The 121896-nt window shown below is 37.6% G+C and overlaps 1 protein-coding gene across 1 annotated transcript; it reads left to right on the forward strand.

Annotated features, from left to right (window-relative positions):
* Positions 1-25806: 25806 nt before the first annotated feature.
* Positions 25807-113195, forward strand: RNF180 (ring finger protein 180). The gene is made up of 7 exons (XM_084304760.1): positions 25807-25826; positions 31598-31729; positions 37833-37928; positions 44460-45410; positions 82252-82477; positions 87904-88029; positions 110263-113195. Exons 2-7 carry the CDS (start codon positions 31628-31630, stop codon positions 110460-110462), a joined length of 1701 nt encoding a protein of 566 aa, XP_084160886.1. The 5' UTR covers positions 25807-25826; positions 31598-31627; the 3' UTR covers positions 110463-113195.
* The last annotated feature ends 8701 nt before the right edge of the window (positions 113196-121896 follow it).

Consider the following 121896-nt stretch of genomic DNA (forward strand, 5'->3'; position numbering starts at 1 on the left):
AATTTTTGAAAAGGGAAAGGTGGTTTGTATTAACTCATATGGGAATTAATAGAAAATAGATTAATCAATATTGTCAAAAATCCCACACATGAATGTCTTCTCCAAAAACCCGCGCTTCTCTAATTAAACCTTTTATTAGAAAACAATCTTCAGAAAGGATTTATATTCACTGAAGTTGAAAAATACTTATCTGTATGATATGCCCTCATAATCCTAAGTGCATGATTGTTTCCAATGACAATGGGACTATTTAGCCTGGAGAAGGCTCAGGAGGCAAGGTGGAGTGGATGTCATCAATGTCTATAAATACCTGAAGGGCGGTTGCAAAGAAGACGGAGCCAGGCTCTTTTCAGTGGTGCCCCATGCAAGGACAAAAGACAATGGGCTCAAGCTGGAACAGGGGAGATACTCTTTTTACTGTGATTTTTACTGAGCACTGGCACAGCTTGCCTAGAGGGGCTGGGGAGTGTCCCTCTTTGGAGATTTTAAAAAGCTGCCTCAGTATGGTCGTGAACAACCTGCTCTGGGTGTCCCTTCTTGAGTAGGAGGTTAGACCTCCAAAGGACCCTGGCAACCTCAACCATTTTTCTGTAATTCTGGGACAACTGTTCCACTACTGAAATATCACTTTCAAACATTGAATCATGGATTTTAATGGTATGCTTATGCTACCATACTTACAGGAACCTGACATTAAAATAGTGTGAAGAAAACATGGAATCAGTCTTTAGCTCAGCTAAGAGAAATGAGTGATGTTCAAAGTTCAAAAGAGCTGCATTATTGTGTATACCTTTCTGCCATGAAACAAGGTGAAATTCATAGAAGCAGAGTAGCTTATTGCTAAGCTTGCATCAATGGAGATCATATATGATGCAGAAGAAGAATATTTGTAGAATACTTGGTACAGGGCAGGTAGAGAGCAAGTATACATTCCCAGAAATTGTTTTACAGTTTACTTACTTTTTCCATTTCCTTAAATGTTATTTTTAAATAGAATAAACAGACAGTGAGATTCTTTTTATCAAAAAAAGGGAAAATGGCCATCAAATGTGTATGAAAAGAAATCTGAAAAAAAAAATAAATCCTGCTTTACTATTAAAAAGAAAAAAAATGTGGATTGGTACAGATAAACATTTATAATTAACTGATATGAACTGACATATTGTTGATATCATTTTTCTTTCTCACACCAATTTTGGTTTTGGATGGTTGACATTTTTACCATTTACAAATTATTTACAAATATTGTACATTATTTTTCTAATGATTCATTTCATTCTACAATTTATTTATTTTTGTTTCCTTTGTAGTTACCTCATCAGAAATTAACAACATTGATGGAATGGTGTTGCTCATTATCTGTGATGTCCTCACAGATAATCTCTTAAATGGAATAACAAAAAGGACACTTCAATGCCAACACATTATAAGTGTATGCAAGTTGAATAGGGATTTCTTCTTTTATCTGTGACTTCATTATTTGACCTTCAAAATTTATAGATAAGGTAGTTCTAAGTCAAGGCTGTCATAACAAATTTGGTTTATTGTTATTCCAAAGACTGTCCTCATAAGAATGTTTTGCCTGTGTTTGTAATGCTTAGGTTCTTTTAAGGCCTGTGGTGCCTGGATTTAACTGCTTGAACAGCCCACCCTGGAAATCCATTTAAAAATATCAGAATTCATATACAAAGTCACAGCCCAGCTCCAAGAAAACTATCAAAATACTACTTTTGTTAGAGACCTGCCTTGTTGCTGCTCTGTGTGAGAGTGGTGTATAGTTATTAGGATTCTGCTAATAATTGCTACTGCTTCCTTATTCAACTACAAGAAAATAAAATAAAATAAAATAAAAAAGGAGGATGTTTGCTTTTTTTCTTTTTTCTTTCTTTTTTTTTTTTTTTAAATTAGACTTTATAGACCATATATACAGCTTGACTCCTACAGATGTTAATAATAAATAAATAAATAAATAAATAAATAAATAAATTGTTTTGATGGGACCAAGATCAGCTTTTAAGACATGGGTTAAAATTCAGCAGTGAGACAAACTTGCTATCCTTCTTATTACAATTCATAATCCATACAGCCAAATACAAAAATTATGATTTGTGATTATATACAATATTCCCTTTCTTTATCCACTGCCCTTTATTTACGTTCACACTGAAAGCTTTTAGTCTAGCAATTCCCATATCTTTTACTAAGACTTTGAGCCTGTGGTGATCAGTCAGCTTTCTGTCCATCTTTTCAGAGCCATAGAGCTCACTTTATATGAGGAGAAGGAGCAAAAGTGCTCCCCGTATACTCCAAACCTCTGAAGTCTTTTTTTCTCTGTGATTCCAACTGGTTTTGCTCATAGCTTCTATTCAGGGCACACTCATTTGGGGATGATGGGAAAATGTAATCAAAAAAAGATTGCAAGAGGTGTTATGGGAAAAAAACAAGGTTGTTTAAGAAAAGTACACATTTTCTGAGGTTTTCATTACATGTATTCATTGCTGAATACATGACTTACGGTTAGAAATTTTTACCTCCCCTTCCATCAAATTCACAAAAAATGACTGCATTGTACAGGTGTTTTTATATATCATCCCGTAGAATTTTATGGCATGACTACAGTTGTATGAAGAAAATATATATAGGTTTAAAAATAATTTTAAACTAATTAGCAACCTAAAAATTTAATTTAATTTAATTTAAATAAATTTAAATTTAATTTTAAAATGATTAGCAACCTAAAAGCAAACACAGATATTATCAACGGACAAACTGTATACTAATACACAATACACATTTATTTATGTTTTGTACTAATTACAGGAATGAAAGAGAACTTTGAAACTGAATTCTTAAAATAAGCAGTCCTTGAAATGACAGAGATCTTAAAAACTGCTTTCCTGACAAGAGTAAGAACTACTGTTCAGACGTACTACCAGATCTTCCCACATTTGTGACACTAAACTTTCATCTGTGCTTGATTCTGTACCCTCATTATTTGGCTTCTTGTTTCTTTCAGCTAGAATCTGCAGCATGACAGACACAGTATGTGACAAGCAGTATCCAGGAAGAAGAATGAGACCACTCCAGAGTGCAAAAAGACATCAATATAATGGATAATGAATGTCTACCAGTTAGCAATTATGATATGAAACCCAAGACTTCAGTCTGTGCTTCAGCACCTAGGATTTCATGCAGAATATATTTCAGTTGGTTTTAAACAGGAAATTCCATTTCCATCACTACTGAGGACATGAAATGTTTGACTACTTACCTCTGTCTTCTGCAGAATCTATTTAACTTAGACAGGTATGATTTAAAATTAAGTATCTTATCTTCTATGTGTTCTATGTGTTCAAGCATTTCTTTGATAACTTTATATTTAAACAAGTAGAAAATTGCCTCTGAGAATATGAGTTAATTATTTTCTTTCAACTACATCACTGTATTAGTAATTGTTTTCAAGCAAAGTTAAATTATCTTCTGGGAGTACATTAAGACAGAGGATTTGGCACTTTTAGCATCTGTTCTAGTTGACCTAAACTGGATGGGTACACACAGAACAGGCATCTGTTTTGAAGTGATTTTCAGAAACACAGCTTGTACTCTGCCTGGTTTATGTCTTTGGGATTTCTCTTTTATCTCATAATGCCAAACAAAGTTTTCTGCAATAACATATATTGTCTATGATTTTTAGTGTGCATTTGCACTTTCAGCTTGTTTTTTTCCTGCCTAGTTTGAGTGAGAAAATGCATTTGCAGAGGCATTTTGAAAACCAGGATCAATGCTTTCACACTAGTAAATCCTGTGACTGAAAGCTGGCAAGACTTTCCCTGCATTTGTATGCAAAGATTCTGTTACAGTGAGCATCGCCACTTCTGATTGAGATTTGAGGCAAGGAGATAAGCAGACTTGGGTATCAGTCAGCCAGTCCATCAAGCTGTCAAGAAATCGAGAACATGTTGGATGGCTACTCTGAAAAAGGGAATAGGATAGCCTTACAAGGTGAGATTGTTAATAGGTCTTCAGTATGCCAAGGAACAAAATTATGTAGTTTCTCTTATGTCACTTGATAGACCCTAAATAAGTTTAATACATGTTTCTGAGACCATTTGCTCTTTCTGATACCAACCAGGAGAGAACGGCTCACTTCCTTGTTATTAAATTATCTCATAGTGTAAAGCAGAATGGGCACATGCAAACTGACTAGTGGAAATGGTCCAAAGTGTATAGAAAACTGAGTTTGGAAATTGTTTGGAAGAGCTCATGTGGGCCACTAGGAACCACATTAAAAATTTCACGGCATGCACAATTGAATTTCACTGCCAAGGACATTGGCTTGCACTGTTCAATTTGCTAGTAGGTTTCAGTTTGCCTGGTAGGACTGCTTGAGGTAATTTGCTCAGTTAAGCATTTTTGTAATCTAGAAAGTGCCATAAAAGTCTGTGTATATGAAGCATACATTGACTTTCTGTAACACAATGTCAGTTGCTAAAGAAGAGATTCATTAAGTAGTCATTACAATGAAAGAAAAATGGAATTGTTAATTGTTTTTCTCTACAAGAAAAGTATGTATAATTTTAACCCTTGTGTAAGCAATTCTCTGCCATTTCTGTGCAACAATAAGAATAGTAAACATCATCAAGAGTTTTTTTCTATTCACATTCCTATTCACACTTCTTAGAAGTTCTGAAGTGCCTCACCAACCTCACAGATTTCTTCTTTATATTGAATCTAAAACTCCCCTGTTTTGGTTTAAAACCATTACTCCTCGTCCTATCACTGCGTTCCTTGACAAAGAGTCCCTCCCCAGCTTTCCTGTAGGCCTCCTTTAGGTACTGGAAGACTGCTATAAGGTTTCACCAAAGCCTTCTTTTCTCGAAGCTGAACAATCCCAACTCCCTCAGCCTGACTTCAAAGTATATCTAGAAGTTAAAAGTATTTGGAGCATTAGTGCTAAATCTGCTTTAATAAAATGTATCTTTGAGACAAAAAGTTGTATTCAGAATTGGAAACATTTATTCCCATCGATCTTCTTGAATATATTCTAGCTTCATACAAGCCTAAGAATTCTCAAACAAGGCAAGAGTAGAAAAAACATGCTTTCTAGCAGAAATCTGCAAGAAGGCAGAAGAACAAATGACATACTCAGTTACATAAGATGCTTTCATTTTGGTAGTGTACAAGACTTGTTTACAAGTGAGACCACTATAAGAAAGAAAAGCGTAAAGTGTTATGGAAATCCAGTTCAACGCAATAGATTAATACTCTATATGAATTTTTTAATATCTTTTAAAATTTTAATTATGACCTAAACCTTCTCTCTTTCTCTTTTCTGTTTTGTTTTGATTTTTAGCTTTCTTTCTTGAGGTGTACAATTTTCCCTGTGTATTCTGAGTTTCAGAGATTTCTATAGGACTTGCTTAAGTTTTGTGTGTTCAACAGTTTTGCAGATCAGGCTTTTCAGATTCTAATTCGTCTATCTGCAGCTGTGGCTCTGTGTTTGAAACCTATGTATGATCCTAATGAGAATGCAGATCAGTGATGTGGAACAAGAGTTCTGAGAAAATAGTTGAAGTGCCTCATTTATATCTGAGGTCTTAACACTGGAGTCAAATGTAGACATTTCAAATAACAATACTGTCAATTATGTTATATTCAGAGGTGAAAAATTTATCTGAAAGGACATTTCAAGGGGATGACAAAGCATGAGGGTTTGAGGGTGTTATGCATTACTAAGAGCACAATTGTTAGTTCTAGAATATGAGGCAGTACAGATATTAAATTGTTGTTCTTGCTTACCACTGGGGACTCTTGTCCTCCAGTTAATGACAGCAGTGGGCAGGGACAGAAGAATTAAGCCTTCGCGATATTGATTCAGATTCTTCCCACAGAAACTGAGATTCTTCCACATGTTTGCAGGAGTCCTGGCAGCAAATGCATGGGCATGGAGCAGGCTTCTGTGAAAGGCAAGAAAATCACTGCAACTCCTGGAAGTGGAAAATAGCTTCCTTCCAGTCTTGTTCTGCTGCCTGAAGCTCCAGTGCAAAAGGAAGGACTTTAAACTGGAATTTTTGGAAAATACAAAGTCCTGATTGACACTTTTTTACACAGAAGTAAATCTTATTTATATGTAGAAGCAACTAAGTCACTGGATAACCACTCGGAAAAAATGGCACCACTGTGCAGTCATAAAAAATAGCCATGGCAAGGTGAGGCTTTCAGCTACAGAAGATACTGTTGTGCTTGTATCCTGTTGTCTTTCTAAATTGTAAATGCAGATTTATAGCTGCTTTGCTTTATATAAATAGAAATGTGTGGCCTTCCCTTTCACCATGCTTGGAGGAACCGCTAGGAGTTACAATGAATCTTGAGTAATATCTCAGTTTGGAGGAAGGGAGACTGTAGATTGTTAGAATTCTTCCATACACTGGGGAGTTTCAAACGGGCAATTCTAGGCATGAGGCACATTTCAGCCCAAGCTAGTTGTATTACTAGACAGTAGAAAAATCCCTTTCAGTGTGGGCTAACAGGGTGGGTGATCTATCTGTTTGTCATCTAGTAAGCAAAAAGGGAGTCTGTAAATCTTACAGCAGATGGTAGATTTATGCTACAGTCTGTGTTCTTTTCATGGGATTTATTACCATATGTGCTGCTTCTATTTTACCATCCTTCTGTTTTGATTACTGATACAACTCTGTTTGAATGCATGGAGGATTAGGGCTCTGTGTAATGAAACCAAGTCAGGTTCCAAAAGAGCAATAAGCAGCACACTCATCTTTAATGTAAAGATGGTACTAGATCAAAAAATAAAATTATATGAAAGAAATTGTCAATTTGATGGTTAACCATTTTTTTATATGCTGTACTCGGTGATTTAAACACTGTAAAGAAGGGGAGAAAGGCCGCCATATGCTTTTAAGAACATCAGCGCTTAATTAGTATTAATTTACACTATTATTAACATTTGGCTAAACATCAATAAGGCAGCTGGGAACTTCTGGAAGCCTCTTTGGGTGGACTGCTAGACAGGTGTCTACTTTGTGTTTCCTCTTTCCAAGCTGCAGTACCATTATTTGTATTCCTCCTCTGTCCCCTCATCCCCTTTTGTCTCTCTCTTGCAATGTTTCAGGTAGCTGACTTGAACAGATGGGAGAGGAGTCACAAAAAGGTAAAAAACATTCTAAGATGAAGTCAAACATACCTTTATAAGAAAGAGAATTAGTATCTCCTATATAAAAGTCAGAAATATTTTCCCAATAAAAGCAGTCCAGAAGAGATCTGAGAGTCCAGCATCAATTCTAGAAGTTTGACAAGAGGATCTGTTTGACATCCTATGGCTCAGCATTCTCCTACATACCTTTATAATGAGGAAAAGGATTGCCAGCATATAACATTAAAAAACAGTTATAGTTGGTTGCCGTAGGCCAACCTACAAAAATCTTTTTTTTTTCTTAAATTTTTTATTTAGTTTCACTGAAGACAAGAAGAAGGACAGTATAACCATGTGCCAGTCATTTTGACTGTTCTGTTATCTTAAACCTGATGCCCTTTTGACAAAAGAAAATATTAAATTTATGCTTTTGAGTGAATTTGCATTAGCTGTCTCTCCCGCCATACATTATTTTCCATGGAGATATGTCTCCAGAATACAAATAAAACAAGGTGAACTCAGTATTTTGGCTATTTATTTTGAGGACAGCCTGACGATGAGAGGATGATGGGAGTTACTATACATGATTAAAGCATCATTCATAGATAATAGATCAAAAAAAAAAAAAAAAAAAAAAGATTTTATTAGATATTTAACTAAAAGGTTATTATCTTCGCTGCAGTCCATGTAGTTTATGCTTTTTATTGATCAAATTCACAGAAAATTAGTAACACTGATGAAAATGCTGCTGTGGGTGAGGATGAAACAATTAAGTGTAGCAACATGTTTGAATAAAGTATCTGTCTTGGTCTTGTAGAATTTAAACAATGTTTTTTAAACTAAAAAAGGGTAGATTTAGTTTAGACAATAGGAGGAAATTCTTTACACAGGGTGTGGTGAGGCACTGGAACAAGTTGCCCAGAGAAGCTGTGGATATGCCATCCCTGGAAGTGTTCGAGGCCAAATACAGTGGGGCTTAGATGAACACAATTTTGTGGGAGGAGTCCCTACCCATGGCAAGCAGTTGGAATCAAAGTATCATAGAATCATTAAGGTTAGAAAAGACCTTCAAGATCACCTGGTCCAATCATCCCCCTACTACTAATATCACACAGTAAAGCATGTCCCTAAGTACCATATCCAACCTTTCCTTAAACACCCTCAGGAACAGTGACTCTACAACCTCCCTGGGCAACCCATTCCAAAGCCTGACTACTCTATCTGAGAAGAAATGTCTCCTAATTTACAGTGTGAACCTTACCTGGCAAAACTTGAAACCATTCCCTCTAGTCCTATCACCAGTTACCTATGAGAAGAGGATGATCTGCAGCTCTCCACAACTTCCTTTCAGGGAGCTGTAGAGAGCAATAAGGTCTCCCCTAAGCCTCCTCTTCTCCAGACTAAACAACCCCAGTGCCCTCAGCTGCTCCCCATAGGACTTGCGTTCCAGGCCCTTCGCCAGCTTCGTAGACCTGCTCTGGACACCCTCTAGGGCCTCAATGTCCTTCTTGTAGTGAAGGGCCCAAAACTGAACATAGTACTCAAGGCACAGCCTCACCAGAGCAGAATACAGGGGGACGATCACCTCCCTGGTCCTGCGGGCTACACTATTCCTGATACAAGCCAGGATGCTGTAGGCCTTCTTGGCCACCTGGGCTCACTGCTGACTCATGTTCAGGTGAGCATCAACCTAGACTTCCAGATCATTTTTCTCTGCAGAGCCACTCTACCCCAAGCTTTTAGCATTGCAGATCAACACTTACCTCCAGCTTGATGTCATCTGCAAACTTACTTAGGGTGCATTCAGTTCCCTTGTCCAAATCATCGATAAAGATCTTAAAGAGCATAGGCCCCAATATTGACCCCCGGGGAACACCATTCATGACCAGTCCCCAGTTGGATTTAAATCCATTCTCTACCGCTCTCTGGGCCCAGTTTTTAATCCAGCATAGAGTGCACTTTCCAATCCATGGGCTGCCAGCTTCTCCAGAAGTCTGTGGGAAACCATATCAAAGGCTTTGCTGAAGTGTGCAAAGACTCATTTATCCAAAGACTCATTTTGCTATGTCAACAGGTTTTTCCTCATCCACCAGGTGGGTCACCCCGTCATAGAAGGAAAAGAGGTTGGTCAGACAATACTTGCCTTTCATGAACCCATGCTGACTGGGACGGATTCCCTGGTTGTCTTGCACATGTTGTGTGACTGCATTCAAGATGACACGTTCCATAAATTAGATGGTCTTTAAGGTCCCTTCCAACCCAAAACATTCTATGATTCTGCAATTGCTCTCATAAATGCTTAAGGCCATTTATATCATGACATTGCAATAGTGTATGCCTTATGAAACACTGCTTGCTTTTTTTTCAAATACTGTCTGTCAACCATAAAACGCTATCCCTCCCTAAAAGGATATTTCCCCAAAACAGAAGAAACTGACTCAAAAAAAAAAAAATCCTAAAAAATGACACTGTTTTTCCTGGCAAAACATTTCTGAACACTCAGTTAGTGAGAAATACTCTTTCATATATTTAATATCATAATTTGTCTTTCAAACCCTTTATCTATATAAAGAGTTGCCTTCTCTAATTCTATATGAAAATAATGACAACAGCCAGAGCCAAAAATAGTTATTAGGTCTCTCCTCAATTATCTCCCTTCCAGTGCTTAAGTTTCCTCTTGTGGATATCATGTTGACCAAATACAATATGTTGACACAATGTAGAAATCTTTATGTTACTCTTAGTTTTCTTTTAATAGTGCCAACGTATACAGTTTTTGCCATCCCTTAATAATTCAGTGTTATGTTCTTCATTGTCAACAACTTAAATTTTTATCTTCTGATATTTTCACTTTTTGTTAAGAACTGAGTTACATGTATTCCAGTCAAGAAAAAAGAATGTGATGAAAATATTACCTAGTGTCACCTCCCTTTCTGAGAAGAATATAAATTTAGCTGATATTATCAAAGTGCAAATTTAGTGCTTGATCTTCAGACTGTAACAGACTGTTCAGATATATCACAAGTGTCCATCACCTTTGACAATAATGATTGATTTAAAGCTTTTTTTTTTTTTTTTAGATGAGAATACCAGTAGGTTTTTATTCTTTGTTGGTTCCCTGCTTGATATAGGATTTTTACAAGAAGCCTTCTATCTCAATATGGTACCTAGCACAATAGGTACCCCTCCCTCACTTCAACTACTGTGAAATTAGCATATTTCACAATTAATTTTGGTGAGGAAGATGTTTATGTAGCCTCCCTTTGGATGTTATTACTAGATATTCTTAAAACAGTTCCTAATGACCAAAGCCATGCAGAGGCCTATTGTGGCAGGTGCTGTACAAATTACAGTAAGTAATCAAGTAAAGTTTATAATTTTCAGTTGGCTGCTGCATTTTTTCCATCCTTCTACTGAATACTAGATTGTATTAAATGTGCAGAGTCTATGTGCACAGTTAATAGTATGGCTTCTATATATTGAGAAAATGCTATCATAACAAAACAAGACACTCTTAACAAAAAAGAAAAAAAAAAAAAAAAAAAGTAACCTTTCACTACCTATCCCAATAAAAACATGTAAGGTAAATATTACCCTGATATTTGTTACAGCCTGGAGATCAACAAGAGTAGGCTTTTTTATTTTACCTAAATTTCAAACAAGCTTATTTATTCTACTTATTGGATTTATTCTACATATTGGATTGGATTAGTTGCCCAGAACTCCTTGGATGTCTTTTAAGCTGTGGTTTAGTTTTTCCTATTGCTAATAATTTTTATCACAGTATGATTTCTGAAAACTACAAACTATTCTATAATTTCCCTTTATCTTGTGCTTTGATCTAAAATGACATCCTAAAGCCATGTCAATTCATTTATTAAAATGTTATTTGAATCATTAACAAGACACATCAACTGATACTGTCCCAAATACAGACTTTTTCGTTGAATCCTGACAGTTACCTCCTCACAATTAGTTTGAACAATTATTCTTTAGCACATAATAACCAAGCCCATTAATTTTGTTTCTAATCTAAAAAGAAGAAGGCTGTTCCCCAACAACACTATTTTTAATAGAACTGAAAATTTCAGTAAATTATGGAAGAAAGGGGGTTTACCAAATCTAACTACAAGTTAGGTTTTGGGTCAGTTTAATTCCTCCTGGACTGTTATTCAGGTCAGTCCACTTTGTCTATATCCCACCTCCTTTTCTGTTGTCAGTAAAAAATTATGAATACCAGTAGCTAAGTACTTCAGCACAATCCACACTCTTCTTAGGGCTTGTTATACCTAAAGATCAATGATGGCCTGCAAAATGCTGATGGCTCATGGATAAGTCAGCCAGCTTTCCCCATTCAATTCCAGGAATGTAATTCAGAAAAATCTTTAGAATAATTAAGAACAAACATTCTGCAAAAATAACCAGATTTCTACCTTGTTACTTGCTCAGAAGATAGTGATCAAAATTAGATTCTTAAAGTCCCAGACACAACCAGTAAATTAATTGCTCTTTACATAGGTCAGCCTTTATGAACTGTTTGTTTTAATCATTTATTTACATATTTTCCATAGCTAGTGATGAAATTCATGTTAACCAGTAACCGTTACAGCAAGATGTATTATTTCAGTTTACCCTAATGAACAGATTTGAAAAATTACTTGTTCCAGTAATGAAATAAATTTCCCTGCTAAAGACTTAATCTCACTTCATCAATATTTTATTTGTAGCAATCTCGAAGATAAATGTCACCATCATTAATTAAAATGTTTCCCTAAAGTCTCACACTTCTAGTCAGCTAACCATTATTTCTGTATTTTTACTTCCTAAATTTCTCAAGCTTATAACTAGTTAACTAAGAACTACAACCATTTCAAGATAGAGCCTTCTGTTTAGATAGTTGACATATTCTGCACTAACTGCTTTAGCCATCTCTTTTCTTTTGCACATCTCCTCATAAACGTTGTGCTTGTGCATCTGCTGGTACTCTGACACTTGCACTTTGGGGCTGAAGTCAAGGCATCCCTGACAGAGGGGCATTGACTGTGGAAATCGCTCCCTCTACTGGTTATTTGAGCCTTTTGCTTCTGCAGTTCACAATATCAATTCAGCATTTACCAGACAGATCTAACCTATGGTTTTATCTTCTCCTATCTGTTTGGTGTCCCACTGTCTAGAAGCACAGTCAGTACTTTTGCTTGACATAAAGAAGTCTCATATGTACTTGTTGAACGTTTCTGTTGAAATCAGAAAATTGAGAGAGAAAGATTTAATAGAAAAATGCAATGTTGGATAAAAACACAAAAAAAGAAAAATAGGTCCAGATGAAAAAATACTGAAAGCAAATAAGACAAAGATTAAAAAAAAAAAAAAAAAAAAAAAAAAAAAAAAAACCTTAACAAGACAGAGAGATAAAAGATTGAAGAGGAGACAAATAAAACTTTTTAAACTTAATATTGCAGAAAATTTTACAGAGGCTAAACAAGTACCAACAAGTGTATTAACTATGCACTTAGGAGAAATATGGAACATATTAAAAATACAAATAAATGTGAAGGTAAATACCTAGACCTCGATTCTGTAACTATTCCAATCATGCACTTTCTAGAAGACACAGTGACAAATGTATTCATCCTCTGTACCATAGGATTGTTCCTGTGCAGGACCATCAGTTTATATCAAGACAATACCGTTCCTGATCACTGACAGTTTAACCTCTTGTGGGTAGCTGAAAATATAATTTTCCTGACATTTCTACTTTATATTTAAAATGTCATGTTAAAAAGCTGGTAGGACATGAATCTGATTTCTCAGGTTGGAAGATGGAAGAATACAGTTGTGGACATGAGTCTGCTAATGATGTCTAGTTGTTCCTTCTCTTGGAGGCAGAAATAGTATCTTTAGCTCATTTGGTCAGTGATGTGACACTTTAATACCCCACCACAGGTAAGTTGCTGTGGCAGATTCCTTTGTCCATGGACCATACAGAAACAGCCACTGCAGTGACAGCTGTACACACATTGACTGACAAGAAGCAGAAAAACGAAGAGCAAGTGTGCACCCAGGAGGGAGAACTCCAATCCATAGATGTCTCTGACTGTTCTCCCTGGAGTTCTCCAAGCACTAATCCAGATAGGCTCCCACTATCAACCACAGGCAATACTCCAGGTGGGGAATGTCATTCTATGACCCACACGTGCTTCTCCTCGGCACATTACCTGGCTGTGAGAACATGCAGAACACAAACACTTTCTGTCATTATTCTGATTCCTTTAGCCATATATTTAGATGTTTTTACAGATGTATAATTCTTTTCTGTTATTGGAAATGAAATTCTGTTTGCAACCTAATTCAGAAATATTTCATTCCTCCTTTTTTTTAATGAGAATTACACTTTTAAAAATTCAGCTTTAAAAGATAGTAAAATTTTCCTACATACATAAATTTTCCTGTAGCCCCACCAATGGGACAGAGATTCTTGAAGTAAACTAAATTTGCTTGCAAAGTACTAATAGATCTTACCACTTCAACTTACCTTTGAATGGGTAATGAGAATTAAGTGTTTTTGCAGAGGTATAGATGGATTTTACCACTCAATAAAATTAAAAAACTGGTTCTTATAATCTTTCATTAATTCTACTGTATATAAATTTACAATGATTTTGCATTGCTGCACTTAGCATGAGGGGCCACAGGTTCTCCTGTAAAGTACAACAGTGCTAACATAGAAATCAACACACTATTGAACTATTGTTTTTCATATGTCTTCATTATTAAAGACCTAACTTGGGCGGGGGGAGGGGGGGGGGGGGGGGGAAGGGGCGGGAAGGGGAAGAGATGCATCAAAACAGAAACCTGAAACATACAAAATCACAGACCTTAGATTCCTAAAGAAGAGAACAACAGCTGCTGCAGCTAGTATTTCAGACATTCAAACTGTGATATCATGGAACAAAGGACAAAGCATTGGCAGAAGACTGCTGCAGAAGACTGTAAAATTTACAATTACATGCCAACTGTATTGTCACTGTTACACTGTGACATCACTGTGGCACTGTTACACCTGTGACAGATCCAGTCACAGATCTGGTCTCTTTCATGCTAATCCTTAAAGATACACAAAATTCCATATCACCTTCCCTAAGGATTTTCAGTTTGAGGAATGCAAGTGGGTCATCTGAGTAGATGTGGGAAGTGGGAGATGTCATGTGTACTATCATGTCATAAAGATTGTAACGATTATGTTGATTGTAAAGGTTATGTTTCAAAGATGGTGTGTTTCACAGCCACCAGCCAAGCTCTGAGGAAGGATAAAGGCTTCTAAAATCAATATACTCTCTATAAATATGAAAATATAAATATCACAATGTTATCCTTTTTACTGATTGTACTTCAATTTAAAGCTTTATATCTCTGTAAATCACCATCTCATTTTTGATCCTGTAACTCAATGTACAAAGTACTTTTGTAGACTTTTAACAAGAATGTAGCTGTCCTTTATCCAACTGTAAACTGAATCACAACCTATAAATGAATATATAAAATCCTCATATATATCAATATATACTGCTCTTCATACTATTCTAGAATCATAGAATATCCTGAGTTGGAATGGACCCATAAGAATCATTGAGTCCAAGTCCTAGCCTCCTCATAGGTCTATGAAAAATTCAGACCATATGATTAAGAGCACAGTCCAAACACTTCTTAAGTTCTGACAGTCTTGGTGCCATGACTACATCCCTGGGGAGTTTGTTCCTGTGCACAACCACCCTCTCAGTGAAGAACCTTTTCCTGATATCCAAGCTGAACCTCCCCTGTCACAGCTTGAATTATAATTTGTACTTTCTATTTCTACCCATATATCCTTATTCCATTCCACTCACATTAAACTGTAAGTATTTTTCACCTGAATGACATCTTTACCATGAGTGTAGATCAGCTCTACGTCTTACTATGGTAATTCCATCCATCCTTCTCATGGAGTTTTCTCTTTATATATGGTGTTTTCCATAAAATGGCACAGATTCAGTGTTTAATCATCTAGAATTTCTCTCCAAGCCTTGTTCTTGTTCAGATTAAAATCTACTCTGAAGTTAGTTATATACTGTATGACTTTGGATATTCATAAACAATGAATTTAACATTCATAACGTTCTTGTATCCCTTGTTTTAAACCTCATAAGAAAGATAATAAAATGCTACACAAACCAAACACTTATAAACATATATGAACTTCTTAGCATAATTATGAAAGTAAACACATGAGCCTAATTGGACGTATGAGCAACTATAGCAAACGAGTGATTAAGAATCTAATTTTAGATCAGATGCAATGCATTAAGCATTACACTGTCTTTGGCATCAGAATTTGAAGGCCTTTAAAACTGAAATACTTTTTTTGGGGGGGGGAGGCAGGAGGAACAGCTACTTTGGGGGGCATCTCAGGTACATTTTGATGGACTGTTATGACTCAGTTCAACTGTGAGTGACAAAGTTTGTATTGCCATTTGAGGTGCTCTCAGGTATTTAACCTGGTCTGCTGCTGTTGCTCTGGAAGGCCATGTGATACTTACCATTATTATAAAGATACGAACACTTTAAGTAGCACTGAAGTCCTATGTGTGGGTATCTAAACCAAACTTTGTGCCAAAATCATAAAAAACACTCAGAATACCAATTTTTTGATGGCCAACTAGCCTTTTAAATGCCTGCAGTTTATAGATGTCCATATTATGAACCACACTGTTGTCTAAACATTTAAGCCTAGTATCTTGTTGAGAAGTCTTGGGTCCATAGTCTTGTCCGTAAGTCCGGTGCACCTTGAGCATGAGGTGGGGGTGTGACTAAGCCATACCAAAGGCCATAAAAGTGACTGCTCTGTTAGCTCATAGCATCAGTGCTTTGACCTGAAGAGAGCTGAGCATCATGATTGCATGGGCGTGAATTCTTACTCACTAGCTCTGGCAGCATCCTGCTCAGTGCTGGAACAGAAAATCGCCCTTTGGGGATCTCACCCTCCACTGTCTCTGTGAGGCACGCAGCTGCCCTGAATCACCTCACTAAAGCAGGGAGTTTCCTTTCAGCCAATCAGTACTTAGTCCTGGCATCTGAAATGGGTGTTTTAGCAGGTACCTTCGTTGGGATAAACCAAAGTTTACATTTAAAGATTACAGATTGTCTTCTATAGCAAAAGCAGCACAGTAACTCTCAGTTTAGATAAAGACTGGTAACAGATACATAACTAAAGTGAAAACATTGTTTAATGTAGTGACTTATTATATTACAAATTTTAGATGATTATATGACAAGAGGAGAATTTTGGATCTCTGTAAGATCTGGCAGCAGAATTCACAGGCATCATATTTCAGTAATAGTGAAAATATTATGCATAATCTGGCATGAGAGTAGGTGGTTCTTTTGACTACAACAAAAGAATATTTGAACACAGTATCATGTTAGAAAGATAAAGCTTCAAAGTCTTATATTTTATTACACTTTCCAATTGCATATCCCAAGCACAAAATAGCATAAATCAGACCTCAATTCTTGATTTGGAAACCATGAAATATAAATAATCAACAACATTTTCAAAAAAGGAAAGACAGAAAACATCTTAGAAGTATTTCTGTCAATTAAAATTGTTATCTGAATGAGACTATCACCCTCTGGGTGTATGTAGTGGGTTTACGTGGCAAGGTTTTGGTAGCAGGGAGCCATAGGGGTGGTTTCTGTGAGAAAGATCTAGAAGCTGCCCCATGTTTGGGAAGGGCCCCATTGTTTTCCAGACCTGAGCCAATAAGCGATGTTGTTTTGCGCCTCTGTGAGAGCATATTTAAGACAGGGAAAAAAACACTGCGCCACACAGCAGCTGGGAGAGTGAGAGGAGTGAGGAACAGCCTTGCAGGTGCCAAGGTCAGTGTAGAAAGAGGGGGAGAGGTGCTCCAGGCACCGGAGCAGAAGTCCCCTGCGGCCTGTGGTGAGGACCATGGTGAAGCAGGATGTCCCCCTGCAGCCCATGGAGTACCACGGTGGAGCAGGGTTCCACGCTGCAGCCCGTGGAGGAGACCACGGTGGAGCAGGTGGCCCTGCACCGATGGAGGCTGACACCTGTGGAAGATCCCTGCCGGAGCAGATTCCGGGCCGGACCTGTAGCCCGTGGAGAGGAGACCACGCAGGAGCAGGTGACCTGGCAGGAGCTGCTGCCCGTAGGGGAGCCAGGTTGGAGCAGTTTTCTCCTGAGGGATGGACCCCGTGGTACAGACCCATATCTGGAGCAGTTCTGGAAGAGCTGCTGCCTGTGGGAAGCCCACGCCAGATCAGTTCATCAAGGACTGCATCCCGTGGGTGGGACCCCACAGCACAGGGGACGAGAGTGACCGAGAAGGAGCGGCAGAGAAGAAGTGCTGTAGACTGACCATAACCCCCTTTTCCCCGTTCCCCTGCGCCGCTCGGGGGGAGGAGGTGGAAGAGGGTGGATGGGGGTGAAGGTGCTTTTGGGTTTTTTTCCTTTGTTTTCTCACTTCTCTCGCTTGTTAGTAATAGGCAATAAATCTTACTATCTCCTTATGCCGAGTCTGTTTTGCCCGTTACAATAATTATTGCGTGATTTTCTTGTCCTTATCTCAACCCTTGAGCCCTTTTCACATATTTTCTCCCCATTCCTGTTTGAGGAGGGGGAGTGAGAGAGCGGCTGTGGTGGAGCTCGGCTGCCCACTCGAGCGAAACCACGACAGTGTAAAACAAAGAAGTTTTTCATAACTAAACATGTTAATTATGGAACTTAACTGGAACACATATGTAAACAAGCCAATTCTGAAATACTGCATAGATTAATTTATTGCCCAGTGATTTCTTGTTATATACCATGCTTTTTCAGTTGATAAATTCCAGCAATTTAATAGGCTAAAAACAGAGCTGAGAACTACATTAATAGAAAATAAAAAGGAATATGAAACAACCACAAAGCCATTGTAAATCATAATTTATGCAAAAATGTCTTGTTCACAGTATATGTCCATTTAAAGAAGTCCTATAAATTATTATTTATAATATTTTTAAGGAGAATGAGATATTTTAACCTAGGCTGACTTCTAAAAAGAAAACAGATCACATTGTTTTCTCCAGCAGTCAGACAACTTGCTTCTCTCTATTTAATATTCATAAAATATAAGATTAAATATATAATGCATACATAAATCTATATAAAAGAAAAACACTGTTTAAAAGCTAAACTTTTAAATATGATACTATACACATACAAAAAAAATATACACTAAAAACACTACAAACACAAAAACAAGTTTAATAGAATGATTCATTTATTTGTATCTCAGCCTTAGAACAAACCTGTTACATGCACATATTAGCAATAATGAGCAAAAGAAACTTTCACTGCTTTCTACTGATTCTTACTAAAAAAGTGAAATTGACAGTTTTAGAAATGGAGTGAATCCCAGGGTGCTCTTACAAGCTATATAACGCTTCAATAAATAATTACAAAATAAATAAATAAATAAATAAATAAATAAATAATTTAGGCAATGGTAAAACAGCATGTGATTGTGGACTCTCATGAAAGCTTCACCAAATCAAAATTACTGTGCAGAGAGCTGTTCAGTGTTTTTGAATAAGAGCAGCATTGGAAAAAAAAATAGTAATAAAATTAAAATAAAATAATAAAATAAAGTAAAATAAAATAAAATAGCCTTTATATCTTTTCTAAATGATATAAAAATATATTCTTATACTTGTTTAGAAATTTTGATTTAATATTCAGGCACTGATGAGACATTATCTCTTACAGGACAGGAAAATCATATCTAAATACACAGAAACACAGTCCATCACAAAGTAGCAAATTACCAAAGACAAATTTTCCCAGAAAGTGTAATATTTAAAAACAAAATTTAAAAAAATACATAAATAGAAGAGAGAGAGTGTGTAGTGACACTTCCAGAACCTTCCAGATCTTGAAGTCCAAACAACTGCTGTAAGCTTGATTTCATAAAGCTGTACTTCATCGTTACATCAATTACTGTTTTTCTGTAATACTTTCATAATACTTCCGTGAAAAATTCCATTCATTTCCCTACTGAGACAGCTACAACTTTTTAATTTCCACCATGAAATTCCATGAATTTCTTAACAGCCAATTCATAACTATTTTTTTACTTACTTCTCTGAGTTGTTGTAATCTCTTTTCTTTTCTCACTGATTACCTAGCAAGAAAAAACTTTCTCAGCATTTGTTTTGCTGAACTAAGCAAAGCTGATTTTGTCTTTCTGTAAGACTGGCTCTCTTCATTGTGATCTTTCCATTAGTACTTCTTTTATCTACTCTATCTTTAATTTCTTTTTTGAAAATGGGCGATTACAACTATCTGTATGATATAATAAATAAATAAATAAATAAATAAATAAATAAAAATAAAGGATAAGGATTTAAAAATTTTTCAAATAAAGAATTTCCAAAGCACTGATATTCCTCTCTATGTACTAGAATTATGTCCAAAGTCCAGGTCACAATTTGCCTTTTCAAGGCATTGACATCCTGTGACCTTTTATTATACTCTGACACTTCTCCTTCTTATTAATCAGTCCTCTGTCAACAGGAAAAAATCCTTGCTAGCAGATTCCAAGCACATATTATTCACTTGAATCTTGTATGTTTTCCATTTCTTCATATTCTTTGCAAGTTCCAACTCAGCTGTGGCTTAAACAATTTTTATTCTTACTCTACATTTTAAGGAATAATTTTGTTTATCGGTATTTTTTACCCATTTCTGTTTTTTTCTATTGCTTGTAGGTATCCATATATTTCTAAGTTGTTCTTTGGGTAACTGTACATTTAGGTCTAGCATTATTTCTGGAAGTCTTTTTCTTGTTTGGATATATATTCTTGGTAGCTGAAATAAGTTTTAATTCCAGATAACCTCTCCATTCAAATTCCTGAACATTTCAGCCCAGCTGAGCTAATTAAACTGCAGTTTGATTACAGTTTCTTTAGCTTATCTAAGCTCACTCTTCAACTCAAGCACTTTACTTTAAAATATAGTTTTGTTTATCTTTCCATTTAACTTAAAATTAAACAACTTAATCAAAAACCCTTATGAAAATTTACAATGACAGGCTTACTCGTAATGTCACTATTTTTTTACCTGGTTACCTAAACTAACTATAAAATAGCACAGAACCCTCTTCAAAAGATTGTTAATGAATTTCTACATGTCTGCTTAGAGTAAAACACAGAAGTCAGTCCTTGAAGATCACTGAAATTCCTTTTCCCATGTGAGTACTACAATCCTTTCGGCACAGGCGTGTTCTCTTCCATTGTGTATAGTCCCACAGATCTTAATTTCTTTGAAACTGGGACACCACAGAGCAAAAGACAGAGTGTTTTTATCTTTACCTGGTTAATTAGGTAAATTACCTGGTAAATTAGGTAAATTCCTACATTCTCCCACATTGTAGGAAATGTAGGATGAATGAACAGGCTATGGAGAGTAGTAATCTTAGTTCTATTTCTAAGTGCCTTCAGCTGCAGGAACTAGATCTCAACAGGTAATAAACAGAACACAAACTAATAAACAAACTTCAACAGCCTGAACAGTTTTCAGACTGTATAATCTTTGTGGCATTTTCTTTTCCCTGCCTCAAGACAACAAGATTCCTAGATCATCAGGATTCTGAAGCACTGAGGAGATTCCTGCATATAACACTGTTAAAGATTCCATTCCAGTGAAGAAGTGACTACCAGAAAAGAAAGTGGTATCAAGAATTGTTTTATTAGATCTAGCCCTGAGTGACTTGGATGCTTTAAAAATGTTTACCTTAGCTCTAACATGGCCTATGACCATACACAGCAATTTTAGACTGATCTGATTATTCTTTGAAGGGAAGCAAAAATAAAGCTTATGATTTGTTAAAAGATGGATTTTCTGTATAATCTAGAGATTTCATATAGGAGTATGATGAGCTTCACAAATCAGATTTGGAAATTTAACTGCAAATATAAACCATTATCTTTGAGGGAAAGGGAAAGAAATGTAATTTTCTTACAATTTACTTTGTAATAGTAGGATTTCTTCAATGGTAAATCAGATTGAAAATCAGGGTGTATTTTTAAAAGGACTATAAAGAGCAAGATGGTAATCTCCACACAGTGAAATGTTGTGCTTTATGGTTATTGAAATGCCTAGAGTCATCTAAGATTTTCTAACAATGAATCCTATGGTGAAGGGTGAAACAGGGGTTTTCTCACTGGGGTTCTGCTAATATAATGCTGTTCTGCTAATATTATGATATTCAAATATGCAAGCTGCTTAGGATAAGAAAAAGTTAAGGGCAAAAATAAATTTCTTCCTGCACTCAGAATCAAGTCCTGAATATTCTGCATAACAGATTCTATTTCTTCACTCATATTTCCTAATGCTAACTCTCTGGCCATTTCCTAAGATAATTTGCTCCAGCACAATTAATCAAATAATAGATATGCAGGTGTTAGAGACAAACCCAGCTGATGGGGACAGTATAATTACATAGAATCATACAACAGCTTGGGTTGGAAGGGATATAAAAGATCACCCCATTCCACCCCCTGCCACGGGCAGGGACACCTCTCACCAGACTAGGTTGCCCAAAGCCCCATCCAGCCTGGCCTTGAGCATTTCCAGGGATGGGGCATCCACAGCTTCTCTGGGCAACTTGTTCCAGTGCCACACCACCCTCATAGTAAATAATCTCTTTCGAATATCTAATCTAAGTGGAATAGAATGACCTCTTTTAATTTAAAGCCATTACCCCTTGTCTTATCACTATCTGCCCATAACAAAGTCATCTCCACCTTTTCTATAATCCCCTTTTAAGTACTGAAAGGTCTCCCCAGACTCTTCCAGGCTGCACAAGCCGGGAAAAGAAAAGGTCCCTAGCTTTTTCAGACTGTCTTCATAGGAGAGGCACTCCAGCTCTCTGACCATCCTCATGGTACTCTTGGACCTGCTTTAACAGGTACATGTCTTTCTTGTGTTGGAGGCCCCAGACCAGGGTGCAGCACTCCAAGTGAAGCCTCACAAGGGCAGAATAGAGGGGGATAATCACCTCCCTCAACCTGCTGCCCATTCTTCTGGTGATGCAGCCCAGGTTGCAGAAGGCTTTCTTAACTGCAAGCACACACTTCTGGCTCATGTCAAGTTTTTTGACCACCAGAACCCATAAATCCTTCTCTGCAAGACTGCTCTTAATAGGTTCTTCTCCCAGTCTACTCATGTCTGGGATTGTTCTCATAATGTGTCAAAGGGCCAGGTATTACAGAACTGGGTTAATGCCTAGGGCAATCTTTAGTTCACTGTTGAATATTTGGACAAAATGTAGTTTCTTCTGTTGTAGATGTATTTTGGTAAAGAAATGAACACTACAAGAGTAAAAGTCTAGTAATCCATTTGCCTAAGTAGCTAAGATTTATTACTTTTTTTCCCAGTTCAGCATCATTGTTGGCAAGGAGAACATGTCCCTGTTCTGGCTACTACCACTTGCTAGAAGCCAGGGCAATGTTCCTACAGCACTTGTGAACTGGACATGCTATCCATGTGCCATGGAGGTGAAAGTGCATGCCACCAGACACGCACAAAGCATGGCACTACTGGAGTGTATTCTGCGATGTTCAATAATTCACTGCATTCACTTCATTATAGCCTTCCTGATATCCCATCCTTGAGTCAATAGCAGGTCAAAAATATTGTTTTCTGTTTTATTGTCTCTCAGTTTGGTACTGGTACTGCTCCTTGCATTGCCCAGTGTAGACCTAAGGGGTCATCCCACCAAAAAAAAAAGCACTTCATACCTATACAAATTTGAGAGCTAACTTCTCTACCAGGCTGTCATATATGCTAAAGCCACAACACAAGCAATATCCATTAACCTTCTTACTGATCACTTTACCCTCTCTAACCTCACACAGGCCAGCTGCTCTGTCCTCATCCTGTGACAGACAAAAACTACCTGTAAGACAAGAAATACAGCTAACCACACAGCTGAGTACACTTTCCCTTTGGTCAATAAAATCAAAGATGCTGAAGAAAAATTCTCAAAATATAATCTCATAAGTAGAAGAAAGGTTTTATCTTTCCTCATTTTATTTGCTATTTCTATGACATAAGCCATACAGTATCTTTCATTTCTTTCCCCAGTGCCATCTTCAGTATTTCTCTGTAAGCATGGGATGCCAATAAATTCCCTTAGTCCAACCCTACGTCTCCCTTAAGAAGAATCAAATGAGATGACAAACTTTTAAAATAGCAAAAGCTTTCTGATCTGATTTAATATTCTTTTAACTCTGAAGCCCTAAACTAGCAGCTCTTTTATTTACTCCATTCATTTCCTTATTTTGCTTGTTCTACATGCCTTTACCAATTGTCTGCTATACAATGCCTTATACCTATTCATAACTGATAAATACTGTTTTTTCTAAACAGTACTTTTGGTTAAAATTTGAACATATTGTACCATACCGGAAATTACTTCAAAATAAGTCTCTCTATTCTACTTAAGATTACTGGGCAATCATGGCAGAGCACAACAGAACTTAATTATTGTGAGCATCCTACCTGTGAACATTTTTATGTAGACCCTTTCTACTGGTTCTACATAAAACAGGAAAAAGAAGCAATTAGCACAACATCTCACCAAATGTATTACTCACTAAAAGGAGTTAGTGATTAATCCTAACAATCCTTTTCTTGAAAATATAAACAGGTTTTTTAACCATGGAGAAAGAAAACAACAAGACAGATAAGTAGTTGAACATAATCCAGGGTAATTTTGGGTGGGGAGGGGGTTGTGTTTTGTTGTTTGTTTAACAAACAAAAGCAATTATAGTGTATAACCACAAAACCAACAAGCATAAAGTATTTTAGTTAACTGTAGTTACTGAAAAACATAAGAGTTTCTGAATGAATGTTTATTGTTATTTGTATCATGCTATTCTTTGAAATCTCTTCTCATGAATAAGACTTTAGATAGCTGGAACTGAATAAATCTATACACTCTGCCAAGAAACAACAGACTAAATAATTCCTCTGTTAGAAGGCAGTCTATCAGAACCACAGCATAACAAAGAGCAAACATCAATGGTATCGCAGAATCACAGAATGGCTGAGAATGAAAGGGACCTCTGGATGTCTTCTGGTCTAACACTGTGCTCAAGCACAACCACCTTAGAGGTGTTTTCTGAAGACCATGTCCAAATGCTTTTGAGTATCAACAAGGATGGACACCATAATCTCTTTGCCCACCCATGCTCAAGATAATGGCCTTCATTGAGAAATCTTCATTGAGAAGATTCCCCCAGGCCAGAGGGGATGTTCAGCATCTCCTGGTTGAACAGTCCCAGCTATCTCAATCTGTCCTCATGCGGGAAGTGCTCCAGCTCCTTCATCACCTTTGTGGCCCTTTGTTGGGCTATCTCCAGTACATCCATGTCTCTCTTGCACTGGTGAGCACAGAACTGGCTGCAGGACTTCTCTAGGTTTAGCCTAGTAACCAGTACTGAATAGAGAAGGATCAGCTCCCTTGCCCAGCCAGCCACACTTCTCCTAATGCAGCCCACAATGCCATGAACCTTCCTGCTGCAAGGCTGCATTGCTGGCTCATGTTCAGCTTGGTGCCCACCAGGACCCCCAGGTCCCTTCCTGCAGAGCTGCTTCCCAGCTGGGTGGCCCCAGCCTGCCCTGGTACCTGGGGTTGTTCCTCCCCAGGTGTCATATTCTGCACTTCTTGTTGATTTTCATGAGATTCTTGTCAGCCTGCTTCTCCACCCCATCCATGTTCCCCTGGATGGCAGCATGCCCCTCTGGTGTATCTGCTACATTTACAGGCACTTTTGTGTCTGGGTTCTCTCCCATGCTGCCCTACATGATTTAGAGCAACTCTGCATTCATTAATTTACTTTGTTGTTGTTCCGTATTTAGTTTAAAACTTCCTTTTTCCTTTGGTGCCTATTAAAACACGCAGGGGCTGCTGATGAGCTGACGGGCTGCTCAGTACGTGACTGCTTGCTGGCGGCTGTGTGTCCTCTGATCGCCCTGGCCCCACTCCCTGGCTGCGAGCTGGGCCAGGGCTTGTTCCTTGGCCCTGAGGAGCCCCAAGCACGGCGAGCCCCGCGCTGCGCACCTGAAGCAGCAGCCTGACGCCTCGGGGAGTACCTGCACTCCCCTCTTTACAGACAGAGACCGCTTCTCCCCAGCACACACACACACACACACTCAAATCTTCCAGTTTGCATTGAAAACTTCCATTTCGCTTCTCCCACCGCCTCGGTCACACCCTGCCGCCGGGGCCGACCCCACCCCGGCTCCCCCTCTGCCAGTCAGCAGCCGAGAGGCCGTGCCACCCTCAGGCCTCGCCGCGGCACGGGCGGCCCCGGCCACCGCCCGCCGCCTCCTTCCCCGGCCCCCCGCGGCAGGGACGGGGCGAGGCGGCCGCCGAGGGGAAGCTGCCGGCCGCAGGGCGACCTCCACGGCGGGCAGAGCCGCCGGGGAGGGGGCCGGTCTCGGCGCTCGCCGAGCGCTTTCCGCTGCCGTTTGTCTCCCGTCTCTTCCCGTTCGCAGGAGCAGCTGCCGCTGCGCAACCCCTTCCCCGCCTCCTCCTCCTCCTCGCAGCCTCCCTCGCACGGCGCGGCCCCGGTAAGCGGCGCCTCGGGGGCGCGGGGCGCGGGGCCGCGGGGCCGACACCTGCCGGCGGGGCGGGGCGGGGCGGCGGGGCGGGGGGCGCGCTGCGAGCCGCGGGGAGCCCCCGGACAGCCCCCGGCGAGCCCCCGGCGTCTCCTCGCAGCGCACTCAGCGGCGCTGCCGCCGCCTGTCAGCACCCGCGGGGCGGCCTGGAGGCGGCCGCTGCCCCGCTGCCCCGCGGTCCGTGCCCCGCGCCCCGCACGGCGTGCGTGTGTGTTTGGCCCCCGGTTTTGTGCGGCGGCTGGCGCTTGGGCGTGCAAGAGCAGCGAGCAGCGGTGAGACCGCCCGTGGGATCGCATGAGAGAAAAGAGCGTATGCGCCGCCGGTCCCTGGCTTCCCGCTGAGCTGTTTTGTCTGCTCCCTGTCAAAGCGATTTAAGCGCTCGGCGTTCTCTCGCTGTTACCTTCTACACCCATCGGCTTAGCCAGCATGCAGTAGCATTTGTTAGCGATTAAGTAACACCTTGCAAGTAACACGCTCTTTCCTATTGTTACATTAACTGATTTCTAATTTATGTGGGCTGCTCTTGCTGCGGGAGAGAGTCTGGTTGCCCTGTCTCGTCAAGCAGTGGACCATGATATGGGAGCTGACCCCACAACAATAGCTGAACTGGCAAAACAGTTCACAGTCCAGCAGGAGCCGACACAGGAGCAGCCTGGATGACACTAAACCCACCGTGCTGCTTCGCTTCTCTGGCAGCCTGGAGGCAGTTCCTCAAACATTGTTTTCTTTCTCCCTGCATAACTGTTGCTTTATTGAGGAATGCTCCTTAAGTGTCTTTCCAGAAGTGTCTCCTCAAAGCTGAAAAGCTGCAGACATTGGAAGTTTGTAGTTAGTTTTCACGTGTGCCTGAATGCCTTCCAGGATTGTTTCCCTGTTTAGCAAAGTGTCCGTTCCTGCCTTCCTGGGAGCAGGAACTTCTGGTTCTGGGCACTTGTTGTCCATGACAGCTCATCTGACTTGTCTTCGTCACCTTACCTCAAAGCTGGCAAGCACCTACTGTTCTTTACAATGCTTGCTGTAACTAATGCTCAAGTTTCTGTGCCCTAATTCCTTACTGCAACCTAATTATTATTGTCATCCTTGTGGCTGTGGCATCCTGAAGGGGTTATAGATGACTTTTGAAGAAAAAAGCATCGAAAACCACGTGTTCTGCTCTACCCATTCTTTTAGTTTTACATTTTTGAGAGGAAAGTGAAGTTAGTTGAAGAGAAATCCTTGAATAGGCTTTCAATAGAAATATGTTTTTATATTTAGTCGTTTACTTTGCACACTTGAGAAGCTTTTGGGGGGCTTTACTTCAGTTTTCCAGCAATCTTTTTGGTGATAAATGGTCAGAGCTTAATACATTGTTTCTTAACACAATCCAAATTGTATAGATATAGATATCAAAGGGGACTTCCTATTTATGAGAAGATGCCAAAAGGGAAAGCATCCCATTCAAGAAATGATAAGTAAACAGGAAGCAGATCAGCTCTGTGCCATTTCTTTGATTGCTGTCTGCCACTTGATCTTTCACCTAATTTTTACTGTTTTCTTTGCAAATTGTCCCACTAGCTTTCAGTGTTGTTGCTCATAAGTTTTCCAGATGGAGTGAGAGAAAGGAAAAATGTAATTATTGTTCCTTCTTCCCTTAACATATTGATGAGCATGTATGAATCTGAAAATCTTGAAGATCTTATGCTGAGTTTGCACGTGAAATTTACTTGCAATTGGAATAGTTATTTAATCTTATAGTATTTCCCATCCTTATAAATGTAAGAAACAACATTTTAAAAAAGATCTAGTGTATTTTCTATTCTTTTCAACCCTAAAAAAGCATTCTCTTCTTTTTATGCTCTTGGAAATTTTTGTCATCTGTCTGATCAATTCAGGGCTGGTACTACTTCATTTTGTGTTCTGCAGCCAGATTTGAACACTGCTGTGCAAGAATAGCTGACCCATTTGGAAGAGTTCACTGAATACCTGAATAGTAGTGACAGAGATCAAGAAATCATGATCTGTGAGGAGAAAGGAAAAGAATTAAATTTATTTAGCCCAAAGACAAGCTAGAAGAGTAGCTGATATGTGTGTGCTTAAAGTTGTAAAATGTTGCTGCACAGAAGAAAAGGAGACATTTTGTCTTCTGCATTCACAGCAAATAAGAGAGAGTAAGATTTAAATTGCACAAAAAATCAGGTTAGATGTAAGGGGAAAGGCTATAATGACAGGAGATAACAAGGTAATGAAATGGTTTGGGAAGGCTGAAAAATCTCCATCAAAAGTCTGTAAGAGAAGGTTAGACAGACATTTCTCAAGAAAGAGGACTGGGTCCCCAACTTGGGAAGGAACCCTCTGCTCTTGGCTTTTCTATGACTGAGTCACAGGAAAAAAAGTTTGAAGGACATAAAACAAGCCACAGAGGAGCGTAGGCTTTTTTACGCTCATATATGTCTGCATGCTATTTTGGAGGAAAACATGAGCTTGCACAAGGCAACTGATCTGAAAGCAGTGCAGCCACAACAAACATGGCCCTGTGCCAAGCTGAAAAGGCCTGCTGAGAGTGACACCATCTAGTCTCTGCGTGTCTGCCTCTCAAAATGGAATCTCTGGCCTTTATGTCGGCATTTTTGCTGAAAGACAACGCAAAGTGAGAACCATATGCCTTTTCACAGTTCTAAATGCAAACCGCGAGAGATAAAAATTTGCTAAAATGCATCCAGAACACTATGGTTAAACTGCATTTGAATAATAAAAACACTTCACAATTCTTTGTGTGTGTGTTTTCATTTGAGTTCCAGTTTAAGTTATATGCAAATCAAAAGAGGAATGAATGGTCATGTAAAAAATCAGAAATGTCTCATTTGCTGTTTTCTAACATGGTGCTTGTAGAAACCTCTGTAATGTGTTAATGTACAATTATAGTGTTTCTTCTGCCCTCGGTAAGACCTGCAAAAGGGCACATACATGCAGAATTTTAATAGACCAACAGGAACTTTCCTTTTTAAATTCTGCTAGGCCAGAAGAATACCTAAGTCTATTGTAATATTTTATTAAAAAGTATTTGCACTTTAAGGATTTTAATATTTTTTTTCATATAGTTCACTGTCAGCATTTTTGGTCATACAAATACCTGTGGTATGCAGATTATTGTATCTATAGTACATTATACATTCATTTCTCTTACTAAAGTGTATTTTTAAATAAAAGACGTATGCAGAACTAAGAAAATACTTTTAAAGTGTTTATCAGCAAAACAAAGGAGCTTTCATTTTGCAGTATAACAGTGATTGCTTGCTAGATACTGTTCAGGAAAGGGAGATGTTTACACCACTTCAGATGTCTTTACCCAGGAAGCATCACTAGCCTCAAATGAAGCAGCTGTTGAACAGATAGCAAACCAGGGTGTTTTGTTTTTTTGTTTGTTTGTTTGTTTTCTAGAACAGCTATAATAAGGATAACATGCTATATACAGAGATTTAAATATATATACATGTATACCATTTTAATAGACAGATACAGTATATATGGTATACAAGATAGATGTCAGTAACTGCAGTATGTTCCAAGAATGTATCTTTACTGGCATATGGGGATACGGCTGTACTTGAAATGCCTATTTGAGCAAGCCTTAGGCAAAAAGTCTGTCTGACCTTCCTGGTTGGTCTTAGATCCCAGGTTCCCAGTGAGCTGTTATAAGATTAAATGAATTTTAGAAGTATGTTATGAAACTGCCAAGAATAAATTAATTACAACAGCTTTACAGGTGTGGGAGTGATACACACTCATAACTGGTAATCACTCCTTCAATAACCTGTGAAGTCTAATGCTGCATTTATCACTGTAAAGTGATGCACACTACCTGTAAAATCTTTCAGAGCCTAAATTTGTCTTTTGTTGTTGTTTTTTAATGTTACTCACTTTCACACTGTTTCACAGAGCAAGGTTAATAAAAAGTTTAGACTCTGGTTAAGGCATTTGAATCATCAAATTTTTGTCATGAACAATGACAAAAGGGAACGCATTTGGCATCAAAACTGTGTGGAGCTCCCTGTGCCATCAGCCCCTAAAGCTGAAGGAAATAGAGCTGGGAGTTCCAGCTCCCTTCCTCAAGTCTGTTTTCCCTTCTCTGTCTGCTGATGAGCATGCTAATACCGCTGCTTGCCCCTAGCAGCAGTGATGTGCCTACCCAGCTGGTCTGCACTGAAGACTGGTCTGTCCTTTTCTCTTGCTCCAAACCCAGCAAGACCTCAAACGACTTCCGGAGTAGGTCCCTGCCTTGCCCTTCTAGCAAGGGCTTCTAGCATAAATCCTGCCTTTTCTGCAAGTGTCTCTTCCATGATCTTTTGCTTGGCCATCTTAACTTACATTAACTACTTATGTTTATTTATCTGGAAAGGAAGAAAAATGGAATTTTGATAAAATTTCATCTTAATTTATTTTGATGTTGAGAGAACGATTGCCTTCATTTCACTTTCTAAGCTTATTGTGGATCTGGTTACAAAAAGTTGTGTGTACATTGAGCTAAGAATCTACTGAATGCACGTGACGTTTTAGCTCTTCCTTGTCAAACCACAGTTAGACTGTCTGCATAGTTAGAAAGAGTAGGATATCTCATGAGAGAAGAACTCAGATATAAATGAGAAACAATGAATAACCAATGTGTGTGTTCATTTCCATTCAGAAAATGAGGTAGGAGAAGGCAAGACAGAAATGGGGAAGAGCATAGATTTATGTGTATAAGCCACATAGCTATACATCTGGTACATCATGTACATCAACACATCTGGTGTTGATGACCTCAGTGAAAAATATACTAAAATGAAATTGTTGAAAGAACTGCTAAACCAAGTGTTTGAACTATAGAAGAATAGAGATTCTTTAATACTGGTTTGATTTTATGCTACTTCCTCCTTGTTAGAAAGGATGGTGCAATTTAGCACAGTGAGTCGGCATAACCATCCAGTTGAGTGTGTATATGTGAAGATATTTTTAGCTTTTTTCCATGTAGCTAGCACAAGAGAGTGGAACAGAAAGAAGTGTGTAGAAAAGAGGGGAACATTTAGAGAAAGCTTGGCAAAAGAGAAGGCTTTGGAAAAAGGTTAGAGTAGACCAAAGAAACATTGGAACATAGCAAGGCACAAAGAAAGAAAAATACTCATCTTGCCCTTCTTAATTTAAGTCTTAATTTGAATCTGTTTTACGAGAAGGTTGATTCTGGTCTGTGAAAAGCTCTGTTACAGCTGTAGCACTGATCCTCCCATCTCCCTGTAGCAAGCCTCCTGGGACATACTGAGTAAACAACCTTTGTTTTTATGTCAGCATTCCTTTTTGTTATGTGACATATGTGTATGTGTGTGTATTAAATGTGTGGAATAACAATGACTTGTTTCTATGGACATAGGCTGGGAAGTAGTATGTTGTGGAAGAGGTGATTTGAAATCAGAAGGCTGAAGTTCTTGTCTTTTGTGTAAACACTGAGAAAGTTGGTTTTAGTTTGTTTGTTGTTGTTGTTGTTTTCTAGTTTCATGTGCAGCCTGAAAACAAAAACGGATGTTTCTCTTCACTATTTAAAGTGTTTAGGTGGTGTGCTGTACATGATTAGAGAATGCTTACATGTATAGACAAAGTATTGGTCTAGTCCATCGTGAAGAGATGACTGATAGACTTTGAGATTGCACAATGAAACCATATGTAATTTTAACAGCTGACTGAATTGTACATTTTTGTGTTTTTTTTTCAAATAGACATACAGAGCCGAAGAATCAGAAGTGGAAATGAGTAGCCAAGAGTCTGATGTGCTACGTTGCTGGAGATGTAGAAAATACATAGCAAATTCTAACTGCCTTGCAAAATGTCATGGAAAAGAACCATCTGATGTAAGTATAATGTCTGTTGTTGTTGTTGTTTGTTTTATTTTTTGTTTGTTTGTATGTTTTTTGTTTGTTTGTTTGTTTTTTCCAGTGCCATTGGTTTTAAATAAAGGAGAACTATTAGATTTGCCTTCACTTAATTTGTCCTGTGGACAAATTAAAATATATATAGTTAAAATATAGAGAAGAATGTAAGCAGTAATGCTACTGAAGCCAAAAAAGAAACATTCAACTTTATGTTCTGCAACATGAAGGCTGGTATTCATGATACATTTGTGTACCAGCTCCTGTAATATATACAGTGTTACCTAACTCAGATACTCTTGCTACTTATTTTTAAAAAGTGGGGGATAGTCTGGGCACATAAATCATTCAGATTTGCCTGCCATGACGGCGGATGCCCTGCCAGGTTAAAATACAACTTAGTGACTCACATCATTATCATTAAAATAAAAAGTAAAATGATCGTACAGAATAAAAGAGTGACAGAGTATTTCCTGCTGCTTCATAATGGCACTTAGTTATCATAAAGTGTTAAGAGTTTTTTCTAAATACACCAAGAATGCTGTGCTTACATCCTCCGCTATTGAATCAAAGAGAAAAAGTAAGTAGAAGGTAATGTTTTGTTGTTTGTTTTTTTTTCACACACCAGAAATGTAGCGACGCTCTTTTTTAGCACTGGAGAAGGCCATAGCCAGTGGAGTTAAACACAAAAATTGTATTATTTTTTAAGATCTTGATACAATTAGTATTAATAATAATCTCCATTTTATCCATCTGTATGCATTCAGTTCAGTAGTCAGAAATCAAATGTTTTCAACACATATTTGCAGAAGAGTGGGACATGCTTTCTCCTGATATACATCTCCAACAACATTTTCAGTAGTCCATCCTTTAAAAGCAGTGTATTTTCTTACCATTGACTATAGCAGTCTAGGAGGTTTCTGGAGAGCGTGGAAGATAGCTTCCTGATGCAGCTGGTTAGTGAACTTACCAGGGGTGGTGCCCTGCTAGACCTTCTCTTCACAAACAGAGAAGGACTGGTGGAGGATGTGATTGTCGGGAGCTGTCTTGGGCAGAGTGACCACAAAATGGTGGAGTTCACTACTCTTGGCGAGGCCAGGAAGGGGACCAGTAAAACCGCTGTATTGGACTTTCGGAGGGCTGACTTTGAGCTGCTCAGGACACTAGTTGGTGGAGTCCCTTGGGAGGTGGTTCTGAAGGGCAGAGGAGTCCAGGAAGGCTGGGCGCTCTTCAAGAGGGAAATCTTAATGGCACAGGAACGGTCTGTCCCCACGTGCCCAAAGACGAGCTGGCGGGGAAGAAGACCAGCCTGGCTCAACAGAGAATTGTGGCTTGATCTTAGGAGAAAAAAGAGGGTTTATAATCTTTGGAAAAGTGGGCAGGCCACTAGGGAGGACTTTAAGGATGTAGTGAGGCTGTGCAGGGACAAAATTAGGAAAGCCAAAGCTCACCTGGAGCTCAATCTGGCTACTGCCGTTAAAGATAACAAAAAACGTTTTTATAAATACATCAACACAAAAAGGAGGACTAAGGAGAATCTCCATCCTTTACTGGATGCGGGGGGAAACTTAGTTACAAGAGATGAGGAAAAGGCGGAGGTGCTCAATGCCTTCTTTGCCCCAGTCTTTAGCGGCAATACCAGTTGTTCTCTGGATACTCAGTACCCTGAGCTGGTGGAAGGGGATGGGGAGCAGGATGTGGCCCTCACTATCCATGAAGAACTGGTTGGTGACCTGCTACGGCACTTGGATGTGCACAAGTCGATGGGGCCGGATGGGATCCACCCAAGGGTACTGAGAGAACTGGCAGAGGAGCTGGCCAAGCCACTATCCATCATTTATCAGCAGTCCTGGCGATCGGGGGAGGTCCCAGTTGACTGGCGGCTAGCAAATGTGACACCCATCTACAAGAAGGGCCGGAGGGCAGACCCGGGAAACTACAGGCCTGTCAGTTTGACCTCAGTGCCAGGGAAGCTCATGGAGCAGATCCTCCTGAGAGTCATCACACAGCACTTGCAGGGCAAGCAGGCGATCAGGCCCAGTCAGCATGGGTTTATGAAAGGCAGGTCATGCCTGACGAACCTGATCTCCTTCTATGACAAAGTGACACGCTGGGTGGATGAGGGAAAGGCTGTGGATGTGGTCTACCTTGACTTCAGCAAGGCTTTTGACACCGTCTCCCACAGCATTCTCCTCAAGAAACTGGCTGCTCTTGGCTTGGACTGACGCACGCTTCGTTGGGTTAGAAACTGGCTGGATAGCCGGGCCCAAAGAGTCGTGGTGAATGGAGCCAAGTCCAGCTGGAGGCCAGTCACTAGTGGCGTCCCCCAGGGCTCGGTGCTGGGGCCGGTCCTCTTTAATATCTTCATCGATGATCTGGACGAGGGCATCGAGTGCACCCTCAGTAAGTTTGCAGATGACACCAAGTTAGGTGCGTGTGTCGATCTGCTTGAGGGTAGGAAAGCTCTGCAGGAGGATCTGGATAGGCTGCACCGATGGGCTGAGGTCAACTGCATGAAGTTCAACAAGGCCAAGTGCCGGGTCCTGCACCTGGGGCGCAATAACCCCAAGCAGAGCTACAGGCTGGGAGAGGAATGGTTGGAGAGCTGCCAGGCAGAGAAGGACCTGGGAGTGATGGTGGATAGTCGGCTGAATATGAGCCAGCAGTGTGCTCAGGTGGCCAAGAAGGCCAACAGCAGCCTGGCTTGTATCAGGAACAGTGTGACCAGCAGGGCTAGGGAGGTGATCGTCCCCCTGTACTCGGCTCTGGTGAGGCCGCACCTCGAGTACTGTGTTCAGTTTTGGGCCCCTTGCTACAAGAAGGACATTGAGGTGCTTGAGCGGGTCCAGAGAAGGGTGACGAAGCTGGTGAGGGGCCTGGAGACCAAGTCCTACGAGGAGCGGCTGAGGGAGCTGGGCTTGTTCAGCCTGGAGAAGAGGAGGCTCAGGGGCGACCTTATCGCTCTCTATAGGTACCTCAAGGGAGGCTGTAGCGAGGTGGGGGTTGGTTTGTTCTCCCACGTGCCTGGTGACAGGACGAGGGGGAATGGGCTTAAGTTGAGCCAGGGGAGTTTTAGGTTAGATGTTAGGAAGAACTTCTTTACTGAAAGGGTTGTTAGGCATTGGAACAGGCTGCCCAGGGAAGTGGTGGAGTCACCATCCCTGGAAGTCTTCAAAAGACGTTTAGATGTAGAGCTTAGGGATATGGTTTAGTGGGGACTGCTAGCGTTAGGTCAGAGGTTGGACTCGATGATCTTGAGGTCTCTTCCAACCTAGAAATTCTGTGATTCTGTGATTCTGTGATCTTTCTGTTTTTAAGCTTCTGGAGACTTAAGGTGGTTTATTAGCTGAATTTGAATTTTAGACTACAAGGTACGTTCATCTCAGAACTCAGCATTAAGAAAATACTTTCACCATCTTTACTTTTTTCTAATATTGCTATAGCTCTTCTTCAAAGAATTGAAAGAAAGACATAAATATAGAAGACAATAACATTAGAAAAAAAAAAGTAGAAAACCTATTCTTGCACTGCTTTTAGGTTCTGGTATTTAGGTTCTTTTGGTATTTATTTTAAAGTTAAAAGCTCCATTTTCTTTAAAAAAATTAAGAAATTTTGTGTAACTATCTTACAATACAAAAGTAAAACTTTTAAATGGTTTTGTAAAATTTCTGAAGCAAAAGTTTATTAGTAATATTATTCCTTTTGAATAAATAATGCAATCAAAGTCAGCAATATTTAGACATAACAAATACTAAGTCTTAGACACCACCTGAAACTTAAGTATCTGAACTGCAGATATTTCTTGACAAGAATAGCTTTATTTAAACTAAAATCTTTTCACATTTAATGCATTTTTTTTTGAACTTGTACTTAAATAGTATAATTGTTAAGTGCCTTATTACTGGAGTTACTCTGTTTGTAAAATGAAAGCTCACTTTCAAAAACACTTTAGTTCCAATACATCACTGTTCTTACAGAGATCATACATGTCAGTGGATGTCATGCCTGTATGTGAGAAGGTACCTACTAGAAGGTAGGAAAAGACTGACCTGTTGCATACATACTAGAAATCTCCGCTCTTCTGTACAGGCTATGGGGACATATTGTCACTAAAATAACTCACATAATATGTTCTTGTCTTCCTCACATCACAAAGTACACAAATTGTATTTTCAATTTCAGTTCATGTTGCATTTTTTTTTCACCTCCTATTTTGTTTTGTAGAAGGGGTTATCTTTGGGAAATCAAGTCTAGTGTAGATTTCCTAAACCATCATAGCTCTGCAGACACATTCAGTTGGTTCCAAGGGTTCCTGTGGCACACTGTTAAAGTAGTAAAACACAACTGTCAAGCAGAGCTGTACATTCAGTACCAACATGCATATGGTCCAAGGTGACTCAGTTGGCATTGCTCTATGCTGTCGTGTATTTCAGGATCTATGGTTAACATGGGTGGAACCAGCTGCCCATAATAACAGATGTGATCTCAATGTCCTAACCTATAAGACATTGCAAAAAAAAATAGCAAGGAATTCATCTTCTTTCTAACAGTATAGACTTTTTTTTACATTTTTAATTTTTTTTTTTTTTTTGCATTTTTAAATGATTACATTTCTAACAGTGCACTCCCTTTGCTTACAGAGCTTGAGGTTCCAGAATATTTTTCATGCTTAAAGCTTTTGTTTGTTTGTTTTATGCATGATTTAATTTTGTTTGTTTTTATTGGGGAGGATTTTCAATCCTTTCATGGAAGAATGTGGTTGAACGTTCAATTGCTAGCAGAGGGCCACCTTCCTTGTGCACAGGACTGAAAGCACTCTTTCTCTAATTATGTAGATAGCAGATAAAAAATGTAACTTAGTGCTGCTTTCGAAGGCAGTGGGAGGCAAGAATGTGCTCAGATGAGAAGAGTAGTGTTTTTAGTATATTTTTTTTCCTGTTGGATTTTTCACTTGCAATCAAAGATGTAGCTGAACTATGAGTTCTTATAAGAAGAACATAGAAGAACAACCTTAGAAGAAGGTGTTTAGAAGAAACCTAAAAGACAAATGTTGAAGTTATGAATACACTATCAAAAACTTATATTAGAATTATATCTAATTTGGAGTAAGAGCAGTATCCATAGACAGGAGGAAGATGTGGCATGAGTATGATAAATGAATCTATCTGTATATTTTAAGTTCTTCTGTCACTAAGTGGGGAATTTTTGAAAGTTTCAGTCTTCTGTATATAGCCCCCCTTTCAATTTTCATAATATTTTTTTCCTACCGTGAGTTCTGTAACATAGGAGTCAGTGACTGTTTTTTGTTGTTGTTGTTGTTGTTTGTTTGTTTGTTTTATGTTCATCATTCTTTACAACTGATTTTAAGACTTTGACACTCAACAGAGTTTTCTTGTGTTTTAGCCATCCTTATAACTTTACTGATATTCTAGACGATATTAAAAGGTTTTAATCACATTTGTATCACTTCCGTGCTAAATGGAAGTTAAATATTTTTATTTATTTTAGTATCAGTTACTGAAATGTTATGCTATTCTTAATTAACAACTTTTTCTGATTTATTTTGTCTTCATTTGGTCACATAATTGCAGTTAAAATTGAAAAATTCCTAAAAGTCCCTGTTTTCTTAGATTGTTTTTCTAACAAACATTTGAGAAAATGAATTTAAAACTACATGTGGAATAGTTATCCAGTACTGACCACAGTCTTCATATAAACTAGAACTTAAATTTTTACTGTCTTTACTGGAAAATTGTGCCAGCTGATAGTGCTTGTGAAATCAGTTTCCTAATATACTTGAAGATCAGCCATTGCATACTTTCTGTTCTTGCAAACAAAACAAAAACACCTCCAAACGCCTCCATCTCCACAGTGGAGTCTGTCCAATGTCCTTAGATCCAGAAATAGAGTATAATTGACAGCAGCTACCTGATTTTTGGCTTAAAGAATGCACCAACGACATTGAGATGTACCATTTATTAATAAAAATATTTACTAAATTTGGGAGACTGATTTCTAGATATGTTCAAACAACAGAAGTTTACACGAATGTTGAATATCAATACAATATTTCTTTTTTTAATAGACATCACAACCTTCAGCTGCTGCTCTGGAGTCTTGCAATGTATGGCATGTGAACTTAAAAGCCATTCCAGAGTGGGTGAAATGCGTCATTGAGAAGGTAGATTTTTTTTCCTTACATCTTTATCATTCAAGCAAATGTGAAATTAGTAAGGGGAACAAAATTCAAGGGTACCTTTCTGACAAAGTCCATATATATTTCAGAGACCTTGTAATTGAGAGAATTTTTGTCAGTAGGTTTTATTATTACCATTCATAGAATCTTTATCCCCTTTTGATTATTTTTTTAAAATGTGTGTTCAAAACCTAAAATTGATAAATTCTGTTCCTGCCCATTTATAGATGAATGTATATACATTTGTCCGAATGACTGTTATGGGCAACACTGCATACCCTGACAATACTTAAACTGATGAATTATTCTTTAAGGAACTGAGAGATGCCTGTAGATTAGCTGCCCTTGTGACATGGCATGGGTGACAAACATGAACGGCTACCATACAGCTGATACAAACAGCTCCAGGAGATTCCTAAAATACCTTAATGATAACTTCTTGGTACAGATACTAAAGCTGACTAGAAGAGTTGCCTTCCTGGATTTGTTGATTGTGAACATAGTGTCTTATGGGTGAAGTGGCAGTTGGTGGCAATCTTGACCATAGCAACCACAAAGTAGTCAAGTTTAAAATCTTTGGTAATAGTGCCACCAAAAGTAGCATCAAAACTTCAGCCCTGGATATGGGGAGAGTAGAATTCAGGCTGCTCGAGTAGCTCATTATTAAGGTCCCCTGGGAACCTGCTTTTGAAAGCACTGGGCTCCATCACTACTGGTCACATGTTAAGTACTACCTTGTAAGAGCACGGGAACAGGCAATTCTGAAATGTCAGAAGTCAGGCAGGCAGGGCAGAAGGTTGCCTTGTCTGAGCAGGGATTTTCTTCTAGAGCTTAGGCAGAAAGTGTGTGGCCACTGGAAATAGGGTCAGGTGACATGGGAGGACTACAGAGATGCTGTTCACCATTGTAGGGAGAAAATTCATGCAGCCAAAGCTCAGAGATGAAGCTGGGCAGTACTGTGGGGGGAAATAAAAAGGTCTTTCTAAAACACATTAACAGCAAAAGGAGGACCAGAGAAAACATTTCTTAATGGGGCAGTCACCTCATAAATAGGGACTTAGACAAAGCAGAGATATTTATTTCTGTTTACATGTGTTCATAGTGATAGGACAAGGGGGGATGATTTTAAATTAAGATGGGAGATTTAGGTTACATATTAGGAGAAAGTTTGTCACTCAGAGGGTGGTGAGGCACTGTAACAGGTTGCCCAGAGAGGTTGTGGTTGCCCCATCCCTGGAGGTGTTCAAGGCCAGGCTGAATGTGGCTCTGGGCAGCCTGGTCTGGTGGTTGGCAAACCTGCCTATGGCAGGGGGATTGGAGTTAGATGATCTTTAAGGTCATTTTCAGCCTAGGCCATTCTATGATTCTATGATTTAGTGCCTTCCTTACCTCTGTCTTCAACACCAGTGGTGGGCTTTGAGACCCTCAGAGCCCTGAGTTAGAGGACTATGACTGTTGTAACAATAAACTCCCAGCCAGCCCCAAATTTATGCAGGATTTGGTGCTCCAGCTGGGCGCATGTAAGTGTATGGGGCTTCATGGGACTCCTCCCGAGGTACTCAGAGAGATGACAGATGTCATAGTGAGACCACTCTCACAACAGTCTAAGGAGTCTGGAGAGGTCCCAGTCAAATGAAACCTGGCAAACATTCCAATTTTCAAGAAGGGTAAGAAAGAAAACCCTGGTCTTAATTCAGTGCCTGGTGAAATTGTGAAGATTATCCTGGGAGTTATTGAAAATCACCTGAAAGACAGTGCAGTCATTGGTTACAGTCAGAATGGGTTTATGAGCAGAAAGACCTGCTAAACAAACCTAATTTCTTTTTATTACAAGGTCATCCTGCTAGTTGACTAAGCGAAGCCAGTTAATGTAATCTTTTAGCATTTCAGCAAAACTTTTTATACCGTCTTTCACAGCATCCTTCTGGACAAAATGTCCAGCATACAGCTAGACAAATTCATAGTACAATGGGTGAACAATTGTTTGAGGATCATAGTAACATCAAGCTGGTGGCCAATCATTAGACGAGTTCTGCAGGCCTCCATTTAAGAGCCAGTTCTCTTTAGCATTTTCATAAATGACTTGGATACAGAACTTGAAAGCATACAAATTTTGCAGCCAACTCTAAATTGGAAGGAGCTGTTGACTCCCTCAAGGGTAGAGAGGCATTGCAGAGAGATCTTGACAAATTAGAAGGTTGGGCAGTCATCAATAATATGAAGTTTAACAAGAGTGAGTGCTTGATTCTGCATCTGGGATGGGTCAACACTGGCTGGATGTGCATACAGACTGGGGGCCAAGGGGCTGGAGAACAACCTCGTGGGAAGGGATCTGAGCATTCTGTTTGATGGCAAGTTGAACATGAGTCAGCAGTGAGCCCTGGCAGCCAAAAGGGCCAACTGTACCCTGGGGTGCATCAGACATGGCACTGCTAGCTGGTGGAGGGAAAGGATTGTCCTGCTCTGCTCTGCACTGGTGCAGACTCACCTTGAGTACTGAATGCAGTTTTAGGTGCCAGAATATAAGAAAGACATAAAACCATTATTTTCCAAATAATATTACAAATATAATGAAGGGTCTGGAGGAGAAGACATCTGAGTAGCAGCTGAGGTCCCTTAATTTCTTCAGCCCAGAGCAGAGGAGGCTGAGGGGAGCTTCATGGCAGCCTGCAGCTCCTTCATGAGGGGAGCAGAGGGGCAGGCGCTGAGCACAGTTCTCTGGGGACAGCAACAGGACCCAAGGGAATGGCATGGAACTGGGACAGGGGACGGTCAGGCTAGGTGTTAGGAAAAGGTTTTTCACCCAGAGGGTGGTTGGGCACTGGGACAGGCTCCCCAGGGCAGTGGTCAAGGCACTGAGTTGCTGGAGTTCCAGCTCTCAGACATGTGGCCTGATTTGGGCTTGTTCCTGTGTGGAGCCAGTAGCTGGAATCAATGATCTTTGTGGGTCCCTTCCAACTCAGCATATTCTATCATTCTATGATGATGTTGGCACATGGCTAGAAAATAGTTGCTTTCTTGCAGATTCAAACGTCTGATGACGAGTTAGTGTCCCTGCTTTAACTGCCCATTTTAAATTACAAAGCATCTCACAACTCTCCTTCTTGAAATTATTGCTTCTGTTGAGTGTATACTTTATTTCAGGGCTAGAAGTTAATGTTATGGCATGGATATAATAAGCAGCAACTGTGGTTAATGTTTGCCTTACAGATTTCCTCTGATTAGTGTTTGATTTTGAGAAGCAAATGCTCTTTGCATTGCTTTCTAATTAGGCTTCAGTGTCTAAGCTTTACTATATACTGTATACAAAAGAATATGCATATATGCATATGTATATGTATGTACTTTAGATTTTCTGTGAAGTGGTCGAAGTGGTCAGCCAGTTGGAATTGATCTTTGTGGGTCTCTTTCAACTGTTCTGTTCTGTTTTATTCTGTTCTATTCTATACTGAAAATAACTTCTGATCTAAGTAAATCCATCCAACACAAAAAAATATATATATACGACTGTAAAACTAATCATTCAAAAATTAAGAAAATTTGTTTCATCTTCCTTCAGAGTTTTGCTGTATATTTTATTTTGTTAAACATTAATTAAGCCCTTAAGAAAATTAATGATCTCATGGAGACTACAATAGTGTATGACAAAATACTAATCTTTGAAGAGAAAATAAATTAGGGGTGATGAGTTATTTTCGTGCTTTACAGAATTGCAGAATCTTGAAAGTCTGATCATGAATACACAGTTTTTATAGTAGTTTGTTATATTATTTCAGTACAATTGGAGTTAAAGTTGATATTAGCATATCTCTTTTCACCTTTAGCTGTAAATGCCCCGTCTAATGCATTTGAAAGCCTAAAAGGTCGAGTTGGAGACCTGTGAGATAAAAAACCTATAGACAGTGACTGCTAAGAAAAGGCTTAGCATATTTTTCAACACTGCAGAAGACCAATGCTCCTCTGGTGGCCGAGGCAATAATAGTACAATATTTGTACTATTATAATATAAAGGGCACCAGTATTGTACTCTTTGAAAGCCTGCAGTGTCATAAGGTTTGTTGTTCATCCTTTCATGTCCTGGGAACTCTTGTCTCATTCACTTCTGACTTCTCTGGAAAGATGCTGCAGGTTTATGGATAAATTTGTGGCATTTTTAAACAATTTCGGCTTGTCCCCAGATCCTCCTGGGCTCTGAATAATTTTGTGATCATGTGTTATTTTCTCCTGTATGACTCCTGAATCAAAGGCTAAAACATTTTACATAAGCACAAAGTCTATTTGCAGTCTGTAACAGCCCACTGCTTCCCAGCCAGTTCTTTTTTGCCATCTGTCCCTGTTCTTAACCAATCTCATTGGGTTTCATGCACAAATTAGTGTATAGAGAATCTTCGATAATTATAAATACCTTGCTAGCGCTGTTAGTGACCTTTATTGACTTGCATTCTCTTTGCCCCGTTACTCATCACTTGGTTTAGCTTCTTTAGCTAACCCTTCCTAGTTTTTCCTCTTAATGCACACCATCATTAAATCTGTGTACCCTCAGCTTCTTTTCAGATCTTGCTGATTTTCCCGCTGCCACCGCCTCCACTAGTAGGCTGTTACTTCTTATCCTGAGTCAGTGCTTCCACACTCCCTTGCCAAGCTCATACTAAATCAATCCCAGACTTCCTTGTACTGCAGCTCATCTCCCGGTCTCTCTGCACATAGGGTGTAGCATTGTTCTTTTTCTTCCCTACAAACTCTTGTTTTCCCATTTCTGCCAGAATCACAGAACAGCTGAGGTTGGAAGGAACCTCAGGGTCCTTCTGGTCCAACCCTCCTGCTGAAGCAGGATCACCCAGAGCAGGTTGCCCAGGACAATGTCCAGGCAGCTTTTGAAGATCTCCAAAGAGGGAGACTCTGCAACATATCTGGGCAACCTGTGCCAGTACTCCATCACCTGCACAGTAAAGTGCTTCCTGATGTTCAGGAGGAACCTTTTGTGTTCCAGTTTACCAGACTGTTAGCCTTCTTCTCTAACCTTTGTGGATACTTTTTTCTCCCCTTTTGGCAATCTGGGTTATTATTCTGTAGTGGCTGACTGCCTGCAATACTCACTAAAGACACTAAGTGCTTATTCCTGAATTTTAGTTCCTAGTCCATAACATCTGAGAAACAGAGTGTGGGAGATTTAGAGTAAACCTCTGTGCCAGCTTAGTATTTCTTAGGTAATGGCATAGACACAAATTTGTCAGCCTTGTAAACTAAGACTGTGTGTGTTTAAGGAGTTTTTGGGAATTTAAAAGTGTTTGGGGCATATGTAAACAGATTTCTTTTTCTCTAAGTTAATAATATGTCCAGATTTAAACAGATTCTCATAAGTGCCATAAATGCACATCTTTGATACTTTGTGAAATTTTGAGTTTTTAACCCACAACACACATGTGAGCTTCTCAAAGAAGTGTTTCCAGAACTTTTTCTATTATTGCATGTGGAATATAACCTTTAATCCACACCAGCATTTTTCTGAAACTGCAAAAATGGTTTTACTGAAACTTTCCAGAGCATTCACTCAGACAAGCATCAGTCATAGAATCATTTTCCCAAACTACCTTGCAAAGACATTTGCAACTGAAAGCAATGCTAGAAACGTTGGATAGCTTCTGTATTCATGCCTTAACCCCACATTGGGCACACTAGTGAGTAATGTGTGACTGGAGTTTATAATGTTTTTCCTATGGGCTGTGATCATGAGAACACTCGCATGACTTTAATCCTCAAAAAAGTTTCTCCTGAACAGATTAATATATTTAGTAAAAACACTAATAGTTGTGCAAGTATGTAGGAGCTTATAGTTGTCTGATATGTATCTTATTTTCAAAGAGTGACTTTAGGATTGAAATGAGATTCATAAAAATGTAGATAATGTAAAGAAGTGTGTCCCTAATGATACAGTATTAAAGATTTGTGATGTCATTTGCACACAGATTATGTTGTAATACTACATAAATCAAAATGCCAGTACCATTTCAAGTCTTTTGTGGGTAAGCAAAGTAAAAAGCTATATTCTCTTTGAGAAATCTCCTTCCACTGTACTTAGTATGCAAGAAATGTATTAGCACTCAGAAAACTTAGCTGAGAAACTGTCCTTGCCAATTCCAGATTAACGTGGTAAATTGATTTCACTATTTTAAAGGATCTAATGTTTTCGTTGGCATTGCAGCATTATTCTATCAGTGGACAAATAATTAAAATACTTTAAAGCCTCTACAGTTTGAAATGTGTGTTAGTTCTAGATTTCTTAGATTTAGGATAGTTATCACTTACAGCTAATTTTCACTTCATCAAGCAGAGTTTTCACTGGAACATTTTCTATGGTGGATTTTCTTTTTGCTCTGCAGTCTCTTTTTGTGTTTGACAAACAAAAAACAAGCCCTTTTATTAAAGGAGAAAAGTAAATCTAGTAATGATTTCTTAATCATTGATTTATAATGAATGTGTTGGATGTCAGTTTGTTTTCTTTTTTTTTGTTAATAGGCACAGTGGACAATTGGAAAACTGCATTGTCCGTTTTGTGAGGCCCGTTTAGGGGGCTTTAACTTTGTCTGCAACACAAAGTGTTCCTGTGGACAGTTAGTAAACATACATTTCTGCAAAAGTCGAACTGACTATCAGCCAGCTTTCTCTCTTAAATTGGCAAAATCATCAGGAAAACACTTACCTCTCTGCAAAATTAAGTCTGATTTTAGCACAGATACCCACCAAGAAGTGGTAACAGCAACTTTGGAAATCAAACCACAAAGGCTTTCATACATGGCCAGAAATAATAATACTGGAAGATTAACAGAAGCACTTTGCCTTGAAGCAAGATCTCCCAGATCAGAGATGAAAAGGAAAAAACTTGTCTTAAAGGCATTAAATCAAAAAGGAAATCTTTCTGCTTCCTGTCTTCTGAATGATGCATGCACTCTAAAACCTTTCTGCAGAAGATCACGTAGTTGGGATTTAAATGTCAGCAAGAGACTTGTTTTGTCACCTTCATTTGAAACTTCCAGTACAGGAACTATTTACCATATGAAATGGTCGAATGGACAAAATGCAAATCCACCTGTTTACACACAAAGTGGCTTGCAGTTAGAGTCCAACAGTAGTGCTTTTCAGGAACAATATAGGTCAAATGCTGACAAACTACAGAAGAGGATTCGAGATACTTCCTTTACCACATTGGTACATAGAGGCATAGAGAGTGAATGTGATTTTGAAGCTGCTGGACAATCTTCTGGGAGTGCCATTGCTGACGGGTCACCTTTTGTGATGAACATTTCTTCATCTGTGAGTGCTGTAGAAGAGGAACAATATATTGCACCTGTTGGTCTTGTGCAGCCTACAAACACTTCCATCAACCAAAAACTGAGTAAGAGAGAAAGAAACAAGTTGAAAAGCTTAAGGAGAAAACAAAGGAGGCGAGAACAGTGGCTACAGAAGCAAGTAGGTGTTTAAAGTGAATTGTGCTACTTTTTTTTGTTTCACCCGCTTTTATAATTTTTAGTTTTTGATACTGTCTCATAAGGTATTGCAGCTTCTTCCTGCATGTAATTTTTCTAATTCAACCTATTTAATTATTTATTTATTTTTGCTGTATTAAAATCAGATCTTGGTAGATATACATAACTCATTTCTGTTGACCTTTTGTTGTGATGTAACAACAAATCCGAAATGGAAGGTAAAATTTAATCAATGTGATTAAAGGAGGCCTAAATATACAAATCTTTTAAATCAGAAACAGTAGTATTTCAGCATTTCTTAGGTATTAAGTAATGAGATTTTGGGTTATCTTTGCATTAAAAATATATATATATATATTTTAAAGATGTTTGCATTTACCATTTATTATAAAACAATTATTTTTTTCTTTGAGTAAAGAACTGATTGTTTACTATAGCTTTAGTAGCTAAATACTTTGTCAACAAATCTAGAAAAAATAATTACATATTTTTATAAAGCTTTTACACGTTTCAATTATACATCTATGTTTTTCCTCTTCATTCCATTAAAGAAGAACAGAATTAAACAAAACTGATGGTCATGCAAATTTGGAAGGGTGAGGAGGGCAGAGACTGGGAGTATATCTTTACATGAATAACAGTTACAGTTTGCTCAGTAATTAATTAGAAAGGTTGATGATATGTATACCTTTAAAAGAAAATTCCTCCTCATATAATTTCTGCTATAAAATACTGTGTGGCTAGAGAGAGCAAACATGCTCACTCTCACCAGAGAAGTAATATCTACTCCAGAAATCATTCCCACTTTAGGAAGATATGTCATTGTGAAGTGCAGTGACATGCAAATCTCCAGTAAGCCTTATTTCACAGATATATTTTATGTGATTGTTTTGCATTTGGTATCAGTAAAGTTTAATTTGATATTTATGCTTTTTTGAGAAACCCCAATCTTGTTTTAACAGGCTATGCTTAGCTTAGGTATTAAACTGTTTTTGTTGGTTTGCAAATAAATAGGATATCTAGGACCAATGGTTCATGTATGAATCTTACTTTAGTCATTAGTACATAAACGTTTTTCACCCTTAATATTCCACTGACCTCTTACAGTATGCTCAGACGTTGCGTGACTTTGGGCTCTTTCCTACATACTGCCAGTAGAACCTTTAGAATGTAGTATGGAATAAAGGCAGAGCACTGAATTCAGGATCAAGAGATAGTTACCTGGAGGCTGTCTCTCTTAATTAAATTTAAGAACCAGCTTGAGAATGTGCTGGGTCTGGGGACATATCATAAGACTTTTTAGTATACCAGACTTTTTTTTTTTTTTTTTTTTGCCTTTGGGAAGGATTTTTGTTTAATTTAAAGAGAGGTTTTAATTGGCCTTGTCATATTTGGAAATCTGATTTTGTAAAATACCTCACTGATACTGAGAATAAAGAACCGTTCCAAGACCTGTATGTTTTAATATTGAATGCCTATTTTCTACTAAGTTTAAAGATTATTAGATGTCAGCATCCCTAAAATGGCTTTAAAAATTCCAGTTCTATATTATTTTTCTTGAATGAAATAAGGGTGCAAAAGCCTGGCTTATATGAGCATTTGCTCAGTCATGTCATCTGCAGTCTCTCCAGATGCTACTTTCAAGAGTAAAATGTACAAATTTTCCTAATTTGCAGTAGCTGAAGAAAGAAAAAATGTACTTTAAAATGTTCTTGTTAAACAATGCCCTACCTATTCCTCTACATCAGTTTGCTATATCAAACTTTTTAAAAATGAATACAGTTGTTAAATCTGGTATGTCTAATCAACAAGCATGCAATTTACACATTCAGAACATATTTAAGAGGTATGTGAAATAAATAATCAGGTTTAAATAGTAGTTTTAAGGGGTAGTTATTTCAGTTTGGTTTCCCTGAAGGTCATTGATTTCTTTACTTGTGCTGAAAGTCTGTGACCTGAGAAGTAATATTAAAAAGAGCATAAAAACCCATACTTTTCAGACTGTCTGTCAACATGTGTGGCTAATGCAGTTGCACTTCCCATCATTGTAAATATCTTCCCACGATAATGTGGACCAGAAAATCACATCCCTTCTACAGTCCGACAGTGTCACAGGATGTGATGCTACTTTGCCACAGACTACTTGCGGCCTTTCCAACTGAAAAGCATTTTGAGAGACCTTTTCAGACTTTGGACTTGCTTTGCAAATGCAAAGCCCAGTTTATTTTGTAGCATGATAACTATCTGTTGAGTTGTTCTACTGTCTTTAAGTAAGCTAAAATACCTATGAATGTTGTGTCATGGCAGAATGCTCACTGTAGTGAAGTTGAAGTATATAAGCTTAAAATTGTAAATAGGAACAGTTCTGTGAGCTCCTTGCCTGCATTTGCCCTTGCACTTATGCTGTCTCTGTGGAATAGGTGCAGGACTGAGATGAGATACCCTGCTAACAGCAGAGGGACCCAAACTTCCTCCGACTGCTCTGCAATAGAAAGCTCTTAAAGCCTGGAGAGGATACCTATGTTTTGTGTGCACATATGTGTGCATGCTTGTGTTTGTGGGGGATTTCTAGCTGTTGGGTATATTGGTAGGGTATAACAGTAAGTATCTAGGTCTAGGAATTGCTAGTGTTAATAAGCATTTTTGTATTTGCTGCTATAGCTAAGAAGATTTACATTACAAACTATTTTGTGTACATCTTGTTACATTTGCGTTATTTATTAGTGTCTAAAGTTCATATGAATTTTCTGAAACATGAAAGACAGAAATATAATTTATTGCTTCTCCTGTTTTGTTTCTGTTCATAATCATTTTACACAGAGCAAGTCTACATAGCTAGCTTCAAAACTGGTATCCTCTTGGAAATCATCCTGATTGTTGTGGTTTCACCCCAGCAGGCAGTTGAGTACCACATCTGCTTTCTCAATCTCCCCGGTGGAATGGGGAAGAGAATCAGAAAGAGAGAGGTGCAGGAAAAAAGATACAGACAGCTTCACAGGTAATGCAGACGAAGCAAAACAGGTGTTCAGCCCCTTCGAGGAAAGCAGGGCTCATCACAGGTAACAGTTTATTGGGAAGACAAACACAATCACAGAAGTCATCAAATGTCCCTCCCTTTCTCCTTCTTTACCCCAGTTGTTACTACTGATCACAGCACCACATGGTGTGGGACATCCCTTAGGCCATCCTGGGCTAGTTTTCCTGGCTGTGTCCCCTCCCAGCTCCTGGGGCACCCCCAGCCTCCTCACTGGCAGGGCAGCACAAGGAGATGAAACGTCCTGGGCTCTGTGCAAGCACGGCTTTGCAACAGCTAAAAACATTGGAGTGTTATCACCACTATTTTCATCAAAAATCAAAAACAGCATTGTGTAAGCCTCTACAAAGAAGATAACTCTGTCCCAGCCAAAACTGTGACACTGACCCATCCAAAAACATACTACTTACTGGTCATCCGAGCTGCATCGTGTGTCTCTTTCTCAAAGTCTCTTCTATCTTACCAGGCTTGTATTTCTTTACACTACACTAAATTACAGTTATTAATATCACATTTCCTGTGGAATAACTGCTTGTTATGGCTGTGATTGCACCATACAAAGATAACAAAAAATATAAAAGATAACAAAGGTAAAAAAGCATACTGGCTGCAGATACCTGGTCAATTAGAGTAATTGCTAAACCAAGTACAAGAAAGCTGCAGGCAGGTCAAGAAAATTTCAGGCAGAGCAAGCCTCAGCCCTGAGGCCTTGCAGGTTAAGTGGAGAGCTGATGGTCAGTTTCTAGCAATGACAATACAGGGTTGTGTTACAGGGCTGCATAGTTTTAAGCATAAGGCAGTATTTTTATTTAGGTAGGAAATTTTGGACCTGAGTAGCTTCTGAGCCAAAGCTTGTCTATCTTTGCTTTTGATTTGGTTGTAACTGTTATCTGGTGATTTTTGTAATTAGGGGTTTAATTCTGTCACAGATTGTAAACCGGAGTAACAAGGAGGTATTGACAATGTTGGATTCATGACAAAATCTGTAAGGTCCCTTCTTTAAATTGCAGTTGTGCTCTCTGTGTAAAATTACTCATGGAGCTACTGGACAAACAGAACACATCAAGGTTGTCTCAGTGTATCACTATGTATTCTAATTTTTTTATGGTTATCTTGAAACTAGAATCTATAAAGTAGAATTTAGTATAGGTACACTGTTGTAATATAGCTTTACTGAAGGCCAAAGTAGTCATCTGTGTTGTGCGTATTTTCCTTCATTTAAGTGAAATATATATGATTAATCTGTTTGTCTATAAGATATTTTCAGAATATACAATTGCTGCAGATTAACCTCAGCACAGCAGAAGTCATAGATTCATAGAATCATTTTGTTTGAAAAAGACCTGTAAGATCACCTAGTCTGGCCTTTAACCTAGCACTGCCAAGTCCACAATTGAGCTGCTTTGTGTTAAATGCTCATTTTGGGGGGGGGGGAAGGGAGAGGGGAAGTGGTGGGGGTGTATCTGCTGCATATTTTAGTTTTTCTAGAAGCCCACAGACAGCTTAGATAATAACAATTCATGAGACTTGCTTTCCCTCGACTAAAAATGACAATGACTCTTTCATGGAGGTAAGTCATAGTGGTGTGCAGCTAGGTGCATGCCATAATTCCAGCATGGATCTTTATTACACAGAGTGAAGAGCAGACTAAATTGCGCAGTTAAGTAAGATGACTCATGACAGATAAAAATCAAAGTTCAACAATGGTATGAACAAGAATATAGGAGTACTTTCATATTTATGAGATTTACTGTGGATTACCAGAAGGACCACATCACATGCACACTAAGGACAGAGTTTAAGATTAGTTCTTATACTGGAAAATGATGAATTGTTATACAATTTTGTGTCCTAGACCTGTAATCCTTCACTTCTACAAATTGTTCTGCTAATGACTTTCTGACTATGCATTTGAGTCAGTTTTGTATTTCTAATTGGTTTTCATGTTACTAAACTCACTGAACACATATAAATGGAGGCAAATTAAATAGACTTTTGCATTTTTAAGTAGAAATTTTAAGTAGAGAGCAGGGCTTGAGTCTAGAAATGCAGAAATATTTTTCTTTCAGGAAAAAAGTTCCTCACATCTGGGAACATTAAATCTCCATACAGTTGGTTTTTTGTTTGTTTGTTTGTTTGTTTTTTTGTTTTTATTATTATTATTTGTTAGCTTGTTTTTAAAAGATCTAATCCTTCATGCTATGTAGTGGTCAAGGTATCGATGAATTTTTCTCATTCAAAACTCCTCTTCAGTTTTATGCTATCAAGCATCTAAGTGGGTTGTTTGTTTGCTTGTTTGTTTTGTTCTTGTTGTTGTTTTTCTCATATCTCCATTTGGAAGAAAATAATGCTATCTGTTTTTTTCTATAGTTTTTCAACTATTTTAGCTAAAACTGTAGGCATGCACTGAGAAGTCACTCTAAGCATCACAAAGACATCACACAAGTAGAACAGAGCAGAAAAGATTTAATACAACCTCACCATTTCTGAAATTGATAAGCTCTCAGTGATTTTATTAAGAAATAAAAGAATTAAAATAAAAAATAGTGAAAATAATTGTTATATATAATACTGAAGAGATGTTTTTTATAAAAACATTTCATAAATAAATGTAAGGAAAGATGGCATCTACTGTTATAGTTGAAGAAGTTTCTAAATTTAGGTTTTTAATTTAGTTTTCTAAATTTTAAGTGTTTCACCTTCTATTTGATAATTAGGAGTTTAGATATATTGTTTCTAAAGACTGGAATACTGGAGTATTAAAATTACAACCTTTAGACACAGTGGGCATGAAAAGCAGAAACGTTCTGATTTAGTAATGATCTCACATTTTTGAAAATACTATTGGACAGAAAGAAACAAATTCATCATCATTAAGGAAGGCTCCCTCCCCGTAATCTTTAAAAAGAATTCCAGCAGTTTGACAGAAGATTGATCAAATCTTAATCTTTTGTAGCTCAAAAAGTTGAAAACTTGTAAGTAAATTTATTTTCATAATATGTAAATCTCATTTTCTTCTACATATAGGGTGAGAAGAACTTTTACTAATCGATTTTGTAGGTGTGGAAAATCAAATAAGTATTTGACATTATGAACACTTAGAGAAATAAACCATTTGATTCTTCTCTCAACTTTTGAAAGCCATTTTGCATTTTGATTGTGATTTAGACTTTTTGCTATGGTGCAGTGCTAATATAGACTCTGAAGCAAATTGCAAATAATTAGCAAATTTTGCATTAAAATATGATCTTAGCTAAGAGAGAGTATGAAGAAGCAACTGGTGAAGAATGATGATTTTCTAATTTAACCTCTTCCATAAATGTAAAATTTCTAATTTATAATAATTTCTAATCATTTGGTGAAAGCTGTATAGAAGATGAAAAAATATTACAAAAAAAAAAAACATTTCTGTAGACTTTTTTAAATTGTAAAATTAGAAGTAGATCCGAGTAGATCTGATTTAGAATACGTCAACTTCAATTTGCAGATTAAAATTAGTATATCTCAGGAAGAGGAGAGTTAAAAATACAGTGTGGTTCTGAAATGCATTTTACTGGAGAAATAAAACTCCAACTGCATACTTACTCCACTATCATTCTTGTCATGTTAATTTTCATACAAAGCAATCCATTAGTAAAGAATAAAATAGACACAGAAAGCTATTGAATTCATAAGGATCAGAGAAAAAAAAACACTCATTAAAATACTAAAAAGGGCATGACTGCAGCCATGGTGGGGGAAGAAAAAGTACAGCATAGTGAAAGAAAACATGCAATTTGGAGGATTACATCCAGTGGGTTCCCAGAATTGGCAGAAATAAATGATTTTGGAACATTCTGAATGTTTTCCAGTTGGAAGTAACAGAGGGTTTGTTGTAAAAAAAAAATAATAATAATAATAATAATAATAATAAAATAAATAAAACAAAATAAAAAGGTGTTTAGAAAATAATATTAGACCTGGAAAAAGGTAAAAACTGTGTGCCAACCATTCATATAACAGAACTTACATTCTTCATTTTGACATATTTCCTCAGTATGTTTTGTCCATTTAACATTGGAAAAGTAGGTTTCTGGAATAGGCAATAAAAAATGTAGCATTGCATATTGGCAATTGTATGTAATTCTTATTATTATTTTTTTTGCCCGTTTTTAAGTGGGTTCAGTGTTCAGTCTCACTTATTACAGGAAAAGTAATCACGGTGTGTGAAAATATACAGAGAGACTATTTGAAGATTAGATACAGGCAGACACGGTAATTGCTCTTGGCTGTATAATGACACATTAATTAAGTCGTGGTCCCTTTGAGGTGGGTCCAAAATCTAGATCGAAGTGAGAATGTTAATTTTGTTACAATAAAAAGAAATTCTTATCTTAGCATACTAGCAAAGTGAATATTGGATCTATGCATTAAAAGAAACAGTGAACAGAAACAGGTTTTTCCTAGATGATCAAATCTCTTGTACAGGGAACTACTAAACTGAAAAGCAGAACACCATTTTTGTAGTCACTGTGATAATATGTTGTTTCCAGCACACCAGACCAATCTGGTTTCTAACAGTAAGCTATTTTGTGAGTATATAAATAATATATTTGAATTACTACTAGATGAATCTTTCTGGACTGAAATCTGTTAATCTATGGAATATATATCCGTATTTATGATGGTATTAACCACTGTGTAGATGTCTGTCTTCAGTATTTCTTTTGTTCTAAAAATATCCTATTTATCTTTAGTTTAAATATAAATGTAGCATTTACTGAAAGTATTTTTATATAATTATATGAGCAGAACTGAATTTTAGAGAGGTATGCTGGAAAGTACAATATGGGGTCTGTGACAGTGGGGAAAGAATATGATGGGGGTCACTGGGAGTAATGGTATTGTCACTACCCTATGCATAGCACGTAGTCTCACTTTTCAGTGGAGAGCTGATGTAGCAGGTGATTGCTCAAACAGTCTCATATGGGTTCATAGTTTTTCTTCACTTTTTCTCCCATATCACTTGGTTTGTTCAGCCCAGATCAGAGTAGGCTGAGGGGAGGCCTCATGGCAGCCTGCGGTTCCTTCACAAGGGGAGCAGAGGGGCAGGCGCTGAGCTCTGCTCTCTGGGAACAGCAACAGGACCCGAGGGAACAGCATGGAGCTGGGACAGGGGAGGGTCAGGCTGGGTGTTAGGGAAAGGTTCTGCACCCAGAGGGTGGTCGGGCACTGGGACAGGCTCCCCACGGCAGTGGGCACAGCACCGAGCCTGATGGAACTCCAGAAGCATTTGGACAATGCTCTCAGACACCTTGTTTGATTTTGGGGTGGAGACAGAATTCAGACTCGGGGATCCTTGTGGGTCCTTTCCAAGTCAGGATATTGTATGACTTTACCTCTTTTAAGCCTGTTTTGGGCAAGAGCAATGAAATGTGTTACTGGATTTGATCTCTAGCAGCACGTTGTATGAGTTCTCTGTTTAACTTCATCTATACCACTTTTCCGTCACCTTCAGCTACAAAGACACGTTTTTCTCTTTCTTGTAGTTGCATTTGGAATCTCTACATATCCAGCGTTCCAGTTAGATGGAGATTCAGAATATCCGTTTATCTGTCCCAAGTTTCTCTACCTAATCTTTTCCCTGGGCTCTTGACAGCATTTTGTCTCTTCTGCCATTCCATGTGTTACCAAATCAAAAGGTTTGAGATCTTTGCATTTCTTTTTGTGAATTCTCATGTGCATTTTCTCATCATATCTTCACTTCCTTATTTTCACCCTAAAACTTTTTTTTCCTATTTATCTTCTATCAATCTTATTCACTTTTCATATACAGCTGCACATGTCTTTTGAGAACAGACTTGCTATATTTTTGTATGCTATATGCTTTTTATCATCATTTACTGTTCAACTGTACAAGTAATTCCTCATGAAAAGCAGGCAGAAAGTGAGATTCTGAGCACAATAGAAGAAAACATTTGGTAAACTTGTGAATGGACAGTGTAAGAAATGTTTGTCAGTATTTTCCTAGCCAAATGGAATATGCACTAAACATGCTGTGGAGTGGCCCATAGCTAAATTTCATGTGACCTTTTGCACTCCTGTGTGCCTCTGATATTAATATGTAGGGACCCTTTTCTATGGAAAGGAAACAGACCTGGCACAGATCAGGCACAACTCAGCTGGCTGGTGTGTAGTGAGAACTTCACTGACAAACTGTGAATCTTGAGTCCAAGAGAGAAACTGTTTAGCCTAAGAGAGCAGGCAAAATACAAGTTTTGTTTTTCTCTACAGTTGTCTCATCCTGCTAGTGCTGTGTTGGATAGGACTGTAACTGGAGGTGAGAGAAGCATAACAAAAGGTGGTGGAGATGAAGTGCAAATGCACATCTTCTCTGCTTCTATTATGCAGTAGGATATTTCCATAGACACATAGAAGTGAAATGTAAATAGAAAATAGAGTCATAGAATCATTATGGTTGGAAAAGACCTTCAAGATCATCTGATCCAACCATCACCATACTGCCAATGTCACCCACTAAACCATGTCCCGAAGCACCATGTCCAACCTTTCCTTAAACACCCCCAGGGACAGTGACTCCAGCAACTCTTTTGGCAACCCATTCCAACACCTGACTGCTCTTTCTGAGAAGAAATGTCTCATAATTTACAATGTGAACCTTACCTGGCACAACTTGAAACCATTCCCTCTAGTCCTATCACCAGTTACCTATGAGAAGAGGATGATCTGCAGCTTCCCACACCTTCCACACAGGGATCTCTAGAGAGCAATAAGGTCTCCCCTAAGCCTCCTCTTCTCCAGACTAAACAACCCCAGTGCCCTCAGCTGCTCCCCATGGGACTTGTGTTCCAGGCCCTTCACCAGCTTCATAGCCTTTCTCTGGACACTCTCCAGGGCCTCGATGTCCTTCCTGTAGTGAGAGGCCCAAAGCTGAACACAGCACTCAAGGCGCAGCCTCACCAGAGCTGAGTACAGGAATGATCACCTCCCTGGTCCTGCTGGCTGCACTATTCCTGATACAAGCCATTGGCCTTCTTGGCCACCTGAGCACACTGCCAGCTCATGTTCAAGTGAGTATCAGTCAGCACACCCAGATCCCTTTCCTCTGCACAGCTTTCCAGCCACTCTGCCCCATGCCTGTAGCGCTGCATGGGGTTGTTGTGACCAAAGTGCAGGATGCAGCACTGAGCCATGCTGAACCTCATCCCATTGGCCTCTGCCAATTCTGTCCAAGTCCCTCTGCAGGGCCTTCCTACCCTCCAGCAGATCTACACTTCCCCACAACTTGGTGTCATCTACTAACTTACTGCAAAATGGAAACAAGTGAGGCCTCTCAACTCATGCTTGTAATTTGAATGTTGAAGAAAGATGCAAAGAATTGTGGAGGTAGAGGAGAGCAGGATATGAGGATGTGGAACACACAAAATGGAGAGCATCTTTTATTCATTTGCCTTTGCATTTCTCTTTTTGAGAAAGAGTTAAGACATATAGTTAAAAAGCAAATTGCAGCAATTTCCAAGGTGTATTCAAGAACATCTTTTGTGTTTTCATATAATCTTAGGAGTTTCATTAAAGAAGTACCTCTAATCCAGTGTAATGCTGTAATGTTGAACATTTTTTATTATTATTTCATGCCTAATTTATTCAGAGAAACATACATGGTGGTTTGTTAAAATATCATTTCAATGATGTTGAAATATTGTTTCAACAAAATTTTTTGCTGATCTAACTTTTTATCAATGCCAGTAGTTCACCTTTCCTCATTTAGACCCTATTGATGCAAGACGCAGCTTCTCTGACATGTTCTGCTAGAAACTTGCTAGCAGTTTGAGGTACTTGGTACTTTATAGGATTGCCCCTTTGACAAGCTTACAAACTGAGCTAGATTTTTGGCACAAGACAAAGCAATAGGTATGACACTTGTACAATACTGAGTCATAAGCCTTTATGCAGATCTCCTACTATTTACTTTGTTTAATCTGTTTTAAGAACACCAGCCTGTCAGAACTGCTGGATTGACGTGCTGGATAGGTGACTGAACCAGAATTTTTCAGGTTTTTTTCATGCTTTTCTTTTTCCAAGCATGAGCAGTAAGGAATGTGTATGAATCACCATGTCAGTGATATACTATTGCCACATCATTTTATGAATTATTTTCTGGGCAATTTGCACAGTGCTATGTACAAAACACAAACAAAGAGCCACATGCCAGTACCGAGATATTCCAGTATCTTATTATCTTTATTTTAAATGCTAGTGTGATTTGGCAACTTAGTGCTTAGTTGTTGCAGTGGACGAAATGGAATTCCCCTATGATTCTGGACACAGCTGTCTCCTTGTCTTGTCTTATCTGATTCCACAGTGCCCCTATTCAGAGTGGAAAACAAAACAAAAACTGAGTGGTTCTTTGTTGATCTTTCTGCAGTGTCAGCTCACATTGGATTCAGTGGATGATGGCTACAGCCAACATAAGAGGACAGGTTAGAGGTAAAGAACTGGTATCCAGTAGGTCAGCTGAGCTATAGCATGAAAACATGGCCTTATTAGTTTTGATAGCTACATGTAGTCTGACTGGATAAGACAGTACATCATAAACATAGTTACAATCAACTACTTGCTACCAATATTTGTAAATCTGACCTGAAATTACAAGAGTTATATTTTGGTCATTTGATAACAGAAAAAAGTCCATTCATGTTGTAGAGGAATTCAGTTAGTGGCATTTTAGTTTTATCTCTAGGAGATATTTTATGCCATATAGGAATCTCAAAAAAAGAAATATATGCTCTGAAAGTACGAATGTATTCTGGGAATACTAGTGTGACTTCAGCTATTGCACTGCCTCATTAATTATGTCGCATAGTAGCATGCTGTAGTCTTGTATTATATGAAGCAGTAAGAATGTTTTTCCTGCTGCTTTTTTTTTTTTTTTTTCCTTAGGAATATCATATTTTTTTTAAAAAAAATCATCCACTGCAGTACATATAGATTAGTAAAAAGTATATAGCACTTGTTTCAATAGTGCATAGTTTTCACTGAATATTGCTGTAGCAATAATGTCAAATTATAATGATGCCAAATATATGGATACCAATAATTACACAATTGAAAGTAAAAAGGTTGCCAGTACATTAAGGCTAATTCTTGTGCTTGATTCATTCTCTCCATAAGGAGGACCTGGCTTAGTTTAGCTTCTTCATACTGCATTATATATTCCTTCCAAAGACTATAAAAATTATTTCATATTCTTTTTTTTCAATAGTGTTTTCGAAAAGACTGCTCTGTATCTAAACACTAGCTGTCATCACAGATGATTTGTATCCCACAAAATTCATTACTTCTTGAGGTACATAAGCATGCATTTGCTACTTACAAATTGGAAAAAAAAGGACTCAGCATTCTAGGAGGATAGTTATGAAGTTAAATGTAGAAATTTACCAGTGTACAGTGTGCAGTCATTCTAAATGTACAGTTAAGGAGACTAAGAGTGTAAGAACTGCAAAGAACTGCTATACCATTTACTTTTAATATTCCTAAATTCATACTAAATCATTTGGTTAATAAACAACATCCTTTTGGTTCTGTAGCATTTCCGTAGAATTGATTTGCAGCATTTTTTAATGAAGACTTTAGGAGGTAGAGTATCCTAACATCTTTATTTGTTTCAGAGAACTTTAGAAGTATTAGATACTTTTCACTGTAGGTAAAATCAATAATCCCTGCCTCAAGGGCATGCAGTTTACTTTCAGAAGTGATTCAGTGAAAGAGTCAGCTAGAAGGCTGAAGATCAGCTGAAGGAAGAAGTGAAAATTGGAGAAATAAAACGAAATTCTCAGCAAAACCTAGCATATCAAGAAGCACATGACCAAATTAATTTAGTTAACAACATTATAAATAGTTTGTTGTTGTTTTTTTGTAGTTATTGTGGCTGAAGTAGGTGCTGTGGTGATTAATGGTTAGATAATTTGTGGAGGTTGCAGTGTTTTATAGTGTTTATAGACCTGTGGGTGAAAAAGGACATCCAATGTACAGGCTAGAAACACTGTCAAACCAGGTGTTGTGAGATAGAATACATGGGGTTAGGTATGCTAGGGGCAGTCAGAGCTTCCCCATGCCTTCAGATTTTTATAGAATCTGATGCAAAACTAAGCATGTCACTTTTTCCAGTATGGAGAAGTTAGCCTGTTCAGGAGCAAGCTGAATTTTGCAAGTGTTCCTCAGTTCATTTACTGTCCTTTCCTGTATCACAGGACAATTAGCATGAATGCAGTGAGAGCTACATACAAGTTGATGTGCCTTTGCACTGTCAAGGATGTGCACGTGATGGAAACATCTAAGTTTCTTCATACATGTTTCTTCATCATACCTTCCTGTTTCTGGGACTATTGAGCAGAAGTATTTGAGCTAACATTGCACAGAAACATTTCTGGTATGCTATTTTTATTTCTTCACACCATATGAAAGTGGTTAGACTGCAAGTGGTTAGACTGCTCATATGTCTAATTGGCCCTGAAAGCTTAAGATAACGTTTCATGTGATTCTCGATATGTCCTATGAGACCTGCTAGATACAAATGAATGTGCAAAGAGTCAGTTGTCTTTGCACTGATGACAATTAATCACAACCCAGACAGACATTCCAGAAACAGATGGTTGCCAGTGCAGAATGCAAGATTAGCCCATATAAGAATGGCGGCAAATGGTGGCAAATGATTTTTCACTGGGTACATGTATTTCCAGTGTTAGAATACTACAAAAGGTTAATTTTCATAAACTAGTTACATGTTTGCTTTGCAAGGCATGTGGGTAATTCTTGTTTTCTTACATGACCATCTTTCCTAAATGCAAAAATTTTACATGTAAATGTATGTGTATGCATATGCATATACATATTTACACCTGTTACAATCCACAGATCATTACTGATATAACAGATCATAGTCTTATAAAGTATTTTTCTAAGTTGAGTTAAAAGCTTGTACATGTATTGATTGTGGTATTATGGAGCAGTCTGAATTATTAATTGAGTTTCATTTGGCAGGTAAAATAGTTCTTAATTGATTTTGTTATAAAAGGTGATATATGCTTTTACAGAGCTGTTATCTGTGTTTTAAAGACATTAATGAATATTTAATGTTAAGTCTGAATAAATCAGTATGCTCGAAAACAGAGCATAATCTGAAACTCAAAATGCCTGCTTGACAAAAGGACAGTTGTCTGAAAACAGTCATAAAAATCAGAAGTAGTTAAGAGCTCTGGTTCAGGTAACGGAGTTGAGATCGTGAGGTGCATTGTTTTGATGCAGATTTTTGGGATAAGTAGATACATACAAAACTTTAACTAAGTGAAAAATAATGAACCTTTTTCAAGGTGGTTAAAACAGATTCACAGCTTACAGCAGTTGTCTAGGAAAGCAATTTCTGTTGGTAAAGTACATTTCTCTTGCTGTACTGAAAACTGAGGTTAAAACAGGTCATGCTCAAACCTGGGAGAATAGGGGTAATTACTGTGTTCTCTGAAGACTCTTCCTGGATTTTTGACCAGAATATCTTGATGCCTTCTAAAAATTGTTGCAATTTTAACAGAAATGTTAGGTTATAGTTAATTTAAGGATCATGTTAGCCTTTGGATCTTCAAAAGAATTGCAGCTCTATTACAAGGAATTATATTAAATTGCCATTCAAGCAATTATAATGTGTACAGCTACACGTTTTGTGAAACCAGTAGTTCAGGGTTATTTTCCATTAAAATGTTCAGGATCTTGATCTCAAATTTCCTTTGATGCAACAAGTAAAGCACTAAATTGTGGTATTTGAGGGTGGCATTTGAGGGTGGCTTACGGTAATATTTTACATAAAACTTACAATTATTTAATCTTAGGATTTGTTTGGGATTCTTACAAGACCTTTTGAAATAATATTTTAAAGTCATTTGTCCGTAATATTAAGTGGTCTCTTCTGGTATTTAAAAAATAGCCAATGAAGCTTGTAATCTGTGTATAGTAATGTAAGGTTCAGTGTGGGAAAGTGGCATGTATAGTGCTTTCTTATCTTCTCATCTTCTGTATGATTATCCCCCACAATTATGTAACAGGTGCCATGTTTTTGTTGTATTTTATATATGTATATAAAGATACATATATTTTATATATGTATAAAATTTACATATATAAGATACATATATTTTAATATATTTTTTTATGATCTGTAGGCTTTCCCGATTCTGACAGGGTACTGCCATTGGAAGAATAATTACTTGGTAATACCTGCTTAGTACCTTCAGGGCTATGTTGGGCTGACCCTGGTCAATAGCCAGACACCCACCTAGCCTTTCTCTCACTCCCCTCTCCCCACTCTGGGGAGAAAATACAAGGAAGTCAAGAAGACTCATGGAACCAGATAATGCCAATTTAATTAGGGAAATAAAAGCTGCAAATGTAAGCAAAGCAGAAGAGGAATTCACTCACTAACTCTGATCATCAGACAGATGTCCATCTGCTGCCTGGAAAACAGGGTCTCAGCACTTGTCATGGTTGCTGGCAAAAACAAATGCCAGAACTATGCATGTCACTACTTCCTCATCCTAACCCTGAGCTATTGTTACTAAGGGTAATGTGTTGGATTGGTGGAATATACCTTTGGTCAGTATGGATCATCTCTTTTGGCTACATCTTCTCCCAGGCTCAGGCCCATACCAAACCTAAATGAGGTGGAGAGGAAAGAGAGAGTTCATTTTTTCTCTAATTGGTAGTTTGATTCACCTTTGTGCTTTTCTCTGCATTTTCTTCCCAGCAGCAACTCCAATTGAAATCTGAGTCTGTTTCGTTACCATTTCATACCCCATACTTCAGTCATTAAGTGACTTAAGTTGACATTGATGGACTTCAGAGCTAATACTGCAGTCAGGCTTAAGAGGGGCAGAGTTCGCATCACTGAGTTTTTCTTTCAGGTTGTCTCCGCCAGTTAAATTTTATTATTTTTGAAGGTTTTTCTGCAGAACGAGGGTAAGAACTACTTTTTAGTAACAAAACATTGGGTGCTAGAGGATTTCAGTTTGTCATGTGCAGCCTAAGTATTCATGCTTGTTGTACCCTTCACAAAGGCTTTGTGTTGGATCTTCTGCTGGAGGGCTTTTAAGAACCCGAAATAAAGTACCAGCCTCCAACTGAATTCACTGTGAAAGCCATAAAATAAAATGTAGCTTACCATGTTTTATTCTTTTAAGATAGCCAGGTCTTTGAATAAAATACAAGTGAGCTTCATTGCTCCAAATATGCCCTGTTTTTTGCCTGAGGAACTCACATAAATAATCCATCTAAAAATGATCACAGTTTGTCAGCCACAAACTTACATTAAGGAGGCAACCAACCTATCACAATCAAATTAAATGGCATTGGTTTACTTTGTGTGCTTTGCTGTACTGGGTCTTTTGTCTTTGACTGTTGCGTTCCCTTATCAGGAAAGATTTTTTCCATTCTAATAAACTAGGTTGCAAGATGCTGCCTGCATTAAGGACATAAGTCAAATTATTCTTTAAAAAAAAATAATAAAAAAAATATGTATCAAATCTAGGAGGGTTAAGAAATGTTTAAAATATTTAAAATATGCTAAACTAAAGAAGGGTTCACTTTATGCATTAACCTCAGCAACAAAGAGTGATTTTTCCCAGCAAAGGATGCCCTGTCTCATTCAGCTACCAAGACTCTGAACACATCTATTCATCAAAAATTAAACTTAAAAAAAAAAAAAAGCAAATATACCTCAGGCAGGAGCCTGGTATTTCTATTTAAGTGAAAGCCTTGCTTCTGAAGTTGAATGCCTCTTTTGGTCACCAGAGAGTTCTCTTTCATTGCTGATTTTTGGGGTCTTATGTGGGGAAGGGTGAGGTGGGTCCCAGTGTGCTGTGTCACAGCAGTCATACCCAAAACAACTGTGATATATCCTGGGACACTGCTCAGTGCTCTTATTTAGCTAAAATAAAAAAGTTTGCAAGACCTCGCTTGAGAGTCCTGAATAATGTGCATGCTCTTATGTGAGATCTGTCTTCTGCTGAAGTTTAATAAGATTATGTTTCTCTTTTCTTCCCACTGGTTTACAAGATGCAAGGTAGGTAATAGAGTCACTTCTTCATTTCATATAATTAAAAATAAAACCATCTTTAGCTAATGTCAATACTAGTGGGCAGTATTAGATTATCACATTCAAATTTGAAATCTATTGAATTTTTCAAAAAGGATTATGTGTATTCTGATTTCAAACTAAAATACAGTGCCTTGCAAAACAAAAAAATAAAATAAATAAAATCATTTTGTGTAATTTATAGCAATGATTCATAGGTAACCCTTTCTGATGTTTCTTTTTTTCTGTGAGCATATTTTGAAATGTTCTTCTAATAAAAATATTGTAAGCTCTGTTTTCTATTTTGTTTGTTTATATTTCTACAAATTTCCAAATTCTCTTTTACCTTCTTAGTGTTAGTCTGGCAAGAACTTTTAGGCTGGCAGCACTGAATTTTTGAGATGCCTTGCCTACTAATGATGAATTGTTTTGTATATTGTCTACCATAGTCAGATCTGACTATTTATTTTGTCATATATCTAAGCTGAGTCAAATATGTGAATTGTAGGGTGATGTGTAAATCCAAATATCTTGAGACTCTTACTGAATATATATTTGGGAGGGTTGCTGCATGACAATTTAAGCTTTTTAGATAAGGTATGCTGGTGCTGAGATAACTTCAAAAGCTTGTGATCCATTTTAGATGAAAGAAAATAGTCATGTTTAATGTGTTTGTTTTTTTTTCCTGGACTACTTTCTGCAAAATTGCAGTCCTTAAACAAGAGTCTTAGCCTGCATCTAATGATCACAAATAATTTTTTACATTAAAATTCTGCTTTTTCAAAAGATCACTAATTGCTAACACTTGCTGTATGCCTCTGTTTATATCATAATTTTTTGATCTGCAACCTATATATTTATAAATACACATTATGGTACTAGTTCCAAATTTATGCAAACTATACTGCTGCAATAAACTCATAGTAATGTCATCTTAACTAATGCAGCAGAATAAAATCCTAGACCTGTCAAGGTGACTTTAATGGACATTGGTTTCACCCTATTGGCACCAAAGTGCCAAAAGTGTCATGGCTTTAAAATGCATTGTCATAGTTACAGAAGAGCTTGTTTGATGTTTGGTGGAGTTAAATCATTTTGTCTCCAGTATTCTCAATCTAAATTGCATTTCAGTTTTCCAATAAAAAAATTATTTATTTTTTCTGTTCTAATAAATTATTTCCTTCATATCCTCTTGGGCTCTGAAATATAGGCAATTAGTAAAAAATCCCAGTGGACATTGTATCTGCTTCTTAACTATGAAAATGTTCATTTGTAACATGGCTCTAAAATGGTTTCTTCCTATGAGAGATTGTCTGAGTATGATTTTTTTAATTCCTGAAAAAGTGCTTTTTGACCAGTAGATTCCCAGCAAATTCATTAACAAAAACAAACAAAACAAAGCAAACAAACAAAAAATATTAGAAGTGTGAAATGAATGTCAGCAGTAGAGTGAATTGTATCCCTTTCTCAGGCAGCATCTCGTCATTGCCTGTTGTCTGCAGTGATGCAGGTTAAATTTTCGTGAAAGAACAGGAGTCATTTTAAATTATTATTGAAACACCTTATAGCATCTTTCTCTGTTTCTTTGGTACACATACTTTTCTGTACTTTCACAGCATTTTCAGCATTTTCCTATGATCATTTTACCAGTCTAGAAAGTCAGAGCAAATTCCCACTGCTGAGTGTCTCCTGCATCTTTAGGTATACTGAGTTCACAAGAAGCCAAGTTATAAGAGCAACTGGCAGTAATTATTTTTTAAGTTGGTGTCAGAGTTCTTGATCAGGACAGTTACAGTCACCATTGCACTTGACTTTAGCTCCCATTGAATCATAGAAGCTGTCCAGTTAAAATAGATTTCATGAAATTTCTAGGCCCACTGAAGCTGAATTGGTATAAAAAAGAATAGGGATATTATGCCTAGTTACTCAACTTTTCTACTGTTGAGAAATATCTACAAAATTTGAAAGAAACTTTCTGTAGCAGTTTGCTTTCTGTGGTGATTAAGCATGAATCTTCTATGCTAAATTCCTGTTCACCTACATAAGAAAAGCTTTTTCTGTATTACGAAGTTCTTGAAAAGAGTTAATGGAGCTACCATAAGCAAATGTCATTGATGATGACTGCAATTCACAATGGAGTATAGCGTAGATACACAAAAGTTATCTGTGGAACAGCAATTATTCTAGCCATACTAGTACTGCCTTTTGCCCACACTAATTATCCCCATTGAGAGGAAAAGTTCATTAGCTTGTACACAGCAGTGTGCTAACATGGATTACTGCTTTGGGCTCCTTAATTACCATTTCCATATGGAAGACCAAATTAGGGCACTCTGCAGTGGAAAGAAACTTGACTTTTCTGTTTTCTGTTTGTTTTGTTGTTTGTTTTGTTGTTGTTGTTGTTGATGTTTGTTTTGTTGTTTGTTTTTTGTTGTTGTTTGTTAGTTTGTTTGTCTGTTTTAATGAGCTTTGAGAGGGTGAGGGAAGGTGGAAAGGGTGTTATATTTAGCAATAACTACCATAAAGGTTTTTGTTTGTTTTTTCCAAAGTTAATTCCATTTTTTTAACTTAGTTTGTGTGTGGCTGCTAGTTTCATTTGAGTAACAAATTCTGTAGATTCTAGCTAACTGGTTAACTGAATATCCAAATTATTTACTTTAATTCTCTGTCTGTGACAGCCAAAAGTACAAGCATTGTTTTCAAATTCTGTTTATTACTATTTGGTATCAGCTGTATTTTCTTTCATTACACTATCGAAAGAGTAACTTACAGGTGAAAGTGAGAACGTGGAGCATTTCTGTATAGATTCCTTTAATGAAAACATACATTGCTGTTTTATATTTTGCTAATAATGGAAAGATATATTCCAGGTTAGTGTACAGTATGAGTGTAAATGTTACAGGAAGGACAGAAAATACATCTGATTGAAAGAACACACATGGTTGCAACATCGTAACCTAACACTATTCTCACCTCAAAAATAAACATTTCTTACCACTGTCCTATGCAGCTGATCAGAATGCAAGTTAGTGTTGTTCAGACAAAAAGACCACCAGAAAAGTAATTTTGTTGAGCATTGCAATAGCAGTGGTCAATGGTGACTTTTCCCCCTCTGAAAAGACATGTCTTTGTGTATCACATCCACTCTGAAGACAGACTTGGGAGCATGTCTCCCAATGGCTTCTTCCATATCCTGTGACTCAGGGAAAAAGAATTATGTTTGGTCAATGGAATTGTGGATGTGGCTCTTTTCAGGACTGAAACTGATGTTAAAAGAGATGTATCACAGCTGAGTGTCCAAGATCTCCTAAGAGAGAGGTCTCATTCTACCTCCTAAATACTGCCAGTCAGTGCATCCCTGAAAAGTTGAGCCAAGGCAGGTTTTCATGTTTCTTCATCCATCTGGTTCTTTGAAAGGCTTTTTCTGCCATGTCTGTGTCATATTCAGGCCCATGTTTCCTTTATGCTAAATCAAGAGAAACGTTGATTTAAAATAATAATAATAATTCCTGTGCAACTATAGTCAAGTGCTTGTTTCCTTTGCCAATAAAATTTCATCAACCATGCAAGGAAAAAAAAAAAAAGTCTTCCAGCATTGTTGTTCTTTTACATTTTTTAATCAAAGGGCCCAGTCTTGTAGCAATGTGTTGTTTAAACAGAAACTTAAGGCATGACAATTAGCAGAGTAGCATATGTATCATAAATAAAACTGCACATAACATCTTTTTGCCAATTACGTAAGTGACACATATTATGCCTAGCCCACTGCAGAGAGGTGAAGAGATCTCTACAAGAGTGGTGGACAGCTGGCAGTGCTTGTTATAAGATCTTGTCATCAGTCTACTTCGTAAAATTCAGAAATCTACTATTTGTGGACTAGCTAGACCTTTTGTATAGTTTATATTTTAAAGAATTTATGGCAAAGGATATGGTGCTTGAGAAATGATGGCCACAGGTAAATGATTCTGATTTTTATTTTTTTTTATCTGTAGGCTGTCATATAGTTATCAACCACTTTGAGGTTGCTAGTAGTACTTTCATTTTGCTACTAATCCTATTTATAGTCAGTTATACACTTTAGCACAGTAACTCTTAAATCCTTCTGTTGATGAGTATGTTGCACCAACATTAATAGTGAAATAGCAGATGTTCAGCTCCATTTTTCTGTTTCATCATTCTGTCACTCGAAAGCAGAGCTTTCAGTTCTGAGATTTTTCTCTGGAGGGGGGGTTGAGAAGGCAGATCTTCATATTTGGTTTCTGAGAAGCTTTGGGAGAGACATCACTAGAAGAAAAATCTGCAATGTTAAATCACAGCAAAGAGAAAAGATTGAAATTGTTACAATGTGTTATTCAGTCCTCTCAAGGCTTTTGAAGGAAGGCTTACAAGAAGAGTTATCACTCTAAAATATAAAATGTTCTTATCATCATTATAAATAACTTATGGGGAAAATGAAGGAGGATGCAACATGCTGATTATACAACACAGATAATTCACCTTTACATAAAATAAAGTATGAATGTTGTATTAGCTGTACAAGAAGTGTAGTTTGCTCTGTATGGAACTGTGTATTAAATTACTAATTATTACAAAAAATGTGCATGCAAAATACAAGATTTTCCACTTATACTGAGAAATTAAAATAGGCAATAATTTCTGTTCTGTTTATCAGACAGAAAAGATTTGGATAACAGCTGTTTAAATAGAGTATCTGGAAAGAGGATTTATTTAAGTACCAACATACTGACAACTGACCCCTTTGAAGATATCCATGTTCAGCATTTTCAAACTGGGACATTTAATGGTTAAATGAGCTTTTGCACCGTTTGGGTGACTTGGATATGACTGAATAAAATTCCAAGGAATAAATACAGTGCTTATTGCTGACAGCTGCCATCACAGAGCCATAATTTACATTTTCTGATCATACACTATAAAAAAATCAGTTGAGATTGGTTAATCAAACTGAATATCTAGATCTCAATTTTTCAGAAAAGAAATATGTGGAATATTTGAATTGCATTTTGTTACTGCAGATTAAGCTAGATTTTTATTTTTATTTTTTTTAAGAACAGGACCAAATTTCAGTGTCACTCAGAAGGATGCTTGAAAAGAAAAAACAAAAGGGACTTTTTTTCAATTGATACATGAAGATATTTAAAACACTTTTATATTTTTGGTGGTTTATTGTCTTCATTTTGCATTGAAATGTCTACTTCAGATGAACTATAATCTTCAAATTTTACTGAGTCAGAATAGCAAAAATACAAGTAAATAACTAAAAACTGTTTACAGGTATGTTTGGCCTGTTTACAGGTATGTTTGTTGGTTTTGAGTCCTAGTATCTTAAATCTAAATCACTATGCTTTTCAAATTATCATTTACAACTGAAAATCTCATGAAGACAATACAAGGTCTGCAGGAATTCATAGAGATTTGACCTTGTATATTGGTACTAATGGAGTATCTACCTTAAATTTCCTGATGTTGTTGAAGTAAAAACATATTTTTTATATTTCAGTTATTTGTTTGTTTGCATTTTAAGGAAAAAACTCTTTTGATTTTGTCAATTCGTTCCTGAACTGTGTGAGAAGTGAATTCAAAGATTCAAGGCTACTGAATTAGGATTATTCAGTAGTGATCTTACAGTGCATAAAGTGATGAAAGATGATTAAATTTCACCTCAGTTTCTTAAATATAGTCATATTCAAAATGTTTCACTTGCCTTTACTTTTCTTCAGTGTGAGGGGATGTTTTACTTTAAACGCTGTTTGCAGATGGAATCTGTTTATGTAATAAATAATTAAATTCAGTTTAAGAAACTCGGGCAGGACACTTTAAATAGGTGGCCTGATTGTTCTAAGCAAAATGATCACCAGTTCCTCCATCCAGGTAAGGAAACATCTGAAAACTGGAACAGTCATTTAATTGTCTAAATATAGATATAGGTTCCTAATTTTAGGATGACATATTTTAAATCTATTCATCTCACTTAGCGAATCTTTCTTTTACTGTAATATGTCATAAGCTATGCCTTGACTGATTTATGACTTGATTCATAAATCTAGGTGTCCTGTTTGTATCTTGATTTTGGGGTGAGAGGCAGATGCATCCCAGCCCAATGGAAAGGACACCCTGGGCTACCAGCCCAGTTGGAAGCATGTCACATTTCAACAGGTGCCCAGCTGGTTATGTTTGGGGCATACCATAATGCACATCCAAGTAAATGCAGGCAGAGGCACAGATTAATATATATTGGTTAAATTTCTGTTTCAAGTCAGTGTTGTGATGGTTCTTACCTAAATTACTTTCTATCTGATGAATTGTATGCAAGAACGTTCTCACTGGTCTGTGTTGGAAGTCTGTGTTATCATTGTAACAATAAAATTAGAGACACAGCAATTAATGACTGAAGGTCATGCTGATGTAAAAGAATGAAAACACTGTAGAATTTGTGTAAAATTTATTTAAATTCCTTAAAAGAGCTTTTGATGAGAATTAAGTTTATCAAACCCATCTTTCTGTCCAAAACATCAGTAAGCCTTCTATATCCATGTCATATTTATTCATATATATGCATTGTATAATGTATATTATGTATTCTATATATCATGTAATATATATCATTATATAATATATTCATATGTATGTGAACATCATATATAACCAAGCCAGAAAATCTGTGTAGCTTTATTTTGATAGCTGTTTGCGGACAACTGCAGTTGCTGTAGATTATATAAGCAGTAAAATAGATAGTCTACATAAAGAGAGACTATAGGCTGTAGAGAATTACATAGGCCACTTGGAGCTGACAAATCCCATGAACAGTGAAACATTAGTAGGAAACTAAAATCTATCAGCTGATGTTGTTTTTTACAAAGTTGTGTCCCAGAAGTGGAGATACATTGGAGATAAAAACAGCTTGTAAATGCTGTTCAGAACAGAAGAGGAACTCTGTATCCAGACAGATCTCTTTCCATGTTGTCTTCTCCATGTTCTGCCATACAGTGCTGGAGAAGAGACCTATTTTAATGACAGCAATAGGAGTTGTGCAGAAAAGGGCATTTTGTACACTCTCTATTAACAGGGATTGTGTCATGCTTCACTATAAATTGCTTTAGATTTATGCTGAAGAAGAATTTCAGATGGATTGTTTGATATACAATGACTATATTTATTCAAAGCTGTCAAAATATAGCAGCACTGCTCCGGACATCCCTTTATAGGCATTTTGTTAAGAGCATGTTCCCTGAAAGGGTAGTACTATATGCATTCCCACAAAGCCTAGAATAAAAATGGAAAAATAAACACATACAATTGTCTGTTATTTCAGTGTTGCAAATTTATTAAAAGAACAGTTTTTACAGGAGTAACATTAATACATGTATATCAACAAAAATAATTGATTGATTTTCTAGTTCTTTATAGATGTGAATTAACAGGACTCTCTTTTTACCATGTTTCAGAACAAACACTACTAGCAGACGAGAACTTTTCAGATGTAAATAGTGATTGCTTTGATCTAGCAGAAGGCAGTCTTAGTGCTTACAGCCTTTTTACTGTTTCAGATCTAAAATTTAACCTCTCAGCAAAAATACATCTGTAAACCTCAACAGCAGGTTTAGCACGTGTTACTGCCAGTTCTATATTGTTTTAATTTTCAAAGTGCAAAGGGATTCTGTAAAAGTTAAAAAAAAAAAAAAAAAAAAAAAAAAAAAAAAGTCTGTATTTTCTCTGCATGGAATTCATACCAGAAGGTCCAGCCCAACCTTTTACGTGTAATTTATTCATTGCATCAAGGCTCTAGGAAATTCACAGAATCATTTGCAGACCTCTGGGAATTAATTTTCCCCCTTATTGTTTGAAATACTGGCTGTTATAATGATGAATTATTATTAAAATTTGCTTTATTGTTAGGTGTAGCCTAACTAATAGCTGTGCCTGGATGTTCTCTGCATATTAATTTTTGCTGTGAAGCTTTGTTTGCCAATTTATCTGTAATGCCTACATTATTCTCTTTACTTAAATGCCTGAATTGGTAATGTGTGTATTTCATTAGATGCAAAATCAAAGTAAAAATGAAGATAGACTTGTAACATGACACATTTCTTCTCTACTAGTTCAGGGGTGAGTGTAAATATTCAAGCATTAAAGTGATTGTCATTCAAGTACTTTGAGTAATATTTATTCCTGTAGCCTATCTCTGAATTCATCTTGGAAATTGAATTATTTTAGTAGAAAAAAATCTTTTTGAATGAAGTAGTTGCTATCATCTTCAAGAGATCTGCATAAAAGCTGTGTTTGCAGGTGTTCCTTTAACAATAAATGTGATTCTCCTAGGAGAAATTTCCAAGACAGTAATAATATCTAGAGCTGCCAATGTAGATGTATATTCCAAAAGCTTAACAGCTCAATTATTCCATAAAAAGAACTGGAGAGATCATCCAAGCTGCTTAATAAAAGATGTGTAAACGATTTCAAATCCATCGTAACAGGCAACTGAAATATATATAATGCTTGGTAAAAAAGGGGAGATATATACTGTATCTATGCACAGTATCTAGCACAAGGGTTATTCTGTACTGTGCAGCTTGTTGCAACCTGATGAAAACAGTAGGAATCAGTAATAAATTAAAATATTCATTACTAGTTCTGTTTGGGGGAATAAAAAGTGAAGACATTGTGTCCTTTTCTTCTCCTTTACCTATATTTGTGAGGTGGTTTTTTTGTTTTTTTTTTCACTTTCTCCACAAATAATCCTCTATCTCCTGATATTAATAAGACTAACTCTCTGCTGAATTGAAAATATTTCTTTGAGACAAACTGGTTAACTTTTCATGTATCAAGCCATTTTATAAATTTATTACTCTTAATATAATCTAGTCATGTCCTCAGATTGTCTTTTACTTAGAAGAAATCACATTCGTGTTCTTTTGACTAACATTACATAATGTTTGTCATTAAGAAGCTACTTGAGGTTATTATGGTTCTGTAACTCTAAAGAGATTTCTAACATGAATTTTTTTAAAAGGTCTAAATAATGTTCATTAATTACTTTAGTAGAAAGAGTAAGACTTAATGACATGTATAAAAAAGGACATGGTTCCTTGAACAATCAAAATAGATAAATACACCCTCTAAAACTTCAAATTTATTCTGGGTCAGGTATGGATTTTTTGCTGTAGTTGTTTTTGTTTGTTTAGTTGGTTGGTTTGGTCTGTGGTCTTTTTCCTAATAGTTTTAGGTCTACAAAAATCAGACAGAATTATACAATCATAGAAACACTCAGGTTGGAAGGGAACTTATTATCCATTTCCAACCCCTCTGCCATGGGGGGGGCCCTCATGCCACCTACTAGACCAGGTTGTCCAAGGCCTCATCCAACCAGGTTTTGAACAACTCCAGGCATCCACAGGGCATCCACAACATCTCTGGGCAACCTGTGATAGTACCTCACCACCGTGTGAGTGAACCTCTAATCCAGATCTCTTCTCTTTTAGTTTAAAACCAGTCCCTCTTGTCCTGTCATTATCTGCTCGAGCAAAATGTTGCTCTCCATCATTTTTATAAGAACCCTTTAAGCACAGAAAAGCTGCAATGAGGTCCCCCCAGAACCCTCTTTTCTTGAGGCTGAACAGTCCCAGCTCTCTCAGCTTTTCTTCATAGGAGAGGTGCTCCAGCCCTCTGATCATCTTTGTGGTCCTCCTCTGGACCTGTTCTAAACAATCAACATCCTTCAAGATACTGCCAGATCACCTGGATATTTCTTGAGGATAACTGCTTCTCCAGAGTAGAAAAATGCAGACTGAACTTACTTAGACTGCAGTAAATGGGCTTGATGTTCCTTAGAGTGCTAGCATTATCTCTTAAAAATCCAGGTTGGTTGAATTCCTTTGCTTTCTGTTGTAAGATGTATTTTAGGCTGTTAAATGCATACGTTGTGCCCTCTCTGGTTTTCAATGTCAATTTGAAATGCTTAGGCTTAGCTATTTTATTCTAGAAGAGGTCTCAGTAACAACCTGTACTAAATTTCAGGAGAGCCTTTAAAATCAACTTGTGTAAGGAATAAGAAGACACTCCCTTTGGGTAGGTACAAGCTATTTTCTTCAAATAGTTTTCTATATGCACATTTATCCTGCGAGTATGAAGGCATCCTGATATTCAATAAATAATTGAAGAATTTTCATAAAATCATGGTTTGAGTTGGAAGGGACCTTAAGGATTGTCTGGTTCCAACCCTACTGCTAGTAGGGACTGCCAGTGCCTCACCATCCTCCAAGTAATTAATATTAATAATACTTAATATGCTCCTTCTCTTATCTCTACACTCCCTGATAAAGAGTCCCTCTCCTACTTTCCTGTAGGTCTACTTTAGGTACTGGAAGGCCACTATAAGATCTCTCCAGAGGAGCCTTCTCTTCTCCAGGCTGAACAAACCCAACACCTTCAGCCTATCTTCATAGGAGAGGTGCTCCAGCCCCTTGATCATCTTTGTGGCCCTCCTCTGGCCTCAATTTAATAGTTCCACCTCTTGTGCTGGGAGCCCCAGAGCTGAACACATTACTTAAGGTGGGATCTCACAAGAGCAGAGCAGATGGGAAGAATTGCCTCACTTGATCTGCTGGCCATGCTTCTTTTGATGCAGCCCAGGTTACAGTTGGCTTACTAGCTCACAATGAGCTCATCATCAACCAACATGCTCTAGTCTTTCTCTTCAGGCCTGCATTTTCTGTCTAACCTTTTATCTGTGCTTGGGATTGCCTTAGCCCAGATGCAGGACCTTGCCTGTGACCTCGTTGAACTTCACGAAGTTCACGTAGGCCACCTCTCAAACTTGTGAAGGGAGGGCATCCCTTCCTTCCAGCATGTCAACAGCACCACACAGCTTGTTATGATCAGCAAACTTGCTGAGGGTGCACTCAATCCCTCTGTCCATGTCGCTAATAAAGATGTAAAATAACACCAGTCCCAATACCAACTCCTGAGGAACACCACTCATTACTGATCTCCACTTGGACATTGAATCATTGACTGCAACACTTCAAGTGTGACCATCCAGCCAATTCCTTACCCACCAATCCTTACCTCTCCAATTTAAAGACAAGGATATCATGTGGGACAGTGTCAAATGCTGTGCACAAGTCCAAGTAGATGATGTCAGTAGCTCTTCCCCTATCCACCACCAATGCTGTAAACCCACCATAGAAAGCCACCAGTTTTGTCAAGCACAATTGGCCCTTATTGAAGCCATGGTGGCTGTCAACAATCACTTCCTTATTTCCACATTCCTTTGCATATTTTTCTGGAGGATCTGCTCCATGGCATCTGCTCTACGGTGCCAGGCACAGACGTGAGACTGACTGGCCTGTGGATCCTTAGGCCTTCCTTTTTTCACTTTTTAAAAATGGGGTTTATGTTTACCCTCTTGTAGTTAATTCGAACTTCACTGGACTGCCATGACCTCTCAAATATGATGGACAGTGGCTTAGCAGCTACATCCACCAGTTCCCTCAGGACTATTGGATGCATGTCATGAGGTCCTATGGACCTGTGCACCTTTAGGTTCTGTAGCTGGTCTCAAACTTGATCTTTTCCTACAGCAGTTCTTCATTCTCCTGATTCCTGCCTTCTGGGACCTGGTCTATGTGACCATAGTTCTTATCAGGGAAGACTGATACAAAAAAAAAAAGTCATTGAGTACCTCAACCTTCTCCGTATCCCAGGCAACCAGGTCTCCTCTTTCCTTCTGGAAAGGGCCACAATTTCCCTGGTCTTCTTTTTACCATCAATATGCATATAGAAGCCTTTCTTGTCGTTCTTGACATCCCTGGTCTAATTTTATTCTAATAGAGCTTCAGCTTTCCTAACCTAATCCCTGTCTGCTTGTACAATTTCTCTGTATCCCTCTCAGGTTATATGTCCTTGCTTCCACCCTGTGTAGGCCTTTTTCTGCCTGAGTTTGGCCAGGAGGAACTCAATCTTCCATGTAAGGTTCCAGGCATTTTTGACTGACTTCCTCTTTGTTGGGATGCATCACTCCTGAGCTTGGAGGAGGTGATCCTTCAACATTAACTAGCTTTCTTGGGACCCCTCTTCATGGGCCTTGGTACCCTACCAAGCAGATCCCTCAAGAGGCCTAAGTCTGCTCTCCTAATGTCTAGGGTAGCAAGCTTGCCGTGCTCCATCCTTTATGCCCTCAGGATCCTGAACAGCACCATTTCATGTTCACTACCACCAAGGCTGCGCTTGTCCTCCACACAACATCTCTGTAACACCAGTGAGATTATAACCATAGCAAGCTTCCTGGTCAGCATATGAGAAGACTTAGATTTCAGGATGCACAACAGACCTTCTTTGAAATCAAGAGGAGAGAAGTGAATCTCTCAAAGAGATGTTGGCTGTGCAGAGCCCTGTCAGTACCTTTGATCCTTGCTGCTAATTGTGTCATACTGTACACCTGAGCAGAGGAAAACAGTACCAGTGCCAGCTCATGTGTTAGGGTTCTTAACGAGCAAACACCTCTCTAGGAACAGCTCATCACGTTGCTATCCTGATTTAATCTCCCATTTATTTTCTGTACAGTATCCAGTTATTCATCTTGTGTTTTAATTTGTGGCTAACAGACTTGGACATTTTAAAGATTCACCAGTGACCTGTACAAAGGCAGTTACCCAGTCAAGTCCAAACAATGCTATGCAAAACTTCAGAAGTTTGTCATATCTGAGTATGCTGGCAATAGTACAAAGTCACAACAAACAAGTACAGAAACTGTTAATGCATATTAGAGAAAGTAATTTCAGCTAACCATACAATCTTACGTGAGTTGCACTGGTGAAGTATTCAGGTACCAAAATATTGGACTGGTTATTATCATGGGCAGGAGTATGACAATCTCAGTGAAAACTTAGACTTACTGATATGGATCTATTTGTAGATGTATAAAGTCTGGATATAGTAAGCATTAAAAATCTGATATTTTAGTTTCTTAGCCACAGTCTGTGCATAATAATTCAGTGAACTTCAACTAGGTAAGTAATTTAATTTTCCTGTGTTTTTCTTTATGAGATCATTCATTATTAAGAAAAGTTTGTAGTCTACTGTTGTAGTCATCATTAGATGAAGATAGAAACAATTTGAGATAGATAAAGTTAGTATGTGTACATATATTTGATTAGACAAATCAAATGAAGCATATTTGATTAGGCAGGCTGCTAGAACATGGCAAAAAATGGAGTCAAAATGTCTTTTCAGGTCAGTATAGTAGTAACCTTCATGAATAAACATATAACCACAGAAAAACAAATAAAGAGGGAAGGGGAATTTGAGTGTTAAGGAGAATATCTTTTCTGAAAAGAAGGAAGATATGTAATTTATTTTCTCTGGAACATGGAAGAGGCTAACTGGAGGTTAGAGTGCAAATATCTGTTCAGAATATTCTAATTTTCACTTCTATTGCTTATTCATTTATTGTTGTCTCTTTAGAGCCTCATATAGTAAAAGTACAGGTGTCTCATCAGCAGAAGCTAGGGTCTGCAAAGTACTTCATCACAGGAGTTGAATAAATCCATTGCCTAAAGCTACCTCTAAATGACACAAAATAAAAATAAATACACTGTTCTCTTTAAACAAAAGTTCTCTGTGGAAGAAAATGTCCTTCAGTTGTTTTTCCCTTGAGCAATTTATCTAACCAAAGTGCAGCAGAGAGGTTCTGAAGGGAGAACACAGCTCCTTGCAGTAGGTAGCTCCAGAGAGCTGCTTAAGTTGCTTTGCTCTGCTTTCTAGTTTTTAGATTGCTTTTGGATTTTTTTGAAATGTTGTATAGAGAGAAATTTAGAGTGCAGGTTGTTCAGAATGAATTATTGATTTGTACAAATATTTAATCCATGGGCATTGGTGCCAGTGCCATATTATGATTTATATGTTTCAAGCTTAGGTTTGCCAGAAGCCTGAAAAGAAGTCCTTTTGCATTCATCATATCAGTCAACAAAACCAGAGTGTTTAAAGGCATACAAAGCCCAGTGGACTCTATGGCCTAATTCAGACAAAATTCTAGATTAGTTAGAAAAGATTTGGGATTTTTTATACTGCATTTTAAGATTGTACATGAATTTGTTTTCTTTTTGCTTGTAAAACTCCAGAAGCCACCAACTTAGTCTGCAGAAATCAGGCTAGATAATTTCTGATCAAAGCAACAACATATTACTACTGTTATCATCAGTAGTTATCAGTATCACTAACCTGAAAGAAACAGAAAATAACTAGAAGCTGTTATGCAACTAAGTAGCTCCTGCTTTTCTATGTCTTCCTATCACATAACTACCATACTTATGCCTATTCTATGATTTCCTTCTCATTCTTTACTTTCCTTACCACTAACTGTCTGAGCTGTTATTTAAAGATGTTAAAGTTTTATACAGTACTCCACTTTTCCCCAATTTCTTCTTCCAAGTCCTGCAGACATTCCCATAGTGATCATAAAATCATAGAATATCCCTAGTTGGAAGGGACCCACAAGGATCATCAAGTCCAACTCCTGGCTCCACACAACACCACTCCAAAATCAAACCAGATATCTGAGAACATTGTCCAAATGCTTCTGGAATTCCAGCAGGCTCAGTGCTATGACCACTGACTGCCCTGAGGAGCCTGCCCCAGTGCCCAACCACCCTCTGGGTGCGGAACCATTCCTTAACCCCCAGCCTGACCCTCCCCTGTCCCAGCTCCATGCCGTCCCCTCGGGTCCTGTCGCTGTCCCCAGAGAGCAGAGCTCAGCGCCTGCCCCTCCGCTCCCCTCGTGAGGGAGCTGCAGGCCGCCATGAGGCCTCCCCTCAGCCTGCCCTGCTCTGGGCTGAACAAACCAAGGGACCCTAGCTGCACCTTATAGGTCTTGCCCTTTAGACCGTTCACCATCTTTGTTGCCCTCCATTGGACACTCTCTAATAGTTTTAAAGTGATGGCACTCATTTCAGTCTCTCTACTCAATCTATCTGTCAATTTTTATGAATTTTTCAGTAAGCCAATATAATTCTCTCAACCATCCTGTCAGATTTGGTTACAATTGACTAATGGGTTCCAAAGCCGTTGTGGGACCACCTGACAGATGGATAGACAAGGCAATCTCATGAGTTGCATTTCTGTAGGAAATAAGGCTCAAACCACTGATGATTTTTTCCAGCAGCAAACAGGAAGTATTTATGTCTTCCTGATCCTTGTCTGTACAAAACAGGATCTATATTCATTCTTTCAAATTTTTCAGACCTGTAGTGTATGGTTCTGACTATATAATATAACTGAAGGCTTAAATTCTACTTTACAGCTGCGAATCAATTTTTGTATCATTTGTGTACAGCTTGGGAATAGCATGGAACAGACTACCAAGGGGCAGCTTCCCGGATAACAAAGGAGAATATGCATACTGCCCCCTTTCGTAGTGTGAGGTATCCAAATGCGCAGCAAATCACATCTTTCTCCTGGTTTGTCAGGGTGAAAATGTGGCTTTATGTATTCTTGAGCTTCCCACACCACTGCTCAAATTTTGAGGTGCCATTTGAGGTACTGTTCATGTAAGAGCAGTGAAGGTGTTGACAAGCATTCAAGAACAGAAAGAGATTTTTCCCCTCCCAGCCAGTCTGTGTAGCATCTAAGAGAATATGTATTCTGATCAGCATATATGCCAATATCTTTTAGTAAGGAATAATTGAAAAATATGAAAAATTATCCAGTGGAGCACCATTATATTACAAATGTGGTCTGGAATGGGGTCTCCAGAGTTTTATGGCAAGGATGAAGAATGTTTCTCATTTTAAGCACTCACAAGAACTTTTGGATGTATTTGATGAGCCACACAGTATTAACGTACCTGTAATATTTTCCCCGTCTCTGTTCCACAGGGTTCTTCATCACTCATACACAATTTACTATACCATCTCATGCAGTGTTTAATGCCCAGCTATTTCATAGTGCACATTGCTAAGACTCAAGTCAGCACTTTACACGGCTAGGTGTTTCTCTAGTCCTCCATATTGCACAGCACTATGCTGTGTATTACATCCAATATACATATTATTTCTCATTATTAGCAACGCAACACTACAAAGCACTTGCCTGATAAAGGCATGTCAAGGCTGAATGGCTTACCCCTGGTTCTGCCTTCACACCAATTTCATTTAGATTGCAAAGCAGAGTCCACAGCATTCTTCTGTTTGAAGACCTGTTTGGAAGACTTAGAGAATGCAGACATATGAGGCATTTATTGTCATATTCTGCTCTTATTTTGGGGCAAAGTATGGTGCAATTATTATGTCCTAATAATAAGTCAACTACTAATTAACTTGGAATTATGTTTGCATTCTGAAAGTATACACAGGTACCTTTATACTTTCATTCTTCTGATTAAAAAGTGAAATATATGGAAAACATTCTCTGATATTTACTTAACTTCAGGGCCCTTCAAAAAAAAAAATCCACCTTTGATCATTAAACTTTGCTGGCTTAATATTTCTATGAAGTACGGTTTTATGTATTTTTTCTGAGTTTTATTTCAGGGCAGCTATCTTTGCAAGATAATCTTACGAAGGACAGAACTGGTATTTTCTTGGTTATCAAACCCTCTAATTGTGGACATTTTTGAACTTAGAAAGCATTCTGAATTGTTGAGCTTAACATGAACTTTTGGCAAGGCTTTTTCATAGTTTGGCACCGTGGTGCACATCTTAGGTGTGCTGTTCTGATCATACTCCCAGATCTTCTTCTGAACTTCTTTTTACTTGTAGTACACATATAGAAAGTTTTCTTGTTAATGTCTACATCCACTAGTTTGAGGTATTTTACATGCTTATAGTGTAAGGTAAATCTTACAGTAAATGCCATACTATTCATTGGTGCCTGTGATCTCTCTGAATGCAAAACTGAATTAAATACTTTCATGTAGTCCGGCCAAACTACGTTAGACTCCTTCTGTTAGTTAACATTATGCATAGACTTTTCAAGCAAAAGTAGATCCTTTGTTCCTCTGTTGTATTGGGTTTTTGTTGTTTTGTGGTTTTTTTTTTGGTTGGTTGGTTGGTTGGTTGGTTGGTTGGTTTTGATATCATACTTCTGCCATCTACCCAGTGAAATATCAGTGATTACAGTTAGGTGATAAAGTCAGTTTTAGCAGTTTCCAATTGACTTGGAAAAATGAAACCTTTTGAGGACTCTCCATCTTTCTTTCATTTCTTAGTAGTAATAGTATTGCTTTGCTTTCAAGGTTTTGCTGTTTGTCTTTGACTATCTTTTCCTCCTGTCACTATCCTCAATGTCTGCATGGCCTTTGTCAATTTTGTCTGTACGATAATTCTTCAAGAGGAACAGTCCATTTTATGTTTATAAAGCTCTGAAGCACTGAAACTCTGCTTCTGATTGGAATATTCAGGCACTACTTAATTGCAGATGAAAAATAATACCCATTTAAGATCTTTTGCATTAGGTTATTTCATAAGGGAATTGCACTGATATCAGCTTTGTCATCATCAGCTAAATGATGAAGTGTGCACAGATAGGTCTTTTGAGGAGGGGTGCAAGTCTGTAGAAATGACAGGTCTTTCTCTGATCCTCTAATCAAATTACTCCTAACTGGAGTCTCGTTGGCACATTAGAATAATTTTGATCTGCTTTCTAATTGCAAATGACTCTCAGATTGTCCTGTATGTTCATCTTATCCTGATTACAAACCTACCCCAGAACTAACAATTACTCTTGAGTTCTCAGCCATTTTGCCTCTAGTTCCCTCATTTGCTTAATTGGCTCATGGAAAATGTTTAACTTGCAGCCAGCAAGAGAGGCAGCTCCTCTGTGCACACTAGGTATTTCCTTTACAGTCAGTGCTCATCAAAACTAGTCAGCAAATACTTGCCTGAACCCAATATCTTTTGGGTTTGTGCTAGCTTTTAATTATGATTTTGTCTGAGTTGAGCAGAGGAAGTTTTTCTTACAATGTAGTAGGGTTTCACTGTTTCTGCTGAAGTCATGTATCAGGCTCTGACTATGTTCCTTGCTTTCTGTGGGGGTGCAGTTTCAGCAGTCCAGAGTCTCTAAACCCTTTTGGCAACTGGAAAGTGTGATACTGAGATAGACTGGTGGGACAAGTGTTGATACAGAAATGGTAAATTCTGGAAAGATTTCTGCTCTGTGTTTTTAAATGCATTCCATACCTATCATATTAGGGCTTATTCATTATTTGCAGTGTTTAGTATCCCAGGCAGCAGCAGACTAATACTAATAAGAGACAACAGAAATCCAAGCCAGGATGCTAGAAATGTAATCATCCTTGAAACAGATGTAGAGACTTCCATCTCTACAGTAGGCACAAAGTAACATTATAATTAAAGGTTGGTATACCAGCATCAGGCAGTCATTTTCTGCCATGGCCTACAAGTATCAAAAACGTCCCGCATAACATATATACAAGTCGTATATCTTACACAGGTAGTCATGCAAATTATACCCAAATCAAGCAGCTACTCTAGCACAAGTAGTATTTATGGGGTAGAAAGACATCATGAAGTATGCTTAATGTCAACATGTAAGGACTTGTGCAGGGCTAACAAGGAGGTATATACAGAGCAGTGGTTGAGCAAGAGGCATTAAGTATGGATGCTGGAGCTTGCCAGAAGTCACTGATACTACTACAGAGCTTAGAAATAAGACACTTAAATTAGGATCATTAGGCAAGGATTGGGAGTTCAGAACAAGGGGCACAAGGGAAGAGTTTGTCACTCAGCAGTGTCTGACGCCCTCCTCTGTCTTGGTTCTTAACCTGTCGGTCTCTTGGATTTTGGTATATGTTGGGTTCTGATTTTTAGCTGTGAAACAGAGAGCAGGGATAGATGAACTACAGCAAGGCCGATGTGTCTTGTGTGTCTCTCATGGAGATGAAAAGAATACTTTTTTTCTTTGCGCCGAAAACACTAGCTGCTCTTCATATAAAATCTTCAGGTTGCATGGAAAGTTTTAGTCATCCTACAAGAGCAAGGCAGGAACCTGGCGATATATCCAGATTCTTATGTTCATATGGCATGAACACCATATAGGAAGTCCAGCTATATCCTCCTACAAATATATCAGTGCAAGGAAATTCAAAGCATACATGCTGGCAAAATAAAGCACTTTCCAAAAGTGTTAGGATTTCCTAGACTGTCTACTTTAAGGTGAAGGTTCTGCGTTATAGTAATAAAGTTGTGGCTTGTTTCAAATTGTGAATCATTATTCATGCTGAAACATGTACTTCACTAATGACCTTTCAAAGGAAGAACAATCCATGGGTTATTTTTAGGGATTGTTACTATCTTCTGCATTTCATAGAAAAGTAACCAGTTATTTTGGTAACAAAGTTACAAATAAATTGTAAAGTTTATTTTAAGAAATATGACCAGAGTACAATTTTAATCAACCTTTTTGGTTTTGTTGTTTCTTTCTTTTACTGTCTCATATGATATTTGTTCTTCCCATGCTTGTTGTGGCAGTCCTCTCTTAACTGTATGTTTCATCATCTCATTAAAAGTAACCTGTATTAAAAATTAATGAAGTCGGTGTGTACTGACTTCTTAAGTTTTATTTAAAAACATCTTCCTACATATTGTTTTATCCAAAATAGTTATGAGCTGTAAAGAGATTTTTTTCTTTTTCTTCTTGCAGACTGCAAATGATAACCTGCATACAGAAGATGAGCCTGAACTCAGAAGAGATAAAGAAAGCTATCTCTGTGCCATATGCCTGGATGTTTATTTCAATCCTTACATGTGCTATCCATGTCACCACATCTTTTGTGAACCTTGTTTAAGGATGCTTGCCAAAGACAATCCAGCCAGCACTCCATGTCCACTATGTCGTACTACAATAGCCAGAGTCTTTTTCCAAGCAGGTATAAAAATTCAAGTTTTTACAATATAGACAAATTTTTCTTGCTTTTCATTCCTGTATTTCTGGTCTGAATCAATACGTAGTTAAAAGTATAGTAAATCCATGCTGACCAAATACAGTCATAAAATTAGTTTCTTGTCCAAAGAAATAATAATGTACAAATACATCCAAAATCCATTGAGATTAAAATGTAGTCTTGTGACTCCATTGTGAGGAATTCTTTGCTAGGATTCTTTCTAGGACTGTGCCACACAAGCTTTCTTAAGTTGTAAGAAACTATTCTGAGAATGTATTTTAAAACTTTTTGATATTTGAAGTGAGGTTCTGATATTTTGTATTTTTTGGCTTTCTCTTGCTAAATAATTACAAATTCCAAGCATTATAAGCATACATTTTCTCAAAATATCTCACTAGAACAGCATTTTTTAAATGGATAACTTAATTAGCAAAAAATAAACCTTTTGGCTTTGTGACTTTAATTCAGCTACAATTGAAAATAAGGTTGGCAGTACTATAGAATTCTACTAACTAATCTTATTTTTAAAGTCTCCTTTCCTGGCCTCTTCCACCCTCATCTCTAGTGTTCCTGACTTTAAGCAGTAGGAAAACATGGTCAGTAAGTGTTTTTTGATGTCATAAATTATATAGGAATAGGAGAGAGTGCCACAGGTATTTTACCTAGAATAGCATGAGTCAGTCTTTTATACCTGGAACTATAAAAAGTAAATTCATAAAATTTTTGAATTTATATTGATATCCATATGAATAGAATTCCACTATAGTCAAATTCCACTATGATATGACTGATGACTGGAGCTAGGCCCTTCACAGCACTTAAAACTGTGCATATACTGGTCACAAAATAATGGAAATAACTCAGCCATGCTGAAATGTTTATTTTCGTGTGCTTCAGAGATCATGCAGCTCTTCTGTTTAAACTGAGTGAGTGCTGTGGTGATGACAGGTTGGGAATGTAGATTAAAGAGAGATTTTCTATTGATCTGCAGAGCTGCCCAGCTTGTATTTCTGGTTGTACACAGACTCCTCCACTGCACAGGCACAATTTTATATAATCTGATGACAGATGAGTTTGAGGAACTGTCTGGACTAAAAAGGAAAAAGAAAGAAAAAAAAGTTATTTGGATGCGAAGGAGGCATTTTTTTCAGATGAACTAGTTGCCACAAGATGGTTCACTGGGGAGTTGGTGGTGGCCATGGGTAAGGACTGACTAAGCCAGCACTGCAGCAGAGAAGATGGGTAAAAAAAATGCCTACCTGGTGTTTAGAAGTTTCAGCTTGATTTCATTTCATTTTCTTAATGTTTAATGCCCCTTTGGAACTGATTTAAAGTGTGTTTCACCAATAGATAATTGTTTTTAGTTATTGAGGGGATTTTAAGTAAAGAAAAGCTATTTAACAGAGCTGCTGCAGTAAAACATTACTGGGAGAGTGTAAAGAGGGAAATGGACACTTCATAAAATGTATTTGGAAAATTTTAAACACCTTTGAAGTATTTTTGTTTAAGTGAAATATTTCAGGATTATTTATAGTTCTTCAGTTCTTACTTTACAGAATCACAGAATCACAGAATTTCTAGGTTGGAAGAGACCTCAAGATCATCGAGTCCAACCTCTACCTAACACTAACAATCCCCACTAAACCATATCCCTAAGCTCTACATCTAAACGTCTTTTAAAGACCTCCAGGGATGGTGACTCCACCACTTCCCTGGGCAGCCTGTTCCAGTGTCTAACAACCCTTTCAGTAAAGAAGTTCTTCCTAACATCTAACCTAAAACTCCCCTGGCTCAACTTTAGCCCATTCCCCCTCGTCCTGTCACCAGGCACGTGGGAGAACAAACCAACCCCCACCTCGCTACAGCCTCCCTTGAGGTACCTATAGAGAGCGATAAGGTCGCCCCTGAGCCTCCTCTTCTCCAGGCTGAACAAGCCCAGCTCCCTCAGCCGCTCCTCGTAGGACTTGTTCTCCAGGCCCCTCACCAGCTTTGTCGCCCTTCTCTGCACCCGCTCAAGCACCTCAATGTCCTTCTTGTAGCAAGGGGCCCAAAACTGAACACAGTACTCGAGGTGCGGCCTCACCAGAGCCGAGTACAGGGGGACGATCACCTCCCTAGCCCTGCTGGTCACACTGTTCCTGATACAAGCCAGGCTGCTGTTGGCCTTCTTGGCCACCTGAGCACACTGCTGGCTCATATTCAGCCGACTATCCACCATCACTCCCAGGTCCTTCTCTGCCTGGCAGCTCTCCAACCATTCCTCTCCTAGCCTGTAGCTCTGCTTGGGGTTATTGCGCCCCAGGTGCAGGACCCGGTACTCGGCCTTGTTGAACTTCATGCAGTTGACCTCAGCCCATCAGTCCAGCCTATCCAGATCCTCCTGCAGAGCTTTCCTACCCTCAAGCAGATCGACACATGCGCATAGCTCGGTGTCATCTGCAAACTTACTGAGGGTGCACTCAATGCCCTCATCCAGATCATCAATGAAGATATTAAAGAGGACCGGCCCCAGCACCAAGCCCTGGGGGACACCACTAGTGACTGGCCTCCAACTGGACTTGGCTCCATTCACCACGACTCTTTGGGCCCAGCTATCCAGCCAGTTTCTAACCCAAAATATACAATGTGTATAAATACCTGATAGGAGGGAGCAAAGCAGAGACCAATAGACTCTTCTCAGTAGTACCCACCAACAGGACAGAAGGCAATGGACACAAACTTAATCACATAAAATTCCATCTGAATGGAAGAAAACACTTTTCCATTGTGAGGGTGACCAAGCACTAGAACAGGTTGCTCAAAGAGTTTGTGGAAACTCCACCTGAAGAATCGAAACCCAACTGGACATACCTGGGCAACCTGCTCTAGCTGACCCTGCTTGAGCAGTTGGGTTGGACTAGTTGATCTCAGGATATGACTTCCAACCTAGCCCATTCTATCAAAATATTTAAAAGTTATTTAGTTTTATTGAGGAACTGGACTTATGCAGCTGAAGTGTAAATACAATGTTATACAGAGAGAGTCTAATGTAAGTAGTAATAACAGTATGACATGTGTTTAGGATTAACTATATACTAAGAAAAATATTTTGTAATTTCCCAATGCCTAACACTTCAGGCTGCTTTTAAGTCAACCAAGAAATACTGATGATCATAAAGTCATTGAGGTTAGAAAAGACCTTCAAGATCATCTGGTCCAACCATCACCCTACTACCAATATCACCCACTATGATGATAACATATCCTTAACTATATCCTGAAATTAATCCTTAATTTATCCTTAAATTAATAAAATCAACACATTAGGGAAAATGGATGATGATGGACCAATATAAGAAGTAATGAATATTTTTTTTTAACTCAGGAGGCTTATTAATCCTTTTAAAAGTTATGCAAAAGTCACTGTTGTTATAGGTTTGGGTAGCTAAGGAAGCAGAATTGCTAGTATTCTATATTTATTTCTCTAATAGCTACAGCCTGGATGTCTCATTTCCCTCATTAATTTATTCTGTATGCTTTCTGCAATGTTCCTTCTGTATAATTGCATTTTATTTTACGAGGATATCTCAAAAACAAAACATTTAGGAAGATAACCTTTTTTTGTGCTATCTTGCAAACTGACTGAATCTAACTACAATAGAAGGATGCACATAACATCTGAAAAATGATGAAGGCAAACAGCTCAACTGTCCACAAAGGATGTGTTAAAACATGATCCACAAGGATACTTATCCTGTCCTATTGCCCATATCAAGTGAGCCTTTTCTATTGGTTACCGTGAGGGTGAACTTCCAATCCTTCCTGAAGACTATTGAAAGCCCTTCTCCCATCTGCCTTTTCTTCAGGAAAGAAAGTGAAAAAGTAAATAAATAAATAAATAAATAAATAAATAAAAATCAATGCCTCAGTAGAGGATTCAACGTTTAAATTTGAACAATAAAGTTGAAAGAGCTGAGTCAATTTTTAGGCCTGTAGAAGAAAACTAAAACTAAAACACCCTTTGTTGATGCTGTCAGAGGCAAGAGGCTATTTTCTGAATACAAATAGTACTTAATCAAAATATGTTAAGTAGCATATGAAGTTCTTCTATAAAACTTAAAAAACATGAGTGAAAATTACAAAATTTGTTCCCTTTACATTTAGGAGAAAAAACAGCTGTTTCCATTCACTGACAGAGGGTTATTGGTGTAATAGTGTTGTTCTCACATAAGGCAAAAGGATTTGGGGGTTTCTGTGCTTTGTGTGTCTTTTGTAGACTACTTCCACCTGGATTCTGACATGGTGAAATACCAAAAAGCACCCAATAGTTTTTTAGAATGAGGCCAGTATATTTTTTTTTTACTTCAAAACTGCTAACATCTTCCTGTTACACAGAGAAAGAAACTGCAGCTAAAGAGCATTTGCTTTTTTTTTTTTTCTTTCTGGAGCCTGTTTCTATAAAGTGACTTTTCTCTAATTTGTTGGAGAAAAAGATTTGTCCCTTTCATAAAACCCAGATCATTGAAAAAGTATGTAAAATTGCAAAGAAACAAGTAAAGTAGCAATACATAAGTCTATTCAAAGGTCTGTGAAGAGTCTTTTCTTCCTTTTAAAGTATACAAGAAATTGCAGTAGCTGCTGACACTATTAGTATTTATCTGGAGTCATGACAATTAGAAGGAAGAATCTTTGTTAAGCAAGCGTAACTGGGGGTTTTGAAGTTTCCCATGCTAACTGCTAACTCGGCTACTCTGCCTGTTACCATCAAATCAATTCTTTTCAGTGGTAGGAAAATATGGTCACTTTTAAGCTGTGTTTGCCATTGTTGTATTGCTATGGACAGGTTAATTTTCCCAGTTTTGAGTAGCTGTCCATGCAAATATAATCCGAATTATAATCCAAATTATATCCTGAGGAGCTAATGAGTTCTTGCAATTTGTAGGTTATTGTCAACTCCTGAAATCTATCATTCATCATTCTATGAATGCGTTCTTAAAGCCAGTTAATTCACAGTATAAAAAAATACTCCAAAATAATTGTCAGACTTTTTCCCTCTCTATTGAGTGACAATGTTAAAACAAAAAACAACATGAACTGAGAATTAATTCCACAGTCAGACTGATAGATGTTATTTCGTTCATAGAGGTCATCATAGGCTTGTAAATTAAATAGCCTGATTTATAACATACTTCATTTTGTTAGCATTTGACATCTTGTTTTCTAAGTGCTTTAGTTCTGAGGAATAAAATCAAAAGAGCATGTTTAAGACTTGTTCTTGCTATATCTGGACAAGATTATTTTCATGTGATTTTAAAAATCTTTAAGAGGTGTTCTAATCAGAAAATGTGCTGTATAGTAGATAAGGCACTATATTTTATAGTATAGCCATATGCAAATTACATGCAAATATTCTTTCCTGTTAATTATTGTAGAACTGAACAACTCTACCAAGTCTTTTTTCCCTACGGAATATTTGAAGTTACAAGAAAGTTTTCAAAAATCAAATTCTGCAAAATGGCCTCTACCAAGCTGCAAGAAAGCTTTCAGAGTATTTGAAGGTAAGAAAATCACTTCTGTATATTTTTGACAAGGTTAATTTTCAGACTTGATTACCTGTATTTATTGAAATTTTTCCTAAACTTTATTCCATCTTGAGTACTCAAGAACACTAGCCTCTAGCTAGTCCATGTCATAGGATATCAGAGACAGATGATTACTGGAGTAAAAGAGAGTAAAATTCTCCTTGTATGATTCATACACAGTGCTCTGAATCTAAACATAAACTGCAAAATGTAAAAAGGCAGTTTATGTGTATACTTTTTTATTTATACTTAAATCTTTAATTTTGTGCACATTATCAGGATAATCCTATGTCATTTACTGTTTAGAAATAAATAAATAAATAAATAAATAAATAAATATGTGTCTTAAAAGCTGAAGAAAGAAAATGACCAGATAAAAAGTTCCCAATTCTGAATCTTGTCAATAAAGACTGCTCCCCAAAAAAATCAGAATCAGCTTTTTATGGATCAAGTCATATTAAAGTTGGAAAAATATTATATATATTATTCTGCATTGTTTGCTTTATACATGTGAAATGCAATAAAGGTGTGTTTTTTTTAGCTTTATTTTCTGCTTATTATAAGAAGGAAGCTTAGTCCTCTTCTTAATAGTTTATGACTTAAGTGTTTCTATGGCTATTAACTGTTGATTAACTGAAACACATTTAAGTTAGAGCACGGAAATATGGGATTCACTTTTTACTCAGGTTCACTGTTTTCAATCTAATGGCCTTTTTTCACTAAGCCCCCTCTATGTTTACTTACACAGCAGTTTTCTGTAGTCCTGCATTCTGACATCATGTATTTTTCCCGTTTATAAAAACAACATAATTTTTTTGTAAAAGTACATGGAAAAAAAATAAAACAGAACATTCTTTTTATATTCCTTTTATGAGCCTACTCAGGCCTTTCCGTGGGTCAAATTTGATATACCCTTCAGTTATAAAACTGTGTAATGCATGGTGATGATTTGATGCTGAAAATAATAAATACTCCTAGCTATCAAAAATTATCAGACTTGAGAAGTTTGAGGATTGGCAGATCATCTTTAATATTATTCAGAAATAGAAGTTTCTGGCAGAAAAAAAAAAAAAAAGTGATTGCTTTCTCTAATGGCAGTTAAAATAGTTTGGATGCTCATGTTGAACTTACTGCTTTATTGTAGTATTCCATTATATATGTGACATAGTTGATACATGTGCCATAACATCATATGAATTATGTCTTTATGTCTTTCATATTTGTGAAAAGCTAGCGTGTTGAGCTTTGTACAAAATAAAAATATATTAAAATAAAAGGAAAATCTGGGGAGGTCATCCAGCTTAAATATCGTACTATTTGCATATAAACCATTTTGTGCCACAGAGGTAATTTAGAGTGCTTGGAATTAGGTGTCTCCAAAGGACAGCCTAGAAATCCCACACACTGAACAGGAACACAATTAGATCTAGTTAATAGGAAACCCAAATCATGTAGCTTTCTGAAACTTTATCTTTGCCTTCTTAAATACAATTGTCACAACCACATCTTTCCTCTGACTTTTTACTTGAATAAAATCACTGCAAGGTTTGTGTTAGTTCAGAAAGCAAGTGGATAGCTTTTTCTCGCTGGATAACTTTTTTTGGTCTTGCATCTAAATTTTACTTGGCACCAACTAAAACTCCTTATTTGGTATTCTTAGTTTCGCTTGTGATCCCTGCCTCAGGAGGCTTCTAGGGACTTTACAGCCTTAGAAGGCTGAGTATAGTGCGAGCAAAAGCCTGCTGAGACCATAATAGATGCCATTTTAACTGGAAACCCTAACATCACTGAGAGCAGTAGGGAAAAAGAGCTAACTTAGATTAATTTTTGCTTCATTAGGAAAGTGACAGTGTAGTAAGACATGAGAGTTGAAGGCAAAAAATACTACATGGAAAGAAAAGAGCTGAAAGGGTAGGTGACATTAGTGGAGTGAGTGGAGAGAAAAGAACATGATTACAGTGTTCAGAAAGAGATGAAAATACGTACTTTTCAAATGTGAGGATAACTGCTTCTTTATAATATGCTTTTTTATTGTTTAAAAATAAATAAATAAATAAAATTGCCCCTATCAGAAATGCATATCCACTTTTATCTGGTTCATATCCAGCAGATGTCATGGTCACTAAGAGTCTGACAACTATTTTCAAAATTCATATCATTCAAGTTTTCCACATGACAAAACCATTTCCAGAATATTTTTTTAATATTCTGTGCATTAAAATGGCAGATATTGAACATGCAAACCACTCATTAGAGCTGTGAGACCTGATAAAATTAGAACTCAGAATTAGATTGGATGCAAGCAGAGAAGGATGGTTGTTGAAAAGCTTAGATTATACAGAAGATTTGTCAGATTTTCTGAATATAGTAGGACTGCTGGATAACATCAAGCACGTTCTCTTTTTCCTTAATTTTTTTCCAAACTGATTCTCCAAGACAGATTTTCTAATCAATACCTGAGTCTTCTCTCTTACGAAAATTGCCACAAGGAATGTAATATTTTCTTCTAATTAAAAAAATAAATAAAAATACAGAGCTTCTGAGTTTGTATAAAGAAAATAAGAAACCACAGCACAGCAGCTCTTCTTTGCTTTTAGTTGATGAAAATTAATTCCAAATAGTTTATCCTTTTTTTTTTTTTTCTTTTCCCTGGTTAAAATCAGTAGCAGAATGCCCATTTGCTTCATAAATGTTATACATGTATTGCCATTGCTTTTCATTGCTCTGTTTGGTCAAGGATACATTAAAGATAAAACAGACATGCTATTCAAGAATGAAAGCCAATCATCTTTTACCTTTCAGATACTTAATATATGTGACAGTTAACAAGTTGATTTAAAGTCTGCCTGTAAAATGTCTTTTCTTTTTTATGAAATAAACAAAGATATTATATTATCTATTACTTCAGATATTGTCAACATTAAAAATGCAATTGCACAATAAAAATAACATCTGAAAATAATAGTTTCCTTAAATAGTTTTTAAAATACATGGCGTATTTCGGATAGGATAGTTAGATAGCAAACATGCTTCATTGGACTTTGTTTTCTAACACTTAGGGTTTAATAACATCATGAGTTCAGCCTTTGGCAGGCAATGCCAAACTGGAGTTTCACTCTATAAACTAAACTTAGTAAATCTCCAAAAGTAATTTGATTCCAGAAGTGTGAATTAAAAAATCAGTGAAAAAGTTCATTTAAATTGAGGATATGATAATACGACATAGAGAATTTACTGTAGCCAAGAGCTGGAATATCAAAATCAGACTGAGACAGTTAGTGCATGGGGCCTAAAAGGGTTATTTCAAAAGCTCTGGCATAGAACTGAGATAGAAATACATTAGTGAAACCAGAGAAATAGGATATAATCAAGACAGTGGTGTTAAAGTTGTAAAATGGTGAAAGCTGCCTGCTTAGAGAAAGACATATTTGATAAGCCTGAAGATGAACACACATAGTGTTCAGAATGATAGATGGAAATTACAAAACCACTGAAGTTACAGTCCTTGATTACTATTTCAAGATACAGGTTTTGCCAAGGTAATAGGAAATTCCTTCTAAGTGTTCTTGTGATAAGATTTTTATTTAAAATATAATCATTAAATTGGAAAGCCAATATAGATTTTTTTTTTGAATGCTTAATCTAGAAAATATTCCCCCAGTGTTGCATACAGTGAAATCTGTGCTATCTCCTTACTAGTCTCATCTGTTCAGTAACATAATAAAAGCTATTGGCTTCTGCATCAAGCAGGGATTGCAAGACACAACAGCATCTTCAGCTCCTACTGATACCAATGGAAATTCCTATTGTGACAGCAGGTCACATCTATCATGTCCTTTTACATAATCATTCTCTAAAGAAAAGAGCACTCAATTTCCTATGTAGTTTACAAAAAATAGAAATATTGTGAAATATTTTAATAATACCTATTGGCAGATTTTTTTTTATCTCTATTTTTAAAACTGTGCACTGGAGTACAACACTTTAAAAGCTACTTTCTTGATTCAAGGTTCTTACTGTGATTTCAGTTACATGCTAAAGGAAGGATGTTAAACAGTTGTAAAAATGTATGTCCATCAAATTATATTAGCTAGGTTTTAAATTCATCGTATTTCTCTGTTTAAAGTGAAGAAGAAAAAATTGATGCTGTTTTTCAAGTTACAGATTCTGTGATATCTACAGAGAATAGAAACAAAATAGATGTTATTGAAAATGGAAGGTGCAGCATTTATTTTAGCCAGAAATAATAATGTTGGAGTATAAGTGTCTTAGAATAATACTTATATTACTATTCAGACTTTCATAAATTATTTGCCTTTGCTGCTGAAGTACAGAAAGGAAAGGACAGGACAGGACAGGAAAGTATATTGGGTTTTTAAGCAATGATCACACATCCATTCTCATTTTGATGGCTTTCAACAAGCTAACATTCTAGACTTCAGTAGTCTGTAGAGTTATTCTGGTCTGATAGCACAGCTTATACAATCCTTTGTTCCTCTTAACCGTAGAAGCTCTTTTTCCTCCAGTCCTACTACTGTGTCCTTCCTTAATGTCCTGTTTTCTTTCTGTTAATTTCCTTCCTTCCTCATTTCTTGAACTTGTTTGTTCCTTTGTCATAGTACTCAAGACTGCAGCTGTGGGATCATGCAATGCTTCCTGACCAGAATGCTTGCCTTTTGTAGCCAGGATCCATCAGATTCTTTAGGATAACTTGTGGAATCACAGAAGGCCAATTTGCATACATGCATTTCTCACCAGATGAATTTACAATGTACAGTCTTCACAGCAAGTGAATTTTCTGTCTTAAGGAGACACATGTTACTGGGAAGTGTTGTTGAGCCTCTGCTATGCCTAGAGTATACCAAGACAGAAAACACAGGATCCAAGCATTGCTGATTGAGAGTGTCTTAGTGTATTAAAGAGAATCAAACTCTAAGTCACCTATATGTGTCATCAGAGTTGCTTTTTTACCTATAACCAGGGTACTGAAAGACTGCTGTGCCAGAAATATCAATAGCTATAATTATACACCAAAGACTGTGATAGAATGGCTGTAACAAAATCCCATACCTTAGTCTTTCCTCATGTATTTCTCGGCATGTCTCTGAATGGGTGTTAGAGTGGCCTTGTTAATATGCATAGCAAACCAAGTATTTCTACTCACAAGCTAAGAAGTTAGACCTCTTATCCAGTTGTGGTCCCAGAGCTGCACTGGAGGTACCCTGCTGAACTCATACAAAGATAGAGGCATCATGATTTTCACCTTGCAGCTCTTAACTTCCAAAAGACTTTATGTAAATTCATTTGATAAATACATAAAATCATTTTATGATACCTAAATTAAAATTGTAACTGAAGATCCCACTGTCAGCAAATTATAAGATATCTCATAAGAACAGGTGTACTGGAATAGACTGAAGTTCTATCCTTCTATTGTTGTTTCTCTGACTAGGTTAAACAATGAGAAAGATTTTTTTCTGAAGATGTTTGAAAAAAAAACATAACTGTGTTTAGAGTACGAGTTCTCTCATCCATCAGTAGATGGTTAAAGGATAATAAAAAAAAAAAAAAGATAGAAATAAATTATTCAGTTTTCTCTCTGGAGGAACATTCACAGTCTGATCCTAGAACAGCTATGATACAGTTTGCACTATCCAGCTTATTTGCAACTAGAAATGGAGGTGTTCAAATTTGCTCACAGTATTAAAATACTCGGGATAATAAATGAAAGCCAACTGCCAGCAGTTGCGTAAGGTTGTCATGATACTGAGTTATCTTCAGCAATGTTTGCATTCATTTCCTTTCATCACAAAAGAAAGTACTAAAATGGAAAGGTAGAGAGAGAGAATAGAAATAAAGAAGTCAGAAGTTATGTAAATAGACTAAGGTTCTTCAGTCAGAACAAGAGATGACTAAGAGGGAAGGCAATAGAGTTAATTAAAATCATGAGAGACATGGCAGAAGTGAATGGGCTGCTATTGTTCACTGTCTCATAATAAAAGAACATCAAATAAAATTATCATATGGCGTATTCAAAGTCAAGGAAATCTTTAGACTTATAATCTTATAGACTTGCAATCAGACAATGGAACTTGCTGTTCCAGGATGCCACATAAAAAGTGCATAAACTTACAGAGTATGTTTAAATAACATCAGATTCTTGGAAGAAAAATACAGTAAAGTCAATTAAACTCAAAGATACCACATTTGCCCACAGAGATCATTGAACCACAGGTCCATGGATGTTGAGAGAATATACCAGGAAAGTACAGCAATATTCTTGCCCTGATGAATCACCATTCATCAATTCCTCATTGCTTGACCTAGTCAGAGAAACAATAATAGGATAGACCTTTAGTCTATTCCAGTACACCTATTCTTATGAGATATCTTATAATTTGCTGACAGTGGGATCTTCAGTTACAAATTTAATTTAGGCATCATAAAATGATTTCATGTATTTATCAAATAAGTTTACATAAATATTTAATATTTGTCCTTTAAAGGCAATTGAGAACAGTACATAATCCTGGTTAAACCACCATAGCCAAACTTGGAACTACCAGCTTTTTGCAGTGGTACTCTTTCATCACAGAGCCTGTTTAGAGCATAATACATTTCATGGGCTTAATTTTCATGCCTTGCATAGGAGTCTGCTGAGACCAGTTCAGTTTATGACCGGCCTCTGTGAACAAGTGCAAGCAAAGATGCTTTCCGTCTTCATCAACAACAGGAATTAGCAAGCATCTTTATTTGCATTTTACTGGAAGCAGAGAATGATCCTGGCCAGCTATGTCTAGTAGAATGATAAAAAAATAGTTACGACTGAACCAGTAAAACTAATTTTCTTCATAATTAGCTGTGAACTAATTACGTTTAGTAGTGGTTATGTCAAACATGCTTCCCCACTGTACTCCCCTAGTTCAGGTAGTACTAAAATGTACTGTATAGTAGAGCAGTTTGTAATGAAGTAGCTCCTAAAGAGTCTAAGATATGCTGCTGTAAACACGTCTTGAAAGTTATGTTTGCTCACTCTTTAGAGCTTTGATTTGATACCATACAGAAATCCCATTTACTTTAAGAGTGAAGAAAAATTTGTGGCTGACAAAAGGTTGTGAGAATGGCTTCACAGAATGTTTTGGGTTGGAAGGGACCCTGAAGGATCATGTAGTCCAAATCCCTGCCATGGGCAGGGACAACTCATACTAGACCGGGTTGCTCAAAGCCCCATCCAGCCTGACTTTGAACACTTCCAGAGCTGGGGCATCCACAGCTTCTCAGGGCAACCTGTTACATTCAGTTATCACAGAACAAAAGAGTATGAACATGTATCTTTTTCTGCTATCTAACATGTGCTTGATTTCTTTTTCATGTTGTGGTGGTTTTACCGTGCTGGGCAGCTAAACCCCACAACCGCTCTCTCACTCCCCCTCCTTTAGATGAGGAGGGGGAGAAGTAAAGCAAAGAACAACTCACGGGTTGAGATAAGGATAATTTAATTGAAGGGAAATAATTATAATAATTAAATAAAGACTACCATGAACTAAACAATTTAACTAAGGGGAAATAAAAAGGGAAAGGGGAAAAGGGAGGGGAAAAGGAAAAATAAAAAGAAGGAAGGAAAACAAACAAAATAAATGAAGGCTATATGGAAGTGCAGAGGAAAGAAATTACTCTCTACTTCCCACAAATGAGCGATGATTGACCACGTCCTTGAAGCAAGGCCTCAACGCACGCAGCCGGTGTTCGAGAGGAGGACCGACGTCTTCTCAACGAGAGCCCACCCCTCCCCTCTTCTTCCTGTTTACACCTTTTATTGCTGAGTGTGACACCACATGGTATGGAATATCCCTTTGATTGGTTTAGGTCAGCTGCCCTAGTGATGTTTCTCTCCTCACTTTTTGCCCACCCCCTAGGAGGGTTAGAGAAAGGCCCAATGCTGTGCCACTGCTGCTCAGCAGCAGACACAACACTGGTGTGATAACACTGCTGTTCCAGCTACAAGTACAGAGTACGGCACTGAATGGGCTGCTGCCGGGAAAGTTAACATTCCAGCCAGACCCAGTGCACATGTGTCTCTAACATTGGGACAGACAGTTCCACTCTGTTCCAAAATATGGACATGAATATGAGTTCAGATTGATCCTGGAGCACTTATTGGGTAAAAAGCTGTTAAGATTTCTGGAGGAATTTGCCGTTTCCATAGCATAACTATATGAAATTAAACAAAATATTTTTGGATAGGCAGAGTTTTGTAGATCCCTAAAAGTGAAAACAAAATCTGAATTTGTTGAAGGTACGAAAGAGGAAATATAAAAATAATCAAGGTGGCGTGAGAATAATAAGCAAAAAAAAAAAAAAAAAAAAAAAAGTGATCAGTTTTAGGTTAGATCAGAGCTGGGATAAGAAGCTTCTCCAAGGAGCAAGAGATGATCAAACAGCAGAGTAAAGTCAGGATATCTCAGAGACTTTCAGTGAGTCTGAGTAGGTAAGGATGTAGAATAGATAAGTATGATAGAGTAGATAAGGATGATAGATACTTTTTACTAAGTAGATAAGGATAGGTATTTGAAACGGCATCAGAAAAAGTCAGAGATAACTGCTATTGCATATTTAGTGAAGGATTAAAGGAAGGATTTTTCAACAGTTCATAAAAAGTTTTAATGTTTTAAATTTAAATAGTTTCTTTCTTCATAATCTTTTAGGTAACTTCTCTTTGTGAAAATCTATTTTTAATCTTCCAGTGAATAAATATGGTGGCTTTTCAGACAGCTAGTTGTTTAAAACCTTGGTCAGCTTTCTAAAACATGGTTAAGTAATGCCAGTATCAGAAAACTTTCAGTTCCAGAAAACTATGTCAGCTTTCTCAAGATATGGTCTTGTGTTGTGTATTTTTCCTTCTCTGTAGAAACTAGTATTTCTTTTGTTTTCTCAAATAACAATTAGGAATCTTCTGAATTGACATCGACTATAAAACTGAATATAAGTCTGTTTGAAGACAATGGCATGGCTCCAAGATAGGTCATTCACTAGTTTGTCTGAAGGAATTACAGGAGGCATGCTGCCAGGCAGCTAGATTTGCAAACATAAACTAAAGGCTTTGCATAAATATAAGCCTTGTCTTAAAGCAGGGTTTGGTGAGGCTCCAGAATGCCTACACTCTATGTTGCCTCTGGCCTTTGCTGTCAGACCAACCCTGTCTTTAGACAAGTAGAGCCAATTCATTAACTTGTTTTAAGAAAGTATTTGCATTACTGTTACCTCATTGTCTTCCAATAAAATTGGCTTAAAATACTGAAGCCTTAAGCACTGAAAAGCCTGTGGACAGCGGTATGTAACAAAATTTTTCAAAGTTTATATTAAATGATCTTTAGTATTGTATCTAATGAGGAAGGAGGGATGAAACTAGCAGAAGGTGATGTCATTACAGCAACATGATGTAAAAGGTTGAAGAATCTTAGCAAGAGTTGATTATATCTGAAATATAGTATTTTATCAGTTGGAGAGATGACAGAAGTGGACAAAAAAAAAAAAATTTGCAATATGATTTTTGGAGCTGTTCAGTGGTAAGAAAGTAGGAGCAGTGCAAAAAAAGTGCCGACAATGAACAGCATTTGAGACTGTGAAGAGACAGGGGAAGAGAAATGAACAACAGATACAAGGGAATTTATAAGAAGATTTATATTGAGTAAGAATATTCTGATTTTTTTTACATTTCTCATATTGTTTATTGATACATATGCTCAGAAAATTAAATGTTAGAAATTGCTGCTTGACGTTCCCTGTTTTGGGTTGCCTGCACTGTCATGGCAAGAAGAGAGGTTGTCCACAAGTTAAACTCACTGTTAAGATACAGTTTGTCTACATGAAAATGAAAATGAAAAAAAAAAAATCTTAATAGTATTAATATTAATTATTAATATTAAGAATTAATATAATTAATATGGATTAAGAATTCCCATCTTAAGGGCAAATATATAAAAATTACAGTGACTATTAGATTATCATATGTATGTTAAAACTATGCATATAAGCTTACTTTGAAAATGTGCCCTTTAAAATTAAAGGAAGATGTTGGTTTTGGTCCAGAATATATGTAAACTGTGTATTTAGATCCAAAACACCATTTCACAGAGACAGTGTACACCCTCATTTTTTGGTATTGGTTACAAAGACTGCATTAATTGCCATCAGAAGTGCAAGATGGTGAAGGGAAAGGGAGTTAAAGAAGCCAATTTTACAGAGCTCGGTTGCACCTCGAAAAACAAGGACATACATTTCAATTACTGCATATTACTTTTATTGCATTGCCCCTAATTGAATTTTGAAATAAAGTGTTTTTAAAGTAGAAGGGTGGGTTTTGCTTTAAATCATTTTAAAAAGCTGTTGTATGTATGATACTTAGTGTGTTATGTTTTAGGGGAAGGGAAAAAAAGCAAGTAAATAAAGCATTTGTTGACTTAAAAAAATCTGCTTCCAGACTGGCTATCAAAATTTCTTCACAACTCACACAGTCAAATGACTTTTATATTGTGAAGTGTGAGATCAATTGCCACTGTTTTAGTATGCATCCCAGCACTTAGACTAGCCAATTAGCTTGTATTTGTGAGTATTGGTAATTACTGAACAATCACAGATGTCTGGACAGAGACAGACTATGTTTTCTGAGATCATTCTGCCCTCCCACAATCTTCTTGCTTCTTGATTCATTTACTTCCAAGGAAATAAACACCCCAAGATAGACAATGCAAAAGCAAATGTCTAGCTTTGCTTTTAGAAGGGTGACTGGGCACAGTAGTTGTATATTTTACATAAATTTGGTAAATATAATAAATTAATAAATTAACAAAAATCTTAGTTATGCATAAAACTTAGTCATGTGAAAATGTGTTTGCTTTCATTTAATGTGGCTTTATGGATTTTCTTATTAGTTTTTAGAGTTTTTTCTTGTTTTACTTTCCAATAATTTGATTATTTGATGAGATATACCAGCTAGCTTTATGGTTTGTGTTTTAATTGGTAAGAGCTGAATTCTTTAACTATAAAATAGTAAGAGGTAACTGTCTTCATAATTTTTTATTTGGTTCAGAATATTTTTGTTAATTTATGACACATGCACTGTATTTATATATTTCAACTCAAATTAATGGTATGAACAGTAGCTATGCAAAAAACTTAAATTTTAAATAATATCCACCAAATTCCAATAATCTTTATTTTAATGGAAAAAAATATATATCCTCTTCTACTTCTATCCAGAGTAAGATCTCTTCGTGAGGTGTAAATATTTGTAATTTTTTGATTGAATGAAACTTACAGTATTTCAAACCAGAAGAATACTCCAAATGAAAAACACTTCTTTCTGTCTAAAAGGCCTGAGAGGTGTTATCTGCAGTGATTAACAATAAATGGTCCAAATAAATGCTGAAATCAAGCAGGGCTTCTGAGAATTAATATGCAGTATACAAGCTTAGAGCCTAGGTTTATCTAGAGCCTAATTTATCTAGGTTACATATATCTGTACAAAAAAGTCAGAGAATAGCTAAAAAAAAAAAACAAAAACATATTTTGAATTTTGAAAAAAAAAAAAAAAAAAAAGAAAGAAGAAATATAATTGCTACAAGAACTTATATAAATTATTTTATTTTTTTTCTTCTAAGTACTAAGTAATGCCTGGTTCACTTGTGTATATTCTTTTTCCAGATCCGTGTAGGATTTATAAAGTTTTAAGAGAGTACAAATGATTCTTATATAGCAGTGTCCGTAGTTACACTGGTAACTGATCAGCAAGACTATTTGACTGAAGATTGATTCTGTAGGACAACAGTTTATATAAACTTCTTTCTCCAACAGATCATTTTGGGATTTCTGCACAATTTTGTCTGTACATTGTGTTCTTTTTGTTATACTAAATGACTTATGAAAGTCACAAGAAAAAAAAAATCTAGTTACAACAGTGTAGAGATAACAGTGGTTCCTAACCACTCAGACTTACAAAAAGGAGTGTTCAGTATACAATGAAATCTTATGTCCCTTGTGAAAGGCCACAGCTTTTTCAGACTTTCACAGTAATTGGTTGCTTTTCCATACCCTTGGCAGACAAGATTTTGGACATCTTGAAAAGTAGTTACTGTATACTGCCTGCTAAATTGCCTGTACGCTGCTGATTTGTTTGTGTACAGAAGGACTGTGCATTACATGCAAAGTGGATTCAATAAATCAGCTTTTATGGATGTGGAAATAACTGCTTACACACAATTTATCTGTCTAGGACTGTCACAGATTTCAGCATTTAAACCAAAAGCTCTATAAAAGCCCTACAGCCAGTAAAACAGACATCACAGTGAATATAAAAATGGTTTCAGATAAGGATTATGTCCATCTTAAGTACAGCTTATGCCCAGGTTTTTTAAAGCCCAGATGCTAGCAGAAAGTAGGACTTGGTTTTTCAGGATGGAACAGGATTGATTCAGGATGTTTAGGCCATCGTAAAATTTCAGTCACACATAGGCACAAGTTACGGCAGCCAGTGAAAGCCCACAGGTGAAATTAGAAGGGCAAGAGCAGTGAAGTATTAAAAGAGAGCAAAGGAAAGGTAGGAGTAAGATTGGGATGAGATTGGGGAAGATGATTTGACTTAGCATTGAAAAAGACCTTGAAGCAGGATGGTAGAAATTTTAGTGTAGGAAGCCAAGAGTTCTGGTGTGCATCCTGGGGCACAATGAGTTTGGAATTCAGGGGCTTTCTGTAGAAAAGAATATTTTGACCTCTGAGACAGCAGGTGTGCAGAGCTGAAATGTCTCAGGCAGGAAGGTATGGAAGTTCAAGCTTTTCATGCAGGAAAAGCTAAAAGTCTGGATTTGAGAAGTATGATGATTGTGGTGAGTGGCCTTGGTTTAGAGAAGGAACTAAATGCTGTGTTGAGTTTGACTGACTTAGAGCCTGAGAGGTGAGATTGGGAGTCAGTGGGACACAGTGGGACACACTTGTGTGCATTTACACAGGATGACTGCCACTTTCTCATAAACTTCTCTAGCAATACATGCTCTTTTCTTTATTGGAAATACAGAAGTCATCACTTATTTTAAATAGTAATTCTTACAATTTACAATACTAGCTATAACCAGAATATGAAACCTCATCATATGCATATTGGAGAAGGCTGGTACAAATGTAAGAAGTTTGGGGTGATACCTCATCTGTGAAAGCACATAAAAATACTTTATCCTTAAAAAAAAAAAAAAAAAAAAAAAAAAAAAAAAAGTATAGGGCAAACACTGAGAAATTTCACGTGGGAAACAGTGAAGTGGAAGCAGATGCTTCATGAAATAAAGTCCTCTTTCAGGCAGAGCACACAGAAAGGAAAACAGACCAAGACAGAAGACGAAAAATATGCTATAAAAGAATATATCAAACTGCACTGGATGGTTGGAATCCCACAGCAGTTTGTTAGGACATTCACTGGTGATTTTGAAAATGAATACAGAGTGAATTGATGAAGATCACTTGCGATACAAAATTGTTTAGTTCACCAATGAAGGAAATAGGAACTTGACATCTAAGAGTTTTCTCCATCAGTGACTTGGAGGAGGCAGCAGAATTGCCTGTCTTCAGGTCTGCAGATGACAGTACATTGAAGGACTATCAGACAGATTCAAAGGCAGGGCTGCCATTCAGAGAGATTTAGATGGGCTGGAGGAATGGGCTTAAAGGAACCTTGTGAAACTCAACAACAAATGCATTGTCCTTCACCTGCGAGGGAGAAGCCCCTGGCAGTGAGACAGGCTGGGTACTCACTGGAGAGCTGTGCTGTGGAAAGGGCCTGGTCATCCTGTTGGAGGGCAAGCTGAGCAACAGCTGGCAGTGTGCCCTGGCAGCAAAGAAGCCCAACAGTACCCTGAGCTGTATAAACACAAGCAAAGCCAATAGATGAGGGAAGTTGTTATCCCCTGCTATTCATCAGGCCACACCTACAGTACTGCAATTTTGGTGCCCCCAATTGGGCACAAAACATTCCTTGGAAGGAAGTTGATAAATTAGAGAAGGCTTAGCAGAGGGACACCAAATTTTTAAGGGGGCTGGAGCAACCTGCCCTGCAAGGAGAGGCTGAGGGAACTGGGCTTGTTTAGTTTGGAAAAGGGAGGGCTTTCAGAGGTATGTCAAGGCAACACAGCAATACCTTTAAGAAGGCCACCATGAGGACAGAGCCACCTCTTCATGACAGAAGGATGAGGACATGAAAGGTTCATACTGCAATTAAGACAAATGTTTTCACTAGGAGGACATTTGAGTGGTGGAGCAGCTGCCCACAGAGACTATGCAGTCTCTTGAGCTGTAAATAATGTATTGCCTTTTAAGAGATCTGGTTAATGTTGTGGTTAGTTTTCTGAAAACATTCAATGCATAGCTATAGTCAGAAAGCAAATGGGAATTATTACATTCATAACAAAATAGAAAACAGCATGCTGTTACCTAGATTTGTGGTGATCCCACATCTCTATTTTTTTATATAATTTTGAATTCCATTATCTTGAAGGATAATGCAGAATGAGGCATAATACAGAAAGAATGCACTGAATTTTGAAAGCTTTTTCCATGCAGAGGAAGTCTTCAACTTTTTCATTTGGAAAAGATTACAGAAAATGTTCAAGAGGTCTCTAAAATTATGAATGGCATAAAGATGTTTTAGGAAAGATTGTTCACTGTCTCAGAAGTGTTCTTACATTTGCAATTAAATCAGCTACAAAAGATGGGGCAAACAGTTGTCACCGAGGACCATATGTCTACATTTGCATTTTAGGGAAGAGAGGAATTGCTTACTTCTGATCCCATGGAATGAATGCCCATTAGTGGTTGGAGCACATTACCAGTGCATATCAGAGCTCCTGGAGCTCATCTTCTGGTTTAGTTTCACCCAAAGTGAAATCAATTTGTTTGCTCTGAGATTACTCTACTAAGGGACAAAAAGTGCAGTAAGTGAGGTCAATGCGAGATCTGGTTGAAAAGTACTGATATGCTTTCAGGCATTTCAGGAAAGAAAGTCCTGTCAATGATATTTTAATGCATTGTTCTGAACACAACTTCCAAAGTGCTGGGGCCCTAAGCTGCTGGTTTCTGCAAGGATGCACAGGGGAAGGTGTCAGTCTGTTCTTTCCTTTTTTCTTAGCCTATCAGATCTGTCTGTTTGCTGCTGGTCATATAAGAAATAGGAGACTGGGTTAAAATGACTTTGGTATTTGATAAATTTGTTCTCATGTAATCTAATCTTACATGAGCTCTTCCAGGATAAACAGTTAATGTAACTTGCAGGTTATAAATGCACATTTTTAAAGGAAACCTTTCCTTCTCACGTCTTACCTTCTTCAGTCATAGCAAACTGAGTTCCGCCAACTTATAAAATCAGGAGGATATTTTTAACTGTTTGCAGCCTTATTTTGAGCTAGTACCTCAACAGGAGGCTGCAAAAACTTTGGCAGTAACACATGCAACAGATGTGCCTGTTCATGTTCTGGTGAAAATCTTTTTTGATATGCACACTGTCATTATAAAAGTGTGATGTGCACACAACATTGCTTTTGTTATCCAGCAACAGGTTTCTACTAGCAGTCTGTCAGACTCTGCGGACACTGTGCATGCATATGCATATGATTTGACTGGACATTCTTGTTCAGTGTACAGCAACACAGGCATGCACAAAAAATTAAGGTGTATGTTTTAACAAATATATGCCTATGTAGAAATGATTTAGGAAATGTAATTGCCAAATAATGTAGAGTTTGCTTTTTTAAAAAAGAAGAAAATATTTTAGGAGTGTTTTGGAGCTCTGTCAGCTCTTCTGCTTCCTAATTCAACCCCATACTGCATGTTGCTGTACAGTTTATAAGGAACTTTACAGCTCTCAGTTTTTATCTGCAGATGGCTAGAATGAGATGCAGAGACAGCATATTTCAACTCTAGCTAGAGAGAGAAACATCTGAAGGTAATTTTCATGTCACAACTTACTGAAGACAGTAGTCACAGTATGGATCATAGTGTCTGCAGTAAACTTTGTGCATGATCATATAGGGTTTCTAAATTTGACCTGCTTCAGTACTGTACCTAAGATTTTTTTGTAATATAGTCAGGATAAAGAAACAGATGTTGACCTTTCTTAGCCCCTGTTAAGTTCAATAATTCAGTTTACAGAAGAGTTGTACTATCTACAATTTCACCTGAAGTTTAATCAATTAACAGTTGGTAAATGGATTTAAAACCTATCCATATAACGAGCTGTCAACATTCAATAGCTTTACTCACACTTAGGGAAACCACAGAGATTACACATCTTGTACACTAAGCAGCTCCTGACTGTATACGTATCTTTAATAGAGTACCTATACGTATCTTTAATAGAGCACCTATGTTTTTCTGTGGCTTTCTATAGCAAGAGCAATTAGAGAATAGTTAGTTTCCTAGACTGAAACTGCTGTTCTTGAATGTAGAATAATTACATTACAAAGTCTAATCCATGATAAACTCAATGCATGTTTGCTTAAGGTGAATTGCACAGACAAATCAAGGATAATGTTTGTTTAAATCCTCTTGAAGGTGAGGAATATTTCATCAAAACTAATGCAGCTACGTGTTTACAAAATTCCCCTGATTAGGAGATGTTCCCAAACCGTTGATCCAAAAACAGCCTCCAGCATTTTGTGTTATCTTTACAGTAAGTCTAGAAATAAATAAAAAGAAATAATGGGTAGCAGTCTTGACTAAGACCCTCCAGAGAGGATAGTATACACTAAAATTGATGTCTAAAAGGGAAAGTGAATGATACAGCATTAGTGTTAAAATTTAATGTCATTTGCAAATTAAATTAAAAAAAAAAAAAAAAAGAACAACATAAATCCACATTTGTATTTTACAATAATGTTTAAGGAGTGTCAGAAAAGAAGTTAAGGAAAACTGAAATCAAGATTTTTTTTTAATGAGTATTTTTCAAGTGAATTACATCTTGGTAGATAATTAAAGAAGACTGACATTTTTCAGAATTCAATTACTGAATTACTAATATTATTTTTAAGTAATCAAATATATTATTTCAAATTAACATAATTTGAAATTAACATAATCTACATCATAATGTTAAAAAAAAAAAAAAAATAAAAATAAATAAGGAATTCTATAACGTTGTGGTTTAACCTGGTAGACAACTAAGTATCACACTGCCATCCACTTATTCCCCCAAGCCAAAAGCCCCATTTTTATTCTTCATCATGATGCCCTGTGGTATAGTACATCCCTTTGACCAGCTGTCCTGGCTGTGCCCCCTCCCAGCTCCTTTTGAAGCCCGTGTCTCCTCCCTGGCAAGGCAGTATAAGAAACAGAAAAGTCCTTGACTTTTCAGCACTGCTTCACAACCACTGGAGCATCGGTGTGTTATCAGCATTATTCTCATCCTAAATCCAAAACAGTACCATACCAGCCACTATGAGGAAAATTAACTCGGTCCCATCTGAAATCAGGACAGTATCCAGCCCTTATTCCATACCATCTACATGATGCCCTCATGGCCAGATCTCATGCTTTGTAATACATCCTGGATGACAGCTGAAATCTTTTCACATATCTCACCTCTCACCTAAGGATAGGGTTCAGGCAGTTACTGCATCATTTATGAAATCTACCTGTTCCTCCTCCTGTTCCCGTGATGGACCTACTTCAGAGTAGCTTCCCATGTCCTCTTCTTCTTCCTTTCCCTTCTTAAACAAGATGGGTTGCTTCTCTGGTTCAGCTGCAGGGCCTGTCACAGGGGTAGGGTTAGCCAAAGTGCTTGTTGTGGAGGGTTGATTTAATATTGAGTGTGATTTGGTACGCATAGGCCAGGCCCCAACATGTTGCAGTGATTCATGTCCCTATGCAATTTGCAGGGTGACGGCATACCTCTTAAACATTTTACCAGATTGTCAGAGTTCTGCACTTGTTCAGTGGTGAAATTCTAAAGCATTGGAGGTACCCACTCTTCTAGATGCCTGCCTATAGCCTCCCACACTCCCTCCCACTCATAATTATCCTGAATAAGGGCAGATTTCTGGGTAGTATTCTTAAATAGTTGGTTAATCTTAAACAAAACCTGAAACACATTCAGGAGACATAGCAATAGGAACATGTTGTTTTGAACATCCCAATTATATTCAAAATTCTGAAGAGCTGCTGTAACTAGCCTAGTGAAGAAGGGGAAGGGGAAGGAAAAAGGGAAGTGAAAGAAGTGGGAGAAAGTATCACGCTTCCCTTCCCCCATAGATTGGTTCCCTGAGGAGAAAAGGTGAAGAGTGTAATTATTAATAATTTCCAAGAGATAGTTCCTGAAGTACGGAGATGACAGCAATGCTGAATACAAACACCAGATTAGTCTCACAACTGGTACTTTTATCATGTCATAAGCCAGCGTTACACAGATATGTTAACCTTAATCTAAGCCCCAGAGATGATAAACTGCACAACAGGGAACAAGTACAGCAAGTAAAGTATTACACAAAACAACTCTGAGAACAAACACAGTTCTGAGAGCAAAAAGATTAACATTGTGACCAGAAATTATTAAACTAATGAAATGTTCATAACAATTTTGTTTTAATACACTTCAGTCAGATCTGTCATTATCTCAATTGTTCATGCCCCACACAGGGTGCCAAAAGGACTGTTGTGGTTTAACCTAGCAGGCATCTAAACACCACACAGCCATACACTCACTCCCCCAAAGTGGGATGGGGGAAAGAATCACTAAAATGATAAAACTTGTGGGTTGTTATAAAGAGAAATGATAAGACAGAAAGGAAGGTAAAATAATAATGGGGATAAAAGAATATATAGAGCAAGTGACGCACAAAAAGCAATTGCTGACAACCAATGCCCAGGCAGTCCCCAAGCAGTGGCACCCCTCCAGCCAAGTGCCTTTTATTCTTCATCATTGCATCATATGGTATAGGACATCACTTTTGCCATCCTGGGACAGCTGTCCTGGCATTGTCCCCTCCCATCTCTTTGTGCACCCCCAAGCCTCCTCACTGGCAGGGCAGCACAAGGAGCTGAAATGTCCTGGGCTTTGTGCAAGCACTGCTCTGCAACTAGAACATTGGTGTGATTTCAGCATTATTCTCATCCTAAATCCAAAACACCACCGCACCAGCTAGTAGGAAGAAAATTAACTCCATCCCAGCCAAAACTAGCACAGTTATTCTTCTCTTTAAGCAAATCTTTAGCTTTCACGCATGCATAAGTTTCAGTGGTGTTGTATTCTTAGTAATTAAATGTACTCTTAGTAATTAAATCCCACTTTTTAACTATTTTTCAAGAATCAGGATAGCATATTTAGGTGTGAGGTAAATCTTAGTCTACCTGCAGTCACTGAAAATCATCATAAAACATCATCACTCCCTTCCCTAACATGAAGATTTCGTGTACAGTCTCCAAAATAATGAAACTAGAGGGATCCTGATGTTTAAGACCATTACTTCTTGTCCAAGCCCTGAACTCCCTGACAGAGTCCCTCCCCAGCTTTTCTGCAGACCCCCTTGAGGTACTGGAAGGCTGCTATGCCCCCCAGAGCATTCTCTTCTCCAGGTTGAACAACCCCATCTCTCTCAGCCTGTCTTTGTAGGGGAGATGCTCCAGCCCCTGATCAACCTCATGGCTCCCCTCAAGAGTTGTTCAAATATATCCTTGTTCTTCTTGTGCTGGGGGATCCAGAGCTGAAAACAGTCATGAACCATATTATAAAGTATAGGAAGGAGATAAAGTACTCTTGTATAAAGGGTGTGGAAACAATTGTGCTGAAATTCTGTACAAAATATTTATTCAGAAAAAAAATACAAAGACACAGTCAGTATCCACTACTGAAAAGAAAAATAGTGAAAATCCAGTAAAGTTCTGTATTAGAACACATTTTTAAAATAGATGTTTCAATTATCTTGAAAAAGGTCTGAGGTTATGAAATGAGAATTACTGTCATATGAACATCAATTAGACACAATTATTTATATTAGCCAAAACAGAAGACGGAGGAACTTCAAGGAGGCTTGATTAAGCTGGACTAGAAGGCAGCACAGTAGTAGGTAAAACAGGAATACATTCTGATGCATGCTCTTGGGCACTGGTGCACAGTGAAGGGAAGACAGATTTTCTCTCTCCCTACTCACTTTGAAAGCCATTACATCTGTTTAGAGGAGAAGAGTTTGGGCAGCTCAGCAAAGACCTGTCATAATGATTGAGAGCAGCCTGAAAACAGAACAAGTAAAGCAGGAGCTGCCTTGCCTCCTTGTCCTTCACAGGTGGGCCAGTTCTTCAGCCTTCACAACTCACACCCCAGACTCTTTTCTGTGCCACCGACTGATGTCTCACACAGATGGTTAAAGGCTTCTTTAACCTCATGAGCAGCTTATCTTGGTGTATGCATGTAATACACTTAAATAGTATTTCTCTTACCACATAGGGAAGTTAGGAGGAATGGAAAAAAATGACCATTTGACAGGGCCCTGCAATGAAGATGTTCTTGGAGTATCACAGAGGCTGTGTAATACTGGGGGGTCTCTAACTCAGCTGCTTAGATTTCATTACACATCTCCAAAATGACAGAGAGAAATTGAGGGTTTTCATGGAGACATGCAACAAAGATGATCAGATATGGAAAAGTCCTTCTTCGGAGAAAAGTTGCAGTGATTGACGTTGTAGACAAAGTAATGAAACTTGCAAAATGTATGGGCCACCATGACTTACCTTTTTTTTTTTTTTTTTTTACATATTTTTAGTAAAGTTCAAAAGAGTTCAAAGATATTAGGAAAAAAGCTTTACATTATGAAATGAATTTTCTGTTCAACTAATATTTTCTGCTCATCCAGCCCTTGATTCTTCAGAGTTTTGACATTAAGAGCTTTACAGAATTCAAACTATGATTTCAGCTTTGCATATTTGAAAGTGTGGCACAAGTAACCTTTTTAAAAACCAAGAGTGACTACGCAGAAATACTGTTTGAGCACACAGCAAGCCTTTTATTTTGAGGATGAAAATCAACTTTCTTCAAATTAGATTTTTGCAGATGAGATCAGATTGTTGTGTAACTGTTGAACAGAGGTTTCTTTACACCTTTCTGTGTCATTTGTTACTTGTTACAAAGAGAAGCTGGATGGAGTATACCATTGGTCTGGTGTGGTATATCAGTCCCTGTATTTTTTCATTGTGGATGTCCTCTCTGCTTTAGTTCTGCCAGTAGAGTTATCATAATTGCTTACAAAAATAGTATAGGCTACAAAGAAAGTTATACATGACTTAGCTCAAGTATCTCAAAATCTAACTCAAAAACATGAAATCAAATGACTCATTTACTTAAAATTTTATTATTAGGAATGTTGTTCCCTAGTGGCATGCTGGATGCTGATCTTTATGAGGATTCCTTAGCATAGATTGGTCTCACAACAGAAAAGTTTAAAATTAGAAGTATGTGTGTCTAGATTAATTAAGTATATTGAGTTTTGTGTTGGGATTTTAATTGTACTTGAAAAGTTGTATTTGTATCTGCATCTATATTTTTATTATGGCATGAACAGAAATGTAAAAACTCATTTTCTTGTATTCATCATGCAGAGACATAGTACTAAAGCAAGCAGAATTTCTTTGAAGAGTGTTTTGAAAATAAATTCAAATACTGGAATTTGGATTTCTAATATATTTGCATTGTTGAACTGTGTGGGTACATATGTGGATGTGACTAGATTCCTGAAGAATTCTCAAAAGTAGACTTAAGGAATCCAGATATAAAATTATTCAAGTTGAATTACAGTGTTTGAAGCATTTCACTTCTAGATCACTGAATCATATCCAGTGAAAGAAGGCACCAAAATAGAGGTGTTTATAGATCTGGATGAGATAAGCCTATAGAACTACCTTACAATGTAGGGAGCACCAAATCTAGACAAACATATTATTTTTCAGATATGGAAGACAAGAGTTAGTTTTTAAATCTTTCAAAATCAAGTCCACGGGGAGTATCTTGTCCAACGAAGTGAGAAAACCTAGCAGTGAGGTGTGAAATTTCCTGCTTCCATTTGATTTGTAAATAATTGGGAGAATAATTGGGAGAAGGAGTCACAAATACTCCCAGTCAGGAGTATTTTTGTCTTACTGAATCTAGTTACTTTTATAACAATGTTTATCTCATGGTGTATTTTTCAGCAGGTTTTCGAAGACACTCAGATACTGTAACAAGGAGGCATTTCCCACATGCTGCTCACAGGATGGACTACATGGACTTTGAGGATGATAGCCGTGGATGGCGGTTTGATATGGACATGGTGATAATCTACATTTATTCAGTCAATTGGGTAATAGGATTTATTGTGTTCTGTTTTCTTTGTTATTTCTTTTTCCCTTTCTAGTCTGTAAAAATCACGCTTAAGGAAAACAACAATTGTGAACACAATAATATGAATAGAAAAAAAAAAAAAAAAGAAGAAGGCAAAATGTTTGTTTGATGTTGCATTTTTATCATTCAGAACTGTAATAGACTGCATCAAGCATGCTGTGAGGCTATTTGATACTTCTGCTGTGTGTGACAAAGTAGTCAAGTTTGGTTCCAGAAATAATGTGAAATCCAGAACATTCTTCATTCAGTGGGAGCTTTGCCTTGATTTTGGTGAGAACAGCATTTTACTGCTAATGTATAAAATAATTACTCCGTAGAATTATTCAGTACTTTTTATTCTTAGAAGAGTTCTGTGTACTATAACAGAATATGATCCATAGAGTCATTTTTGGGGTTGACTCTATATTGACACACTTTGTAAGCGTAAGTAAGTCTTCTCACTCATTGGTGCTTCAATTCATTGTATATATTTAAAAAAAAAAATGCCTTTTATAGTCAGATCTGTTGGGGATAAGCACTGCAGTGCTGCACCATATATTATATAGATATTTACGGGAGCAATTTCACTGGCATAATCCAAATTCTAGAAAGTTTTGACAATTGATGGAACTGTCAGCTTTCTGCTGTGGGGATGTGATGTACTCAGTGCCTGAAATTTCGAGCCTATTAACCAAAAAGAGAAATGATACAGCACCACATGCTGACAATTCATCTTTTCAGCAAATGGCAATCGGAAGAAATCAACTAACAAACCCTACTACTGAACATTAAAGGGACCTTTTTTGTGCAGATTCCCAGAGTAGCACTGTACCTTTTGTATCCATTCAGATGAGTGCATATGGCTCAAGCAAGACAGTTACTGAGGGCAAGCAGCAGGTCTGCTAACTGTGATGCCCTGTAAATAATAGGGAAATAATAGAAATGGAGTATTCTCCAGTTGTAATTCAATCTAGGTGTGATTGAATCATTATTAAATGACTGTAACAATTTCAGGATACTCTTTAAGAGTGGGCTCATCAGTACTATGTGTCTCCAAGGAGACCATGTAAGAGGACACAGTATTTATTTGCACCTTTCATGTAAAAGAATTATAAAGCACTTTATAGCTATTCCATGTAAAGATTGCTGTTTTTCAGTACAAGCTACATCAAGTTCAGCAGTCATTCTGTACTTGCTGCTTTACACAATATTTTCAAATGGAAGTGAAAAAGCATCTATTAAATTACAGGGAGGATATTATAAACTATTGTGGGAATCAAGTGCCCAAGAATGGTACAAGGTAGTTAAAGGGCTTACTTTTCAGGAAGGTACAAGAAAGTTCTTATTTGTGAGGGCATGATCTATAAAGTACACTGTAGTTTGATCTTAAAAAGCATGTATATTGTTGCTCTGGTATCAGGAGTTGTGTGGGAGACCTGTGTTTTTTTCAGTAGGTGGTGTACTCCCCTGTTCTAGCAGAGAACAAGGAAAAATGTGTTATGGAAGGTGCCATCTGCCAAATGTGTTGGAATGGAATGAAATCAGAGGTTTTATCAGTGTGCTTAACATTAAGCATGTGCTTATGCATCTTTGCTGGAGCAGGGCCGTCATGCTCAGTCTCTTATAGTTTATACAGTGATCAGGACCAGAAACTTTAACAGCTACTACTGTTTAGTTAGTTTTCTTACAGGCTGCATAAAATAATTTCTTTATATCTTTGAGAATATATGTGTAGAATTAAAAATTACAAGTCTAACTACACTATATGCAAGCTTAAGGAGATGCAATAGTTGAAATTAAACATCACCATGCAGACAAGGTCATCACAGAAATACATTTTCTACAATTGCAGTACCCTTAGTTTGATCTTAACCTAAGGTTTGATCTCTGCCTAAAAATGATTGGCTTTATTACTGGTGGCATTAGGCATGCCATTTTAAAAGCTTTAAGGTTGTAGTAAAGCACTCAGTAAATTTCCCCCTTTGTATTGATATAAACAAGCCTTTAAAAAGCTAGGTTTTCCTTGGTCATAGGCTCCTCTTTTGCTATATGCAGATGTGTAGGTCTGTATGCTTTAATGTTATCAGTAATTTTAAAAAGTTTTCTCATCTATCGCAGGACAGGGATTCTACCCACATTATTGGTTTGTCTCTAATCTTACAAACTTCATGCGCCTATCTTAGCAAAGAGAGGGACTGATTTACCTGCTAAGCCAAAATTACTTCTACCTTTTGATCTCAGAATATACTAGAATAAAGAGATGTAATGAAAAATTACTTTAACTTAACTGACATAGTCTGAAATTGCAGTAATATTTTAAATTAAAATAATTTAACCAGGATATCTCCTAAAGAAATATCCTTAAGTAAATATTTTGAAATATATTGAGACATAAGAAACATAATATAAATACTAATTAATAATATAAGAAAGAGTTACTTATATAATTTTTAATAGCATGTTACCGTGGATTTATTCTGAAAAAGGCAACAAGAAGAGTCAAAAATCCAAGGTAATATTGGCCCTTTTTTGTATGAGCAAGAGTTGATGACTGCGGAATGGCTGCATTTTCCTAAATTTAATAGAGTGACAGTTTTGTATGACATTTCTAACTGTGTAGCAGTACCTTTAAGACCTAATCAGCAAACTCTTTCTTGGCCTATACTGTTTTACTTCATATTGTTTGTTATTAATTCCAGGGGATAATTACTTTTAAAGGGTTAATGCTCATAGTTAAGACTGTTGCAACTTTGAGACATCCTCCATAGGACAAAAAAAAAAAAAAAAAAAAAAAAACAGTGCATAGAAACAAGGTACATTGTTTGTCTTTTACTGCTCTTTTGAGATACATTTTGAGAGAGGGATCTGGGGGTCATGGTAGACAGCAAGTTGAATATGAGCCAGCAGTGTGCCCTGGCAGCCAGGAGGGCCAACCATGTCCTGGGGTGCATCAAGCACGGCATCGCTAGTAGGTCAAGGGAGGTGATTGTCCCACTCTACGCTGCGCTGGTGCGGCCTCACCTCGAGTACTGTGTGCAGTTCTGGGCACCACAGCATAAAAAGGATGTGAAACTGTTGGAGAGTGTCCAGAGGAGGGCTACGAAGATGGTGAAAGGCCTTGAGGGGAAGACGTACGAAGAACGGCTGAGGTCACTGGGCCTGTTCAGCCTGGAGAAGAGGAGGCTGAGGGGAGACCTCATCACAGTCTACAACTTCCTCGTAAGGGGGTGTCGAGAGGCAGGAGACCTTTTCTCCATTAACACCAGTGACAGGACCCGCGGGAACGGGGTTAAGCTGAGGCAGGGGAAATTTAGGCTTGACGTCAGGAGGGGGTTCTTCACAGAGAGGGTGGTTGCACACTGGAACAGGCTCCCCAGGGAAGTGGTCACTGCACCGAGCCTGTCTGAATTTAAGAAGAGATTGGACTGTGCACTTAGGCACATGGTCTGAACTTTTGGGTAGACCTGTGCGGTGTCAAGAGTTGGACTTGATGATCCTTAAGGGTCCCTTCCAACTCAGGATATTCTATGATTCTATGATTCTATGATACCTTTTGTAAAAAGACAACAATAATTCAGAAGTTCAAACCTGGTTTTCTTTGAAGTCCGCCTGTAAAATGTTGATATCTGTAGGAGCAAGAGCAGGTCTTCTGTAAGCAATTTTCTGGTGATGTAGATCCTGCTCTGCAATCTTGTCTTTCTTATCTACAATGGTATTAAAATATTTGCAATAAAATTTGTGTTGTTTGTAATATTTTGCAGCCATGTACTAGCTTTCGCTTGGTGGAATTAAATTTTAATATTTTTTTCAGTGAATATCTGTTTTGCTGTGCTGTCTGTTCTATTTGGGGTGCAGCTGGGGTCTGTTGAACTTTCTTTATGATGATTACCTCTTTTCATACTAGCAGCCTTTTTTGTTTGTTTGTTTGTTTCAGTACTTTCCAGAGAATTGTCAGGTTTTGTCAAAAATTATCTTGGGGCAAGGTGCGGATCTTTACACATTCTGGTAACGCAGAGGATTCAGTGCTGGTGCTTAGTCCAGACTGATTAACTGTTGAGGGCAGCATAAATCTAGGACAAGACTGAAAAATTTGCCTATGACTGGCAAAGGCACTGTGTACGCACTCAGAAGTGTGTGAGTTTCTTGCCTAGCAGTGGGTATATTTGTAGCTCTGCCAGAGGCCTGGTCATCCACAGCTTTTTTGAAAAATTTCTGCACAATATCTGCATGGAGAGTAGTACCTGTGAAGCACAACAGATCCTTTCACAGCCATGTACCTTCCCACAAAAGCTGAGATCTAAGGTAAGCCTTTGCCAATACACTGCATATACACCTACAATATTTATGTATGTCAGTAACACTATTATCATAGTGTGGTGGTTTTACTCGGGTGGGCAGCTGAGCTCCACCACAACCGCTCTCTCACTCCCCCTCCTCAAAGGGAAAGGGGGAGAAAAATATGATGCAAAGAGCTCAAGGGTTGAGATAAGGATGGGAAAATCACTCAACAATTATCATGACGGGCAAAACAGACTCAGAATAGGGAGACAGCAAGATTTATTGCCTGTTTACTAACAAGCTAGAGAAGTGAGAAACAAAGGAAAGAAAACAAAAGCACCTTCCCCCCATCCACCCTCTTCTACCTCCTCCCCTCAAGCGGCGCAGAGGAACGGGGAAATGGGGGTTATGGTCAGTCTATAGTACTTCCTCTCTGCTGCTCCTTCTCGGTCACTCTCATCCCCTGTGCTGTGGGGTCCCTCCCACGGGATGCAGTCATTGCTGAACTGATCCGACATGGGCTGCCCACAGGCAGCAGCTCTTCCAGAACTTCTCCAGATATGGCTGTGTACCATGGGGTCCATCACTCAGGAGGAAACAGCTCCAACCTGGGTCCCCCACGGGCAGCAGCTCCTGCCAGATCACCTGCTCCTGAAAGGGCTCCTCTCCACAGGCTGCAGCTCCAGCCCAGAACCTGCTCCTGCAGGGGTCCTCCACAGGCGGCAGCCTCCGTCAGTGCAGGTCCACCTGCTCCACCGTGGTCTCCTCCACGGGCTGCAGCGTGGAACCCTGCTCCACTGTGGTACTCCATGGGCTGCAGGGGGACATCCTGCTTCACCATGGTCTTCACTACAGGCTGCAGGGTACTTCTGCTCCAGCACCTGGAGCACCTCTCCCCCTCCCTCTTTACTGATCTTGGTGCCTGCAAGGCTGTTCCTCACTCCTTTCACTCTCCCAGCTGCTGTGAGGAGCAGCGTTTTTGTTGTTGTTGTTTGTTTGTTTGTTCTGTTCTGTTTTGTTTTGTTTTCCATGTCTTAAATACTCTCTCACAGAGGCACAAACAACATCACTTATTGGCTTGGCTCTGGTCAGCAGTGGGGCCCGTGCCTAACATGGGGCAGCTTCTAGATTCTTCTCACAGAAGCCACTCCAATGGCCCCCTGCTACCAAAACCTTGCCACATAAACCCACTACACCACAGTTATTGGTTCTGGGATCAAAAAGGATGACAAAGAAGCAGAGTTTAGGTTTATTTTGTTGTTTTTAGAGAAAAGTAGCACTGGTAACATGAATCTCTGGGAGAAGGAGTAACTATTGTAGCTATCATGACAAGTAATGGTCTCATTGCATAGCACTGCTTTTGTGAATTTATATTCAACATCTTTTGCCCTTGACAGCTCAAACTACTTCATAATATAGAAATTAGTACGTGAAATTAGTACGTGAATCCCTGTAAGAGGGAAAGGTTAGAGAGGGAAAGAAGACTGAAATTACACATTTGCTATTTTTCTGGTGCTACAATGGGTGCAAAAAACAGAACTCACCTTAGCATTGCTAAGATGTTCCTGTAAGGATGTACCAGTTATGTTAGATGACCAGATGGCTTTCACTAATGCACAGTGGGTAGGATGAACGTAAGATAGAAAGAGCCTAAATGCAGTACTTTTGCCTTCAGAGTGAGAAGGCTGCTATTTCCTAAGTAAAATTCTATGACCATGACACGGAGATGCTCCTGTTTCACTTCTGCCTTCATGACAGCAGCATCACCATGCACTGGCAGGGGTAGCAGATGTAGCAGGAGACATTTCTTGGTTTAAACAACAGATCCTACTTACATGGTTATGTCTCATATCCTCAAGGGAAGACACAGCAGGCTGAATAGAAATATCCTGTGGTTTGGCTTTGATCAAGAAGAGAAGATTGCCCACAAAGGTTTTAGATGTCCTTCTGGGGAATTCCAGCTTTGTACATGGGGAGATGCGGACTACAGGAAAAAATGAAGGTAGGACAGCAAGAGTATTCTGCTGGTGTTCAGCCACATAGCCCAGCATATGCTGAGAGAAAGGAGGCAAGACATGCTGTGGATTGGTCTGGGCTAGATGTGGAGCAGTATAACAAGCTCTCCTTGGACATGCCATTAGCAAAAAGTAATAAGGCAGACTATTGATAGACAATGAGGTGGACTGAAAACTGGCTGAACAGCCAGGTTCATGAGGTTGTGGGCAGTGGAACAAAGTCTACCTAGAGGTGAGTAACTATCAGTGAACCCCAAGTGTCAATACTGGATCCTATCCTGCTCATCATCTCCAGTAATGATCTGGATAATGAGCCAGCACATGTCCTTAGCAATTTTGCTGATGACACAAAACAGGGAGACTGATATATCAAAGGGTCATGCTGCTGTCTAGAAGGACCTGGACAGACTAGAAAAAATGGACAAATAGGAACCTCATGAAGCTCACCTAAGGGAAGTCCTGCACCTGGTGATAAACAACTCCTGGCTCCAATACATTCTGGGGACTAAGCAGGTGGAAAGCAGCCCTGCAGAAAATGACCTGGGTGTCATCCTGGTGGACACCACATTGAACATACACCAGCAATGCACACTTGCAGCAAGAAGTCTCATGGTCTTGTGGGCTGCATTAGGAGAAGTGCTGCCAGCCACTCAAGGAAGGTGATCCTTCTCCTCAGCTCAGCTCTGGTGAGGCCACACCTAGAGGACCCTGTCCAGTTCTGAACTTCCCAGTGCAAGAGAGGCAGGGACATACTGGAGAGAGTCCAAAAGCAGGCCATGAAGATGGTGAAAATAGTGGAGAATCTCATACATGAATAATTCTGTGAAGTTATTACATAAGGTTGAGGACTGGCACTGTGTCCTTCAAAAAATGGACAGATCAATGAAACAGTTCTGGGTAGAACATATGATGCTGGAAGAATTTGGCACACATTTAAGTCCATTTCTGTTGTTTTCTGTACCTTTAATTCTCTGGCTGTAATAACTTGTGGTATTTTTTTTTCTCTTGCTCATATCTTGAGTCAATATGATCAATCTCTGTTTGTGTACCAGTTCAAACTTTCAGGGATCATCTTTCTTCACATAATTACTGAAATCTGTAGCTGCTGCAGTTCTCTAAGGGTAAAGTTCAGACAAGTAACAAGGAAAGAATCAAAAGAAATCAAGTCATATTATTCCACTATCATCTTACTGTCAGAAATATATATTCAGAATTTATCATTTAAACTGACTTTTTTGTTATTATTTGTTAGTCTAAAATCTGACTTTTTACAGGTAAAGATGTTATATACAAATTTCCAGTTCTGGGTGATTTAATTTGGCATTCTCAACATAAGGCCTTCTTTTAAAAGAAATATGAAGCAGAAAAACTAAAGATCACCTTTGTAAGCCTGATAAACCTTATATACACCTATTTATCATAAACTTCAATATCGATATACATATAGATTCCAACAGAATCAATGGGAGCAATGCAATGGTATAGCAGTGATAGCTGCTACCCAGTGATACCCAGTATTAGTGATGGCTTAAGATTGCAGCTTGGTTTAAGGATGAGAAAACTGAAGTAATTATATTACGACTCTTTACTAGATACCATTTTAACTTAAGCATGGTCATATCTCATTTTCCATCAAACATTTTCTTCAGATGAATTTTTTCTACATTTCTGGTAAGGCATTAAAATATAATCAGGCAAACACTTAAAATATATTGCACATGCAATCTTTTATCCTCCATCAAGAGGATGAAGCAGAAAGAGCAAATGCCATCAATAAAAAGATCATAATAAGTCATTTGATATTGATACAAGTATTAAAAATTAATTATATAAAATTCTTTTTACTCTGTCATAAAAAAAAATGAATATTAAAATGCTAATGGTGAAATGTACTCTACTGTTTCTGAGATGGAGAATGGAATTTAAACTGAGCAGAAAGGAAATTTGCATGTAGCCACACTACATTAGTATAAAGTAAAGGATACTAGATATTGACATAAAAATCTATCTAATGATCCTGCTCAATGAATAAGTGGGAAAAAAAAATAAAGAAAGAATCCTGTGTAATCTTAGTCTGCCTAAATAAATCCCTGTTTGGGGGATACTAACTCCTTGAATAATTAGGTTGCTACTCAAGAAATAGTGTTTAGACTTGCAATCCAAGTGTGAAAATAATAAACTCAAAAAAGACTGTCCTTAAGCCTTGATGATTATAAATCCTTTGGGATGTACATGATTCCAGAATACATTACCAGTCATAGTATGGCATCTGATGGTGTCTGAAAGACAACACGTTCCAATTAGAAACATGTGAGGTAAGAATGTGTTTGCCTTGCAGATGGCTCTAGCTAGCTAATGTATGCATTTCATCTGTCAGAAGTTAAACTAGTTCTAAAATAATTTGAATTAGACTTCAGGGGAGGAAAAATATGTTAATTTTCTTTTATATCTTATCAAGTAGAAAATGTTTGCAAGAAGTTAATGTTACAGGCAATTTATAGCCCTATCTAGTTCCATCTTCAAAAAGTGTACCCCACTTTTTATCATTCTAAAGACTTGTGAGTTAAATAAACATAGAAGTTAATAATTATTTGTAAGTCTTTAAGAGCACAGATATTGCACATGAACATAATTCATTTTTTCATTAAAAACAATAGCATGTCCTAAAAAATAGTCTGATAAATCTGCATTATATTCACCTAGGAGTTAATACTCACAGATTCTTGTTTGTCCTCTGAGAAATAACTTAAATCCTGAACTACAAAAACTATCATGATGCCATTAAATTAAGAAGCTGTACTGGTACAGTTACTTAATTCTGTTTAAGGCAGAAGTATAGCATAATGGTAACAATAGCATAAATTCCTATACCCTCCACTTTCTTTACCTATTATTCTGATATTCAATGCCTATTATTTCAATGCCCTGATTTTTAGAGTGACTTACAGCCTGACTTCTCATTATTTTGAATCTCTAAAAACAGAATCAGAATCTCCTATGAGGATTTTAGTAGTAATATTGCTCAACATGCAAGCATTTGGAGCTTCTTAAGTGAAAGGCACTTTTATAAGCACAAGATGATATCAAATTCAAATTAACATATTTGGGGAAGTGTAACTAGTTATGATTATTATCATAACTTAAGTCAAAGTACAGCTAATTACACATGCTATGCAGTTATTAACTACATCCTTTTATAAATAAATAAATAAATAACTGTTGTAGCATATACTGCTAATATTAAAAGTTTTTCAGGATTTTTTGACGATGGTAAGGAGGAGATTTCTGGAAGATTTCCACTGACAGCATTCCTCCACATATTGCTTAGCCAAGTACCCTCAGCAGAAAGAGGAGAAAATGTCTAAACCTTCAAATGGAGTAGACAGTATGTTACTTTGAGCAACAAAATATAAATTACAGTGTGATTTCTCATTTTGTTTGATTGATTGATTTTTATTTTTTTTACTCACTACAAAGATTAATTCATTTCATATCTAGGATTTTTATCAAATACTGCAAAGCAATCCAGTGTTGAGAAACCTTTCCATTATCATTGTCATCAATGATCAGCAATGTGATCATAGCAGCCATAAAATTCTTTTTTTTTTTTTTGTACAAAAGAATGCTTGTTAGTACTGTTGAGCTGTCTCTTTGAAAAACATAATAAGCATAACACTGCATTATTCTAGAAAGACGGTGCAATTGAGATAGTAATTGAATAAAAAAATTCATTTTAAATGTATTGAAATGACTCGCTTTTTTGGAGATTAGCAGCGGGTAGATTTCAAAAGCAGGGTAGCATTATTTCAAACATAATGAAGGGAATTGTTGCTTTTGTTTTGTTTTGTTTTTTAAATCTTCAGATGCAACAATTCCTGTACGTTTCTTCCTGGAAGACAAGGCACGGTAACAGGAGTCAGAGTGCACCTAAAATCAAGAAGCTGAGTAAGAAAATGTCAAGTCCTAGAAAATAAGGTCTTCCAAATGAAAGGATTAAGTCCTGATTCAGTAATAAAAGTTGTCAACAGCCCTTGTATTTAACCTGCTGCTATGGACAAATCCTATCTCTTGTTAATCCTTTTTTTCTAGCACTGCAACTGCCATACTGCACCAGATACTTGTGCTCCACTCCCCTTTCAGCACAGGAATCCTCACAGGGATGACAGCCAGCATAGCTGGCTCCATGCTGGAGCCAACATGCCACATGGCATTAGGAAATCATACAGATGGCAGGGAGCATCATCACATGATATTGCAAACTGACCATGCACTGCCAGAACAGACTTCAGGTGACTGCTACAAAAAGCATGAATTCAGTGGTTGCAGCTATCCAAATACTCCTCCTTTATTCCCCAGAAGGAACTGTAATGCAGAATGAATTAGACTTTGATCCTCCAAGGTCCTTGGCACCTAACTCCCCTAAGAGCAATATCTACTATATGTAGTTATCACTGATTGCAGTATTCTTTTTTTCTACGGTTTATTGGCCAGAATACTTTGAGGAAAAGGATTTAAACACATCCTTCTGGAACCAAAGCTTCCCTTGTCCAGACCAAATGCCCTAACCACTAAGTGATTATGGAGGTACATGGGGTTGTAGCAAGGCTTTATTTTCAAATGAAAGAAAGATATTAATATCTGTATTTAAATACTTTATTAAGTCCAGTAGATGGGATTTCTATGCTCCTCTTTCACATAAATTCAATGTTTAAGATACATGCTTTAGCAGGGAGTATGTGTGAGAAGGGGAAAAGTGGCAAATACTAAGCTTAGATACCCCTTTCAAGTTTTGGAGGCTGTTTCTGCCCATTCAGCATATGACTGTAGTGTATCACATCCTTCTGGATCTAATCTCTCTTCTAGATAGAGGGAATCTCAGCCCTACTTTGAATTTCAGTACCCTTGGTAAACACCTAACTTGAAGATCTGAGTATAGCAATACCTTGAGCCCTCTTAATCCTGGTCTTTCATGAATCCAGCTCCTAAAATCAAGTGTTGTTTGTAGTTATGAAAAATACCTCATTTCAGTATTGGAAAAGCAGCAAAAGCTTTTTGAGGCTACTTTGAGTAAGTTCTGTGAGTCAAATGTAACTAAAACCACTGTCCAAGAATTAGTATTATTTAATATTTATGAGATTATTGTATTTTTATATATGCTGGTTTCTAGGGAGAAGG

This window comes from Netta rufina (assembly GCF_964035555.1).
Source record: "Netta rufina genome assembly, chromosome: Z".
In the NCBI taxonomy this organism is placed as follows: Eukaryota; Metazoa; Chordata; class Aves; order Anseriformes; family Anatidae; genus Netta; species Netta rufina.

Excerpts from the sequence above, each read along its gene's own strand:
- RNF180 (XM_084304760.1), top strand. The coding sequence starts at position 31,628 with ATGAGTAGCCAAGAGTCTGATGTGCTACGTTGCTGGAGATGTAGAAAA. Across the intron at positions 37,929-44,459 it reads TGAAATGCGTCATTGAGAAG|GCACAGTGGACAATTGGAAA; the intron begins GTAGATTTTTTT and ends TTTTGTTAATAG. Across the intron at positions 82,478-87,903 it reads CAGAGTCTTTTTCCAAGCAG|AACTGAACAACTCTACCAAG; the intron begins GTATAAAAATTC and ends TAATTATTGTAG.